Below are 144179 nucleotides of genomic sequence, written 5' to 3' on the forward strand. Positions count from 1 at the left end.
CAGTTCCAATTCTTAATAGCTGTGTAACCTTAGGGATGTTACATTACCTCTCTGAGCCTCAATTTTTCTATCTGTAAAAATCACTGGATTAGAATAAGTATCAAATAATGTAATTTATATAAAGTGCTTGGCTTAGTTCATTAAAAAATAATAGCAATGATTATTCATAACAATACAAACAAATCAAACAATCAAAAATACCTTGTTCTTTTTCAAGGGCTCTTCATCACAAGGCCAATGACCTGAGTGGCAAAGGGAGTAAGCAAGCCTCCTCAGGTTGAAGGCAACAACTCCATTTGGCCTACTAATGTCTCTCATGCTAAGGATTTGGGGCCAGGAAAGAGGGAGGAGGTATTTGGAGGTGGAGTGAGAGGTGAATGGTGAAAGCAGACATGCTAAGCTTGGAGTGAATCAGTATCTTAAAGGTAGATAAGGCCTTTGAGGAGCCTTGTGATGTGATTCAGAATTCAGTGCACTCAAGAATCACCTTGATAGCTTGTTAAATATGTGTGTTCATTATTATTTCACAAATTACTTATTAAATTCAAAGAAGATAATGTACTTTTACAACAAAAAGTTCTAGAAGACACCACCTTAAATAAGTGATCAAATTTAACATCACCAATAACAGGGCAATGGCATATGGACCTCCTGGTGTGATGCAATGAGAAGTAAACAACATTCTTTTGTAGTATTCTTGCCAAATATGTTTAATATGAATCTAATTATGAGGAAACAATCAGACAAATCCAGAGTGTAAACAAAACAACTGAACTCTTCAAAAAATATCAGTATCATTAAGAAAAAAGCTAAAAGTACTGTTATAGAATCTAGGTTAAAAGAGACTAAAGAGAAAAGATAATAAAATGAAATCCACGATTCTTGATTTAATCCTGTATCAACACAAACAGCTGGGGTGTTTTAGAGATAATTTGAAAATTTTTTACCTGGAATTGATATAGATGATATTATTCTATCAATGTTATATTTCTTGGATATAATAATGCTATTAGATTATGAAAGATAATGAGTGAGTGCTCTTGTTCTTAGGAGATACATACTGAAATATTTAGGTGCAAAGTGATGTGATACTGCAATTTAATTTCAAATGTTGTCACCTAATACATATATATTTGTAAAATATGGGTGTATATTTGTATGGAGAAAAAACATGTGTGCAAATCTAAAATGTTAATAATTTCTAGGTAAAGGTAAAGGGTACGCTGGTATTCATCACAGCTTACTTTCAAATTTTTCTAAATAAAAATTTTGGTGTTAAACACAAATCCTTTCCTACAGCTCTATTCCAGGTGTACTTCCTCATATCCTCAAAACTCCCCTGCACCCCAGCTCTTATACACTTAATATCCCCTATGCCATAGCAACTGGATATAGTTGGAGTTAAGGAGATATGTAATCATGGAAAGCTTCATGAAGGCAGCTACATCTGAGCATAGCCTCCAGGGATGGGACAGGATTTTGCCAAGCAGAGATAATAGGGAAAGAACTTTCCAGAAAGAAGCAACAAGTCAAGTGAAACTTGAAGACTATAGAGCAGAGGTTCTCGACTCTAGTGTGAACAGAGTACGTTAGGAACTTGTTAACTATGCAGATTCCTTGATCCCAACTCCAAAATTCTGATTCTATAGGTCTGAATTAAAGCCTAGAAATTTGAATGTTTAAAAAGCACTAAGCCCTAGCTGGTTTGGCTCAGTGGATAGAGTGTCAGCTTGTGGACTGAAGGGTCCCGGGTTCGATTCTGGTTAAGGGCACATGCCCGGGTTGTGGGATCGATTCCCAGTTGGGGGCATGCAGATAGCAGCCAATCAATGATTATCTCTCATCATTGATGTTTCCAACTCTCTCTCCCTCTCCCTTCCTCTCTGAAATCAATAAAAATATTTTTTAAAAAGCACTAAGATAAATCTGATGCAGGGGTTCAAAGATCATGACTTGGGAAACACTGGCATAGACAGTTATCTATTCCATATACACAGAGAACTAGCCTGTCTTTTATCCTGTTCAGCTAAATCTCTCACAGGTGAATTGTCACCAAGGAGATACATACTGAAATATTTAGGTGCAAAGTGATGTGATACTGATATAAACCTTCAGAGGGAAGTCCTCTGTACTAGACCATATTAGTCATGGTGATTGCCATGTCCAATACTATACTTACTGCATACTGCTCAGGAAAGCAAATGCAGCTAGTTGTGGCCGAGAGGTGATCTTGATTATACCAGGAATGGGCCCAACAATTTGGTGACAGATAAGGTAGCAAGGCACAAAGAGCTCTGCCTGATAGAATTGATAGTAACAAGCTAAGGCAATCCAACCAGCACCCTGTGAAACACTTTCTATAGATTGTGGAGGGAATTTCAAGTCTGTATTGGGAGAAGAAAAGAGCAGACTTACAGAGGGAAGCAGGAGCATTATACAAGAGGAAGATAAAAAGATGGTGATAATTAAAGCTGCTTTGGAGTCTCATAGTTTTCAAGGCTATCTTCACCACAATCTTTCTTCTCTCACGGCACCCCTCACCCTTGCAATTACCACACTGTTGTCCATGTTCATAAGCTCTTTCTTTTTCTTTTTTGCCAAATCCTTCCCCCAACAACAGAGCTGTCTGACTGCTATATATAATTCTGTCTCTATTTTGCTTGTTAGTTCATTTTGTTCATTAGATTCCACATATGAGTGAAATCATATGGTACTTGTCTTTCTCTTACTGGCTTATTTCATTTAGTATAATACTCCCTAGGGCCATCCATGCTGTCGCAAAGGGTAAAATTTTCTTCCTCTTTACAACTGAGTAGTATTCCATTGTGTAAATGTTCCATGGCTGTTTTATCCACTCATCTTAAAATTTATTTTTAAATTATAGTTCACATACAATATTATATTAACTTCAGGCATATAACATAATGATTAGACATTTATATACCTTATGAAGTAATCACCACAATAAGTCTATCTACCCATGTGGCACTATATGTAGCTATTACAATATAATTTTAAAAATTAAAAAAGTTTCAGTTACAGTTGACATACATTATTATATTAGTTTCAGGTGTACAACATAGGGATTAGACATTTATATAACGTAACTTAGGAAGTAATTGCCCTGATAAATGTTGTACCCATCCGATACCATACATAGTTATTACAATATTATTGACTATATTCCCTAGGCTACACTTTACATTCCCATTACTGTTTTTATAATTGTCAGTTTGTACTTCTTAATCCCCTTCACCTTTTTTGCCCATCCCCTGTTCCTGTCCCATTTGGCAACCATCAGTTTGTTCTCTGTGTCTGAGTTTGTTTCCATTTTATAAAATACATATTTTTAATTGATTTCAGGGAGGAATGGAGAGGGAGAGAGAGACTGAAACATCAATGATAAGAGTGACTCATCAATCGGCTGCATTCTGCATGCCCCCCACTGGGGAGGGAGTCCACAACCTGGGCATGTGCCCTGACTGGGAATCGAACTGTGACCTCCTGGTTCATAGGCCCATGCTCAACCACTGAGCCACACTGGCCAGGCTCTATTTTGTTTTGTTTGTTTTTTAGATTCTACATATAAGTAAAATCATACAGTATTTGTCTTTTTCTGTCTGTTTTACTTAGCACAATACCCTCCACCCATGATGTTGCAAATGGCAAGATTTCATTCCTTTTATGGATGAGTGATATTCCACTATATATGTGTACTTGCAAGCTAACAAGTTAGCCTGCCACATTTTCATGGATGCTGGCATAAGACATGAGACTCCTGGATCAGAGATAAGGCAACTTATTTCTCGCAGCAATAGCAATAGCCAGAGTATATCATTTTCTTGTGTCAGTTCCCATTTTCCCCAAATCTCATAGGAGCTACTTGAAAAGGACCAGGTGACATGTTAACATGCTATGGGGCTGTGTTACAGGGAAGTAACACTGAGCTTAATGAATCTGAATTGAGCTGAATGAATCTTTAAGATGGGAAGTAAGTATGTCTTTCCTGGTTTCACAGGGAGACACTGTATCTTCCAAAGCTGTTCACTATATAAATATCCTTGAAAAAATATTCCAGAACAATGTTAGTCATTGTCTCTGGTCAGAAGATGGGCAGAAACAGGAGAGATACACAGGAAATTATCTCACAATAGTGACCATGAGCAAATTATCTAACCTCTTTGAGTCCTTTTTTTTTTAATCTGTAAAAAATTAAGTCTCATTTAATTAATTCTTCATTCAGTTAACAAATATTTGTAGGACAATTACTATGTGTCAGATACTGTGCTAAGTATTGGGGATACAGCAGAGAATGAAAAAGATATAGTCACCACCCTCCAAAAATCTGCCATTTAGTTAGGAAAATAGTCATTAAACAAATAAATCAAAATTATTGGTCATCAGGAAAGCATAACATATGGAAGAGAATATTATCCCCATTTCCCTTATTCGATCTACAGTGCCTCACTGAGAGACACTGTCCACAAAGGATCATATCTCTTACCACTTTTCCTTGATGGAGTCAAACTTTACTTCTGAACCCTAACTAGGTAAAAGGTCAATCTAAACTTGTAGACCAGCTAGGATGTAGAACACTGTCCAAGGAGTGGAGTCCTATTACTTCCAAGACAGGCAGCAGCATTGTGACAAAAAGGAGAGTCAGGAAAATAAGGCTTCTACCAGTAAAATATGCTGAGGATTTGAAAAAACAGATCCCAGTTGACATTAACAGAGTCATTCTTTAAGAGAAAAAACAGCTTCTGAAGGAGTCTGAAAGCAGATCTTTTGGCCTTTACTCTTAAGGATATGGAGTGCCCTAAAGTTTTAGTTAATTAGCTACACAAAACTTCCTCTCTTTCTTCCAAGGTCAGCCTCACTTCTGATTTATAAAGCAATGATCATGCACTCCAAACCAGTGAGATATTTTCAGTGGTTTGCTATCATCCTTCCTCCTCCGACATGAATTTTCTTTCTCTCCAGTAGGATTGTAAGAACCTTGAAGGCAAGACCTGTACCTTACATATGTCTTGTAACACACTTTCACTCCTTTCCTTCCTAGCAAAGCCTGCATCTGTTGGGTGACACAATCTGTTCTAAAAAACAAACACACACACACACACACACACACACACACACACACACTAGCAAAAAAAAAAAAAGGAATGATGCTGTGGAATGGCATGGTGTTTACAAGCCGATTCATGGTTATCTTATTTATAAAAATTCCCAGACTTCTCTGGTAAGTCATTCCTATGGTATCAACAAAAACATTTCCCCCAAGTATTTTGTGAGCCTAAATAGATTGGTATCTCTAGTTTCACAGATAGAAAGTCAGGTGTTAATTTGAACCATTCCCATACTAGTACAGTACTGCTAGGAATAGAAGCAAGGAAACATGATCTCTGACTCTCTCTTTAATCATTAGCTCGGCCTCTTTCTTAGTCTAATCCTCTTGATCACAAGTCAGGGACCTTTCCAAGTAGTATGCCAAGTCTCCTGTCACTGTTCCTCCCCGAAGCAAGGGGTAAAGGGTGATTAACTTCAGGGGAGGGCATGAGGGAGGAGGTCATTATCTCTCAGCTATTATAACTTGGAGATCAAGGAGAGGAACCAGCTCTTTGGAGAGAATGATATTGGAAGAAACTTTCAAACATGACAGCAAGGAGACCCTTACAAGCAGGGAAGAGAAAGAAGCTAGGACAACTGCAAAAATTAGCCCAGGTGCTGAATCTGGCTGTTCACTTATCAAGACTGAACCTAGGAGAACTTGGGTAGTTAATAATTCCAAACTTGATCCTACAGAAGAAGGATGGTGTAATGGGAAAAGTAAGAATTTGGACGTTGGCAGCCAAGTATACTTATTAAGTGTAAAGTTAATATATTGATGTATCGCCTAAAAAATGAGAAACTTAGAGCACTATAACTATAATCACGTCTCTCTAGACATTTCCTCTTTTAAAAATTGTGAAATATACATACAGATTTTTAAATAGACCTTATTTTTAGAACAGTTTTAGGTTCACAGCAAAATTGAACAGAAAGTATAGTTTCCATATACCCTCTGCCCTTACCCTCACACACAACTCCCCCACTATCAAAATCCCACACCAGAGTGGTACATTTCTTTTAATAGTTAAGCCTACATTGACAAATCACCATCACCCAAAGTCCATAGTTTACATTAGGGTTCCCTCATGGCGTGTACTTTCTGTGCATTTTGACAAGTGTATAATGACATGTATTTACCATGATAGTATCATATAGAATAGTTTCACTGCCCTAAAATATTCTGTGGTACATATGTTCATCCCTCCCACCCCCAAGAAACAACTGCATTTTCACTGTTTTCATACTTTTGCCTTTTCCAGAATTTTATATAGTTGAAATCATACAGTATATAACATTTTCAGATTGGCTACTCTAAGTATATGCATTTAAGGTTACTCCATGTATTTTCATGGCTGAATAGCTCATTTATTTTTAATAATGATTACATACAAATTTGATGCATAAAATGTTATTGTGTAACTTTAACTTAAAGTTTAAAAAAAACAAATACCATAGGGAAACAACTACCCAGCTTAAAAGAAAACAACAGAAGATTGACAGCACTCTCAGTGGTCACACATAACAAAGAATACACACTTCAGAGAATTACTTCAGAAGTCATGAAACAAAGAACAGCAACAATAATAAAAACAGAGAAATGAAACAAAACAAAACATAAAGCACCCTTGGCATAAGAGAGAATCTAATTTCCAGTTACCACATTATATTATAGAAAAAATCCAGTTTTCAAAAAAATTATGTGACATGCAAAGAAATAAGTACAAATGTCCCTGAGAAAGACCAAGCTTTGCAATTACTAGATAAAAAATTTAAATGAGATGTTTTAAATATGCTCAAATAAAGGAACCCAAGTTAACAGATCTAAAGCAAAGTATGAAAATGGTATTTTACCAAGTAGTGATTAACAATAAAGAGATAGAAATTATAAAATAAATGAAATAGAATTTATGGAGTTGAAAAGTAGAATAACTGAAATGAAAAATTCACTACAGGGATTTGACAACAAATTGAGCAGGCAGAAGAAAGAATCAATGAACTTAAAAATAGGTCAGTTGAGGTTTTTTAACCTGAGAAGCAGAAAGAAAAAAAAAACACATCAGATCCTCAGAGACCTGTTGGTCACAACCAAGCACAGGCACAATGGAAGACTCAGAAGGAAAAGAGAGAAAGAATGGAACAAAGAGTATATTTGAAAAAATAATGTCAGGCCCAGCTGGCGTGGCTCAGTGGTTGAGCGTCGACCTATGAATCCGGAGGTCACAGTTTGATTCCCAGCCAGGGTATATGCCTAGGTTATGGGCTTGATCCCCAATGTGGGATGTGCAGGAGGCAGCCTATCAATGATTCTCTCTCCCTCTCCCTTCCTCTCTGAAATCAATAATAATATATTTTTAAAGAACCTACACATCCAAGAAACTAAAAATACAGTCAAGTAGGATACATGTTAAAAGATCCACATCTAGACAAATCATAATCAAACTGTCAAAAGACAAAGACAAAGAGGTCATCTTAAAAGCAGCAAGAGAGAAGTGACTCATTAGATATAAGGGTTGCTCAACAAGATTAACAGCTAATTTCTCACCAGAAATAATGGAGGCCAGAAGACAGTAAGATGACATACTAAAAGTGCTGAAACAAAAAAAAAGACTGTCAGCTAAAAATAGACTGGCATTCCCAGATAAACAAAAAATAAAGAAAATGTATTGATGGCAGACAAGCTGTACAAGAAATACTAAGGAGATTTTTAAGCTTAAGTGAAAGAACACTATGTAGTAACTCGAATCCACATGAAAAAATAATCTGATTGAATAGGTAAATATAAAAGACAACATAATTTTTTTCTTTATAACTTCTTGTTTTGATCATCTCCTTTTCACATCATTGGTGAAGAATGGATTCCCCATCCTAGGGTTATAGAGATAGCCAAACATCCAACATCCAACATTGGACAGATGAGATGGACAGCAGTTTATCAGTCACATATACTCACAGTCCAGGGGAGGGCCATTTAGGGCCACAGGGGGTTGCATTTGGAAACATGGTGAACAAGCAGGGTCGGAAGGAGTCAAACATAGTATCAAGAGGGAGAGGTTACCCTTGGTTCCCACTGAAGTATGTGATGTTTGAATAACTCCATGGGCTGGCATGGAACTGAGTCTTGCTACTCAGGGATAAGCAAGAACTGTGTCTGGTCCCCATGATAAGGAGAGTTTTGGGCTAAGGGAACATTGTCCATGGGAGCAGAATGAGGAGGGGAACTTGGTATTTAAGGCCTTCCTGATTTTACAAGCTATCAAGGCAGCATTTAATATTAATTTTAGGTCAGGTCACAACTGACCACTTGAACATTTTGACATCAATTTAAATCTTGGTTATGGCTGAAATTTTAGGGAGTAGGAGGAGTGCCTCTCTAGGAAGAGAAGTAGGCATTTGACCAGAAGGAAAAGGGCTGCATGGCAAGGTGATCATCACAAAACCTTAACTTTAAAGGTGTCTTCCTTTGGGGTCAATAAGGACATTTGAAGGACCTGTGTGGCATTGGTATAGGGAGTTTATGTCCCCAGGGGCAAGAAATTTAGATTAATCAATGCCTGTGGTAATTGTGACACCCGGTGGGGAATCCATCTGCCACTTTGAAACTTTTAAATAAGAGTTCTCTGAAGAGCTCAGTGTGTCTTTCAATTAATCCAACTTCCCAAGGTCTATCAGAGAGGTGGAAGTTCCACTGAATATTTTCTGTAAGAGCCAGCATTGTGGATTCTGAGAAGTGAAATGAGTGCCTTTGTCACTATCAGTATTGTGGCCTTAGCACATGTAGAGACATACGTGACCTTGATTTATATTTATGAGACAAGAGATTCCCAATACTTTGTAAATATGTGCACATGGGACTATCTTTTTGCCAAGGCATCCAATGTTAAAATGACTACCTGAAGTGTGGCCAATTCAATTTTGCTGACTCTTGTGTGGTATCTTTTTCAGAGACATTCTGCTTAAGGGTTGAAAAACAGCAACTGTCTACTGAACTCTATCAAGTATGAGGTGCAATACCATCTATAAAGTGTATGAACTCCCAGTGTTGGTCCTAAAGGGGTCCCCAGGTAGTCAAGGGTCTGGGAGAGGATTGACCTCCTCCAGCTTCATGGCATTTGGCAAGTGACTGAAGATACAGGAGATGACCTCTCCTGTAGGTGAGATCTACAAAAGAGCCCAGGTTTGGCTCCTTCCTGTGGCAGGAAGTCTCAATAGCTGTGATGTGCTTGTGGGGGTACTGCCTCCATGACACAAGGCATAATGGACAGCTGGGTATGGAAAGTCACACACTAAAGGACTGTAAGAGCCTCAATGTTAAGACTTCAGTATGTTGCCAGCAATTGCTGCCCTAATGGTATATGTATAGTGCAGGACAGTGAAGGATAATTTTTTGCATCAGAAGGCTATAACTTATGGTCATCATAGGTGGCCTAGAGATTGCAGGAGGCATGAAAGGAGGTTGCTAAAGTGACAACGAAGAAGTCTTGAGGACACTAACAGGAATGCTTGCTGATTTCAATTTGGACAGATTCTGGAGCTAATTATTGGAGAAAACCCTATTCAAGGTGGGTTAATTTGCAAGTAACAGCACCAGTGAAATTAAGTAAAAATTTTAAATGACAAATACGGTACCTCCAGAACTAAAAAGAAAAAGAAAAATCCTGAAAGATGTTGAACTTATATTAACATTGTGAGTGTGGAAAGGTTCAATAGCTGTTTCTTGACAGTGTCTGAGATGGAAAAGCCCTCAGTTTATAAAATAATTTTAGGAATGTAACAGAGGAGGTGGGACCTTGCACTATGTATGAAGCAATGTTCTATTCCCTTTCTGAGTTCCTGTGTAAATATTTATATGTCCTTAATATGTGTAAAATAAAACTCCTTGGAGGAAGATGTCATCAATGTAATGTCATATCTATGTTCCTAGAGAAAGGTGGATGCAGTCATGGACTGTATGTAATTACAAGGCTGCTGAGGTACCCCAGGATTCGCCTGGTAAAGGTGCCCTTTTGGAGGTAAGGCCAAATTGTACTTGAGAAGCTTTTGAACAGAATATATTATCCAAATAGATAATAACAAAATATTTGTGAGTTGCTGAGTGGATGAAATTAGTAATCCAAATAATACTGAGTATTGGATATGGGGGCCTTAATGGATGGGACCACAGCATTAAGCTTGCAGTTATTCACTGTGAGGCACAGTTTATTCTTGCCAGGCTTAAGAACACACCAACTGGAATGTTCAATCAAGGAGCAGGGGGATAATAACCCCTTTAATGATTAAGTATTACGAATTTTCATCATTGAAGGCCCTGTTTTAAGTTACATTAGGCCATATTAAAACTTTAATATAGGGATCCATGGCATCTCATTTAGCCTAGTCAGTTTGTAAGTGCTAAATACTTTGTTTAACTTTAATTTATTACTTATTGGGTCAGAGTGTTCATGCCCAATACAAGATATTTTACAGTAATGGTTGCTATGACCATGGGAAATTTGGACAAAATAATAATTCTGAAGGTTAAGGTGAGGCATATCTATTTGTCTTCTATTTTATATTCAATGAGTCCCTTAAGATTATAGAAGGTACCTTGTTTAAATTTAATGTGTCCCCAGGTATAACTGTAATTTGAGCCTCAATATTGATTAAGACCATGAATATTTGCCAACTGGTGCATTTCAGCAAATGTTGAAATTCATTCAGAACCTATGTTGTAGAGATGCAAAAGTGCCCTTTATTCTTTTTGCTGCAAAATTATTTTAGTAAATTTTGTATTTCCAATTGTGTCAGTGTGGACTTTTCTTTCAATTTAATCTTTTTTCCTGCAACCTTGAGGATCAAGCTTTTTGTTTCCATGGAAGCAGAGTGGCATAGCAGAGCATTGGGTCCACAATTCTACTATGGCCCCAGTCTTTCCCCAACAGGGGCTTCTTTCCCCCCCTCTTTCCTCTCTCTACAAATTCCCTCATAATAATTTAGATTTCTAGTCACAGAAAGCCATTGCTTTCAGTTTTTGTCATTGGCCAATTTCCTATGATGTGGACCTTCTGATGGTTATTGGAAAAAGTTCAGCGGTTCATAGGCAGCTGCCTCCTCCTCCAGGAAATGCCAGTCAATCTTCCCAAGCTCGAAGTTCACATCCAGTAAAATCATTTCATCTATGTAAGGCATGGATAGGGATCTATCAAGCCCCATGATCACAAGATTAACCCCTTAGTGAGCTGGTAAGCAGCAGCTCTAGGCAAAGCCTAGATGCATTGGCTAGGGGTTATGCATTAAGAGAGTAATTAAGTATGAAATATTCCTTCCCACTTCTTTTAAATCATCAGTACCTGGGCCATGGGCCACTGAGGATGTGCACATTAATATCTTTGGGGGTCAGGAAAGCATACATGACAGCAGCAAGGGAAGCCACAGCACAGGAGAGAAGCAAGGATGCTACCCTTGCCTGAACAACCATGACTATTTGGCAACTTGGGTGCCATGCTTAATTCTCCCGGGGAGGGTCATCTCCTTCCTTTCCACAAACTTCACAAAGACGTGTCCCCGGGGCTGTCCTGGAAATGTACAATCACAAACAAGGTTTGCATGGCTGCCCAAGCTAGACACAATGACCAGAGAGCTACAGTCCCACCCTTGGTAACTGAGACTCAAGTGCCAACTGGCTAAGATGCTGTGTGTACTGCCTTCACAGGCCAGAGCCTCAGACACCACCAGCCAAAAGCAGGCAAAACCCAATGGCATATCCCAGTGGTCGGCAAACCGCGGCTCGCGAGCCACATGCAGCTCTTTGGCCCCTTGAGTGTGGCTCTTCCACAAAATACCACGTGCCGGCGCGCTTGTACAGTGCGATTGAAACTTTGTGGCCCATGAGCAGAAGTCGGTTTTCGGCCTGGGCGGGTCTATTTTGAAGAAGTGGTTCTAACGCTGAGCCACACTCAAGGGGCCAAAGAGCCGCATGTGGCTTGCGAGCTGCGGTTTGCTGACCACTGGCATATCCTGATGTGATATAGTCAATTAGCAGCAATTTTCGGTTTGAGGATTAGAGCATTTAGAGTGGAAAGAGATGACAATACCTGGCAAAGACAACACAATGCCATGCAGGCCAAAGTGCAAGACCACCAGCAATTGGCAGTTCTGTCCCAGACAGCATTTGCCATATCATGGAACCAGTTAATTAGCCATTAGCAATGAATTAATGCTGACGAGATGTCCTTGGTCATGGTTGGTTCATCCTGTTCATGATGCCAATTGTTTTTGATTTCCTCCTCTTCACTCCATTGGTGAGGGAGAGATCTTGCCTTAGGGTTATGGGGACCACTAAACACCAAATACTGGACAGATGAGATTGACAGCACTTTTTTATTGACTTGAGAGGGAGAGAGAGAGAGAGAGAGAGAGAGAGAGAGAGAGAGAGAGAGTAGAGAGAGAAGCATTGATTTGTTGTTCCGCTTACAATTTATGCATTCATTGGTTGATTCTTGTATGTGCCCTGACCAGGGATTGAACCCACAACCTTGGTATATCAGGAAGAACTCTAACCAACTGAGCTACTCGGCCAGGGCTGACAGTTTATTATTCACATGTACTCACAGCCCTGAAGATGATAATACTGCATGTCACAAAGACCCACAAGTGGTTTGCACTTGAAAACAGAGTGAACAACCAGGGACTGTGGGAGGCAGGCTTTGTAGTATCAAGAGAATGGGGACACCTTTCAGGGGAGAATTTGATTGGCTTATTTAAATAACTCTATGGGCTGGCAGAAAACTGAAGACCACTACTCAGGGATAAGCAGACACTGTACCTGGACTCCATGATAAGGAGGGCTGTTTGGCTAGAGGACCTTATATGTGGGAGCAAAATGGGGAGGTGAAATTGCAGTTAGGCCATTTGAGGCACTCCCAATTTTACCAGATGTCAAGGCAACACATGATATTAATTCCAGGCTGTATACATTATTCTTTTTTTCCCTTTCTGATTTAAAAGACAACTGCATAAAGCAATCATGACAAATCTGTGTTGATGGACATACAATGTATAAAGATGTGATTTGTATGACAGTAACAGTACAAAGGAGGGGGCAGAGAATGGAAGTATGTTGGAGCAGAGTTCTTGAATAATACTGAAATTAATAGGGCATTAATTTTAACTAGGTTTTTATAAGTTAATATGTTAATTGCAATCCCCAGGGAAGCCACTAAAGAAAATAACTGATGTAGTCCCATTTGTTTATTTTCTCCTTAGTTTCCTTTGCCCTAGGACAGTGGTCGGCAAACTCATTAGTCAACACAGCCAAATATCAACAGTACAACGATTGAAATTTCTTTTGAGAGCCAAATTTTTTAAACTTAAACTTCTTCTAATGCCACTTCTTCAAAATAGACTCGCCCAGGCCGTGGTATTTTGTAGAAGAGCCACACTCAAGGGGCCAAAGAGCCGCATGTGGCTCGCGAGCTGCAGTTTGCTGACCATGGCCCTAGGAGATGTATCCATAAACATATTGCTATGAGAGATGTCTGAGATTTTGCTGCCTATGGCTTTTTCTAGGGTTTTTATGGCTTCATGACTTACATTTAAGTCTTTTATCCATTTTGAGTTTATTACTGTGTATAAGAATAAAGTAGTGGTCTAGTTTCATTTTTTTGCATGTATCTGTCCAATTTTCCTAACACCATTTATTGAAGAGACTGCCTTGACTCCATTGTATGCTCTTGCCTCCTTTGTCAAATATTAATTGAGCGTAATGGCTTGGGTCGATTTCTGGGGTCTCTGTTCTGTCCCATTGGTCTATATGTCTGTTCTTGTGCCAGTACCAGGCTTTGTTGATTACGGTGGCTTTGTAGTATAACTTGAAACCTGGTATTGTGATATAAAAAGCTTCTGCACAGCCTGGCCGGCATGGCTCAGTGGTTGAGCATCAACCTATGAACCAGGAGGTCACGGCTTGATTCCCAGTCAGGGCATATGTCTGGGTTGTGGGCTTGGTCCCCAGTATGGGGCGTGCAGGAGGCAACTGATCAATGACCCTCTCTCTTCTCATTGATATTTCTATCTCTTTGTCCCTCTCCCTTCCTCTCTGAAATCAATAAAAATATATTTAAAAAATAAATAAATAATAAAAAGAAAAAGCTTCTGCCCAGCAAAAGAAACCATCAACAAAACGAAAAGGGAACCCACTGTATGGGAGAACATATTTGGCAATGATACATCAGATAAAGGGTTGATATCCAAAATATATAAGGAATTCATACAACTTAACAAAAGGAAGGCAAACAATCCAATTAAAAAATGGGCAAAGGACCTAAATAGACACTTCTCCAAAGAGGAGATACAGATGGCCAAGATACATATGAAAATGCTCAAAGTAACTGATCATCAGAGAGATGCAAATTAAAACGAAAATGAGGTATCACTTCACACCTGTCAGAATGGCTGCCATCAACAAAACAACAAATGACAAGTGCTGGCGAGGATGTGGAGAAAAGGGAACCCTAGTACACTGCTGGTGGGAATGCAGACTGGTGCAACCATTAGGGAAAACAATATGGAGTTTCCTCAAAAAATTAAATATGGAACTGCCATTTGACCCAGCGATCCCATTTCTAGGAATATATTCTAAGAATCCCAAAACACCAATCAGAAAGAATGTATGCATCCCTATGTTCGTAGCAGCACAAATTACAATAGCTAAGATCTGGAAATTCCAAGTGTTCATCAGTAGATGAGTGGATAAAAAAGCTGTGGTACATTTATACCACAGAATACTGTACAGCAGTAAAAAAGGTGGATTTCTTACCCTTTGAGATGGCACGGAGGGACCCGGAGAGTATCATACTAAGTGAAATAAGTCAGTCAGAAAAAAGATAAGTATCACATGATCTCACTCATATGTGGAATCTAAGTAACAAAATAAATTGATGAACGGATTGGATCCAGAGACATGGAAGCATGGAAGAGAGTGCGGAATCTCAGAGGGAAGGTGGGGGAGGGTGAGTGGGTGGGAGGTAATCAACCAAATACCTTGTATGCATATTTGCATAACCCATGGACACAGACAATAGGGTGCTGAAGGCCTGGGGTGGGGGGCAGGCTGGAGGGGGTCAATGGTGGAGAAAAGGGGTCACATGTAATACTTTCAACAATAAAGAAAGAAAATAACTGAAAATATAGTAAAAAAAGAAAGAAACAAACAAGGCAAATAGAATTATAAACTAGAAAACAATCAATTTAACACAAAAGAAGGCAGTAATGGAGGAATTGATGAATAAAAAAGACATGAAATATAAAAAACAAAAGCGTTTTGTTGTTAATTCTCACATGAGGATATTTTTTCATTGATTTTCAAGGAGCATAGAAGAGATAGGGAAAGATAGAGATAAACATTGATGTGAGAGAAACACATTGATTGGTTGCCTCCTGCACCAGGGCCTGGGCCGGGGAGGATCCTGTAAACAAGGTACATGCCCTTTACCGGAACTGAACCCAGGACTCTTTGGGCTGAAGACCAATGCTCTATCCACTGAGCAAAACTAGCTAGGGAAAAAACAAAAGCATTTTGATAAATTATTACATGAGCAGAAAAACTGATCACACTGACTGGATCTGTCCACAACATGGAAATAAACTGGATTTTCAGAAAGAAATAAAAAGCAAAATAGCAGACATAAATCCTATATTTTTGGTAATTACATTAAAGTCAAACAGTTTAAACACTACACTCCAAAGACAGAAATTGAAAGAGTAGATTAAAAGGCATGACCCAATTATATGCTTACAAGACATGTTTTGGATTCAAAGACACAATTGAGTTGAAAGTTAAAGAATGTACAGTTGACCCTTGAATGATGTGGGGGTTAGGGATGCAAATCCCTCATGCAGTTGAAAATCCACATCTAACTTTTTCTCCCCCAAAACTTGACTACTAAGAGCCTATATTGACCAGAAGCCTTACCAGTAACAAACAGTTGATTAACACATATTTTGTATGTTACATATATTATATACTGTATTTTTACAATAAAGTAAGCTAGAGAAAAGAAAATCCTATATAATAAAGAACTAATATGCTAATTAGACCAAACAGCAGAATGACCACCCAGACAACCTTCCAGACGAAGCTGGGGCTGCAAGGGCCAGCAGCTGCAGCTGTGAGGGCCGAGCCCCTTGCATGAATTTCATGCATCAGGCCTCTAGTGTTATTAAGAAAATCATAAGAAAAAGAGACTACATTTACAGTATTTATTGAAGAAATCTGCACATAAGTGGACCCATGCAGTCCAAACCTGTGTTCAAGGGGTCAACTATATCATGAAAACAGTAATCAAAAGAGAGTTAGAGTGGATATACTGATATCAGACAAAACAAACTTTAAGACCAAAATTGTTACTAGAGATGAGGAAGGACATTTTATAATGATAACAGGGTCAATAAGTCAGGGAAGGTGTAACAATTATAAATATATACACAACAGAAAACAGAAACCCCTCCCCCATATATACAAAGCAAAATCTGACAGAATTGCAGAGGAAAATAGACAATTCAACAATAATAGTGAGAGTCACTACTAGCAATCTTACAAAAGAAAAATATAGAGGAATACTCTGAGCAACTGTATTTCAACAAATTAGATAACCTAGAGGAAATAGACAAATTTCTAGAAAGACACAAGTTACCAAAACTGACTCAAGAAGATATAGAAAGTCTGAACAGATATATGCAAGTAAAGTGACTGAGTCAGTAATAAAATATTCCAAGAAGGAGAAGGAGGAGGAGGAGGAGGAGGAGGAGGAGGAGGATGAGCAGGAGGGAATTCCAGGACCAAAGAGCTTCACTGGTGAATTTTACGAAGCACTTAAAGATTTAACACCAATCCTTATATTCAAGCCAGAAACCTAGAGAAATATTTCTTGATTCTATCACCCTTTCCCCATGTATCCCAAGTGCTGAGCATAGTACTTGGCACATAGTGGGCATGTATTCATCCTAATATATAAAAAGCCAGGGGCCGACACGACTGAAACAACCAATGGATGACCGAACAGCAGGCTGCATGGGGCGACCAGGCAGGCAGGGGGGTTAGTGAGGGACGACCAAACGACTGAACAGCAGGCTGCGTGGGGTGACCAGGCCAGCAGGGGGGGCAGTTGGGGTTGACCAGGCTGGCAGGGGGGGGCAGTAAGGGGTGACCAGGCTGGCAGGGGGGGCAGTTAGGGCCGACCAGGCAGGCAGGGGGGGGGGCAGTTGGAGGCAACCAGGTTGCCAGGGGGGCAGTAAGGGGCAACCAGGCTGGTGGGGGGGCAGTTAGGGGTGACCAGGCTGGCAGAGGGGGGCAGTTGGGGGCAACCGGGCTGGCAGGGGGCAGTTAGGGGCAACTCAGCCAGCAGGGGGGGAGTTGGGGGTGACCAGGCCAGCAGGCAGGTGAGCAGTTAGGAGCCAGCGGTCCCAGATTGTGAGAGGGATGTCTGAGGGGTCCTGGATTAAAGAGGGTGCAGGCTGAGCTGAGGGGACCCCCCCATGCATAAATTTCATGCACCAGGCCTCTAGTTTAGTTAATAGATATTGAGCTCTTACCATATTCCATGCATTATTCTAAGGCATTAGACCTATAACAGTGAACAAAACAAGTCCCTGACTTCATAGAACTTATATCCTAGAGAATCAGTGAATGAATAAGTCTTTTAATACTTAAATCAGGCACTACTTCCCTATATTCCTCCTGCCTGGGTTAGTTAAGAACCCCTTCTTAGTTCTCTCTCAGTATTTAGTTTTTTGTGCTGAAATTATAAATTTTTTTATAAATCTCTCTCTCCCAATTTACTGTGAAATCCTTGAGAGCAGGATCTGAATCTTATTTATTTCTAGGACATGGCACATTGAAAGTGTTCAATAATGGTTTTTTCTATACTATTCAAGGTGTTTTCTAACTTTGAATACCATCTCTACCCTCTATGGTTCAATTCCACTTCCAAATCCTCCTACACACATACACAACTTAATGTGGCCAGAAACACTAGTCAGTTTTTTTGTTCTTGGATTCCAAATTTATTTCATACATAGGGCTGTGGGGTGGTGCCTCAGGCAAAACCTAGGAATCTTGCCCAGAGAGAAGAAACTGCTGAGTTTTTTTTTTTATCTGAGTTGAGAGAGAGTTGTTTTAGCTATATCCATTTTTGTCCCTTTGGTCCTCAAAGACTACCCTTTCACTATAAACTGGGGCCTTAATTACAAACACAGCTGTCATCCTGGGTTAGATCTTTGTGGTGATTCTGGGGTATACTCTAGCAGGCTTACGTGAAAGTTTTTCATACTAAAGGGAAACAAAAATCTGCAAGTGTGACTAGCTCATTCAACCTATCTCCACTACTGGGAAACATCTCAAACTACAAAACCTGGTGAGGGGAGAAAAACCAAGATGGCAGCATAGGTAAACACCTGAACTTGCTGCCTCGCTCAACCACTTCAAAACTACAACTAAAAGACAAAACGGACATCATCCAGAACCACAGGAAGGCTGGCTGAGTGGAAATTCTACAACTAGAAGGAAAGAGAAAAGCATACTGAGACTCAGAGGAGGTGCAGAGGTACAGAGGTGCGCTCGTGGAATGGGGTTGGCAACTGAGTATGTGGCTGGCTTTTTCAATCGGGAGGGAGACACAAGCTCCCAACTGCTCCAACTGCTCCAAACTCCAGTTCCGGGCAAGACTCTGGGGACCCAGACTCACATGGGGAGAAACTGGACTGCCTGGCATAGGGCCGGAACATGAGGGTGGCTTTCTCTCAGATGTGCTTGCAGCGATTACTGGGGGACATTGAGACCCAGGAGCCTCTTAGGGCAGGGATAAAGGTCAGCCATTGCTGTTTGCTCTGCCCTGTTGATTCCTTGAGACCCCGCCCCACCCAATTTATAACCCCACCCAAGCTGTGCACAGAGGCTTTTGCATATGAATGGCCTGGCCTTTTGCAATCTAAAATTACCTAACAAACTGCAGCTGGGTCAGAGAGTGCCAGAACTTCTAAAAGAAGGCCCAAGGCTCCACAACAGCTTGCATTGCTTCACAGCTAGGCCTCATCTGGGCACCTCCAAACCCCAAACAAAGAAGAGGAATCTGCAGATCTCTCCGAAGCTCCTGCTGGGTGGCCTCAGGCAGAGGCTAAATTTACACCTCCTTGGAGATCCAAGAGCCAGTGTACCCAGTGGTCAGAGTGGGACCATCCAGATTACAACTCCTCAGATCCATAAGGGACACACTCAGGGGGAAGACTCAGTGAGCACCAAAGCCCCACTGAAGCAAGTCTTGCCCCATAAGGGTGTCTCCAGCACAGAAGTTCTCCCATCGTAGACACAACTGATTCTCACAGCCAATTGGCCTGGAGGTCAATTCCTCCCAGTGATACCAACAACAATCAAGGCTTAACTACAACAAGACTGTGCACACAGCCCACAAAGGGGTGAACCAAGAGTGTACAACTCAGGTAATTGGGGAGGCTGAGCCACTGGGCCATATAGGACACCTAGCACACAAAGCTACTCTATCAACACAGTGAAGCAGCCAAAATGCAGAGACAAAGAAATAGGTCACAAATGACAGAAATGGAGGAAAGCAAACTACTGGATATAGAGTTCAAAACCACTCTTATAAGGTTACTCAAGAATCTTCTAGAAGCCTCTGAGAAATTTAGTGAGATCCTCAAGGATATGAAAAAGGACCAACTAGAAATTAAGCATACACTGACTGAAATAAAGAATAATATACAGAGATCCAACAGCAGACTAGAGGTTCCCAAGAATCAAGTCAAAGATTTGAAATATGAAGAAGCAAAAAACACTCAACCAGAAAAGCAAAAAAAAAAAAAAAAAAAAAAAAAAGAATCCAAAAATATGAAGATAGTGTAAGAAGCCTCTGGGACAACTTCAAGCGTACCAACATCCGAATTATGGGGGTGCCAGAAGAAGAGAGAGAGCAAGATATTGAAAACCTATTTGAAGAAATAATGACAGAAAACTTCCCACACCTGGTGAAAGAAATAGACTTACAAGTCCAGGAAGTGCAGAGAACCCCAAACAAAAGGAATCCAAAGAGGACCACACCAAGACACATCATAATTAAAATGCCAAGAGCAAAGACAAAGAGAGAATATTAAAAGCAGCAAGAGAAAAACAGTTAATTACCTACAAGTGAGTACCCATACGATTGTCAGCTGATTTATCAACAGAAACTATGTAAGCCAGATGGGAGTGGCAAGAAATATTCAAAGTGATGAATAGCAAGAACCTACAACCAAGATTACTCTACCCAGCAAAGCTATCTTTCAGAATTGAAGGTCAGATCAAGAGCTTCACAGATAAGAAAAAGCTAAAGGAGTTCATCACTGCCAAACCAGTATTATATGAAATGCTGAAAGGTATTATTTAAGAAGAGGAAGAAGAAGAAAAAGGTAAAGATAAACATTATGAACAACAAATACATATCTATCAACAAGTGAATCTAAAAATCAAGTGAATATAAAATCTGATGAACAGAATAAACTGGTGAATATAATAGAATCAGGGGCATAGAAAGGGAGTGGACTGACAATTCTCAGGGGGAAGGCGGTGTGGGGGTGCGGGAAGAGACTGGACAAAAATTGTACAACTATGGATGAGGACAGTGGGGTGGCGGGGGGGTAAGGGCAGAGGGTGGGGCGGGAACCGGGTGGAGGGGAGCTATGGGGGAAAAAAAGAGGAACAACTGTAATAATCTGAATAATAAAGATTTATTTTTTAAAAAAAACACCTGGTGAGGAAGGCATAGTCAGCTTTAATATAAAGGACACCATGTAATTTGAGTGATGGGACATAGCAGTCACCTAGGTCTCTGCTGTAGTTCTTTTTTTTTACAGAGAGGAAGAGAGAGGGATAGAGAGTCAGAAACATCGATCAGCTGCCTCCTGCACACCCCCTACCGGGGATGTGCCCGCAACCAAGGTACATGCCCTTGACCGGAATTGAACCTGGGACCCTTGAGTCCGCAGGCCGACGCTCTATCCACTGAGCCAAACCGGTTTCGGCTCTGCTGTAGTTCTACCTGTTAGGGAGTATAATACCGACTACAGAATTTCTGCAAGTCAGTATAATAATCCCTGTGTTTCTGATGGCAAAGTAGGTCAAGAAGGGTTAATTAGACCAGAGGACTCCCGTCATTTTGTGAGGAAAGGCCATTTTTCATTTCACTTAAGCCTTGAGAACACCTGTGGGAATAGGGGAGCTGTATGCTTGAATGTATGTGTCAGTGCATTGGAGGAAGCTGTGAGTGAAGGTCTTGAAGCTGGGGGTGCCTTAAGAGTGATGGATCTGAAGGGGCTCAGGGAATAGATAATAATGATAGGAGGAGGTCAAAAGATCTGATAGGGAAGACTCTGATGGTGGGAGGGAGATTGACAGTAAAGTTCCTTGAAGTGAGGAGGAACTGACAACGTGATAGTGATGATCCTACATGGGGCCATAGAGGGTCTGCTGGTGTTTGCTGCATTTCCTTACTAGTTGATCCAGCATCCCAGTTGGGGCCCCCTGGGCTGGACTAATAATGTACGTGCCCTACTACAATGCCAACACATCAAACAAGCCACCATTAGAACCGGATCGTTTTCCTTCAGGCAGCTGCTTGCTGCAATCATTCTGCTGATTAAATTTCATCCTGGAAAGTACTGCACAGACATTAATCAGGTGTCACAGCCACTCCATCCTATAGAGCCAAAGCCTCTCTGACCTTTAAAAATACACCAAACAGTTGCTAGAACACATCTCCTTTGAGAGGACAGGTCCTTGGGCCAGCCCACAGAAATCTATATTGTCCTCGCCCCCTCTAACTGATCTTCTTCTCTAGAGAGCTTTCTGACATTCTTGCTTGGGGGACTCTGGCCAGCCTTCTGTCTTGGTGGTGCCAGCAACCCCCTACATCTGTGAATCTGAAGGTCTAGAAGGGTTTCTATGTCTTAGAATAGCTTTGCCACTGGCCTGCTCCACCACCTGCCATTTTTACTGTAATAAGCGCTCCTCCTAGTTTCATTTGAAACATTGCAGTCTCCAGAACTCCTCTGTTTTAAAAAAATCAAATAAAACATTTATCTGGAAGAGAAAATCCATAAATAATAATGGAACTTGATAATCACAGAGAATTTTTCCTTGTTTTTAATGTACTTTTCCATATGCTATCTCATTTCATTTTACATCAACACTGTGAAGAACTTATTACTATCACCATTTTACAGATGTCAAAATGGAGGCTCAGAGAGTAATTGATTTGCTCTAAGGCCTAGGGCTAGAAATTGGTCTCTTGATGCCAAGCCTTAAGCACTCTCTGTCACACACAATTTAATACTGGCAACTGAGAATTCTAAAAAGAGACATGTTTTGATGGGAGTGCAGGCAATGGCTGAGGTCACCTCTAAGTAGGGTGTCAGAGAAAAGGTCAGCAAACAGCCAGGAGGCTTTGTGGAGACAATGAACACCTGAGTAAAGGGGCGGGGGGAAGATGGGGAGGTGAGAGGAGTGGAAAGCAGCCTGGTCTTCAATACAGATGTTATATTAGTGCTCCCTTATTACTTTCCCCCAAGCCGGTAGGTGGCAAATAAAGTGCCTTATGTCTAGTTGAGTCTTCTTGCCAGAAGTAGTGGAGAGATGCTGGATGTAAATGGAGGCAGAAAGATCGCATAGTTGTGTTCCCCTGGGTTGGGCTGCCCTTGATGTGTACCAAAAGCCTCTGGCCGCCCACTCTCTTTAGGCAGTAACCATTCAAGTCCAGGTAATTAGAATAAAGAGCATTATAACACTGTATCAGTAATGTAAGACAGTGTCCTGTCCTTAAAGCATAATGTCATTTAAAATGCAGTGTGTAGTAGACTGCAACTTAATTGGAAAGGATGCTTTTGACCATTCGAGACGTTACAGAACATTTGGCATAGCCATTAAGATCTGTTCTCAAGAGCCCAGGAAACTAATTGCAAATGGTTAGGTAATGCACAGCTGATGGAAAGATTTCCCCTTAAATTGATTCCATGGTATATGTACAGGGATGCTTATTGCAGTATTGCTTGTAGCTATGAAAAAAAAAACAACAAACTAAATCAAATGTCCAACCATGGGGGCTTGGTTAAATAAGTCTGAAACATCTGCAAGATGAAATGTTATGCAGCTGCTAAAAAAATGAGGTAAATCTATATATGTGACATGGAAATGTGCCCATTACAATGATTGTATTGGGTTTTTAAAAAGGTAAGTTACAGGGTAATATTTATAGTTTTGTTCCATTTTTTTAAATGCTTATGTGTGTAACTCTGTGTGTATGCACATATTTGTTGTATGTGCATAAGAAAAGTAGAAAAGTCTGGGAAAATATACACCAGACTTTTAATAGAGGTTACCTCTGAGGAGTGAGATTGGGGAGGGAAAGACTTTCACTTTTTAATTTATATATGTCTGTAATTCTTTGAAATTTAGATGCATATTTTATTTTTGTAATTATTGGCTGTTTGTTAAAGGACAGCTGCCTTTATTGAACAGCCCCCTCCTCGTTATAGCAGGATTCTGGGCTCCTGAGCTGAGCTGAGGGGCAGACATGAAGTTAGATGCATGTTACCTTCAATAGAACTTCTTACAGGTCCAATTGAACTGCAATGCAAGTATTTAATTTAAACAGCAAAACACTAAAATACAATCTTACCCAAAAAAAGTCCTCTCTAATAAAGTTGCTCATTTTATTCTTTTCTCTATTCTATCTGTCCCTCAAATTCCCATCATCCCACCCCAGGCAGACTTCCTTTACCTTCCCAGACAGGTTAGTTTCCCAGAAAGCTGTTCCCTTCTGGCAATCCACAGAGTAGACAGCCCCCTATCGGTGTAATTCCAGGGGCATAGGAAGAGCTGGACCAGAAAAAGTACTTGCCCACCTGCCAGCGCCAATAAGCTTTAATCACACGATGAAAGAGTAATACAAATTCCTTTGAGAGAGGTGACATATTGCCTGAAACTTGAGAGAGGTGGGAGGTGGGTCCTGAGCAGCCCTCAGGCAGAACAGAGTGAAATTAATGAAACATTCACTTGTTTACTTATAAAATGGAATTTGTAGTTTTTTTTCTAATTTTAATAATAATACATGTTCACTGAATATATTTGAAAGATATAGAAAAATATGAAGAAGAATGTAGTCACCTGTAATTCCACCTCCCAGAGATAAAGTAAATATTTTCATGACTTTTCTCAATTCATTTTTCTCTGCATATATATGCAATTTTAAACAAAAATTGGGACCAATCTATACATGCAGTCCTTAGCCTGCTTTTTTACCTCATTATTATGGATATTTCTTTGTCCTTACCACTTGAAAACATGATTGTAATAGCTGTATATAATATATGCATCGTATGGCTGTGGTGTCATCTAGTTAATCATTTCCCTAATTTGGGCACTTCACGGTATTTTTCCAATTTTCATCCTTATTTTAAATAATGTTGCCATGGACATCCTTGCACACAAATTTTAGTCCAGATTTCTCTTTCCTTAGTACAGATTCCCAGAAGTGGAATTACTGGGTCACAGAGTGTAAACATTTTTACAGGCTTTGTGGAGCAGTGTGAACTGGGAGCAAATCTACTGATTTCCCGGAAACCACTAAACACAGAAATCCTCTCTAGTCCAAACCTGAACCAAGCCGTTGGACATACACACACACACACCCGGCCTGTAACAATGCCACATCTAATTAGGTGTTTAATGAGCGCTTTTTATAGTGATAAAAGAAAAGGATGTATTGAGCTCTGTAATTAATTAGAGGAAGGAAACAGGGTAGTTACAGCTTAACTGAATCCTATCATCACCAACCGCCATCTCTGGCAGGTAAACCTCTCTCTCTCTAAACTGTGAGACCCCCTTAGTGATCTCCCAACCCATTCCTGTGGGCTTAAGGCCACTCATCCTCATCTCCTGCCCTTTTATCCTAATTAAAAAGTAATACATGTGGTGATTTTTCTGTTTAAATTTTTGCTTCAATGCATAGTTTACTGTATAAAATATGTTGCTTATTCATTGATTGACCTCGCTCTATGCCTAACATTTGTAATTATTAACCTCTGTTGCATTCATTCTAAAATTCCCCAAACCGCTCTGGTCGGTTTTGCTCAGTGGGTAGAGCGTCGGCCGTCAGACTGAAGGGTCCCGGGTTCGATTCCCATCAAGGGCATGTACCTTGGTTGCGGGGCACATCCCCAGTAGGAGGTGTGCAGGAGGCAGCTGATTGATGTTTCTCTCTCATCAATGTTTCTAACTCTCTATCCTTCTCCCTTCCTCTCTGTAAAAAATCAATAAAATATATATTTTTTAAAAATAAAATTCCCCAAACCATTATCTAGCCTTTTAAAATATTGTTCTCTGTTGCTATTTTATGCCTTCAAATTAGGAAAATATGAAATTTTGTGAAAAAAAGACTTTGATCTTAAAAAGAAACTACCTCCTTTGTGTAGTAAGAAACAGATTGTTCTTCTGAACTTGCCTATCAAGAATTTATTAGATGCGTACCTGTATCATTTTGATGTTTTTGCTAATGTTTCCAAACAATGTATTTTAAAATCAGAATAATTTATATTCACTTTCCTATAGTTCTCCTGGTGTTCTTCATCACGCTTTAATAATCAGAAACAAGATGCAATTTTCATCCCCTGTCCATAAAAGCAAGGTAGGTATCCTAATATAAGTTAAATGGAGTTTTATTGTACAAGAATGAACTACTGTTCAGTTTGATTGATTTAAGGTGGACTCTGATATGGTGTATTTGAAAGCTATTAAATTCAACTTACAATGCTTAACAAAAATATATTTTATTATCGAAAAAGTTTACTGTTTAAAAGGAGTATTTAACTTTCACAATAAATAGAAGTAAAAGTACATATGGAGAAAAATTCGGGTAAAATGCATTCCAAACTGGAAAATTGTTGCTATCTCTGGGGAGAAGCATTGTGGAGGAGAGGATAAACTTGCTGCACTGTGCACCTCTGCAGTTTGGGGAATTTTTACAATGTCATGTTTTATTCTAGTAAGCACAGTAAAGCAAGATTAAAAGTGCCATATATTCACCAAGTATTTTAAGTGCCTACTATGTACCAAGCATAACTAAGTGATCATTAGAGAAATTTTGATAGCTATATAAAAAGAAGACTTTGGGTATGTGCAACAGAGACCAATAATGAATAGGACAACGAAAACAACTGAGAGCTCTAAGTTGCAAGTCTCTAAGGGACTTGTGCACTATGATATACTGTTGCCTGCCTGCTGGGACTGCACTCAGCCTCTGGTTCTTAGATCTGTGGTTCCTACTGGCTGCCTAGTGCCCAGCTGAACTCCAGTTTGGCTTCTTGACTGGCCCTGCCTGTTTCTAACTGTAACTAGGTGTGTCTTAAGTACTAACACATCTCCTTTGGCAGGTAAAGAGGGTGTGAGGACCCAGGCACTTGCACTTGCTGATGGTGGGAATGTACTTTGCTACAAACATTTTGGAGGACAATTTGGCAATGTGTATTAAAAACCTTAAAATTATTTGGATTTGATGATAAAAATCAGAATATCGTTTATCTCTAAGAGGGTTATTGTCTGGGAAGGGGGCTCAAAGAAGCCATCTGGGATGTTGGAAAAGTTCAGCATCTTGATCTGGATGGTTAAAGGGTGTGTATATGTAAAAAAAAGCATCACTATGTACACTTAAGACACTTCACTATGTACATGTTGAAAAAATGTTTTCATCAGAAAAATATATTTGGAATTTTTGAACCAATAATTCCACCATAATATGGTATTCTATGGTAATAAAGATGCAAAGATTTAGCTCATTGTGTTATTTATATTGTTGAAAAATTAAAAACCTTTAAAATATTCAATAATAGGGAATGGTAAATAAATGAGGCTCCATCCATTTAAAATCATGTCATCAAAAATGTCTTACTGATATTGGAAAACACGATAATAGTGTTTGGTAACTGAAGCAGGTTGGTTGCAGAATAGGAAGGAAACAATAACAAAGACAAATACCAGTTTTGCTCCCTGATGCAGTGGCGATTTTCCTGCTACACACAGAAAATGACCAGCTGACGATGGGAACCAGTCAAACTTCGTGGTTGAAATCGCACCATCAACCATAGTTCTCCTCAGTTAAAATTCAGCTGCTTGTGGTGTGAGCACTGGGTGCCAGGCATTAACCTAAAGTAGTCCAGTAGGCACAACTCCAACCTCAATTTGGCTGTTTAGAGCCTTTGAGATTCTCCATTATTCTGAAGCTTCCTTTATATCCTTGGTCAACTCAATTCTGGGAGCTGAGAGGTGGGTGGTGATAATCAGAATAATAAGGCTAGAGAGACAATGGCTGGGATGTGTGTGTGTGTGTGTGTGTGTGTGTGTGTGTGTGTGTGTGTGTGTTATAGTAGCCTTCACTGGCATGAAACACCTGTTCTCTTGTTCTTGCATCTAGGTGGCTTGCCTATTGATCAGTTTTGCTATGATGCTATGACTCTATTAATGTATCAAATCCACATGTGTTTTGAATAAAATCAGAATGGAGCTCATGAAAAATTGCCTTTGCTTTTTAATTGCCCAGCTCATTCTGAGTTAAAATAAGCTTTCTTTTGGGGGTCTTTGTGCCAGGCTTGGTTGAAATGTGAGTCTCCCCCCACAACCCCAGTTCCCATTCTAGTCCTTCCCCTTATCTCAGTTCCTCCTCTGTCCAAACAAGCATACAATCCCTGGGGAGAAGACTGCTACTACTTTCTGAGCTGCCACAGCTGCTGCTATTGTCACTACCACTGGACTCAAAGTCATTTTTAACTTGGCTAAGAGCCTGCTGTGTTCCAAGTTCCATAAGGTACCTCAAGGGAGAGTCTAAGGGAAATATACATAGTTATTTTAAATAGCCAGATCCTGTAGCAATTTCTAAAATAGCTTTTAATCTTCACACAGGATTCAGTAATACAGATGTTGCATAAAACAAAGCTCACCCCCATTAAGGGCACCTCACTAGTATATGGCTTTGATTACAAAGGTAAAATTACATATGCCCTCTGTGTCAATTGATGAGTAATGTGCTTCTCTCTAAAATGAAAAGACCTCATTCTCTCCCTTGAAATCAGCATGGTAACAAGTTTCTATTTGTCTTCTTTAGGGATCTCTAGCTATATGGTTGCTTTAGGGAAGCCAAAAATCTCTAAAGAAGGTATAAAACAGTCTTTTCCAGCCTGTATAAAACCCTCTTTTCTTCCAGTCTACTTTTACAGAAACAAAATCAGTTAATTATGAAATAGTGCTGATTGTCAGAGTTTTTTACATTAAATATATGAGATATTTAGAATGGGGGAAGAAGAGATAAGTAAACAGACCTGAAGACAAACATGGCAAGAGTGCAAATATGGGATTTCTCTCTGCCTTTGTGCAGTTCATGGAGATGGACACATAGGCCAAACATGCTTAAGACATACATTTCTACAACATCTCATCTCTATCTAGGACATATATCACAGATTTCTAAACCACATCTATAGTGTAGGGTTGCTAATAATACCTGACACAGCATTCAGCCTGGCCCCGGGGGTGTGTCCAAGTTCTTTATAAAGGGTTTCCTTTTTAACCTTCAGGAAGCATCTTTTCTTCCTTTGGAAGATGGGAAAGGGCCAGGGCCCTTGGTTCCATTTCCTGCAAAAGGAAACAAAGTCTCAGAGTAGATTAGCAAACCAGAGCTGGGAGAAAACTACTACTCTTCTTCATCAACTCTCAGAAGTTTTATGCTCAGTTCTGAGATGTTTTTTTTTTTTTTGTGTGTGTGTGTTTGTGTGTGTGTGGTGGTGGGGTGGGGAGTGGTCATGGAGAAAAGGCTGCAAGCAATCATCAGGGGAAGGTGGTTGGAAGGAAACCTGGCAAGTGGAATCTGGGAGCTCTCACTGGGACAGATGGATGCCTTCAAAAAGGTCAATTCCCTGGTATGCACAGAGCTGAGTTTCCAGAAGGAGCTGGCACCCACTGTTATCCCCTCCCTCACCTTCCACTTTCTGTGGCCACAAGGCAGATGTCTTGGGGCACTTCAAGGAAGCCTCATCCTGTTCTGTGACTGTTTTGAGGGCATCAGAACCATGCTTCTGGGCTGACAACATAGTGCTCCCAGCCCAATATTCTAATGGGGTCCGAAAGGACGAGTTGGAGAAGGACTTGGCTGTCCTCCAAGATTAAGGACATTCCCACTTCATCCCCAGTTTTCCTTAACAATCCACAGTGGATCTCTCAGCCATGACTTTATCACTCTTTCCAAAGCTACTTATGTTTTCATCCTATTGTACCCCTTGGGGCTAATGAATTCCTTGGGTTTTTAATATGGCATATAGAGTAATGTTTATTTTCAGCTGCCATGGTGGGAAGATCACTGACATGGGAGTCCAACAGAACTGGGTTCAAATCCCACCTCTTCCACCTGCTAGCTGAATGACTACAGGAAAATTTCATTCCTTTTCTGAGACTCAGGTTCTTCATCTGTAAAATGGGGTTCTTGATAACTCCTCTTTCTGCCTTGCATGGCTGCTAAGATGAGAAAATTAGGCGTTTGACTTCAATGCTCCTTCAACAAAAGCACAAACTGGGGAGCTGATACAGAGACAGATTTGTTTTAGCTGGATCTCCTTCTAGCTCTTGGATGCTGTTGGTTCTAGAATTCTCAGATGTGAATAAGGCTATGTTCCCTCTTTCCATCTCTGCATAATTTTATACACTCTGGTCACATCCCTTCCTAGCCTTCATCTTTCTAGACTAAAGAGTCTGCGTTTGTTTAATCTATCTTCATATGGCAGTCCCCTCCACCCTCCTCCATCCCCTTGATTATAGAGTGGCCCTTCTCTGGATCATGTCCAGCTCCATTATGTCATTCTGGAAGCACTAAGACTAAACCTGCACAAATGTGTGTGTGTGTGTGTGTGTGTTCCTCAGCTCTGAACCTCGGACTCTGCCCACTCCCCAATTATAAATCCTAGAACACGATGCTTGCCCAAGACCCTCTCTCCAAACTACAGAGAAGGCCATTTGGTCCCAGGCTGTAGCCTCCCCCTCTTTCTCTGCGCAGCCTTGGCCCCAAGGGGCAAAAACGGCTCCCTGTCTGGCTTGGGAGGCTGGGAGGTGGATAACTAGGATAGGGGGGGGGGGGTCGAGGGGGAGGGGGGGTCTTGCGCAAGCGCACACCAATGCTGGATCATCAATGCTGCTGCCTCCCTTGCCAGAGGGAGGCAGAAGAGGAGGGAGAGAGAGGGAGGGAGGAGAGGAGAGGGGAGGAGGAGGCGGCACTTGAGCTGCAGCTCGCAAACCCAGGCAGTCTCTCTCTGAGAGAGAGGGGGAGCGACTGCCGAGGAGTAGGATGCTCTTCGGGGCGCCCTGAGCCAGGGACGCCTGAAGCAGCCTCGTTGGCCAGGGCAACAGGGCAGCTTTCACCATGCATCAGTCCCTGACTCAGCAGCGGTCCAGCGATATGTCTCTGCCCGATTCTATGGGTAAGTCCAGCCGCTCTTCCTAGGAGGCGGCAGCAAGGGGTGAGTGCACTGCCTTCTGGACAGGGAGTGCCTTGACTGCCCAGAGAGGCGGGGAGCTGGGTTAAGGAGGGGGTCCGAGCGCCCCAGCCTCTGGGTCTAGGACCAGAGCCCCAGGGGAGCGGCCCAGCGGGGGAGGGAGCAAAGCTCTGAGGTTGGAGCGCCCAGCTAGCTTGGGAATCTCCTTGCCCAGAGTGTGGGTGTGAGTGTGTTTGTGTGAGTGTGTCGACAGACTTGCAGCCGGTGGTAAATCCCAGCTGTCTGGGGATCAAAACACTTCCCTGCAACCTGCGCCTTCGCTTTCCATTCGACGGTTTCTCTTTGCAAAGTCGGCGTCACTTCTAAGAGCTCTATAATAACAATAATTAGAAGAAGCGGGGTCCGCGCCCCCTCCCAACTCCATGGAAGCTGCCCTGAAATTCAGAGCTATAGTGGGAGGGAGACTGACTTGCACCTCTCTGACGGGAGGTTTGCGCAACCCTGGGGGATGGGCGGGTGGGGGAAGAAAAGAGGTGGGGCTGGCGGGAGGGGAATTCCTGAAGAATCACTCAAGACAGTCCAGCCCTGCCATCTGCAGTGGCAGGATCAACATTTCTTGAATTTGATTCCTGTTCTGCTCCAAATACAAGATATGTAATGTGTGTGTGTGTGTGTGTGTGTGTGTGTGTGTGTGTGTGTGTGTTGGGTGGGGGAGGTGGGTCGAAAGCACGAGAAAGAAAGATCGAGCGCAAGCCCGCGCATCTTCTGAAATCGCCGTTTCCCTCTCTGGGTGGAATAGAGGTGGGGCGGGACCCCACTAGCCTGATTTGGTTCAACACCTTTCCTCATCAAAACTGGGGGATGGCTACCTCCAGGCACTAAATTGGCTGCCCCTCAAAGCTGCTTTCTCATAGTTACAAACAAAACATAAACCCAGTTCTTCTCAGCTGTTAGGCACCTTCCCAAGCCCTATGATTTCATTGGGCGTAGAAATTAATTTGGAGCCCAGGAGAGAGGGAGGGGATTGTTAAACCCTGATTCCACCTAATCTTAAAAATCGCCTCAAATACACTTTAACCAAATAGAATTCTCTCTTTCCAACATACTTTGCATTCTGCAAAATCCCTCCGTCTTGAATTTCTGCCATCCAGTCTGCTCAGGTCTTCTCCGAAGAATTTGCGGGAACACCTGGAGAGGAAGGGCGGGAGAGGATTGTACCCAGTCTGCGAGCTCCCTATTGCTGGCAAAAGACTAGGTCTCAGCAGAATTAGTTCACTGGAGGGGCCTCATAAAGTATAGTCTCCTAGATGGGGGAAAGATCCATATTTTTATTGGTTTTGCATATTCAGCATAATAATTTGCTTTTTTTAAAGGGCATAGTTATTTGCAACGTGGTACAAATGAGGCCAAGGACTTGGGTCCGAACCAGAACCCAGCAGTACCAGACTCCCCCCCAGCTCTCTCCCTAACACGCACACACAGGCACACACAATGCACTCCTCACCTTGGCCAGCTGTGGCGCCAAAGCTGCCCTGGCTCCCAGACTCTAGGCAGCTGCGCAGGAGGGCTGGAGGGAGGGGGAAGGGGATTGCGGGGTGGGGGGTTCTGCAGCACACTGCCTGCAGCCACCACAACCACCTGCCAAGCAGCCCACCCTCTCCCTCGTGCCTGGCCATCCGCTTGCGGAGGAGTAGACAGGTTAGTAGCCCAGGGCTTAAAATGTTGCTACTTGGCACACTGCTCTGTGGGTTGGGGAACAAAATGAAGAGATTCTTGGGCTCCCAGGGGCCCTCGGCCAATCTTGCATTTCCTGAAAGGTCTGCGCAACAGGAAGCTGAGTGGGCTTCATCCAGATACTGCGGGAGAAGAATCATGGATCCCTTATGGAGCAGGAGTATGCTCTTATGCATCCCTCTTTGGAAAGTCCACAGATCCAGGGCGCGAGCAAATTCCTGAGTGGAGTGGTAACCACGAATTTTCACACTTTGGACAAGGGAGTCTAGGCTACTTAGGAGCTACTCCCACTTAGCTCTAGCAACACCATCTTCCTTTGCATGGAGTGGAAGGGGAGTGCATGGGTCAGTCTCCAAGGGCAGCATTTCTGAGGGGATTCTCCCTACAGGCAAGACAAAACCACAGACAAAACAGTAAAATTTAAAACACACAGATACACCGAACCAAGGTGCCTGCACTATATGCTGAGTTACTTGTTTACTCGCTGCCTGGGGATGAATGGTTAGTCCATAGCTTGGAGCTGAGCAGAGTGCTTGGCAATAGAAATATGGTAATCTGACTCCAGCGTCCCTTAATCCCTTTCCAGCACCCCTTTTTTCCCTTTTAGCAACACCACCCCCAGCGGCTAAGGCACCTCTACTACAGCAGGGCACTCCTTCCCTCCCAAATAACACTTTTGTAACTCACTGGTGGGTGTCTCTGGTCAAAGATTTGCCAATGAGGGTGGGGGGATTTCAGTGCCTTTACAGAAATGTTTGGGAGACTGGCAGAGCCTTGAGGCTCTTCTGTGGGAAGCCACCTGTTTCCATGGATGCTCAAGGCTGGGACTTCCTGTGACCCCCTCCCTCCCCCCGTGTGGCAAAGCTAAGATAAGCAAATCCTAATCAGTTCAAAAGATCGGCCTCGAAAATTAGTCCGTCATCAACAACAACAAATTAGTCAGTGCACAAGACAGGATGCTGGCCCCCCATCCTCCCTGCACTGGGATTACATAACTTATAATCAAGAGGGTAATCAAGAACATGTACAAGGTAAAACACAAGTAAGCAGAGACAATCACCCTACCTACTGGCAACCCACACCTTGGTTCCTGTCAGATACATAATCCTGAAACTGGTGGACATCAGATGAGTTGTGGACCAGACCCACAATTACAATTATAATTGTAGCAATTATAATTAATATACTTATTGAGTAAGGTACATAGGGACATGAAATAATGAGTGATTCCAGTAGAGTGAGCTTGGCCAAGAAAAACTTGGAGGAGGTGACTTTTGAACAGGTTTCAGAGGAAGGGAAAGACCATGATTCAGAAACTGCAGTATGGGGGATGGAGTGGGGGGACTCTGACCAGGGGCTGTATTTGAAAGGGTGGAGACAGCAAATAATTGGGTGCTTCTAGAGCTGAGCATCCTGGTCCTCGAGAATCTGGAGTGGAGGTGGGGCACTGCGGAGAAGGAGGGCTGCAGTAGTTCTGCAGGGAGGCTGCCCAGACCGAGAGCGAGCGAGAGGTGGGGGGGGGGGGGCGGGCAGGCAATGCCAATGATGGGATTTCAGACTCTCCCATTGCTGTCAGTCACAGGGGAGATAACTGGATTGTTGTTATTCAAACTGGAATATGCTGGGCACCAAGTAGACAGGCTAGTGAGAGACATTAGGGATGTGACACTAGTTGGCAAGAAAGCTTTTAGTTCTGGAGAGCCATCAGGTGTACCCTATTTTAAAAAATCAATTCCATAAAGGTAACCCATATTTATTCACACACACACACACACACACACACACACACACACACACACCCATGGCCTTTTTTATTAGAAAGGAAGCAATTCTGAGACGTTGCCTCTTGTTTATTCAACAAGTATTGACTGCTCACTAGGTATCAAATATTGTGATAAGCACTGTTTTCAAGTACCTGCTGCTTTATTTAAGTACTTCGTGGTATTTGAGGTTTTGTGATTTGTTCATTTACTAGACATATTCGGAATCAGATGATCCTCTGTTTACAAGAACATCTAAACAGGTGCCAAATAGTATACTATAATAAGAACAGGGCTCTACTTTCCAAAACAAAACAACCACCAGGAAAATGTCCTAAGCAGACACATGAATTGCTTTTTAGGAGCCCGGGCCACACCTTCAGAGAAAAGGTGTGTCTTGCTCTAAGTAGATGTGACTTTTAAGTCAAATTAACACTAAAGATAAATGGAGGGATGATTCTTCACACTTTTCAAAAGGATTCACCCCCAGCGTTCCTTAAAATGGTCCATTCCCCAAGTGCAACTAGAAATGATTTCATTTACTCAAGTATGGTCCTTATAGTGTAAAATAATAAGGGGTGACATGTGGGAGGAGGAGGGGACAGAGAATAGATATTCAGCCTAGTGATGGGAGAGTTTTCTTAGGAATTTTACCCAAAGCAAATCCTAACTAGAGGCAAGGCCCCGGTGGAGCTCTAGGATCTTTGCCTGGGTTTCTCAGCTGACTGGATTTTCAATTCAGGTTCTAAAGCAGGGGGAAAAAATAGATTTTCAAATGACACTGTGTGGTTTGCTGAGTCACTTTTCTGACCTGGTTCCTGTGCTTTTAAGAGTTAGAGTGATATTTGCAAAGGAGACCCAAAGGCTGTGAATAGGATCAAAAGCCATTTGGGGAAGGAGCAGGTGAGTGATACAAAAAAATCAGAAAGACCATGCACACATACACTCCCCCAATTAAGTCTCTAAGGTTACATGTGAGGTGTTAAGACACTTTCATGTGTCACAAAGATAATCTTGGCATATCTAGATGTTTCCCTTACTCTCTTTTGCCAATTTGGGGCAGAGATGGTATGAGTGACAAATGAGAAAGGCAGACAGGAATGGAAGGTGATGTTGGTAAGTTTAGCTCAAAGCCCCTCTGTGAAACCAACTGGAAGATTCACTGAGAAGTATCTCTTATTTAATAGATGTAGGGGCCCTTGTTTAGAGAATCATTTCGATCCCCTCAAAATCCAGAGGAAGGATAACTAACCTTCAAGGTAAACAGATGAAATAAGTCCTTCTCCTCTATCCGCACCACTTCTAGTCTGGTTTCTCCCAGGCTTGCTCATCCTGTTTACCATCAGTCTGCTTGCCATTTGCATCCCAAATAGCCCTTTCACACAAAGGGCCCTGATGTCACAGATGGGGCACCACTGGAGGGGAGCCTCATTTCCCAACTCTCCTTAGAGAGTAAGGGTGCAGCGTGGGTGCCTATAAATGCTCATGCCATTTCTACATTTCAACGTAAAGTAGTCTTAGACTAATATCCTATTAGAAATGACCCCGATGAGTCATGCCCCTCACTTTCAAGGCTGACGTCAGGGGAGACCGCCAGCCCCGCCCACCTTCCTTGGAGCCTTGCAGGGACGGCACTAGAGAAGACAAGATGGATGGTGGGGCTAATCCAGAATGGCACTCTTGACGATTTTCTTCCCTATAGAAGGGGATGTCTGCTGGGGGCTGAAGGGTCAGCAACCACCCCTCCCTCTCACCACCACCAGGCCTCTTGAATCCCAACAGTTTCTCCCTCCCTCCCTCTTTCCTCAACCCCTCTCTCCCCTCCTTCTTAGTGGTGCAGTCTAGGCAGCTTCATTTGGCAGCAGCTTCCTGAGGCTGCAGTGAGGCCTCCCCAATGACGGGATCCAATGAACAGACCCAAGTGGCCTCTTTAGGCCCATAAATAACAGTCAAGCCACTGGGTGGGCGACCCCATCAGAAGGCTCCCCACTGCTTCATCCTCACTAGAGAGCTAGATTCTCATAGGATAACTCATGCCTGGTATTTCTTGTTGAGAGCCCCTCCCCAGGTCAGAGAAATGCATGAAGAGTATGCAGTACTGCTCCAGTGCTCGATTCCTTAAAAAAAAATTAAATTGAAAAGCTAGTCTAGATACCATTTTTTCTATCTGACTTAATAAGCCTGTTTTCGAAAAAAATATTGGTTTGCACGATCATGTCTGATAAGCACTGATAGGAGAACGGGTTTATCGTCATTTATATTTATGTCATCCTCACATAAGCTTATAAGTGTATAAGTTATAATCCTCCCCATCTACCTCCCCTGATACATATCTTTGCGGACTAATGGCCTCTAAACACTTACTTTATTACACACATTTGTTATGTGACAGATCTTGCCAACACACCATTTTAAAGTTTATATATGAGGTGGCAAATGTCAGAAATAAATGAAAAAAAAAATCCCAGTTCCTAGCTTGGTTCTGATATTTACACTGAAAATGAAATTTCATATCTTCAGCTTATGAAAAAAGCCCTTCTTAGTTACACATTGGCTTTAAAATATTTTCATTTAATACTTCCACACGCACACTTCCCATTTATCGTATGCCTTATAATTTAGACTAAAAAACACGCTACTAAGTGGGTATGACACATCTTTTATAGTGCTGAAAGCACAAAAATTTGCTGTTTTTATGTAACTGGTAATATTTCTTCTGTTGTTTATTTTCAAACTGGAAATATATTTTTTATTGTGAATGTGGCACCTGATGACTGCCAAAAATACTAAAGCTCCATTTCTTCCCCACAATTCCATGCCCCAGAGATAACCCCAGTTACCAGTTGGAATAGGAAAGGAACACTTTACTAGTGATTTTTTGTGTCCATCTCTTCCCCAGTCAAAATGAGCAATTTCAGTTTCTCTGTGTACTTTCAGGAGCCTTCAATAGGAGGAAACGAAACTCCATCTATGTCACCGTGACTTTGCTGATTGTGTCCGTGTTAATTCTCACGGTGGGCCTTGCTGCAACTACCAGGACCCAGAATGTGACTGTTGGAGGTTATTACCCAGGAGTTATTGTAAGTATAAAAGACATAGGTGGGTCTCAGTAGCTTGCTGGCTACAGACATTTGGGTTCTACTTCAATAGTTTTCAATTCGGTTTGAGTTTCTAGTGTTTGCTCAGTTTTCCTCCTTTAAATATCTCTATATGTATATACAAAGACAACTCTGAGCTCATTAAGAAGAACACTGGACTAAGCATCTCCATCCCTAACTAGCAGTGTGATTTGGAGCATTCCTCTCTGGGCATCTGCTTTCCAATATATAATAGAAGTCTCCTGATCTTACCTGAAATCTAAGGACTCTGGCAGCTTGACACTCTGTGATCCAAAATGATCCTGCACTCCTATCAGGAAAATGTGTAGAATATTTATTCCTAAAATATGTATATTTGTTCTTTTATAAATTATGTACATGTTTATAAAATATACAAAGTGGACATTCAAAATTTAGATACAGTGAAATCAACAGTAATTTTAACATCTTTATATTAATACTAACTAAATTGCAAAGAATGATATGCATGTTACATGAAGTCTGTCATTTAAGATAGTGGCTATAAATCCTTATTCAGATAATCCACTAGATAATTTTGAATATTTTTGGCTGACTTCTTCCCAGATGATTAGATTGCCATTGCATCATTGACCCGGTGCTCGGATTCGTGCACATTGAAAGGAAATTAATTAGAAGGTGGCCAGTGGGGCAGAACTGGGTGGGGTCGGACACGCCTTGGAGCCAAACTCCTGCGGTCCCTCCCCAGCATCTGCAGAGTGAGCAGGGTCCCTCCAGCAGGTGGGGTCCCTCTGCCTGGCCTGGGGGATTGGGCCAAAACTGGCTCTCCGACATCCCCCAAGGGTTCCCAGAGTTTGAGAAGGCACTCTGCAAAGTTGCTGTCATACAGGGCATAGAACGAAAACACAAGTGTGCAGTAAACCAGATTTGAGTCTGACAGTGCCCCAGAAACAACATAACCCACAGCAGAAGATGGAATCGCCCAGCCCCGCAAGGAATCAGGCTCCCTCCTCTCTGGTTTTGGGGTGCATCACCCGAGAACCTCTGCTGCCAAGTCACTACAACTCGGCAGCTCCTGCGTTGAGCGTCTTCCCCCTGGTGGTCAGTGCATGTCATAGTGACCAGTCAGACGATCAGACACTTAGCATATTAGCCTTTTATATACATACTAGAGGCCCAGTGCATGAAAATCGTGCACTGGGGGGGGGGGAGGGGTCCCTCAGCCCAGATTGCAAGAGGCCGAGGGACCCCACGGGTGCATGATCGGGGCCCTGGAGGGATGAGGGAGATTGGCCAGCTGGGGAGGGACCACAGGAGGGCTCCAGGGCATGTCTGGCCTGACTCGCTCAGTCCCAATTGGCCAGACCCCAGCAGCAAGCTAACTTACCTGTTGGACCATCTGCCCCCTGGTGGTCAGTGCACATCATAGCGACTGGTTGAGCAGCCTTAGCATATCATTAGCATATTATGCTTTGATTGGTTGAATAGACGACTGGACACTTAGCATATTAGGCTTTTATTATATAGGATGTGTGTGTGTGTGTGTGTGTGTTGTGTGTGTGTGTGTTTTTATTAGTTTTAGGAAGAGAGGATGAGGGGAGAGGGACAGAGAGATAGAATCATTGATCAGCTGCCTCCTGCATGCCCCACACTGGGGATGGAGCCCACAACCCGGGCATGGGCTCTGACTGGGAATATAACCAGTGACCTCTTGGTTCATGGGCTGAAGCTCAACCAGTGAACGTCATGGTTTTTTAATGTTGCTCTCACCATGTGGCTGACAAAAAGCTCATCCTAAGAGTTACAAGTGTCAACTCTATTGTTTTCTTATTGCTGGCTTGTGCTTACATTATTAGGATCATCTTCAGTTTGTGGTTTCTCAGCAGTAGTCTTTCTGAACTACTTGTCCATTTTGTTGGGACTAATTTAGTTACTAGTAAAACTAGATAAGACAGTCTGGTCACACATAAAATGCTCCACCATCAACCCTTTGCTGCTTGGAACTTTCCCTCCTCCCTCAGGGTAGCTCACCTTGTTGTCTGATATTCACACTGAGGGAGGGTGCCAATAACAGTCTGTTTATTGAATATTTGTAACACTTAATTCCTTTCTTATTTTAAATAAACAAATAGGAAACCAGAGTTCAAATAGTTTCTTTCCATACTTCAGTGCATTGTTTTACCCACTCCCAGGGTGCATGCAATCTGCTTTGGAAACTGCTGCACTCTTTACATACAAAACCTTATTAATTAATTAATTTATTAATTAATTTATTTATTTATTCTAATCCACACTCAAGGATATGTTTTTCCATTGATTTCTAGAGAAAGTGGGAGGGAGAGAGGAGAGAGAGAGAGAAACATCTACGTGAGAGAGACACCTCGATTGGTTGCCTCCCCCACTGGCCCTTACTGGGCTAGGGAACTGGCAACCTTGGTACGTGCCCTTGACAAACCTGCAACCCTTCAGTCCGAGGGCTGACACTCTAGCCACTGAGCAACTGGCCAGGGCACACAAAACCTCATTTTATATAAAACCATCACATTGTACACTTTAAATATATACAATTTTATTTATCAGTTATGCCTCAATAAAGCTGGGTGGGGGGAAGGAAAGAAAAGCAAACAAAATATCATTTGGATCTACACACACTGCTGTTAAACCCCAAAACCTAACTCTAGAATTTGGATCATATTTTCAATATCAAATGAATTCCCAATTGTAATTGTGGGAAAGCAGGAAGGTATTTTAGGATGGTTCATTCTTTTAATATATAATTTTTAGAATAGCAAAAAGGTCAGACGTATTTGTTGTTTTCTTTATTTTCTTTTCTCTCTCTCTCTCTTTTCTTTTGAGAGGTGGGGAAGGGAGAGAGAAGCAAAGAGAGGGAAAGGGGTAAAATATGGATGCCTTTGACAAGCCAGCAGTGAACAAGCCTGATGCCTGTTGCCTAGGTCACTAATTCCATAGTCAGCCTCCTCAAGAGCACTAGCAAAGCTAGGGCATGACATGGGCTGGACTCCCAGGAGCTGAAGGTGGCCTGGGGGTGTGGCTTTACAGTTTTAGGGCCAACAGGGCTCCTCTAGCCAGCCAAGAGCAGTTGTCCCACAGACACAGTTTGGTGCCCTCAGTTAAACATATGATGTGAGAACTCACCCAGTCCATTTCCTGTGGTGAGGCAAGAAAACCAGTCATCAGCAGAATTGGATTTTACTTTTAAACATAAGCAAGGTGGGGTGGGGGATAGGAAAGGGAGGGAAGATTGCATTTTGGTGACTTAGAAAAGCAATATTAGGGTCTGTGTGACTTTGTGTGTTTTAGGTAGCTGCATTTAGTGAAATATTTCTTACTGATGAGCTAATAATGCTTAAGCCAAGATTCAGACTCTCCATGGGTGAAGGAAAAGCATTTTCCATGTGATTTGAGAGTAAGAACTCGTATTCACGAAGGGTGGCTATGAACTTTCTCTGTAGAAGATCTGGCTGTGGGTGGCTAGGTGGGAATACATTAACAAAGGAAGAAGGGTGCATGATTGTTGTTATTTGAGTACCTGATGTTCAGCTAGAGCTGCAAGTTGAAGCAGTGGGGGCGTGTGTCTCTGTGTGTGCTCTTCACTAAAAGCTAATCTGGAAATGTTAATAGGAGAGCCATCTTTAACAGACAGTGTGCCCCATGGTTTAATCTTTAAAAATTTGTTCTTATAGCTCCTGTTGATTTTTAAAGGGTTTTAATTATAGAAAGCGAAAGGGGAAGATTACAGTTTGAAAAGCAGAAAAATCCATTTGAGTCTATAGGTCAGATCATGTTGTAACAAATACAATTAGGATTCATACCTGTGAAACAGTAAGTGCCTGAGAATCAAGATTTGTCCAGGAATGGGACACTTTCACTAATTGAATAGTTTGGCAATTAGAGAGGTACTATATAAACTCCAAGCCAGTAGTTTCCCCACCTAGGTGTGCATAGAAATGACCTGACAAACATGTGGAAAATACAGAGCTCTGCTCCCTACCCCCAGAGATCCTGATTTAGTTTGTCTGGATAGGACCCTAGGACCTGAGCTTTCTTTTCCTGCGCTAACCTTTGATTTAAAGAGTAAGACATGATGAATATACATTTTAATGAACACCTCAGGGGAGTCTAATTCAGGTGGACAAGCAACTAAAACAATAAATACAGTGTGCTTAGCAATAAAACCAGAATGAGCATAATATGGCATTTTAAGATTTATACTGTCAAATTGATCACTTTGAATGTAAAATGCTATTGATAGGACTGTGAAAATTTTTCAGGTTATTTGGAGCACTGCTGTTTTGGAAACTGGTTAAATGTGTTAACAGTATATGAGAAGTTAAATTTAAAAACAGATAAATTAGGGAGCAATTATTAGATTAAAAGAAAGAAGACTTACCATACAATTCATTTAAATATTGAGATCTTGAGCATTTTAAAATATAATAGCATTTGCATAACTCTAAGTCATGTGAAACTTTTCTGGGGCATACTTATTTTGCCAAAAGAGATGCCCTTGTACAACAAGGCGCATTATGATAGAGTGTTAGCTACTCACCTGAGCTAGAATGTGGTATCATCACCCTAAGACACACATGTACACATGCATCTTTAAAATTATACTCATCTATACAGGCTGAATTGTACAATTTAAAAAAATTAAAATCCCCAAAGAAAGACATCAATTTAGCATTTTTACTGTCTTCACATATTTCAGACATCCTATTCCAAAAGAGTTTTGGTGAACTTTCTACTCTGGAGGCCTAAAAAAATAAGAGCCTGGGTTGTATGAAACTGAAAAAGGCAGGGGAGAGAACCTGCTCCTTCCCTATAATTCTGTAATTTTAGATCCAGAAGAGGGAGGCCTTTCAATGTGTTTCCCAAGCAACCCACACGATGGAGTTGGCCACTGGATCAGTGCAGAAAGCCTTTCATTCTTGAACCCTCTCCCCAGCTGTTGTACTGATAGGGCCCACACCAGCCTGGGTTTTCTTTCAGGAAAGAAAAAAACCACATGAGTTTTTACCCCATTTCCTTTGGGGGCTGGGGGTCAGTTAATTGAAAATCACATCAGGAGATAGGGACAACAAGGATCATTCAGAAACAATTAATAGCCCAGAAATTTCATTAGGCCAGTGTGACTTGAGCTTCACAGGTAGACTCTTGATAAATCCAACCAAGTTTTGACTAACTTGAATGCTCTGGAAATACAAGGAGCTCTGGATAGTGGGATTTGGTGGTTTATTATGAATTAGGCAGAATTTTTGTCCACCTCTTGTTGAAAATGTTTCTAAAATATAAGATCATTCTAAATTAAAGTTGCTACTTTAGTAAGTACATTTAAAGATGAAATGAAAAACTTGATTGCTAGATAAGACTTATAATGCCAGAAGGTTCTAAGCTTCATTGGTTCCTTGTTGCTTCTTGAGTGTTCTCATTCAAAGCTCTCGCAAGATGCCTTTGGCCTGGTTTCCCATGACCTCTCTTCTGCCAAAATTGTTAATTCACAGTCCCCTGAACATGACTTGGGCTTTTCTGCCTTAATACTATTATTTTCATGGTTCCCCCTGGCCCAGAACATCCACCCTGCTTTCTCTTTCTGTATATCTAAATGCTCTGTCCTATCCCAACTTAACGACACAGTAGGGACCTTTCTCAGCTACTAGGGTCCACAGTGATGTCTACTGTCTTTGAACTTACCATAGATTCCGACTACTAATGATTCCTAGAAATTTCTTGCATCCTGCTTTGTGGGATATTGCACTATATTCTCATTTAACTTTGTTTATACAGGTCCACAATCCCTTATCTGAACCCTTGGTTCGGGCTAGATGTGTTTAGACTTTAGACTTTTTTATTTTAGAAAGCAATATAGTGCATATATCATATGTTATCTAACATCCCAGTGGGGTCATAAGGAACACCCCATAATCGAGCACTTTCATATTTCTACAGTAAACTGTGAATTTTTACACTAAGCCAGTGGTCGGCAAACTGCGGCTCGCGAGCCACATGCAGCTCTTTGGCCCCTTGAGTTTTTAGCAAAGGCCAGCTTAGGAGTACCCTAATTAAGTTAATAACAATGTACCTACCTATATAGTTTGAGTTTAAAAAATTTGGCTCTCAAAAGAAATTTCAATTGTACTGTTGATATTTGGCTCTGTTGACTAATGAGTTTGCCGACCACTGCACTAAGCCAATAAAGATGATTTTTTTTAAAAAAAACCTCATATCAGTTTAAAGTCTGGTTTTGATACCAAGTTAGTTATGAAAAACCCTTTTGGTTTTAAGAGCTTTGTGGATTTCAGGATAATGGAAAGGAATTGTGGACCAGTTTACCTAATTACAGTTCCTGAAGCTGAATCTTATTGGTCTTGGTGTCATACCCCTCCCCGCCTCTTGGACTCCAAATCACAGTGCCTGCCACAGAATAAGTGTCCAATTGATATGTGTATTGCATGACTAATCCTTCTAGCTTCAGCACTGGGTCTCTGGGGCAATAGTTGGAAATAGGCATAGGTTATAGGGTCCAGCCCAAAAAGAGCACTTGACACTCTGACTTTGATTTCTAATGATTTATCTTCTTTCTTTTACAAGTAGAGGGTAGCCAAAATAAAGCAAACTGGTTATTTGTTCATGTTATAGGGAATCAAGCTGGAGGTCCAGAGGTCTGAATGTTCCATGAATCCATGTAGTTCTCAAGGGGTGACCACAGAGATTACCTTTCTTTTAAAAAATAGTTAATGAATTTTTTATTGAATTTATTGAGGTTACAATGGTTAATAATATTATATAGGTTTCAAGGGCACAATTCTATAATACATCATCTGTATATTGTTTTGTGTGTTCACTACCCAAAGTCAAGTCTCCTTCCATCACCATTTATCCCCCCTTTAACCTCTTCTACCTCCCCCACCTCCCTTTCCCTCTGGTAATCACCATACTATTGTCTGTCTCTGAGGTGTTTGTTTTTTTGGTTTTGCTTAATCCCTTCACCTTTTTTTACCCAGCGCTCCACTCATCCTCCCCTCAGACAGCTGTCAGTCTGTTCTCTGTATCTGTGAGTCTGTTTCTATTTTGTCTTAGTTTATTTTGTTCATTAGATTCCACATATAAATGAAATCATGTGGTATTTGTCTTTCTCGGACTGGCTTATTTCACTTAGCAAAATACTCTCCATGTCCAGCCATGCTATTGCAAAGGGTAAAGTTTCCTCCTTTTTTTTTTTTTACAGCTGAGTAGCATTCCATTTTGTAAATGTACCACAGTTTTTTTATCCACTCATTTACGGATGGGTGTTTGGCCTGCTTCCAAATCTTGGCTATTGTATATAATACTGCAATAAACATAGGAGTGCATATGTTCTTTCAAGTTAGTGTTTTGGGTTTCTTCAGATATATTCCCAGAAGTGGAATCACTGTGTCATAAGGCAGTTCCATTTTTAATTTTTTGAGGCCCCTCCATACTGTTTTCCACAGTGGCTGCACCAATCTGCATTCCCACCAACAGTGCACGAGGGTTCTCTTTAGAGATTTTTTTTTTTCTGAGGCTACAGGAGAGCAAACAGTTGATTAGAAGCAGATGCCCATTTTCAGGAAATTCTGTTGATTTTTTTTTTCCTTCTTTCAACCCCTCAGCTCTTCCTCAGATAGGACTTCTCTCTCCATCCCTAGAGAGAACTTTTTCCCGGGATCAGGGAGGGGCAGCTATAAAGGTCACTATACTTACAAACACTGGCCACAAATGCAGCAAAGCATGGTTGAAAGTACCCAGACTCTCATGGGACCTGTGGGTTAGTCTTGGCCCTTCCAATAACTTGCTACAAGAGGGAACGTGTCCATACAATGCTCTAGACCTCCATTTTCCTTTCTATCAAATGGAAATGATATGAGCACTACCAAACTCCATAACATTACTATGACCAAAATGGAGGGCAAGTGCTTCTCAAAATTAAAATACTTTTCAAAGGTATTGTAGTTTTAGCGACACTTCTGAGTTCATCAACCTGTCATCCAGGAGAGTGAATTCTTCCAGCCAGGACTCAAAATATATTACTTTCCTGCCTAGTGAATCTACCTATCTTTTGAGCTCATGTTAAAATGCCTCCTCCTCTGTGAAACCTTAGATCTACCATGTATTTAGCAGCCTCCTTTATGCAAGTCACACTACACACAGGCATATCTCATTTTATGGCACTTTGCTTTATTATGCTTCACAGATGTTGCGTGTTTTACAAAGTGAAGGCAAGAACCTCCACCAACAAATAGATTACAACTCACTTTATTGCAATACTGGCTTTATTGTAGTTGTTATCTCCAAAGTATACCTGTACCTTATCACATTTAATCCTCATAGTAGCCATGCATTATAGGTAACATTGTGAGTCCCATTTTTAAAATTTAAATATATTTTTATGATTTCAGAGAGGAAGGGAGTGGGAGAGAAAGATAGAACCATCAATTATGAGAAAGAATCATTGATCAGCATGCCCCACACTGGGGATTGAGCCCGCAATCCGGGCATGTGTCTTGACCGGGAATAGAATCGTGACCTTCTGGTTCATAGGTCGATGCTCAACCACTGAGCCACGCTAGACAGGCATGAGTCCCATTTTTTATTTATTTTTATTTTATTTTATTTTTTAAAAATATATTTTATTGATTTTTTACAGAGAGGAAGGGAGAGGGATAGAGAGTTAGAAACATCGATGAGAGAGAAACATCGATCAGCTGCCTCCTCACCCCCCCCCCCCACGGGGGATGTGCCCGCAACCAAGGTACATGCCCTTGACCGGAATCGAACCTGGAACCCTTCAGTCCGCAGGCCGTTGCTCTATCCACTGAGATAAACTGGCCAGGGCATGAGTCCCAATTTTAGATGAGGAAAATGAAGCACAGAGTGGTTAAGAGACTAGCCCAAGGCCACACAATTTATAAGTAACAGAGCCAGGGATATAATAAAAAATGAATTATTCTCTGCTCTTATCGCACTTTGTTTATACCTGTAGTCCTTAACCCAAAGTCTGAATCTCCTTTACTAGATTATGAGTTCCTGGATGTCAGGGCCATAACTTCTTATTTATCTGACAAAATACTCAGTGAATGTTAGAAAATTGGATGAGTTGGAGTAGAACAGAATGGAATGGAAGGATACATGAGGGAACTGAATGAAGTAACTGGCTTGCCTGGGATTTCCAGTCCCAGAGTGCCTTGTCTTGCCAGTCAATTCCCTGAGACTTGAGCCCACTCTGGTCACGCTATTAGAGAGTCATATGAGAGTGCAGAAATAGCTAGTGTCTTTGCTTCCCATCTTAAGGCAGACTGCTGTTGGCGTTCAGGAGACATTCAGTGAATACCCGTGGAAACGGAACTACTCAGTAAAAGCATTTATTTTCCATGTAATAAGATGCCTCCAACTTCCTCTCAATGTCCACAAGTGGCCCATAGTTCCATAAGCACATACTATTCATGGAGTTCTTCCTAAAAAATAAAAGCTGCGAAACATATTGGAGGGGCGAATGAGATAGAGCACAAGTCTACTATGGAAGACAGCAAATAATGGTAGAATTTTCTAGCTCAAATCAGGTTAGAACTGCTCAAAAGTTAATTTTTTAAAAACAGTAATAATAATTACTAGAAGAGTAATATTTACTGAGTACTTACTATGTACCAGGCACTGTGCAAAGTTCTTTGACTGTATCATCCTGGTTAATCCTTATAAAAGTCCTATAACAGGACCACTACTACAATCACTGTTTTCCAAATAAGGAAGCTGAGGTTTAGAGAGGTCACTCAGCTTGTTCAAGATTGCACAAACATAAGTGGAACACAAGCTGGGGTTAGAAGCCAAGTTAGTCTGATAACCAGGTTTTTTATATTTTTTAAATAACCAGGTTTTAATCAGTATATTTTAGGACAACTCTTTTTAATTACCTTTAAAATAAGACCAGGTGGGAGATCAGTATAGTTTAGCTGTTGAGTGAGGATGTTCTTAGTAGAGTCTTGGATGGCATGGGATCTGTACAACCTTCTGACCTTCAGCTTCTATGTATTTCCCAAGAGGGTTTGCTGGCTGAGTGGCCCTGAAGAGTGTGTCTTTGTACATTTGTATTCATTCCTTTCTTTCACTCTTGGGTTTCTGAGACAACCACCCAGTACCCCTACACTGCCCCACCAAACTCCTGCCCAATCCATGGGTCCATTCGATTTCCAAGCCTACGTGTAAAGTTTAGGGCCTTGGACTGAAATAGATGCCCCTATGAGCCAAGGTAAGGCTGCAGATGGAAACCCACATCATTAGTGAGGCTAAAGAAATATGTAACTACATCGCTGAACTTGTTTAAGGTTTATTGGTCCATTCTCACCACTTTTTACTTCTTTGATTTTCATCCCCATCAACAGCTATCAATTAGTGATCATTTTCAGCTGAGACTGGCAGATTCAGTCCACTAATGGCAGAACTGAGACGAAGGTGGGATCTGCTACACCGAACCATCATCCCAGCCACTTAGATAGGGAAATTGTTTTTCAGGGTTTTATGCTGCCATTTCTGTACGTCCTTTAATGAATGCTTTCTGTCCGTAAATGAAGCAGATATGGAAGGAGAGGTGAATAAGTGCTAACATAAATTGCAGTGGGTCAACCACAAATACAGGCTTCCAAAAAAATTGTTCTTTTTTTTTTAAGTTTAGGTTAAGGTGCTTGCTATTTTCTAAAGTACTTCCTGGGTTTTATTAGTGTGCCAGATGCATCAAAAATTGCTATTTCAAACCTTTAATTTGTAATTCATACATCAGATTGGAAGGTTGCTTTAAAAAGAAAAGGATAAAGATCAGAATATAATGAGTGCTTTTCCCATTATATGTGTCTTACTGATTCACCAGTTACATGATAGGTAATGGATATTGAAATTGAAATTAGCAGACTCTGAAAAGCTATGGTTGACTTTTAGTTTTGGGGAGATACATTTCTTTTTAGGCGTGATTCCTATGTACAAGGAAAAAATTGGCAATTGGTGGGAGAAATACTTTTATTGCACACACTTTATTTGTGTAAGTAATGACTGCATATGGTTTTAGCATCTATACCCCAGTCACTTTCCATTAACCTGAATCATATCCAGAAGCTGAATGATTGTGCGGTCAGGCTGACCATTTCCCCACATCCTATGTGTGCCTTGTTGCTTTACAGCTCGGCTTCGGATCATTCCTTGGAATCATCGGATCCAACCTCGTTGAGAACAAACGGCAGATGGTAAGTTTTCATTACTATAGAATCAAGTTCTTCATCTGAAAGTAACACATTTCTTAAGGTTGCCCAAATTGGGCCACACACAAAAACAAAAAACAACAACAACAAAAAACCTGCTACTTTGCCTTTTCGCCTAAGCCTCCAGGGAACTTGTTTTTCAGTGACCCTGTGGTTGGGACTTGTTCTCATCTTGTCTGATGCTCCCTGAGTGGCCTAGCTAGTTTCCTCAAGTCACAGGGATACAATATTTTGGATCTTGCCCTTAGCTTTCCTCCTCACTCCCAGAGGACTGCCCCAGCCTATCCAGTCAGGCAACTATCCTCGCCTAAAATGCCTTTGTTTCTGTGATTTTCATTGCCACAGCCCCAGATTATTGGACTGTCACATCTTTCTCTCTGATGTATAATCTTTTGAAGAAGTTTTTGTAGAGGGTTCCCACTTTTAGAAAGATATAATCTAGGGTACTTTGATTAAGAGAACAAATATACTTGAAGCACATAAAAGACAAAATAAAATTATGGAGCCCTAAAGTATTTTCATTATCTGTAGTTCAAAACTAAGTATGTTGTAAATTTGAAAGGGAGGATGAGCATATATAACAGGAGTTAAAATTTAGAAAGTTCTATGTCCTGATGGGGGCCCACAAGGGCAAGCTGTTGTATTTTTCTGGTTCAGTCTGAGAAAGCTTCCTAGAGGGCAGGAGAAGAAGGTATAGACTGAATTGCAATCATATTGTAGTTGTATAGGGCTTGTAAATCAAGATGCCTGGTGAGTGGTCAGATGGTGGACTGATTAGGCTCCCCCAGTATAAGTCTCTGCGCATCTTGACTTTGATAATGGGGTCTATTTAACAGCAAGTTTAATCAGATAATGTAATAGCTCTAGGGACAGAGAACTCTAACCATATCTCTTCCCCAGCAATGTGGGGAATCGCCCTCAGGGGGGTTCTAATAGTTCTTGTTTTCCATTTCATCTGGACTCCCCCCTGCCAGTTGTGTTTGCACTTTGGATCTAAATTATTCAAAATAATAGGGGAGTTTTAGTTGTAGAGTTGATCATAGCATAGCTAATAATGCCAATTTCATGACATTGTTCATCCATTATTTACCAGTTCTCAGTGCTGTGAAGTGAGATTTATGGGGAGAGGTTTCTCAACAACTCCCAAAGGAGATAAGCATTTCCCCCTAGCCTGTTGAGGTGGGAGAAATTTAGGGTGGCCTTGGCTCTGATTCCTCCTTCTCCCTGGAGAGGTGCTTAATGCCATGCTATTTCCCCCTCTATCCCCCAAACACCTCAAGGAAGAAAAACGCTGAATCTATCTAGTTCTGAGGGTCAACACGAGTAGATGGTGGACTCAGGCTGCACCTATCCATGCCCCTGGAAACACCTACTCCCTACCACCTTTGTAATGGAAGACAAATTATTAGGAATATTTCTGTTGTTTAACTAGGTCAGAGAATAGGGCAATCTAGTTCAAGCAACGTTTTTCTTACTTGAAATTTTTCATATGCACCACAGAGAGGCTTCAGTGTCAGAGGCTTCAACCTTTGTAAAATGTCTTTGACATTTAAGTATTAAGTTGAATTTTCTCTTTATTCGATGATGCAGAAGACCATGTAGGGTTTTGCAAGGCCCCAGAATCATCTCTGTATTCATCAGTGCCTACTATGAGGGGTTGGGAAGAACATTGGACTAGGAGTTGGTGGGCACCAGACTCTTGTGTGGACTAGATGGTGATCCTGGGCACACACACCACTTCCCCTCTCTGAGCCTCTAATTTCACAATAAATTAAATAGAGAGTTGGACTACATGATGTCAAAGGTCCAACATTTTTCTGAATCTGAGAATGGAAGAGTCACACAGTCAAATTCTGCCATAGACAGCATGTTGGATACCAGCAAGCCTCTTCTTTGGTGCTCACAGAGTGAATTTCTTTATTTGCCCTGAAAATGTGAATGGTGCTTCATTGGCCCCTTCTCTGCCTTGCCCTTCCTCAGCTCCCACTAATCCTGCATGGCCGCAAAGAGCATCCTCATGGAGTGGCAAGCCAGAGTTCTGCTTTGTCTTTGGCAGTCTCTTGGGGATCATCTATTCTCCAGAAGCAGCAAGAGTGGAAAGCTAACAGACACTTTTGTTTTGTTCCCTTCACAGTTGGTGGCTTCTATCGTCTTTATCAGCTTTGGTGTGATTGCAGCCTTCTGTTGTGCCATAGTCGATGGGGTCTTTGCTGCCAGACACATTGTGAGTATTTTTAGTCCTGGTTTAAAGTAAGTGTGCTCTACAGCAAGGCTTCACTAAATCTGTGCTGGATGTGTGCTGAGTGCCCTGAGGGGAACAGAAGAGAGAGAAGATAGGATCCCTGTATCAAAGAGCTGACAGTCAAGATGAGGACACCCACGAACACACAGGCATCTAGAGAACTGAGTCTAGGCTGAGGGTATAGACTCCAAGTGCCAGAGTGGTTTATCTTGGACTTCAGAGGTCAGGGAAGGCTTCCCAGTGGTGGTGGGGCTGGAGTTAAACCTTTGGCATGTGGGTGACATTTGGAAAGGCAAAGACAGGGCAGTGGGACCAGGGGAATGGCTTGGAACTGATGTTGGCAAAGAGGAGGTAGGGAGAGAAGAGCAGGAAGCCACATAACTTCCTGAGAGACTTGACGTTTTCAATAGATGGCCTCTCTCTCCTTCAATAGCAACAAGAGCAGACCACCTTTTCTTGGATGCCTGAACTTTGCTGTCAACTACAGCAGTTATTGGAGAGTAGAGATGTGATTGGGGTCTAGGGAAAGTCCCAGAACTAGAAGCCTCCATTCAGAGCTCAGTCCTGGTGTTAAGATGCCAAATGCTTCCTACTCTGGAGAATCTGTGCCTTGAAAAAGGCCATTTTACTCCTGAAACCCAAATCTGTGCTTATTCTCTGGGGAAGCCTATGATTCAGAGCATTCCTATGTGGCTCTCCATAGGAGAGAATGGCATCATGAGCTAAAATGGTTTTCTCCATTTCCCTTTTTCAGCACTTTCTATTTCATACTATTCTAGACATCTGGCCTAGGGTCAACTTCTCCATTAGGCACAATAGGCACAAGTACCTATGATCCACACTATTTTCAGGCGCCCATAAAAATATTGTTTCTTTTCAAATCAGAAGAAAATGATGCACATTTAGGTCAAAAGAAAGTTTTCATATAATATGAATATACGGCAATTAAATAAGATATAATTAAAATAAATAAAATATAATTTTCAGTATTTTTTGAAGAAGGAAGGGGCCCACAAAGGCAAAAGTGTCTAAGTCCCAGGGAAGTCATAGTGTAGTTCTGATCTGGCCCACAAACAAAAGTCAAGCCACAGCAAATAACTGAGCCCCCACAACAAACTCCAATAGTCATTTGATTCCAACTGAACCAACATCAAAAATGAAAACATCTCATGAACTAGTTTGACTTTTTTTGTTTGTTTGTTTTGTTTTTCTAAAACAATTGAATTGGAGCAAAATTGTATTATTGAGATCTTCTGTGGATCAATGATATTTAAGTTCATTTCAGTCATGGGTTACTAGTGCAGGTCATCCTGAGGGAGTGTCATAGATATGGTTGGATATGGAAAATTATGATTTGCAACATTATTATTTCAATTTCAACTTGTTCTTGGGCCCTCCTCCCAGACATAACAGTTAATTCCCTCTTTGCCAAGATTAGAGGAATTCATATGGTCAATGCTGCTACCCAAGCAGTCTCTGAAATGGCATCTCTGGAAATAATTTCTGGGAAGGGGTAAAAGAAAAAGGTGGGAGAGAGAGGCCCTTTGTCCAGTTTTCTTTTAGGGCCAGGATATAAATGTAGGCCCTTAGATCAGACCCATCTCCTCTGATTTGAGCTGAGAGCAGCCATCTTTTTCTTTCTCGTTTTCTTCTTAAAAAGGCAAATGACACATCAGGAACTTATCCGCAATCCTATCACTCTCATATACCAATTATTATCATTTTTGCATATTACCTTCAGAGCACATACCTGTTTTTGTAGCATGGTTGCACTCAATCATAATATGCATGCTATTGTGTATTTAATAGGAACCATCTTGATAATAATAATGCCTTATTTTTGTGTAGTGCATGTAGCTTTTCATTGTGCCTTCACATCTATTATTTCATTTGAGACCCACAACAATCCTGTGAGGTATGTAGGGCAGGCATTCTTATTCCCACTTGACAAACAGTATTCACTCTACGGCGGTCTCCATGGCAACATAGGCCTGTGGCTAAGAAGCCTGCAATAGATTTTGATGGCATCATGAGCTAAAATGGCTTCCTCCATTTCCCTCCTCTCACTCCTAATTTTTTTAAAACATCTTTATTGAGATGTAGTTCACATCTCATATAATTCACCCATTTAAAGTATAAAATTCAGTGACTTTTATATATTCACAGTTAGTGCAAACTATCACCACATCAATTTTAAAAGATTTTCATCATCCCCAAAAGAAAACCCATATCTTTTATCTGTCACCTCCCCATCTCCCTACTTCCCAGTCCTATGCAACCACTAATCTCTTTCGCTACAGATTTCCCTATATTAATTAGCATCTCATAGTAATGTAATCATACAATATGTGGTATTTTGTGACCTGATTTCTTTAACTTAGTATAGTATTTTCAAGATTCATCCATGCTATAACATGTATCAGTGCTTCATTTCCTTTTATGGCCTAATAATATTGCATTGTGTGGATATACCAAAGTTGGTTTGTGCAGCTGATGGACATTTAGGTTGTTTCTACCTTTTGGCTATTATGAATAATGCTGCTATAAGCATTCATGTACAAGTTTCTGTATGGACATATGTTTTCATTTCCCTTGGCTATATATTTATGAATGGAATTGTTGAGTCATGTGGTAACTATATTTAACCTTTTGAGAAACTACCAGACAGTTTCGCAAAGTGGCTGTGCCATTTTACATTCCCCTTGCAAGTGTATGAGTGTTCCAGTTTCTCCACACCCTTGTCAACTCTTGTTATTATCTGACTTTTTAATTCTAGCCATCCTAGTGGGTTAGTGGGCTTGAAGGGGTATCTGATTGTGGGGTTGATTTGCATTTGCCGGAAACACTTAATGTTTTATTACTGGCTTCAGTCAAAGGCAATGGGTAAAAATCCAAATTATATTTACCAGAAGTTTCCTCTAATGACCTCTATCTGCCTTTGACTCCAGGCTCTGTGTACCTCCCACAGATAGTGGCCTGAAGGTAGCACATTTGACTCAGGGGGTTGGGGTAAAGCTGGATGAATCTTTAAGAAAACCTTTGTGTTTCCACTGTACCTGTCCTAAGACATCTGCCAGTTCTCATTGATACCCAGAGACTTTTGAGGAATGAGGCTTTATTCATCTATAGTAATATCTGTTGGCCAGTTTAAATTAAAGGTACATTTTGACCCTAGTATCGCTTGGATGGGTTAAAGCCAGCTTTTCCTGTTTTTGAAGCCCTTTAATGTCATCTTGCCCTGTCTTTTGGCTTGGGGCATATGAACTTCTCAAGACCTACTTTCCTACACACCCCTATAAATGTTTCTTATTCCTTTTCTCTCTCATCTCCTAATTCCTCCCTTTTCCCTCCCCCAAATATAGCCATTAACTAGATGGGAAAGTCATATTACCTTTCTGTGCCACAGTTTCTCCTTCTCCAAATGGATATAATAATAACCTACCTGTCAGGGTAAGTATGAGGACAATATGAAGTCATGGGTGTGTACATGCCCTAAGAGGGCTTGGCACAGAGCAGATACTCACCACAAAGCAATATCTGTTTCCATCCCTTCACTCCAGAGATGGTGAGCCATTAGATTAAAAAGGTTGCTGAGCCCTGGCTGAGTGACCTTTCCTTACCTCTCATTTGCATAGGCTTGTTCTTCCTCTGGGATCTCAATGTAGAATAACAACCAGAAACACCAAATGGGCAGCCATCGCATATGTGCATTTTCATTTAGGGCATTTGGTGGCTGAATGCTTTTTGCAGAACCAGGAGGTCAGGAGTGCTGTGACCAACAAGCACATCAAGTCTCCCATTCCACAGGATAATAATGACTTCTGCTATCACCCGAACATGGAAAATAAACCCTGCTGGGTTTGAACATGAGAACTCTCATTCCTTTCCAGCCCAACTCCAAGCTAAGGCAATAGGACAATGTACTTTTAGAACATTGGGCAGCCAGGAGGTTTATGTAGAAGCAGCTGATGGAAAGTCCTAGGTCCTTGATGGTATGGAGGCTCGGAGACAGGAGGCACTTGGGTGCCAGGAACAGGAGATGCTAAATCACATATGTGGGGAAAAGCAGCCACCAGGATTATTGGAAATGCTGAGAGAACTGGGGGCAAGGTGGGAAGCAATTGGTAAACTCCCATTGCCAGGGTGCTTTGGCCAAACCCTTAAGGTCAGTTTGCATAAACTGATTGTCCTGTCCCAAACTGCTTTTGGCCCAAGCCCCCTATCACTCAGGGGATGTTTAGTGTTACCCTGAAAGTGAACAACATCCCCTGCCTGCAAGCTTCCAGGTAGCATTGTGTCTATCTGTTCTATGCCAACCCCCACCCCCTGTACCCCGTGCCTGAGAGCTTCCTTACTAGGAAGTTGGCCAGGCCAATAGGTAAATCAACTTTTCTTAAGGCCCATGTTAGTTTTCTGGGATTTTGCAGTACTTTTGGAGTTCTCTGTCTTTATCTAATTTGTGTAAATGGCTCATAGTTCTGCTGAGTTAAAATCTCAGTAGCTGCCCATCCCCCTGGAGCTTGCTTCCTGAGCTCTTCCTTCTGGAAAAGCTGTGGCTCTGACAGCAGGGAGTACCTGTCAGCCAGCCCTGGTCCTGTCCTCAGGCGATAATGAGACCTCATTGTTAGAGCTATGCTGTCCAACCCCAGCCCCTCCCCATCATTTAGAAGTGTGATATTGCAATAACCTGGAGCTTTGAAGCTCAGTCCCTGTGAACTCTGTGCAAGAAGAAAAAGACTAGGAATAAAATGAGAGAGGAAATTTGAGGAAACCCATTTCTCAATCAATTTCCTAATTTCCCATTAACCAAGTGGTCCAATTGAAAGCAGTTATTAGAACATTTTTATCTGATCTTCACATTCTCAGTCTTCTTAGATTAACTCAACCCACTGCCTACTCTCTCAGGGTTGTGTGTGTGTGTGTGTGTGTGTGTGTGTGTGTGTGTGTGTGTGCTTTCAAATCTTTTATTACCCATCAGACCACTTGCTGCTTTATTTTCCAAAGCCAAAACCCCTTTGGTTTGGTGTTTCCATTTATAGGATCTGAAACCACTCTACGCTAACCGGTGCCACTATGTCCCCAAGACATCCCAGAAGGAAGCTGAGGAGGTGAGCCAGAATGAGGCTATATGTCTTACCTTTTGGGAGTCTTCTGTTCTGTCTAAAACTTTTTTCTTTTACTCCTTTCCAGGGGCCTAAGGCTGGCTGCTAGGTATCTATATTTGATTTGCTCTTCGGATCAGAGCACAGTGCTAATAAGGTTATGGTCATAGGTTGGAGCCTCATGAGGCCTAATAAGATTTACTTTGTTCTATGGACACAGGCTGCCCCTCTGCCCCTGCAGGCAGCCTCTCAGTTTGTGGCTTTGATCCCTAGAGAAACAGATAAGAGTACAGATGCCACAGTGCAGGGTCCTCCCCCATCTCTGTGGAGAATGGTTCAGTTGCCTGTGGTTCAGGTGCCCAAGCTGGAAGAAAATCAGGAGCTCCACCAAGGCACTAGGCCTAGACTAGGAGGCAGATCCTGCGTCCCCCACACACGAGGGATCAGGAAGTCAAATGAGGGTAATTGAGAGGCCTAGTTCCCTTGGAGGCTCTGGGGAGGGCCAGACTGATAATGTTTGAATTGGGTACATGAGAGTCTCTCTACACTGACCCACACAGCTCTCCTTGTATTCCATGTCCTTTCATGCAGAACTAGAGTTGGTGGACAGTGAGGTGAAGCACGGCTCCATGTCATTTTTGGAGAGCTTCCATTTCAGTACATAATAGCCCTTCCCAAACCCAGAGATCACTTTCATAGGAAACCGTACTGTGTGCTTGCTTCTAGGAACCTTGACACTTTGGTTCTCTGTTAATATCTAAATTGAAAGTCAGCTCCCGCCCCCGCCCCCAATAGTTAGAACAAATTTAAACTTGTGATTGGGAGAAAAGAGAGACGAGTGGATATAAAATGACCACTGCATTGCACAACTTCAGGGGAAGCCATTCTATATAAAATATAATGTGAAGTTATATTTTATGGAGTTAGGCAAAGCGATAGCCCTGCTCCCAAGGCATCAGGGCAAATACTTTTTTTTTATGGCCCTGCCACCCACTTGCCTTCTTTTTCTTTCCCCAATTACAAATTTACCATTTTTCTAACTATCCTCAGGTTAGAAGGGAGGAGTAGAAATATGTATGCTTATCAGAAAGGCCGTGAGCATTTGGATGAAAATGAATGCTCATTTACTATGAATATTCTCTATAACACAACAGAACAAATTTACAAGCACTTCATTACATCTATATATTCATCCATATGTGGGAGAGAGTCTGGAAAATTTCTTACCAACAAGAGTAAATGGAAATTAATCTTTAAAATTATTTGCCAATCAAGATGGGTAAAATGTCATTGCTCTTGTCTTGATTTCGTCATCATTGCTTTCTTATGTTAATTTGGTGACTGTAAAAATGTTAATTAATAACTTCCATAGGTTCACTGATAATCCTGGTCCCCCTAACCCTATTTTTCCTATATAAGGTCATAAGTTCCTCAACCAAAAATTCTCCTTCCACGAGGGTTATGAGGAACCTTACCCAGGCAGCTAGAGAGGTACCATTGTACTTCAGAGTGCATGTGACAGTCCCTCTGTCTTCCTTCCCATCTGGTCCCCTTTCCTATACCATGATTTGCCTTCCCCTTTCATATCCTCATTTCCTACTGTCTATTTGTTCTTCTGTCTGTTCTTCCATCCATCCTTCCTCCTCTCCATCTCCACCTTTCAGGGATGGGGCACTGAGGGCGTGGCTGAGGCTGGATTTGAGCCCAGCTATACAGTGATTTGCTTCATACACAATTCAGCCAGTCCCCCGCCCAGCCCTCCCGTGCATTGGTGTGTTCATCTCACAGCCATCTTTACCGTCTCCATCAGTCGCTAACTCACATTTACAATCCCAGAGGGTCCTGCCTCCCATGCAATGCCAGCTCATTTCCTCACTGTTGTGTGCCCTCAGGTGAACTGCCCTCACCTCAGCCGTGGATTCTGCACGCCTCGCATCCGGGGCAACACCTGCTTCTGCTGTGACCTCTACAACTGTGGCAAGTAAGAGTGGAGCCTCCAGGCATGGGAATATTGGTTTGATCACAATGGATGATAGAAGGGCTAGGATGGGGGAAGGACATGCCATAGGGATCAGAGAAGTAGAAGACCCTGGTCAGTTACTAGATTTCAGCCCAGATACATTACCTGCCTTCTCTGTGCCAGGAAGCATGTCAAGTGCTTTTAAATATTTGATCTCATTTCATTCTTATCTATGATGTCTGTAGAATTATTATCCCCATTTTACAGATGATGAGAGTGAGGCTCAGATGACACAGACAACTAGACCAAGGTCACACAGAAGTTGAAAATGATAGAGATAGGGTCAAACAGAGTTCTAAGTCAAAGTTGAACAATACTGAACAAGTTGCCCTAGCCAGTTTGGTTCAGTGGATAGAGTACCAGCCTGCGGACCAAAGAATCCTGGGTTTGATTCTGGTCAAGGGCACGTACCTTGGCTGCAGGCTCCTCCCTGGCCCTGGCCCTGGTTGAGGCTCGTGCAGGAGGCAACCAATTGATGTGTTTCTCTCACGTTGATGTTTCTCTGTCTTTCCCTCTCTCTTCCACTCTCTCTAAAAATCAATGGAAAAATATCCTCGGGTGAGGATTAACAAGTCATTATTGAGACTTTCTCTGTGCATGGGCCTGTTCTAGACACTGGAGATTCAGCAGCAAACAAAACAAAAATCCTTGCCCTCTTGGAGCTTCTATTTTTATTAGGGAAATCAGTCAATAAACATGAATATACAGGGTTGGGCAAAAGTAGGTTTACAGTTGTTCATATGGAAAATAATACAATAATTTAAAAATATTTGTAGAAGAATAAACTTCGTGTTTTGGGTACTCACAACTATAAACCTACTTTTACACCACCCTGTATAACATACCAAGTATTAATCAGAGCACTGAAAACAAAAGAAGCATGAAAGGCAGATAGATAGTAACAGGAGGGGAATGTGTGTGCTGTGTTAGATGGAGTATCCAGGGAAGGCCTCTTTGAGGAGGTGACATTTGTGTAGAGACCTGAGTAATGTGAGAGGGAAACCCAAGTAGATACCTGGGGGGAAAGAGTTTTTCAAGCAGAGAGAACAGCAAGTGCAAATGCCCTGAGGCAGGAGCAGAATTGGTGCTATTTCTGCTACAACCATTCTGGCTCTCTGCCCTCCAATTGTGAAAATATCAGTTACTCTTTCTTTCAAAACAAAAAGGAGTTAGGAATACAGAGACTACTGCTGTGGAGTTCACAAGCTAGTAGGGAAGACAGATACCTGAACAATTGATTGCAATATAGTATGATAACTGTGGTGGGGAATCAGTGGATGTACTGGGGACACTGGCAACACAAATGATTGAAAGTCAGTGTTGCTGGGGGGTGCAGTGTCAAGGGGGAGTTGGTGTGGGAGCTGAGACTTAAAGGATAAATAGGAAGTTAGGAAACAAACTAAAAGTGGGTGGAAGTTGAGAATTATTCCCAAGAATTGTGGGGGTGGGGTTATACAGTTATACAAGGGGGTAGGTGGTAAGAGCAGAGTTGTAGTCACAGGTCAAATTATGGAGGACTCCTTGGCCATAGAAATGCCTTTGGACTTGACTCCGTAAACAATTAGGATCCATTAGAGGATATAGCATGGAAAATGGATTTGAGTGTTTAGAAAGGAGCTAGGGGGTCACTGCAAGAGTGTAGACCAAAGAGAATGGATCCTGGATTAAGTTGCTTTGGAGATAATAGACAGCAAGGAACACTTTCAAGAGCAATTTAGAAAGTAAAATTGACAGGAATGCATGAGCAAAAGGTACAGAGTATAAGTGAATAGCCCTGCCTGTGGGGTGTGTCAGCCAATTCCTGCCCATGCACATATTTTCTCTAGACTCTCAGTGCAGGAGTGCTGAGGGCCAGGAGAGGGAGGGAGGAAGGGGGGAGTTGGCAGAAGAAGTCTGAATGGAGTTAGATCCAGAGGGGTCAGATGGATGCAGGCCCCCTCCTCACTCACATTCTCTGCTTTCTGTATGGGGCGGGATAGTTTCTCTAAATTGAGGATTAAAACCAGACAGATGGACAGGCTGGAGGCAGGGAAGAGAAGGGGTGAACACACACCAGTCCTTTACCTTCTTTGCTAGCACCAGTTTCATTTCGTTAAAAGGTTTGGTGGAGGAAAGGAAACTTAAAAACTCAAATGAGGTTTGGGGATTATCTGGGAGATTTAATTATTCATGTTATAATAATAACTAACACTTGTAAAGGACTTCCCTCCTAGCGGCAGTGATTGAGAGCTGGCTATAATTGTACTTCCTGAGTCCATCCTTCCAAAAATGATCAAAGGAATGTAAAATAGGTCCCAGGGGAATTGGGGTTCTGTAGCTATCTTTCCTTTTGCCTCTCTTTATCCCTCCCTCCCCTGCTCTGCCATTTCCTCTCTTTTTTCCTCCTCCCTCCTCTTAACAGCCTCTTCCCTACTCCTTGCTCCCATCTCCTTTCTGGCTTCAAGGCCTCCTGGGGCGGTGGCTGGAAGTTGGCCAAAATAGGGCCTGAGATCTGAGAATTAAACAGGAGGCTCACTGAGGCTGAGAAGCGATTCCTTGCAGACACACCTTTCTCTTTGCAATTAGGTGTATTTCTGATGAAGGTTTGAGTAAACTAAATCCTACTTTAAATTCCATTTAGCTGAGCCCTTAGATTTTTTTTTAAAGTAGAGAATCAAGCCCAGTTTATCTTTCTGTCAAATCTAATCTTCATAATAACTGACTTTCTCGTTTTTTTCTTTGTTAATTCTCACCCGAGGATATTTTTTCCATAGATTTTTAGAGAGAGTGAAAGGGAGGGAAAGAGGGAGAGGGAGAGGGAGAGGGAGAGGGAGAGGGAGAGAGAGGGAGAAGAGGGAGAGAGAAACATCAGTGTGAGAAAGACACATCAATTGGTTGCCTCCTGCATTCGCCAGATCATGACCAGGGATAGAACCTGCAACCTAGGTATGTAAGTGCCCTTGACTGGGAATCGAACCCACAACCCTTTGGGGTGTGGGCTGACGCTCTAACCACTGAGAAACATCATCCAGGGCTGACTTTCTAACTTTTTTAAAGCAAGTTATGCTAGTATTATCTTTAAGGTTCTAAAGGAATTTTATGAGGAGCTGTGCTAAACTCTGGGCTCGCTAAAGGCAATAAACATGACTTCATGTTATCTATATCCCAGGCTCCACCCAGCACCGGCCCAGGCATGAGTAAAAGCCCGATGAAAAGGGAGTGACATTTATTGAAAAGGAACAAAAAGAGGAACATCCTTTTCACCAGGAAAATAAAATATGGGACTAGGCAACTAAGAGGGTCATGGGGACATTGCTCTTTAAAGATCTTCAAACCTGGAAATGGTTTTCACCCACCTGGTGCCTGGTGACCAGCCTCAGGCAGCAGTCAAGGCCCTTTCCAAAGTCTGTCATGCTAAGATTCCAAGGGCAAGGCCACTAGAAAAGCACTTACTAAGCTCTTCATCAGGAAACCGTCACACTAGGTCATAAATCAAGACCATAAGACTTAAGAGGTGATGATCCTACAATAGAGGAGAAAGTTTACCTTGACCCAAGGCTTTTTCCAGCCAGCGCCCGAAGAGACCTAAACTCCAGGCCTAAATATAGCTAGCCGCAAGCATTCTGGGGCTCAGAGTCTTTAATTTTGCCGAATACGTATTTGTTTTCCTCACATGAAGCCTATTTTTAATCAATTGCCAGATCCTTCAGTCCGTTTCCTGGAAAGGAGGCCAAGAAAAAAAAGTGGGAACAAACACATCAGGCAGTCATTTGTTCAGTGCTACGGAAACACAGAGTTGCTACTGTCCCCTCAAAGCCACAGACCTTCTCTGACGTCAGGGGCAGTGAGGTTTTAATAGCAAACATAGATTATTTCATTTTGCCTTGTGCAGGAAGGTGGCTTTCTCTAGGACACAGCTCCTCAGTAGCAGCCTTTCAGAGCACTTTACTCAGCTTTGGAGAGGCCAAGTCAATATCACTGGTTTTCACTGTATAACTTAAAGGAAGTGAAAGGAAACAGGGGTGGTTTGTGAACTGCTTCAGTTGGTAATAAAATGAAAGATGTTAGCTTATTTTTACTCATTTCTTCCTTTGACAAACTTTTATCGAGCTTCTACTATGTGCCCGAGACTATTCTAGAAGAATACCTTTCAATAAAACATAATTTTACCCTTAAGGAACTTAATTTACCAGGGAGATTGTGGGAAGGGTTGGGAGATTAGACAGAATGCATACAGTAAAAGAGAGATGCACAGAGGCTGCCCTTGTCATTGCCTGCCAATCAAGAGTTGGCATATGGTTCCAGGTTCTTATCAAAGAGCAGAAGCATGCCCTTCTGCCTTATCCAGGATCTGTTGCCTCCTACTTGGGTAAATGGGGTCTGCAACACAGGTACACACAGCAAGGGGATGAGAGCCCATTATTGAGTGATCAATCTCATGATCAATACAATGATCAGTCTTGGAACTGTTATTCATTCAGCAAGTACCTATTGATGACCTATAACATTTCTACAACTGTGCAAGGAAGTGAGGGAGAAACAAATGTAGGTAAAAGACCACCCTTGCCCTCAAGAGATTACAGTTTAGACAGAGACATCATGTCCACCTTGGCTTGGTTGTAGCTTCAGTACCCAGCACAGTACTCAGTACTGAGTAGGCTCTCTATAGACATTGGATTAAATGAATAACTGAATTATTGACATATGTAAAGTGCAAACTAAGAATAACAGACTCGCCCTAGCCAGTTTGGCTCAGTGGATAGAGCATCAGCATGTGGACCAAAGGGTCCCAGGTTTGATTCCGGTCAAGGGCACTTACCTCAGTTGCAGGCTCCTCCCCAGCCCTGGCCCTGGTTGGGGCTCGTGCAGGAGGAAGCAACCAATCGATGTGTTTCTCTCACATCGATATTCCTCTCTGTCTTTCCCTCTTTCTTCCACTCTCTCTCTCTAAAAATCATTGGAAAAATATCCTCGGGTGAGGATTTTTAAAAAAAAGAAAAACAGACTCTCTGAGGCTATGGGAGTCCAGGGAAAAGGCTAATGAATTGGCACTGGAGTCCTTGAAGAAAGCCCTAGTGAGGTTGACTATTGAAGTTTTGAGCAGTGGAAGAGATTAGGATAGGCAGAGAATAGAAGGCAGTATCCTGCACACAGGGGGAGAAATCTGAGCAAATTTTGGAATAAGTGCCCATCAAGGCCAGTTGGGGACTCCAGCCTGGCTGGAGTGTGAACTCCATTTTAGAGTCAGATTATGGCAGACTGAGGAATTTGGACACATTTTCCTGAAGGTAATGGGAAGCTATGGAAGGGTTTTGATTAAATAAATGACTTAGTTTTTTAAATGTTTTAGGAAGCTAAATCAGGCAATGGTAGGGTCTGGCAGGGGATCCCTGCAGTCATGGAGGCTTGAGGGTAGGAGTGCTGAGAATGCAAAAGATGAAATTCCAGAGGAAGTTCTGTAATTCCAGAGACTAAACCAAATGGAACCATAAATCTCAAACAGAAATAAACCACACTAATTTGCTAAATCCTGAACCAGATCTAAGTATCAACGGTCTTTTGCTTCATAGTTCAGTAAAAAATATTTCAATAGCTACTGAACCCACTCAAACAGAAACCAAACGTATATTCTCTACAATTACTGAATATTTTTAAATGAACTGCTGATCTTCCATGTGGTGGCCTGTGCCTTTAAGTGTTAATGCCTTTAAGAACAAGATTCAAAGTTGAATCTTGTTGCCAGCAGCTGGCTCTTAGAAGGGAAAAAATATATAGCTGCATGTTTTGGTGGGGGCTCTTATTATGTGCTGGAGTGCTGCTTTCATACATTCTCTAATTAAATCCCACAGGCCCAGAAGGGTTAAGAAAGTTGCTCAGGGTCAGACCACAAATAAGTGACAGAGCCAGGGTTCAAATGCAGTCCTACTTCAGAGTTTGCTATGTTGTATCTATATGTACTGCCAGCCTGCCCTCAGTGTCTTAGGAGGTAGGCATAGATATTTTGGTGGCAGTCAGAAGCCTCTCCTGGGTCCCTACAAGCCCACACTTTCCCTTATACCCAGGCCTATCCTTTCCAGGGGATAGTCCCTGTCCAGCTGTGCTTTTTTGAGTTTAAGTAATCTGTGTGTCCTCCCTAACCCCATCCCCAGGACTGAGTACAGTGCCAACTAACAGAAGACACTCAATGTATGCTTATGGATGGTCTCTTCAATTATGTTCTGGAAAATACTTAAATCCAATTAAAATTCTGATGAATTGAAATACCTTTAAAATTCCACTATGGCAGCTTACTATGTAAAACAGTGGTTCTCTAACATCAGTGAGCATGTTAACACAGATTCCTGAGCCTCACCACCCCCACCCCTAATTCTGCCAAATTCAGTAGGACTGAGGCTGGGCCTAAGAATCTGAGTGTTAACTAGCTCTTTCTCAAAGACATATGATCATACACAAAGACACCCATAGGCACACACAAATAATGTACTGACACACACAGGCAGACACACATGCACACAAACGCAGATGATTCTGACTCAGGCTGTCCTGTAACCACACTGATTTCAATTTGTTAGAGAAACACTGATTTTAAAGAATCCTAAGACAAATTCATCTCCCAGGTTGAACTCTTTTCTTGTGTGACTAATCCCTCCTTGATTCATTCTGAAGGTTAACCTTTAGTTTTGTTTCCCTTTTTCATTTTCAGCATTCTTATAGCAGGGGAGTCATCTTGATGCCAGGGCATTTGGTTCTGACTTTCATTTTAAGAATTACAGTGTTTTATTGTTTTATTTTTTAAATATATTTTTATTGATTTCAGAGAGGAAGGAAGAAGGAGAGAGAGATAGAAACATCAATGATGAGAGAGAATCATTGTGATCAGCTGCCTCCTGCAAGCCCCTCCACTGGGGATGGAGCCCACAACCCGGGCATGTGCCCTTGACGGGAATCGAACCTGGGACCTTTCAGTTCGCAGGCCAATGCTCTATCCACTGAGCCAAACCGACTAGGGCAAGAATCACAGTGTTTCAGATTCACTATTGCTTCCAGTGGTCAAGTTGTAAATTAGTTTGCCACATCCAGGAGGACAGGAACTTCATTTAATTCGTTCACCAGGTATTTATGTAGCATCAACTACATCAGGCACAGGGGCTGCCATAACAAAATACCAGAGACTGGTAGCTTCAACAACAGATATTTAGGCTGGAAGTCTGAGATCAGGGCGCCAGCATGCTTGGGTTCCCAGGAGAGCTTTCTTCCTGGCTTGCAGATGGTAGCCTTCTCACTGTGTCTTCTCGGGGTCTGTGTATGGAGAGAGATCTTCTCTCTCTCTCTCTCTCTCTCTCTCTCTCTCTCTCTCTCTCTCTCTCTGTCTATTTGTAAAGCCCCCAATCCTATTGGATTAGGGCCCCACTCTTATGACTAATCTAACCTTAATTACCTCCTACAAGCCCTTCTTCAAGTACAGTCACATTGGGAGTTAGGGCCTCAACATATGAATTTTGGTCACAATGCAGTCCATAGCAAGTAATATGATAGAGAATGACTGAGCTTTTTTTTGGGGGGGGGGAAGGGGTTGTCTTTAAACAGAATGGTCAGGGAAGACCTCTCCAAGGAGATGATAGGTTTTGTTCAGCAACTCAGCTGTAGTTCTTTATTGGGACACTAGTAGCCCCTTGCAGGAAGATTCCTGCAATAGGGCTTCCTGCTGCGCTCTCCCCCACCCCGCCTGCTTGCCTCCCTTCTCCTCTGGCCCCGCCTGCTTGCTTCTCCGAAGCTTCACTCCCTTCTGCAGTGCTTGGCTTCTTCCTACACTGTCTTGATATGCAAATTAACCGCCAGCTTGGTTGGGTTAATTTGCATACTTGCCCTGATTGACTGGTGGGCGTGGCTTGGGCATAGCAAAGGTGCAGTCAATTTGCATATTACACTTTTATTAGGTAGGATTGTTTTTTGTTTGTTGGTGTTTTGTTTTTAAATATATTTTTATTAATTTCAGAGAGGAAGGGAAAGGGAGAGAGAGATAGAAACATCAATTGAGAGAGAGAATCATTGATCAGCTGCCTCCTGCACGCCCCCTACTGGGAATTGAGCCTGAAACCTGGGCATGTGCCCTTGACTGGAATCGAACCCAGGACCCTTCAGTCCACAGGCTGACGCTCTATCCACTGAGCCAAACCAGCTAGGGCTGTTGATGTTTTGTTTTGTCTTGAGAAAGGAAACACTGATATCTTTGAAGCCTGAATTCAGATCCCAGCCCTACCTCTTGACTTAAGCAAGTTCCTAACCTCTCTGTGCTTCAGTTTCTTCATTGGTAAAGAGGGGATAGTGATAGTAGCTACCTCACAGAGTATTTTAAGGATTTACCATGCTGTCTAATAGAACTTGATGCGATGATGGAAATGTTCTGTAATCTGCTCTGTCCAGCACAGTAACCAGCCACTAGTGTGGCTATTGAGCATGTAACACGTGGCTGATGAGACTGAAGAACTGAATTTTAAAAATTTTACTTTAAATTAATGAATGTAAATATATATAGCCACATGTGACTAGTTACTGCCATATTAGCACAGTTTTAATGAATTCACATATGTAAAATCCTTAGCACTGTGTTGGCATATTGCCAAGTGTCAATTAATGTCATCTAGAATTAGTTAGTGATAACAAGTGTTTCTCTGGCAGGTAGTAGTTTTTTATTGTTGATTTTTAATAAACAGCAATCACACTTGGATTTATTATAGTGTCTTGCTCCCCAAGTGCATTCATACCTATGATGTCCCTTATGATAGTTAACCTGTTTTTCATTGAGCTGGGTGGTAGCCAAAGCCTTAGGGCCCAACCTGCTCCCTGGGGACTGACTGAAGTGTGCTTCTCCCTGTCCAGCCGGGTGGAAATTACTGGTGGGTACTATGAATACATCGATGTCAGCAGTTGCCAGGACATCATCCACCTCTACCATCTGCTCTGGTCTGCCACCATCCTTAACATCGTCGGTCTGTTCCTGGGCATCATCACTGCCGCTGTCCTTGGAGGCTTTAAGGACATGGTAAGGAAGAGTCTTTCCTTTCCACAGAGGCCCCTGTTGGGGGTGAGAGCCAGGCTGGGGTAAGGAACAATGGGCATGTTTTGAAGGGAGGAATCAGAAGCAATTGCTTCAAGAATGTAACTTCCTTCAAACATCTACAAATATTTCTTGTTAACATGAGTTGCTTATGTTCTTATGGCACATTCTGGGGTGGAGGGAGAGGAGGGTGTTATAAATTTTCTGGTTCATGCTGGTTATGTAAATACTAGAGGCCCAATGAATGAAATTCGTGCAAGGGGCTCGGCTCTTGCAGCCCCGGCTTCGTCTGGAAGGTCATTCGGCTGTCTGGTCTAATTATCATATTATGCTTTCAATAGATAACCTTTTCAAACTCTCCCCCACCCTAAACACACTTTTAGCAGAAATCTTTTAGGGTAGTTTTTCCCCAACAGACTTGGGGAGAGATGGAAGGAAAGAGTTGGTTTTTCAAAGTCATTATTGTTGAGAGTATTACAGATGCACCCCTCTTTTTCCCCCCATTGTCCCTTTATACCCGGTTCCTGTGGTTATTTTAGCTACAGGTAAGAGTAATGATAGTTTCCCCCTCTCAGGAAATTCATCCTGGAGTTTCTCCAGAAAGAGCATCTGGACTCCTTTTTTTATTCCCCCTCAACCCCCTGAATTTGAAGAGCCAGCTGTGGGCTAAACTGCTTTTCCAGGTCTTGTCCTCAACCTCAGCCTCAACCTCAATCTCAGCCTCCCCACATTCCCTAACCTCTCTTTCAACTCTTTTTCATCTTTGTGTGTGTGTCTGCAAAGGCATGCCAGGACTCAGCACCCAGTAGGTGCTTCATAATAGTGGGCTCCTTTCTTCTTTTGTTTCTAAAGCATTTCTAAGCTTTTATTTGCTTATTTAATAAATCTTGATCTCAAAGATTATAGAGATAACTAGAGGCCCGTTGCACGAAGATTCGTGCAATAGGCCTTCCTTCCACTGGCTGCCGGCACTGGTTTTCCTCCGGCACCCGGGACCCAGGCCTTCACTCTGCCAGGAGCCTTCAGTCTTCGCTCTAGCTGGAGCACCGCTCCTTTAGCTCCCTCCGCCCCCCGCCCTCCTCCTCATAGCAGGCATCCTGCCCTGCCCAGCCACTCTGTGCCTGCATGCATGCTGCCCAGAGACCCGGAGCAGCTGGGGGGGCGGGGCCGCCACCATCTTTGTCTGGTTAATTTGCATACTCACTCCTGATTGGCTGGTGGGCGTCACGAAGTGATGGTCAATTTGCATGTTTCTCTTTCATTAGTGTAGATAGCTTTAGAACTGATTATCCTCCTGGCTTCCTATGAGAATATAATCAATTGAGGTGCTTAAAAAACCCAGATTCCTGGGCCCCTCCTCCAGAGATTCTTATTTAAATGGTCTAAATTGAAGCCCAGGTGATTCTGATCTGCAGTCAGGACTGCGTACCATTGCTTTAAAGGAATGTCCCTCATGTGTTTAGGGAATTATTTTGTACCTAAAAGCGGTTTTCCTTTGACTCCAGAAATGAGACAGATAGCCTCTAGGCCCTTGGCTATTTCTGTCCCATTTTGGGGTCCCTGAGGAACAAGAACCTGAAAGGCAGTTTGTAATTTGACTCTGGACTGTCAAAAGGCTGCATAATGGAAAATGAAAGGTGGGCTAAAGAAAAACTGCAGTTTTGGGCAGCAAATCCCTGGCAGAATCAGGCTGACTGGAAGCATTGAGTGTTCCTGCTGGTGACTCGAAGTCAAGTGAAATCCTTTCCTGCTCATGCCCAGCCTGTCTGTTTCTCTCTCTCTTTCAAATGTGCACTTCTCATTCCCATGCCCCTTCTCTCATTCAGGAAATCCCAAGCACAGAGGAGTGGGGAAGCATCAACAAGGTGGGGCCCTCAGAAGTAGAAGGAGCAGGAAGAAGGAGGAGGGAGAAGGATTTCCGGTTTGGGCCTGAGGGAACTTTGGGTGTGAGAGCGGAAAAACTGTTTCTGGGTTGGGGCTTTTTTTGGAGAAAAGAATGTCCTTTGTTCTTGAAGAATTTCCCCAGGGTATAGGTGAAAGTGGAATCTAAAATAGGCTGGCTGGTGGAGAAGCTCCTAGGTTGGTGAGTAGAGGAGATGGGTCATGAGGACCAGTGTGAAAGGTACTCTGAATCATTCCTAGAGCATTCAGACATGGGCACAAATGGAGTGGGTGGTGGCTACTTGGTAGTTTCAGTGGGGTTCCTGGCAAGGACCCCTGTCAAGACTCAGTGGACCATTGATGTCTAGTTTTATTTCTGATTCATAACTTAACTGTGACCTTGGCTCTCTAGGGAGAAAAGGGGGTTTGTTGATGGTCTGTCCTCATAGGTGGAAGCAATGGCCCTTTACTTTCTATGAAGTACTTTTGCACAATTACTTTCTCCACTCTACTAGTAACTTGTGAAGTAAGTATTACTGCCCCCATTTCACAGATGAGGGGCAAACAGAGGTCAAGTGACTTGCCCAGAGTTAAACAGAAGAGCTGGGACTGAAGCCCAGGTTTCTCAGATGCCAGAGCCTTTGCTCTTTCTACTCCATCCCAGCTTCTCTTAATTAGCATTTGGATAGCCTTTTCTAATTCTACAAGGGTTTTAATGGAAATTACCTCCTTTGTTTCGATGCTTTAATTAAAAAAAAAATAAAGCAAGTTGTTTATAACTATTGGGAGCTTCTTCAATAGTAGAGGAGGAAAGCAAGGGAAATTCTGTTCATTATCAAATGCCAACCCAGCCCAAGAACTCTGGCAAGGACCAGTGAGGAAAACAAAGGATGAAAGCAAAGGTCAGGGGGCAAGATATTTGATTCATAAGGTGAGAGAATACTAATAGGAGTGTAAGATGGGGCCACCATGGAAGAATTACTTAGCTCGCTGTATTAAAATTATACATGATATATAAAATCCTGGAACATCAACCAAATGAACCTAACTAAAATCTACAGCCTAGGTCCAAATGTGGCTAGTGACTTATGATGTACCTTCCCTCTAAGTGGAATGCCCTGAGGTCCGCACAGAGACTCAGGGGTGCTGGCTGATGAAAGCCATTCCCTAGGGAGTGAGGATAGGAGCCAAGGGCTGTGAGCTGGCAGTCCTCAACAGGATCAGCTAGGAGCCACCATTTCCACAGTTGTGGGATCTTGAAAGGAAAAAGGAGGACTTCATTCCCTGACCAGAGGTGCTTGGTTAAAAGGATCTTAAAGAAATGTTTGATAAACTATTTGCTGACCAAAGCTATAAGGATTAGAAATGAATCTTTCAAAAGTGATAATATCTTGTCATTTTCTTCTAATAGTTGTCTCTGGTTTGGAGCAAAGTGGGGAGGAATAAAAGTGGCATTCTTTCCAAAGTCCGCAATTATTGTCTCAGAACAGACTCCGCTTTATCCAGACTAGATTGCTTTCAACGTTTCCTGTGCTACCTAGCAGCCTTTATTGCACTGGAGTTTAGAAAGCTATGGATCAGTAATGGGGGTCTCATAGCTTAAAAATTCCAGAAATTTTAATAGAAATACGCACACTCCTGTATACACACACAAATAGAGACAGTGCCCAACTCTTGATTAGCCATACAAATGGAGGTGTCAATGACATGGAAAATGGAAAAAATATTTAAATTTATTGTAAAAATATTTAAATTTATTGTAAAATCAGAATTATTGCTTTAAAAACATAACCAGACCATTTATTTGGGGCCATCTCTTTTGCTCCTTCCCTGCCCAACTCTTCACTCCACCTTCCTTCAATCCCTCACCTTATCTTGTTGCCCTGTCCATTTTCTCTCTGTCCTCTACTCTTAACTTTCTTCTCTCTGTGGCTTTTCAGTGCTCATTCAATCTTCCTCTCATATTTTGTCTGTGTTTCTTTCTTTTCAAAGATTATCCTGGCCCCCTGGACTTGGTAAATACACACACAAAAAAACTTTTATAGATAGAGTTTACATTGCATGATGGTTTCTCTCTGGTTAGGCTTAATTTATTTGCATAGAAGAACTGGTTTCACTTTGCAAGAGCTGGAGGGTGTGTTTGTTTATTTGTTTGTTTGCTTATTGGTGGATATTATGGAGATTTCATTGGTGACTTTCATTTTTAGGAAAAGAAATCTATGAAAACAAAGTAATGACAATGATAAAGCATTGAATCTAGAAATTCTCTAATTGGATGCCAAGTTATAGAAATACTATTTATCTTCTTACCTCTTTAACGCAATACAAATAATTAATGCATCATTTGTTTAATTAATTACTACATCAAGAATCAAAATTGGCCATATGTTAGCTATACAGTTGGGAAAGATATTTGGAAGTATTTTGTTGTTGTTCTGAGAAAGTACACAATGAACCATTGATCTATTATGATGTATTAGATCAGTGGTCGGCAAACTCATTAGTCAACAGAGCCAAATATCAACAGTACAACAATTGACATTTCTTTTGAGAGCCAAATTTTTTAAACTTAAACTTCTTCTAATGCCACTTCTTCAAAATAGACTTGCCCAGGCTGTGGTATTTTGTGGAAGAGCCACATTCAAGGGGCCAAAGAGCCGCATGTGGCTCGTGAGCCGCAGTTTGCCGACCACAGTATTAGATAAACCATGCTATTGTACCCAAAGCATTAGCACCCAAGTATAAGTATGTATTCTGATAAAGATGGATAATGACTATCCAATCCACCTTGGTTAGTCATATCTCTTTTGATTATAGAGGGTGGGTTTTTTTTAATTGACAGAAGGCCTAGGGAATATGATTTCTGGGACTTCCTCAGGGATGAAATTTCTTAGAATTCTGGTGGAGAGGTAGGGGCATTTCTGAGCACTCTTATTCTGTAAAGTGAACAAACCCTTGGGATCCAAGATCTCAGCTCTCTCCCACAAATGTGAGAGGCTAACAAACATTTCTCTGGTTATCTGTGAGCTGCATCATAATGACAGGTTTGTAGCTCTTCAAGCCTCCTAGAAATGTAAACAGTAACCCACACCAAGGAAGAGAGCAACAGAACTGTGTTGAAACTTGCTATAAGGGAGTTTCCCCTGCCAACACCCCAATATGGTTGCCTGTGCCACTGCCAAAGCCTGCCCACACATTTTTATCACTTGAGAGTAAGCTTCTGTTTTCTATTAATATAGAGTATACTAGAGGCCCAGTGCACGAAAATTCTTGCACTCTGGGGGTCCCTCAGCCCAGCCTGCACCCTCTTGCATTCCAGGACCCCTCAAGGGATGTCTGACTGCCAGCTTAGGCCCCATCCCCCGCTCCCCATGGGGGGAGTGGGCCTAAGCCATAGTCGGACATCCTTAGCGCTGCTGAGGAGGTGGGAGGTCAGCCTGGCTTGTGGCTGAGCGGAGCTCCCCCTGTGGGAGCGCACTGACCACCAGGGGGCAGCTCCTGCATTGAGTGTCTGCCCCCTGGTGGTCAGTGTGCATCATAGTTACCAGTCATTCTGGGTTATTCTGCCATTAGGGTCAATTTGCATATTACCCTTTTATATATATACTAGAGGCCCGGTGCACGAAATTCGTGCACGGAGGGGGGTTGTCCCTCAGCCCAGCCTGTACCCTCTCCAATCTGGGACCCCTCAAGGGATGTCCAACTGCCCGTTTAGGCCCGATCCTGGTGGGATCAGGCCTAAACGGGCAGTTGGACATCCCTCTCACAATCCAGGACAGCTGGCTCCCAACTGCTCACCTGACTGCCTGCCTGATTGCCCCTAACCGCTTCTGCCTGCCAGCCTGATCACCCCCTAACCATTCCGCTGCCAGCCTGATTGATGCCTAACTGCTCCCCTGCCAGCCCGATTGCCCCCAACTTCCTTCCTCTGCCGACCTGGTCACTCCTAACTGCCCTCTCCTGGAGGGTTGATCACCTCCAACTGCCCTTTCTTGCAGGCCTGGTCCCTCTCAACTGCCCTCCCTTGCAGGGCTGATCCCTCACAACTGCCCTCCCTTGCAGGCCGGGTGCCTCCCAACTGCCCTCTCCTGCTGGCCACCTTGTAGTGGCCATCTTGTGTCCACATGGGGGCAGGATCTTTGACCACATGGGGGAAGCTATACTGTGTGTTGCAGTGATGATCAATCTGCATATTACTCTTTTATTAGATGGCATAGAGGCCTGGTACAGGGGTGGGGGCCAGCTGGTTTGCCCTGAAGGGCGTCCCAGATCAGGTGGGGTTTCCCTTGGGGCGTAGGGCGGCCTGAGCGAGGGGCCTGTGGTGGTTTGCAGGCTGGCCACGCCCCCTGGTAACCCAAGCGGAAGCCCTGGTATCTGGAATTTATTTTCCTTCTACAATTGAAACTTTGTAGCCTGGAGCAGAGCCAAGCCAAGCCTGGGGCTCCCTCCGAGGCCGCAGCCATTGTGTTGGGATTATAATTGAAACTATGTTGCCTTAAGCAGGTGAGCCTGGCCAGGGTGTGTGGAAAGCTTTGCTTCCCCTGTTGCCGGCGGCAACCCTGGCCTGCTCTCTCAAGCTCCATTCTGCCTCCATTTGTTTGAATTTGTTTACCTTCTATAATTGAAACTTTGTAGCTTGAGTGGAGGCTTAGGCCTGCAACGGCTGGCAGAAAGCTTGGCTTCCTCTGTTACCTAGGAAACCTTGCTCTCTGTGGCTGTAGCCATCTTGGTTTGGGTTAATTTGCATACTCGCTCTGATTGGATGGTGGGCGTGGCTTATGGGCGTGGCTTGTGGGTGTGTCGGAGGTATGGTCAATTTGCATATTTGTCTATTATTAGATTAGATATAGGATGTGTACCAGAAACAAGACACATTTATTTTGAAAACAGCTCTTGATTATCCATACAAATGGAGGTTTCAATGACATGAGAAATGGAAAAAATATTTGCCCCACACCTTGACCCATGTGGCACTCAAAAGATACAAATCACAATCCTCTTTAGGAACTAATGAGCAGTGGTGACTTCCTTTAGCAATGCTTTGGCCCTGTTGGGAGCAGGACTCCCATCCGGGACAAGATTAGCCTTAACATTTAAAGGGCTATACACATCACCATATTAAAATGGTATTTAATTTTTTCTGCATTATTTTGTTTGCAAAAAATAATCGGTATACTCTGCTTGGTCTTTCCTGGTTTCTGTTCACTGCTAGGGTTTTGCCTCCAGCCTGCAGAGCTGATGAGAAATAAATACACTTCATGTCTACGTAGCAGCTCCTTCGAAGGATTGGAATCTACCAGAATCCTCACAACTCTTAAAATCCCTTTGTGACCCATCACATTTTTATCATAGCAAGAGCAGTGTCTATTTGACATTGTGTATTTTGGGTCTTGTTTTTTTTCTTTTAAAATATCACAAATGAATAATTTTAACTTTTCTATAGGTTTGAATTTTTCAAAATAAGCTGAGAGGAAATGACACAAGTATTCATATTAGTTGTAAAAACTCTGGCTATATAACAGAAAGTGAAGAGTCCACATTTACCACTTACTACTACTCCTCTTCCCAGAGATAAACACAGTTAACAGTTTGTTGTGAATCTTTCCAGATTAATTTCTTTTCATTTACAAACATATATTCATATATAATTGTTTAGGTCTTTATTTTTACATAAATTGGGATCATGCTATATTAATATAACATCGTGGCTTCCTTTTTATTTATTTTTTTTATTTTGGAAAGAATTTATTCTGAGTCAGTCCATTGTGTACCTCCCAGATATTTTCATATTTCCATGTAGTGATTTGTTAGATGTGGTGGCTTCCTTTTTAAAGACTTATTTTTTAGAGCAGTTTTAGGCTTACAACAAAATTGAGAGTAAGATACAGAGATTTCCCATATACCTCAGGCCCTCACACATACATAGCCTATTATCAACATCCCCCACCAGAGTGGTACCTTTGTTACCAAGGATGAACCTATATTGACTCATCATAATCACCCAAAGTCCATGGTTTACCATATGTTCACTCTTGGTATTGTACATTCTAGGGGTTGGATAAATGTATAATGACATATCCATCAGTGTAACATCATATAGAGTATTTTCACTCCTCTAAAAATCCTCTATGCTCCATCTACTAATCCCTCCCACCAACCTCAACCCTTGGCAACCACTGATCTTGTCTCTATAGTTTTGCCAGTGGCTTATTTTTTTTTAATTTAACAACATATCCTGGACAACGTTTTCTGTCACTAAATTGTTTATCAATAATGGTTATGTCTGCATGGTATTCTGTAGTATAGATGTACCACTGTTTATTTAACCATTTTCCTAGTGATGAACTTTAATGCTGCTTCTAATGTGTTGTTTTCTACAGAATCCAACTCTCCCGGCATTGAACTGTTCTGTTGAAAATGCCCATCCAACTGTTTCCTATTACGCTCGTCCTCAAGTGGCATCCTACAATACCTACTACCATAGCCCTCCTCACCTGCCACCATATTCTGCTTATGACTTTCAGGTATGTTTTGAGAAAAAAAAGAACTCTCCATTACCCTTGCTCTCATTCATGTTCTCTTGTTCTCTCCTTAATCATAGAACCTCCCTAATATGTATAAGGAAGCCAGGCTCTCTGTCCCTGATGGCTTTTAGCAGCCTTTGGATACCAGTGACTACCATAAGGACTATGTAGGCATGCAAAGATAGGATAGATGAGAAGGGCGAGAAAGACATAAGAGGAGAAGAAACAGAGAGATGGAAGAATAGAGGAGAGAAAGATCAAGGTATCTCAAATTGCCTTGACCTACACCAATGAGAACATGGTACTCATTAGTACCTCACCATGAACCCCTGTCCAACAGTGGCATTTTCTATTTCTCTGCCACAGGAAGAGGCCTCGTCCTGATCCTTAGCACAAGGACATTCTGAGCCACACAAGGGTTCGAATCAAATCTGTAATAATCCTTTTTTTTTCTCCTGACTTCCTAATTAGGACTACACAGAGAAAATATTTTTATAACTCCCCCCTCTCCTTTGTTGTCCTATTATCAAATAGGTCAGGAATAATGTTACCAAATTTGCACTTTCCTTATTTCCTTTTGAGCTGAGACTAAGCACAGAAAAATTAAACCAAAAAAGTCTCTTAATTAAAAGGGATTCATTGTGTGCAGAGTACTTTGAGAAAACAAATGAAACGATCCTTTAGGCATTTTTAGTGGTGGTAAACTTGGCCACAGAAAAGTAGAATTGCACTAAAATCTGGTTAATTCAAATTTGGGAACCAAAGGCAATATCTTTGAAGAAAGGGAGGCTCATAATGAATTTACTTCTATTGATTAAGAGCCCATAAATGCTCCAAGGGGACATAAAAGCAAGAGTGTTTGGGGTGCTTCCAGTTAAACAGCTAGTTTAGAAATGCAAAACCCTTGGGAAACCTAATTTGAGGTTCAGATTACCAAAATAATTGAAACTAGAAAACCCCATATAGTTGAATAAATCATATATTTGTTTGGTTTAGATACTGTTTGGGGAGGTCTAGGACTCCACATTGCAATAGTAATACTGTTGACCCTTGAACAACACAGGTTTGAACTGCACAGGCCCACTAATACGTGGATTTTTTCAATAAAGACACAGCCCTTTGTATCTCAGGCTTTTGCATCTGTAGATTCAAGCAACCACAGCTGGAGAACAGTATTTTCCATCTGCGATTGGGAATCTGCGGATATGTCCGCATTGTCCTATGCCATTTTATATACGGGTTTGAGCATCCGGGGATTTTGGTATTTGTGGGAGGGTCTTGGGAACATTCCCCATGGATATCAAGGGACAACTGTACATATAGTGTGAACATGGACTTGTTCACTGTTACAAAATACAATTCTAGAACCAGGAGGTGTCCATTAAAACTTGGAAAACGTAATGTTAGAAATTGTTTTAAAACCTACATATTCACAGGTAATTCAGGGAACTTATTACCTAAATAGATGATGTAAACCAGAAAACACAGGTATGTTAAAAATGCATAGATAATTTCAGTTGTAATGGAGGCAAAAAAAGGAATCATTTAAGAGAATGCAAGGATGTTGAAGCTAACACGAGGAGGGTCATCATTCTCTTCGGCCCCTGTAATAAAAAGCCATCCTGAGATAGAGGGGAAACACATTAATTCAATGAAGAGGCCGTCTCCACTTTTCTATATCAAAGTAAAACATACTGATTATAGGAATATTCACTTTATAATGAGCCCCTTAAGTAGGAACAATGATCTCCCTAGTGATGGTTGCTGCAAACTCTAAGATAGGAAGCACTATCTTAGAGTATGGAGCCATCTCTCTCTCCATCATTCCTCATTCAAACACTACTCCAGGGGGAAGGCAAGATTGACAATACCAGTGGTGACTCAAGCTATTGGTTTCAGTTCAGCTAATGTTTACTTTGTGTTCCCATGTGCCAGGCACTGTACTAAGAGCTGTGGTTAGAGAAACTGAGGCATAGGCCCTGCATTATGAATGAGACAGTCTCTAGACTTGAGAGGGTGATAGGGGACATCAGTGGGGACAAAAACGTAAATAGACTATTACCAAGAGTGCTATGGAAACCTAAAAACAGGGTATCTAACCCAGCAAAGGGATCCAAATCTATCAAATATGTTTTTAAAAAATATATTTTATTGATTTTTTTACAGAGAGGAAGGGAGAGGGATAGAGAGTTAGAAACATCGATGAGAGAGAAACATCGATTCAGCTGCCTCCTGCACACCCCCCACTGGGGATGTGCCCGCAACCAAGGTACATGCCCCTGACCGGAATCGAACCTGGGACCCTTGAGCCCTCAGTCCGACGCTCTACCACTGAGCCAAACCGGCTAGGGCTATTAAATATGTTTTTATTGATTTTTAGATAGAGAGGGAGGAGAGAGAGATAGAAACAGTGATGAGAGAGGAACATTGATAGGCTGCCTCCTGCATGCCCCCTACTGGGGATCATGTCGACAACCTGGGCATGTGCCCTGACAGGGAATCCACCTGGAGACCTCTTGGTCCATGGGATGATGTTCAATCCACTGAGCAACACTGGCTGGGCAGGGATCCAAATCTAGCCACCTCACCCAGACCTACACTATGGGCTCATAGCAGGGCCTCCAGGGATTTGAGGAGGACTCTACTTTTTAATAACAGCTGCTATACATCGAGCACTTACTATGTATCAAGCACTATGCTAAGAAGTGTTTTACATATATCATCTTGCTTAGTCCTTTGATGAAAATACCCTTGTCATTGCCATTTTAAAGATGAGATAACTAAGTCATGGAGAAAGTGACTACCTCACAGAGATGTTAAGTGGAAGAGCAAGGGTTTGTATCCATGTCTGACTTGAGAGATTGGCTTGAGGTTCTTTGGAAAAGCTGTACATTTGAACACAGCACAGATCTTTCCCCCAATTAATTTTAGGATATTTATATTTCTACTGGTTTAAATTATGGGCTTCCTAATCATGACTCAGAAAGGGTCTCTTATTACATTATTAAATTGCTCAACACTGCAGGGGCTACTGAGACACATACCTCTCCTAGTTCTTTCCTTAGGTTCAAACTGTCTTTTGAATTTCCCTTTTGGAGACTTTATAATTGTATGATGGGGATATGAGGAGTATGTTACGTGATTTTCTTCCCTTTAGAACTTAAATGGTATTTTGTTCTAGTGTTTGAGTTGAGCTTTTTTGTGTTCACTAAATTCCATTCCCTTATAGTTTCATAGGAGGAAATACCAGTCTTTACCCAAGAAAGACAAAAGGATGGGGGAACATCTGCTTATGTTCTCAGATAAATAGAAATCAGTCAGGCCCTGACCAGCCAGGTAGCTCAGTTGGTTAGAGCATCGTCCCAATATGCCAAAGCTGTGGGTTCAATCCCAGGTCAGAGCACACAAGTCTCAGCCTCTCTCTCTCTCTCTCTCTCTCTCTCTCTCTCTCTCTCTCTCTCATTTAACTAATAAATTCTAAAAAATTTTAAACAGAAAGCAGTCAGCAAAATGTACACTAGCTCTTGTAATAAAACCACCAGAAGCACAGACCTCACCTCCCCGCCCCCAAAAAAGCCAGAGCTCCCTATGCTCTTCTCAGATTATAAAAGGGCCAAAACCATATCAGGAAAACTGACCTTTCTAGACTTTCTTCTGGATGACTTCTCCATTCTTCTCATTTCCAAATAGGACTATTCTGGTGACTTAAAGTTTGAAGACTTCTGCTTCCTTTTTACCCCAAAGCTGATAGAAGGAAGAGAAAAGAGATTTATAGGGTTTTGATTGAACCCCTCAAAGTCATGCCCTTATTGGGTAGCTGTCCAATTAGGAAGCTTGGGAAACATTTCTTGTGGACAGACATGAGCAGGCACTTGGGTCTGGTCAGCTGGCCCTGAGGATTCTGTGAGAGCTGAGCTTGGAGAAACAGGACTCTTTCAAACATTGGGCTCCAAGGTGTCCTTGTTTCTAATGAAATACCCATCCCTCAAGGCAGGAAGGAGATAAACTGAGACTACCTTTGCCTCCCTGCTCATCACCCCAATACTCAATTTTCTTGCCCCTTGCACTCATTTCCCCATTACCTGTCCTTCAGCTCCAGCCAAGTAGTCCAAAGTCTGTCAGGTCAAAAGCATCAGTTTCTACCTCTCCTGGGAAAGTCAACCCAGTGTAGCTTTATGTAAACCACTTAAAGATTCCAGCCATACTTCCCAGTCTAGCTGCTGGGCAAGTCCCCCTGCTTTATTCTAACCATGGACTGATCTGTTTCCTGTCCATTTGGTGAATTGCCAAGTTTAGCTTAAAACAAAAGTCTAAGCCTCTGAAAACTGTAAGCACCTCTGTTTATGCTCTTTATTTAACCACATGAGGGTACACACTAGATTTCATCTTAGGCGTGAAAAATGACCCATTATAAATTGGACCCATTTAATGAAAGGTTCGCTTTCCTGGGGGGGGGGGGGGGGCGGGGCGGTGTATAGCACAAGTTCCTGAGAGCCTTAGACGGTGTTGCTGCTGCCACCACTCAACTTTTTCTCTTTATTTCCCCCCTCCTGCCAAGGTTTTCCTTTATTCTCCTCTTTTCTCTGGTTTCTGACCTCTCCCTTCTTTTCCTTCCTCTTCCTTTTAGCTACTCTTCTCTCAATCTCCCCTGGCTGTTCTTTCTGGGGCAGAAATAGAGGGGGAATGCAAAGACCAGGAGACTCTGGATTTTCCCCTGGGAACACAGCATCTCTTGCTGGTAACCTTTATCACCTGGTCAGTGCCAGGGCTATTTTCTGAGTTACTACCTCCCAGTACTTCTGAAGAGAGAAGCCCGCTGTGACAGAAATGCAGGTTGGTCTTGTAGAGTATGGGTCAGCCATCCTGCAGAGAGGTGGCAAGCAAAGATGCAAGACAGCTGTGTGTGTTCTGAGAAGGTGGTGGTCCTCTTATAGTGCCATCAGCCTGTAGGCACCCCAGCCTCTAAGAAGCAGCTTGGGAAGTTTTAGCCAACTAGGCCTAGCAGTAGGCTCTTTAGATGGTTTCCATGCTTTGTGGTGTGCAAGGATTCAAAGCTCTGTTCTTCTGAGTTGCCTGTCCCACTAGTAAAGTCGACTCTTAGGCAGGAACCAAAATGCACCAGGCCAGCTCCTCAGCTGCAACAAAGCCAGATCTTTCCCAAGGTGCCTGCCTGTTGCTAGGAAACTATGCACTGGTACTGTGGGCCCTTCCTCCCCACACCCAACAACTCAAACCCCAAGGGTGTATGGACTGCAGCCAATGAGCCCTGTAGCTCTGCCAAGAGCCCTTCAATTTTATCCTTAAGATTCCCAGCATCCTCAAAGGAAGTGAGAATCATCCCACCTCTCCCCCCGCTCAATACTTCCCAAACATGAAACTCAGAAGTGAAAACCAAAGACTGTTGTACCACCCCCTTTTATTATCAAAGTGTACAACTGCCACCCACAGCAGCTGCTGCCCACAGAAGCCTTTAAATGCCTCTCAGGACAGAACTGCCTTTAGCTCCACTGTAGGAAATGTGCCCCTCCCTTTTGTGGCTGGGAACACATGAAAATGGCCTCCTGACTCTACCCATCCTAGAGCTGAATTCAAAGGGCAGAGTAGTACCACACCCCCAGCAGAGATTTGGTCCCTGGTGGGGTTTTGCTCTCCTCTCTGGTTAAGAGGACAGTGTTATCAGTTGAAGAAAGCAGCAGAAGAGGAAGGAGGGAGAGAAGGAGAAAGAGTTCTGGGACACAGAGTAGAAAACTAGGGAATTCACCATACTGATACATATTCTCTTGGAGGGGAGGAAAAAATTGAGATTTTAGAAAGGAATCTGGCTTGAGTCCACTGCCTCAAGTTGTTTTGCTTTGAACAGCTTTGCAGGTTGTATGAACCTGTCATTCCTTCATTCAAGATGAAATACTGGTAATGGGTGGGGTGGGAGAGAAAGGAGGAAGATTGTAGCTACAGTCTCTTCTCAGTTCTAACATTAAGTGATAAGGGACAGATATTTCAGTGTCTCAAGTAAAGCCTAGAAACCTGGGCAGTGGTCAGGACTGGGGATGAGGAGAATCAGCCAACTGGTCTCAGGCTGACTCTAGATTGTTCTAGGCATGGAAAAAAAACATGATCTACTCAGTCTGGCCAGCTGAACAAAGTAAAGGTGTGACCTCTCCAAACAGTACTTGAACTCTTGAGAAATTTTGGTGTAAGTGGGTTTTTTAAAAAAAGTATAATGGCTCCTCCTCGAGTTGAGACCATTCCCCAGCCCTGTTTGTTGGCTTATGCTTGCTCTTCTGGAGAGCCTAAAACTAACCCCTTGCCTCTTGCCATCCCTATAAGGCCTCCTCTAGCCTTCAGGTCTCAGCCATGCTCCACCATTGGAGCAAGGCAATGATCCCCATGAGATGTGACCGTATTCTTTGAAAATAGATATCGTGTTTTTTTTTAAAACATGCCAAGTTCATTTTACATACTCCTGACGTTATAGTCACTCACTCAATATTTATTGAGTACCTACTACTTGCCAAGCTCTGTTCTGAGCTCTGGGGGATATAGCAATGAACAAAACAGGCCAATTCTTTTAGAGCAGGAAAATCATTAGGATCCAGAGAAAGAGAAGGGGCAAATGAGACCTAACATGCCAATTCATTTGGTATTTCTTAAATCCAAATCTGCTCCTTTCTCAAAGACCACCAGTCAGACAACACAAAGTAAAATGGAATCCTCAGTGTCTCTGCAACTTGACATATTGCTCCACCCTCTTATTCATGCCTTTGTTCTTTTCTCCCCCACCTACCCTGTTCTTGGGGGGCGGGGGGTGGGCCACAGTTAAGATGAAATTGAAATTATTGGACTTAGATTAGGACTCCAGATCCAGCCCTGGCCGGGTGGCTCAGTTGGTTGAAGCATCATCCCATACACCAAAAGGTTGCGGGTTCAATTCCCAGTCAGGGCACATACTTGAGTTGTGGGTTTGATCCTTGGTCAGGGTGCATACGCGAGGCAACTGATCGATGTTTCTCTCATATCAATGTTTCTCTCTCTCCCTTCCTTTCTCTCTAAAAATCAATAAAACATATCCGTGGGTGAGGATTAAAAAAAAAAAAAAAAGACTACAGATCCAAGAAAGCCATTTAACCTCTCTGACCTTACTTTTTGTTTTGTTTTGTTTTATGAGCTGGGCTCTGTGATATATTCTTATAGCAAAGACTTCCCCATGTATTAGTGACTTAATATCAACTGTTCTTAAGGCCCAAACTACCTTTTTGAAGACTAGTTGGGATGCTATTGCCATAGCTCAGAGAGAGGTATTGAAGGCTTGAGTTATAAACATGGGAAAGGGGTTCAACGAAAGGGGTAGCGGCAGTCCAAGATATTTCTGCATGAGCTTCACAGCTTGAGTGACCAAGAGAAAGTTAGACCAGCCCAGCTTCATGCCCCTCATTAACTTTGTGGTTTTAGCTCTTTGTTGTTCCAAACAGAAACAAAGTTGGTCTACATTTCATTTTTAAATAACTGACTTTGGGGAATTAAACCTCACTGCCCAAACTGATGTTGTTTTATTTTCATTACACAGCATTCTGGTATCTTTCCACCCTCGCCTCCCTCTGGACTTTCTGATGAGCCCCAGTCTGCCTCTCCTTCACCCAGCTACATGTGGTCCTCCAGTGCACCACCCCGTTACTCTCCACCCTACTACCCGCCTTTTGAAAAGCCACCACCTTACAGCCCCTAGAGGAATGTCTGCTGGCTATTGGGGTTATTGTGGCTTTTGTATTTCTGCTTTAGTGGAAGTGTATAGGGTACACAATTTCAAGTGTGATTCTTATGCATAGTTTCAAGTTTTACAACAGCCTGCCAGGCTAGGGAAAGATAGGAATGAAGCTTATTTGTTATCAGTGCCGAACAGGGGTGGCTAGGCTGAACCCAGGACTTCCATGAAGAACAGTGCACATGTTCTAAGCAAGGCTGGGAAGCCAGCACAGCAAGAAGCTTGTCATGTTTGGACCTGTATTAATTACCCTATGGCTCTGCCTCTGTATTCAGCTAAAGTGTGGTTGTCATCTGTTTCATTTTGTGTAAATGGAGTGTTGTCCTCAAGCCCTTGGCAGATTGCCACCCTAGTACCTCGGTTGAAGTACCTGGCTTATATGCCCTATCTTTCCCTACTACTAAAGTCAGTTCCTAAGGAAAATTTCCCAGATGATGGGGCTACACAGTAGTTCCAATACAGAGAGTTGTGACTAGGATTTAGTTTACTTGTGTCTGGATGTTATAAAAAGCTGCCCATATCTTTTCCTTCTCTATGAGTATTGTAAAAATGGCTGTCGTGATCATTCAGCTCAGCTTTTGTTATTGGTACCTCCCAAAGGGAAAAGTGCAATATCCATTCAAGTAGTGGGGAATAGGGTTGATTGTTCTAGAAGCACTGAAATACATAGAGAGCAACATGTGAGATATTTTAAGGAGATCTGTTATATATCTGATAACTTAGGAGACAGTGGTTCTACTACATGTTGCAGTATCACAAAATACATTTGCTACAGATATAAATCTTATGATTAAATCCAGAATTAAAATGCTAGATTAGGTTCTTGGGTCGTGACATGAATTGTTACTAATCTTTGTGACTATTTAATCTTCAAATATTGTGCTTCAACCCTAGCAAACCGCACGTATCTGCACCCTACCCCAAAAGATCATCTGTTTTAATGCTACTGCTCTTATTGGTCCTGTTTCTGTTGAGACCAATTATGACAGTGTTCAAGATTATGAAAGTGTTACAATGCCGCTTTAAATCTGCAAAACCTCAAATGTAGCCAACTTGACAAATTATTGTGTTATTGTAGATTAAAAATCCACCTGGCACATTGTGGTAGGTATTTGTACAGTTCTTTTAATTAGGCATAGCTTTAAACCATCAACCTGATGGATTTAACACTTTCGCACTCATGCATTCACTTCAAAACGAACACTTTCATTGCAATCTTATGTTAACCTGAGGATTGATTTAAAAAAAGATCGATAACCCTAGACTTGTATCATGTAAAAATACAGGGGCTATAGGAGGGTACCTAATTAGACAGTTCTGCAAACAGAACACATACTGGAAATTTTTCCAGCCAATTTAGCTACCTCCTGACTTGATGGATTAGAGGTAGCAGGCAAATGCTGGTGCTCCCATTTACCTTGCAGACACCCAGCCATCAAGAATTATCAAGGCACGACAAGTGCACTCACTGTTCACAGTAAATGTTTGCAAGACTTTCAGTTTAATTTTCAGCACCATGAATGATGTCTCATCCAGATTTCAAATCTGAAAAACTACAATCTTTTTGTTATATAAAATTACTATTATTTTCTATAGTTCTGAGCACATTAAAATTCTATTGGATTTCAAAAAGGAACTAACAACCAATTGACTTACAAGTATCAACTTGTAATATTCAAAGAAATATTTTGCTATTTACACTTTACCTTTTGCTTTAGTGAATATGTATTTAATTTTTTAAAGGCATCATTACACAGTATATCCTACATTTATCACATTTCTTAAAGTGTTAAGATTCTATGACTCATTTCTATGTATTTTTCTTACTTTACAAAATAACTTGAAACAGTACAGATTTTGTAACACTTAATTTGAGCAGCTTCTTTTTTATTACATCAAATTACATGAAGTGCATGTTACCTTAAAAAATTAATATTTGCTGCTTTACTCTTTTGCAAAACATTTGCTGTAATGAAGGAATTTGTATTTCCAATATGTACCTTAACTGTATTTTGTAATCTTTACTGCTTTATTCCTAATTCTGCTTTAAAGTATTGAACTGGGCATGAAATATTAAAATATTACTCCAGAACCTATTAACTGGATGCTGCTTAAAATCTTTATCACTGCCATGTTGGAAATCCTGACTGCTTTTGTGATGTTTCAAATTAATAAAATTATCCTCCACCTTATCCACTTACATACATCTTCATGGAATCTACAAAGGGTGTCAAAAATGTTCTAAAGCAGTGATTTTCAACCCATGTGCCACAAGAATTTTTAAAACATGCAGTACCTATTTAGTCAGGGACACTGACCTCTTTTCCTTTAGATTGTCAAATAAAAAAACTGACAACAGCTAACACACTACCTGCCCAGTGTGAATAAACCAAAATTAAACCTATTTTTGTCAGATTGGCACAAAATTTTAATAATCAGTTTATGTGTGGCATGAGATGAAAAAGGTTGAAAATTGTTGCTCTAAAGTGACAGACAGCAGTCGACTCACTTTTGACTATCAGGGTTCAAGATACATTGGGCATGCAAATAACCAACGTATAAAACCTAATGAAGAATTCTGTCTTGCTGTCATCAGATATATAGCTCCAATCTCCTGCTACAAAAAAATTGAAAAAACACAGAATATAAAGGTCTATATAACTTCTGAAAGATAGTCTTGTAAAAAAATGCACTCAAAAATCACAAAACGTTTTATTTTTGCCATATGAATCTCTATGAACTAATATCAGGTAACAGCTGAAATGTAGAACTTAAAAGTCATGATAGGTAAGATTGTACAAGTATGAATATTACAGCATTAGGTGAAAATGAACAAGGCTTCATATGATTGACAGAGGTGAGGAAGTCAATGCTGTTGAATAGCAATTAATTTTTTAGAATATGCATGCCTTGACCATACAAAATACCTTGGGTCATTTTTACCATTTGTTTTATCTTTTTTGGTACAATAGGAAACAATGCAGCATTAATTCCTCATAGTAGTTGCATGTGGGGAATAATTACCACCAAAATGATAATGATCATTTAAACATCTTTGCTTAGTTTGAGCAGTTTCACTTTCTGTCATCTTAACAAATTGCTATTTCGAATAGTTTCTATCTAGAATATTTATGGGTAATTTATCCCAGAACCAAATTTGAAGTCAACTTGAAAGAAAAAGTGAAGTTCAATAGCCAGAAAACTATAAAATAAGAAAACCCACAATAAGTTTTATATAATGTCTTGCTGCAGATTTCCAACCTAATAAATACTGGGAGTAAAGGGTGTTAACCCTTTACTAGAATATTCCACATGAATTCCAAACTTCAAATAAATTTCTAGAAAAACTGAAGACTCTGATATACATGCAAGTAAGAGTCTTCTGGCAAAAATACAATTTAATTTTCCGGTTTTCCTCCTCCCCCGCAAACTCTGGAAGATACCTTCAGTAGGCACAGTTTAAATCTCAGACTCAGAATTTACATAAAGCACAGCAGAAGCAAAAAATAATATCCATATTACTCAGAATGGATAGTGTTCCATTACAGAATTCCTGGTTTGACATAATAGCCTGTAGAAAATACCAAGTTTTATGATGACAAACTAATTTACCTAGCACTTAAGTCTAAAACGTCTGGAAGCCCTTGCTGGCATCAGTATCACTCATACTTGTAGAGTAATTATGTCTAACTGGTGAAATATTTCAGAATGCACCTATAGCCAAAGAGTAATGCTATCAACATCTACACAGAAAGGAAGTAGATATTGTGAATCCAGAGATCGCAGAGTCTTGAGTTATAAGGTAATTTAAAATTTTCCAAGGATTAGTTTACAAAATGGTTTTTGACAGTATAGACTCAGAACAGAAAACAGATGTACGTCATTCTAAGCCTCGGTAAGCAACAGATTACTTTTTCTTTCTCCTTGTATTATTGCAAATACTTATGCCTGATACCCTCAGCTATCAACTTTAGAAACACTGAAACCATTATCTTTAAATCTAATTTACCATCGGAAGAATGATGTATACATGAGAAATTACGATTAAAGCTTTATTTAAGTTTGAAGTCAAGAAATAGACTATTTTAAAAAATACATTGTTAAGGAGAAAGAAAATATGTTGAATTAAGAAATACTTAAGCAAAGTTACACATGACTAATAACTATGCACAACAATCTTTTTCAGTATCTATTAAATTTTTTTCTTTGCAAAGTCATTTACAGAAGTTCAACAAGTTAATCTTGTTATAAATGCTAGGCTATATTTTCCAACCTGCTTCCTTTTAGTTCTAGCACTTCAATAAGTTTTGACTTTATTTTCTAAATGTTTAAATATGTGTCATTTAAAAAGGAAGAAAGGTGGTATTTACTGGTCTCAAGATAAATGGGGATCAACAAGCCTATATTACATTCCATATATAGTTTCTGATTGCTATAACATTGCAGAAATTTGCAGATGGAATGGAACTTATTTTCGAAAGGGTAAAAACCTAAAAGGTCCTGCTGATAAGGAAGTACTAGATCACTGATTCAGCTATTTAAAATGAAAACTTCCTATTAGAGATTCTAAGTAATATGAACATTGAAAAATATATGCCAGTAGCCTCCTACCCAAAATATGTAGGAGTCTCATTTCTGGAACCTATCATGTATAAAGATTTATATAGAATTAAAGATTTATTTTGGTGGCTTACATATTCAAAATTTGCAAATTTTCATGGGACTATTTTTAACCATAATGAACAAAAAGGCAATCTCCAATCACTTCTACTCTGCCTCTAACATGTAAGAGTAAAAATTCAAAAATAATGCAACAGAACTTTTCATCACCTCCTGTCTGCATTAGAGATTAGTATTTTTTACCAGAGACCACATAGCAAAGGTATATATACACTAGTCCCAGCCACCAAAGTCTTTTCCACATGATGGCAATAAAAGCAAGATTTAAATCTAATTAGCTAAAACTAATTCTTCAGATGAGACTTGACTGCATGGCCATTTTCATGGAAGGAGGCAGGAGGTTGCTATCCATTTGGACTAGCAGAACACACAACCACGTGGAACCTTGTTTCAAAAATTTCCAGAACAACTTCAGAAGTTCTTGTTTACTTTTTATGCCATATACAAAACACAACACACATTTATAGTCTCAATATTAAGAAAATTGAGAATTGAGCAGTAAAGTGCTAACATAGAAGGGGAAAGTTTAAGATATACTAGGGTATGCTAATAACTCCAGTTATCTTCAAAAAACATTCAGACTGCTTCAAATTCTATTCTGGAAACTATCCCTCCAAGCTTTTTTTGCCCCTTTTAAATGAGCTGATAGCTAACTATATAAACAGATACTTGGGGGTGGGACTTCGCAATCTCTACAAACTTTCAGAATAATTTGCTTCTAAAAATTATCAACAAATAATCCAACTAAACTACCTTCAGATGACGTGTCACAAAAAATGTCTTAATTTGTTTTATAGGTCTTCTGAAAGCCCTGCCCCTTAATCCAAACCAAAACTTTGATATTTCACAGGAGTTCAATAAGATTCTGGTATTATAAATTCAAACTCAGTACTGCCATCTGTTACATTCTGTTTAAAAATGGAATCATTTTCCTGCTGAATAAAAATATCTTCCCAGGTCATTGGCTTGTTCTGAGGAGTGGATGTGGTCCCTACTGGAGGTTCTTTCCCAGCATCAACCTTATACCCAATACCATCATCCTTCATTACAGGCACAGTGCCTGACCTATCAGAGAGGTATGCATATTGTCTGATCTGTAAAGACCTGCATGGATGTAAACGATAAAGCTTTGAGTCTCCAGAAGGATCTTGACTATGAACTGACTTTATGTGTGAAGACATAAATTGATAGTTGATGAAAGATTTGCCACAAGCCAAGCACTGATATCTTCGCTCCCCTGTGTGATGAATTTCATGCTTTGTGCGATATTCTGCAAGAGGAAATACCTTCTCACAGTAACGGCAAGGATACTTCTTTTCCCAAGAATGAATGTTAAAATGTCTCCGCAAGCTTGTCAGACAGACATAAGACCTTTTGCATACAATACAGATATAATAGACCCTTCCATCTACTATTAACTCATAGTGATCATCATGTTTTACTTTCATACGTTTGTTTGCTGGCTCACTGCTAATTGTTTTTGGTATCTCATTCTCAAGTCTGGCCTCCCCTTCATCAGGGTCATCTTTGACAGGGATCACTATGTCATAAGTATCTTCACCAATATTTGCATAAACCTTGCAACCAGTTGACAAGCCTTCAATTTCAGTAGCTGTATCTAAAGTAATGATCTTCTGACCCTCCATTAGATGTTTTGATTCTAAACCTGGATCATTAGTGTTTCTAGTAATTATATCTGAAACTTTTAAAGAATTGGAAAGTGGCTCTTGCAGAAGTGTAGGGATCTGCATCTTCTGTACCAGTGATCCGTCAAAAGTGGTATTTTTGGGAGTATCAGCCTGTGGGACCAAAGATGTATTACTGACAGCCGAATCTGGACTGGAGCTAATAGTGTCGTCATCATCATCTATAATTTCCTCCTCCTCGTCGTCATTGGCCTTGTTTCCTTTCAAAACAGTACTGTTTGTCTGCTGATTCTGCACAAGTAAATTGATTGAAGGAGACAAATGATTTGGAAGTGAAGGACTGACATTTGGTGGCGTAGTATGTGGTGCCTGATTTAACAAAATGATGTTAGGAGTCAGATGTGTCTGGGCGGAAGATACCAGCACTTTTTCACTTCCTTGTGTTTGGCTCAGAGTTGCCTGATTCACAGGAGTAGGAAGTTTCTGAGGAGGTGTGTTATTTGTTAAAGGGGGGGAGTTATTGCTAGCACAAGGTGCAACATCTGAAATATCAACAGAGCCTGAATTAGGCTGGGCCTGTGCCACTGCACTGGTACTTGGCAAAGTCTCCTTTGCAGGCAGAATCTCAGAGCAGAAAATAACGTCGTCATCATCATCATCTGAATCAGTAACAATAATCTTCTTTGTCTCATAATCTTCAGCAGATAAGGAAAAAGACTCTGTTATAATAGGCATTATAGTTGCCCCATTATCTTGGGTTTCGTCTTTTGATTTTTGTACTTCAAGGTTCTTGTCACTAGAACCAGGAGGTAAGGTTTCTGAATTACCATCCTGAGCTGTACGTGAGATGCTTTTAACCTGTGACAACGGGACACCAAGCTCTGCTATAAACTTAACTCCTAACAACTGCCCTGATTTAATTAATTCATCAAGTAAATCTGATCTAACGCGAACAATTTTAGAACTATAGATATAATTGAGAATTTCTGCAAAGATCTCTGCTCTTATAAAGCTTAGTTCAACAACTTGCCCAGCAACTGAGAAGAGCTGATGGAAGTAAGTACTAGAAGCAGAAAGAATATTCCTGTGGGCCCGGAATTTTCGGTCTTCCACAATAACGGTAACATCACAGAAGAGTCCATGGCCACGTTGCTCATTCAAGGAGTTCAGCAGACTGCCAGAGTATTGAATGTCTGTAGCAGAAATCAGTTTTCTACTCTCCATGCCTATTAGAGAAAGGGAGAAGGTAGGGATGAAAGAAGATTAGGAAAGAAAAGCAAAAGTATTTTACCATTCAGAATTTTAGCTCCAGATCATTAAATAATTTGTTCAAGTTTTAACCGAAGTTTGGCATAACTTTTTGGCTTTTATATAAATTGTTCATATGGGTTGGGTTTTGGACCATGTGTCAAATCTCATGACTTCCCCCTGAGAAGAGACAAGCAAGTTTTAAACTGATCTACAGATGTGAACAGTAATCTCTCCCTGTACATCTCAAATACATGTATCACCACTAAGCAATTTTTAAATATTAGAATTAATTTTCTTAGTTCCCCATTTTGTTTTTTCAAGAAGAGTTAAGAATTAATTTTTAGCTGTCTTAAAACTTTTTAAAGAAAAATCTTCATTTTGAACACATAAAAGTTATTTCACCAGTAAATGAATGATTTAAATGTCAGAAAAGCTTGCGGCCTGCAGGCCACAAGTTTGATATGCTTGGTGTATACAAAACTGAGTCTGCAATATATACTCTTCCTAAATTTTAACTTATCTTTAAGAACATATTAAAAAACTACTCCCTGCAGTCAATGACTAAATCAGCATTTACAAACACTGACAATTATTACCTCTAAACGTCCCATTATTCTTCTATTCTTATTTAAATTGTGATGCCTCAACAGGATAAACCAGTGAACACCTTTCTTATCCTTTCCTTTCTTCATTCCCTTCCTCCTTCTCCTCACCTCTCTTACAATCTCCAGAGGTGGAATGTTAAAGAGTGCCAAATGAAATCAACAGATGCTACTATAAAAAGATAAAGGAAAAGTTTACCATTTCTTAATGCCTATTTGCACAAAAACATTTTGTTAGTAAAGAAATATGTGCATTGGTATGAGAACATTCTCACATCAAATGAGTTAGTGAAAATGAAAATAAGCTTATTGGAAGAGTGTAGATATTGCTCAAGAAAAAAATGGGGGGATGTCAGTAAATAGCGTCAGTAAAAAACATTTTTGCACGTCTTAATAGATATTCCCAGTCACAATGATCCTGAGTTGTTAAAATACATAGGGTGTCCCCCCAAAATGTATATGCACTTTGAATTATTATAAAGGCAATGTTTATTAAAATACTTTTCATTTTCAAAATTGAGCTATCAGTTGTTAAATTATATATATATATATATATATATATTTCGGGGACACCCTATCCTATCCTACATAATAAAATCTATATATATAAAAGCCAAGTGACCGGAATGACTGTAATGACCGGTCGCTATGACACACACTGTGGCTGGCCAACGAGCTCGAACGGGGGCGGGGCCCGCCAGCCGGCCAACCTCTGTGGCCCCTCGCTGAGGCCAACCCTACCCCCGATCACCCCTCCCACCATGATTGGGGGAAGGGCTGGCCAACCTCCTGTGGCCCTTCCCCCCCGCCAGCCCCAATCCTATAATAAAAGGCTAATATGCAAATTGACCGAATGGCAGAATGACCAGTCGCTATGATGTGCACTGACCACCAGGGGGCAGATGCTCAATGAGCTCCCACAGGGGGGAGCACCGCTCAGCCAGAAGCTGGCTCAAGGCTGGCAAGCAAAGCAGTGGTGGCAGGAGCCTTTCCCACCTCCACGTCAGTCAGACATCCCTCAAGGGCTCCTGGACTGCAAGAGGATGCAGGCAGGGCTGAAGGACCCCCCCACCCCAGTGCATGAATCTCGTGAATTGGGCCTCTAGTATCTATAATTATAAAAGTGTAATATGCTAATTAGATCGGACATCCTTTCAGATGACCTTCCCGATGAAGCCAGGGCTATGAGGGAAGACCAGGACCCGGGTGCCAGAGGGCGGACGGGGGGAAAGGAAGGCCTACTCTTGCACGAATTTCATGCATCAGGCCTGTAGTATAAATATATATAAACTAGTGGCCCGTTGCATGAAATTCGTGCATGGGGGGGTGTCCTTCAGTCCAGCCTGCACCCTCTCCAATCTGGGACCCCCTCCAGGGATGTCCGTCTGGCAGTCGGACATCCCTCTCGCAATCCAGGACCGCTGGCTCCTAACCACTCACCTGTCTGCCGGCCTGATTGCCCCTAATCACTTTGCCTGCCAGCCTGCTTGCCCCCAACTGCCCCCTCTGCTGGCCTTCTTGCCTCCAACTTCCCCCCCTTGCCAGGCTGATCGCCCCCAACTGCACCCCCCTGCTGGCCTGCTCACCCCCAATTGCCCCCCACCCCCATGCCGGCCTGATCACCCCTAACCGCCTCTGCCTTGGCCCCACCATGGCTTTGACCGGAAGGACGTCCAGAAGGTCTCCCGGTCTAATTATCATATTATCCTTTTATTAGTATAGATTAGCTGATAAGTACTTTTGGTAAAGAAATACTTTTATTGCTAATATTCTTTCCCTTTAGAATTACCAAAATAGCTAGCAGCTGTTAAAATGTGTATACATTTTTTGGGACACCCTGGACACATGGAAGACAGAGGCATCTCAAATATCTTCTCAATATTTCAAAATTATAGCTTAAAAAAAGTAAGTGAAGAATCTAGAGATCAAGGACTTAAATCATCATCAGTAACAAGGTATTGCTTGTTAACAGTAACAAGGAATTCCAGGTTAGGCATTCATCAGAACGGGTGACCTTTGGACAGCGAGCCAGCAACCAGGGCTTCAGAAATATGGGGATTTCGAAAGAAGTCACTTTTCAGTGGATAGATGGGTTTTCTGAATAGGGTCCCACAATTTTTGTCATTTGCAAATGGTTTTTTTCCAATGGAGGAATGCGTGAAGTGGGCATGTCCTGATGACACTGGGACTTGGTTTCATTTTGTTTAGGTTTCCTCTCCTCCCCATTAGGGTGGGCCCAGGAACGGGAGGCGGGGGGGGGGGGGGAGAGGGGAGGGCAAGTGATGGTGGAAAAGCGAGAAACAGACATCTGCCGCAAGGGAGTGAAACAAACCGACACGCGGCTCCCAACAGCAGCTGAACCCCATCTTCTTCCTCCACCTCCCCCCTCTTCTCCATTTGCACTCAGCTGGCTGCAACCAAGGTTTTTAACCCCCTTTCACGCAAAAGGGCAGCGTCTCGCAAATACAGACAGATCGGCACAGTGAAAGGGGGGGTAATAAGGCTAGCTGGGGAAAGTAGAAGGTGGCGAAGAGGAGGGTGGGGGTGCTGGGAGGGGATAAGGCCGAGCAGGCGGCATTGTTATGCCCTGGGAAGGGGACAGAAGAGGAGGATGGGCCCGGCAGAAAGGCTCTAAAACAAAGTAGGGACAAGGAGCAGAAAGAGAGGCACAAAAAGGCAGGTTATGGGGCAAGGAAAACGCCAAGTGGGCCTCTGTGGAAGGCTTCCCACGCTCCGGGCCTACCCGCAGCACCCGCAGCCCTCGGGCCCCTGACGGCGAAGAGGACCGCACCGCGGCCTTCCCCGGTCGCCCCCTCCTTCACTCCAGGGCCCACACAAAGAAAGGGCCGGAGGAGCGAAGCCTCCAACTCGGCCGCTTCCTGGTTCAAGTGAGGAGGAAGCAGACGCAGGCGCGGCCGGGGACGGAGGAAGCAGCGCGGCCCTAGCCGCTCCCGGGCCAGGCCGGCTCTTTACCTGCTTTTCCACGTCGCCGCTTCTCCTCCTCAGGCCGCGCCGAAGGGTGGGAGTCCTCCGACAACAAGAGGCCAGACTCCGCGGCGATTCCGCTCCTTCTTTAAACGTCGCTCCAGTCTTGGGCGACGTCGACGCGGCTGCCGCCTCCTGCCGCCACCGCTGCAACCGCTGCCCCACGTCGGCCGACAGAGGGCACCGCGCCGCGTAGGCGAAGCGCTGGAGTCGAAGGCGCCTTCCACCTCCGAGTGCACTCGGGTCTTTCCGGAAGGGCCCCGGCTCCAGGCGGGCCGCTCTGGCTCCTCTCTCGGTCTTCGGCTCCTTCCGTAAGTTGGCAGAGGAAGCCTGGGAAGTCCTTGGAAGGTTCGGCCCTTTCCGGAGGGCGAAAGGGTGGGAAAAAGGAAAGGGAAAGATAGGGTAATGTAGTCTTGAGGAGCCTTAAGGATGCAAGGGAAGCTAGACGCTTTCACCTAAATTCAGTTTAAGCATCTAGGGCGTAAAAACTTTGAGAGGCTATCCGGGTTTCATTTCTTCAGCAAGTTTGGAACTGCCCTGTTAGCCTGATTTTTAGATAATAAACCACCTTGAAATATAATCTGAATAAATAAAATCAAATAGATCTCATCAACTTATGATAATTCAAGTTGTAGGATAATAACTACATTACAGTAACTATTCTTAAGAAGTAAATCTAGTGTCCGGACAAGTACTAGCTTCTTAATTGACTACTAAATGATGCAGTACTTGTAATTCCTTCATTTCAACTGTCATTTACTGACCACCTTGTTTTATCTGTATCAAATCTTATGCTAGGTTCTGTGGAATACAAACATGAATAAGCCAAGTCTCTATCTTTTCAAAGAGCTCAGTAGATAGACACCGAACATAGACTAAAGTGTTTGTACAAGGTATAGAACACAGAGAAGCGAATAGCATATTGAATGCTAACATTCGAGCTGTACCTTAATGATGAATAATAGTAACACTTGCATTATTAATTTATTATTTTTATTTACATAGCATTTCCTCCTCGGAGGGCTTTAGTGTCAGTTGCATAGTAGGTGTTCAGTAATTGTTTAATGAATGAATAAATGAGTTGTGGGGTTTTTTTTTTTAATCCTCACCTGAGGATATTTTTCCATTGGTTTTTAGAGAGAGTGGGAGGGGGAGAGACAGAGAGAAAAACATCAATGTGAGAGAGAGATACATCAATTGGTTGCCTCCTGCACACACCTCAACCAGAGCCCTGGGCCAGAGAGGAGCCTGCAACCAAGATACATGTCCTTGACTGGAATTGAACCCGGGGGGACCCTTCAGTCCACAGGCTGATGCTCTATCCACTGAGCCAAACCGGCTACGGATAATTTTTTTAAAATCCTCTCATAATAACACTTCCAACTGAGTACCATGATGAAGGAAGCAACAGGACTGGTGTTTGGAGAGTAAAATATTTCCCTTTAGGTTGGTTAATGATCATATTCAACTAAGGAACCAAAATAGTAGTTTTTTTTCTTTGACAATGAAAGGACTCATGGGTATAATTTTCTTTTTAAAAAATAGGTATAGGATAGTATTGCATCTGTTTCCAAAAACTTGAATTTGCACCTATTTACCTTTCAGTCAGAATCTCTGTGCTTCTTTCCTACAAAAACCTTACTGAAAATATCCATCAGGCTAAAACAGATCTAACTATATCTAATTTTCTTCAATACGAAATCAGACAAGACTATCTCTATCTATGCATCCCCAATCTACTCTACATTCTCCTCAATAAAGTAAAGCCACATAGTAAAGCGTCAAAATAGTGTAATACAGTTTTATTTTCACATGGAAATAAGAAAGTCATATGAAATTACTCGGTTACTTCTCCAAGATTTTATATTGTGGGAAAACAAACTATGTGGGACTTATTACATCACTAGAGGCCTGGTGCATGCATTCGTGCACTGGTGGGGTCTCTCGGCCTGGCCTGTGGGGATCAGGCTGAAACCAGCAGTCTGACATCCCCCGAGGGGTCCTGGATTGTGAGAGGGCGCAGGCCAGGCTGAGGGACCCCACTGGTGCACAAATCTGTGTACTGGGCCTCTAGTATACATGCAAGATCTTTGGTTAATTTCTTCCCACCCTCCCCCTTCCCCCCTCCCTTCTGAGATTCATTAGTCTGCTCCATGTTTCCATGCCTGTGCATTGAGCGTCTGATCCCTGGTGGTCAGTGTGCATCACAGAAAATGGTCAAATAGTCAAATGGTCAGACACTTAGCATATTATCCTTTTATATATATGGACTGGTTTTGTTAAACTAGGACTTAAAATTATAAAAATTTCATTGTTTAATATAAATACATTTCATGTGAAGTAGGAGTGTGTTGTTATAAAAGAAAGTAAAACAGATAGTAGTATTTGCCTGGCAACTGAGTACTTAACAAAATTAGTTAGCAGATTAATGACCACTTTTGAGTCATTCTCCCTCAAAATTTAGTAGCAAAAAATATTAGAAAATAGGACAAAGTACATCTTTTTTTTTAAGTACATATTTTTTTAAAACTAAATTTTATTTTTTCAATTACAATTTATATTCAATATTATTTTGTATTGGTTTCAGGTGTACAGCATAGTGGTTAGACTATCATATACTTTACAAAGTGTTTCCCCTGATATTTTTAGTGCCCACATGGCACCATACATAGTTATGGCAATATTATTGACTATATTCCCTATGCTATATGTTATGTTTTCATGACTAATTTGTAACTACCAATTGGTACTTCTTAATCCCTTCACCTCTTTCACCCAGTCCTCCAACCTCCCTCCACTCTGACATCGATCAGTCTGTCCTCTGTCTATAAGTCTGTTTCTATTTTGTTTGTTCGTTTATTTTGTTCTTTAGATACCACATATAAATCAAATCATATGGTATTAGAACAAAGTACATCTTGAAAGTTTAGTATCTATTTATCTTTCAGTAGCTAAGTTGACTAAAACTAAAATGACTTAACTTTGAAATACAGATCACAATGGCAGTAACTGCCACACTTGATATCAAATGTTTTTTGGTTACCACTCAGTAAATTGGAAGATACACTCAATACAACTTCTTTTGCACCAATATGATCAGCACCACGGCTGCCCCTAGGATTGTCTTGCCTTTTGGTTTCTTTCACGAAAGGGCCTTGAAAGTGTGGAACCTCAAATGAGGTATGATGAAAATCTGTTAATTCAAAGCCCAGGAAGCTTCTCTTCCCTTCTGTCCATGTCACTCACCCCCTATCTCAGCAAAAACTAAACTAAAATAAAAAATTACTTATAATTAAAGGTGATCCAAGGATTAGGAAATGAATTTTTGTAGGAAAGCAGAGAAGACCACTTAGGGAAGATAGGATTTACTAGGTGGCCGCAAACTGCTGTTTATGTTTCAGTTTCCCTGTTCCGCTTGTCCTGGAATTTTCCTAGCTTCTTGCTATTCTGTAACAGTTTCATATTTCAAATATGGAGAAAATGAGGGACTATAATACCCATGAATTCTTTATAAAAATTACTTGACAATATGAACTCAAATAACAAATGAATAAAAATAAAGAATTAAAAATGGACATTTTGCAGTGAGCCAATCTATTTAAATGGAGGACTAAGACCAAACAGCAAGGTTGATTATGAATATGTGACAGAATGAAATTACTATTAACACAGACTTAAAAATCCATTCATTTGTTCATTAAATACATATAATTTTGTACCTACTTTGTGCCAGGCAATGTTGTAGGCACTGTGGATACAGTCATCATCAAAATGAAGTCTCAGTCCATGAAACTCAGATTCTGAAGGGAGATAGCCAATCAATGATTTTCTCACATCATTGATGTTTCTGTGTGTCTCTCTCCTCTCCCTTCCTATCTGAAATCAATAAAAATATATTTTTTAAAAAGGGGAGAGACATACAATAAACATGTGTATATATTACCTAAATATATAACATCAGATAGGAATGAGTGTTTTGAAGAAAATTAAACAGTGTAAAGGGACAGAGAATGATGAGGATGCCATTGCAGATAGTGTGGTCAGGGACTGCCTCTCTGAAAAGATGATATATGAGCAGGGAATGGAATTAACTAAGGGAAAGAGCCATGCAAATACCATGTTGTATTACGTATGGGACATACTTGTACTAAAACATTATTTGTTGTGTATCTGAAATTCAAATGTAAGTGGACCTACTGCATTATTTCCTTTTGCTAAATCTGACACTAAAACATACTGTCAGCTGCTTAGGAAATAGTTTCAATACTTTGTGTGTTTTCTTCGGTGGTGGTTAGGGGCACCGACCTTCCAGGCAGTTGAAAATCTGCCTATAACTACCTAATTATATTTGAGCCATTCCTATATATAGGGTGAGGCAAAAGTAGGTTTACAGTTGTGAGCATGTGAAAGTTTATTCTTATATTATCATTTATTAATTATTGTGTTATTTTCTATACAAACTGTAAACCTATTTTGTCCCACCTTTATTCTTTCTATATGTATATATGTACACACACTTTATTTACACATATTATTTATGCATCTATTATTTGTGTGTATATATATGTATACACACACACACACACACACACACACACACACGCATATATGAAACACAGTAAGTACCCATAGAATATGTAACACAAGCAGAATTGTTGATAGGACCACTCTGAAATATATCATGTGGCCTGTCATTCTTCCCTTTAGTTACTTCCAGTACAAGGCTGAGAAAGACAAGGTCTCTGGTCCAATCTGGACCTGGCGGGCCCTATGGGGAACCACAAGGATGCCCGGAACCGATTGTAACGGAGGCTTGTTTACAAGATTACCCACACTCCTTTCACGTCCCGCTGCTGGCCACGTAGGCCTGGGGAAGGGTTTTGCGGATGTACCCGGAAGGTTTCCATGGTCTCCCAGCTTTGGGAGGTTGCGCAGTGGCGGGGTCTGGGAGTCAGGCGGGTTCCCAGGCTCTGGAAAGTGGTACCTATTTTGCAACAAGGATGGCGCTGGTGCTTGGCGCTCGCGCCCGTGGGGGACGGAAGGCAGGCCTTGGGCTCCCAGGGGAAGCCTCGCAGCTCTCCCCAGAGCCTGGAGCACAGCGAGGTCGCGCGTTCCCTTCGGGGGGGCCCCCCAGCTCATGGTCAGGGGACCGAGTAGCCTTGGGCATCAGCTAGGTGGCCTCCGCCAAGGTCCCGGAAACCCGCCCCACTGCTCCAGTTCAAGGTACGGTTCTCGAGAGCGGAGCTAGGTGCCAGGTCGCTTTTGCTTCCTTGGCTGCCTATCGCGGGCAACAAGCCCTGGCTTAGGCTGCTGAACACTGACAGGGAGGAGTGGGTAGGAACCAGGAGCCTTTGATCTGAGGAGTGCACAGCTGGTTTCTGAGTCTCCTTCATCTTTCACCCCGCTTTTGACCGTTTGCATTTTGCTTCCTTCTACCTTCCTTGCCCCCATTTTCATTTTTTCTTCAGTCTATCCATGGTAGCCCCCTTTTCGGCCTTTTTCTTCCTTAATTCTCACTCACCCTCGGGCCCCTTCAGACAGTGCCATGGGCTCCCTTCACCCCCCCCCCCCCCCCACACACACACACACTTTCCACCTCTGGTCTTGTAGCGGATATGGCCAAGGCTCGCAGACCTATGTATAGCATTTATATGCTTTGTGTTATTTGAACAAGTTTCTATTTTCCATCATACTGAGTGGAAAGGAGGAGTTTTGTGAGTTATTCATCACAGAATTCGCTGTACTTGTCACTTAATAAGAGCTCAACAATTGCTTGTCCAATATATATTGATCGGTTGGAGATGATAACAGGATGTGTAAGTGGAAAATCTTTGTAGGGTGTTGGGAAGGATTGAAGTTAAGGGTTGAAATTGGAAAGTAGAAAAACCTTCCTCTAAGCCATGATTAGCTCAATGTGGGGAAAGTGATGTGCTAAACTGCAGAGGAGTCTCCCTTAAGAAAGGTCTTGTTAAGTGGTCTCTATCTTGACCTCAAGGAATGAGGGGAGGGTGAGATCAGTTTTCTTCTATTGACACTGAGTATTGGAGTGGAAAATTAGCTTAAGAAGGAGAAGGAAAGAGTTACAATTATTGCTGTGTAAGTATTCACTTCAGGTAGAATACTAAGTGCCTTGGATGTGTTACAAAAAATGAGAAATTTAAAAACATTCCAGGCATTGAGGGGTAGGTTGAAATTACAACAGCTAGGACATGTCTTTTTAAAAAAAATATATTTTATTGATTTTTTACAGAGAGGAAGGGAGAGGGATAGAGAGTTAGAAACATCAATGAGAGAGAAACATCCATCAGCTGCCTCCTGCCCACCCCCCACTGGGGATGTGCCCACAACCAAGGCACATGCCCTTGACCGGAATCGAACCTGGGACCCTTCAGTCCACAGGCCAACGCTCTATCCACTGAGCCAAACCAGTCAGGGCTAGGACATGTCTTGATGGTGTGTGTTTTCTTCCAGCAGTGAGAGGTAATAAAGCACAGTGAGAACGAGTATAGTCGAAGGATTATGACTGCCTGAGTTTGAAGCCCTGCGTTGCCACTTAATACCTGTGCTGGAAGAGTTTAGCTGAGCTATTCCATGATATTACTGCCTCAGCATCCATTTTGTTCAGCCAAGTGGCTTTCAGGGACCTTAAATAGCACTATCCCCCTCATGCAAGCACATGCCCTACATAGCAGCACACAGAGTCACAAGCAAATGTACGTTTCTGATATGACTTACCCAGCAGCCCTTGTGATCAACAGTCTCCCCTGCCTCCTAGCACCTGTGTGCTATATGGCCCCTAAGATAAGACACCCTGGGGTTCAGCAAAACCTCACTCTTTTGTTTCAAATGGACTGATCTGGACCTAGCCGGGGAATCCCAAAGCACTCCACCCACAGACCTTAATAAAGGCATGTGCTCCAGGTCCTGTCATCTTTATCTGTATTCTGTCTTGACCTCCCTATGTGGACCCTCCAGGAATGCTGTGTACGTCCTTCCAGACCTATGAGTAATAAACTACTCTATTTTCAATTACTCTTGTGGTCTCTTGTTGAACTTCGGCTCACCATCCACTTAACAAATGTTAATTTAACGACGTCAAAACCTTGGGTAAGTTCCTTAAACTCTATAAGCTTCCTTTCTTCACCTATAAAAAGGGGACAAAAATAATACTGACATTGTTAGTATTGTGATGATTTAATACCTGGAACATAATACACATTCCGTGTTAGCTATTATGGTTTCATGCCTGGGAGCAGAAATGGTAAAAACAGTCCTCTGAGTAATAGTGGAGACCTACCTCTCCAAGTTAAATGTTTCAAAAAGGTGCTCCCAGTCTGACAATCAAAAACAAAATAGCTTCTTTTTCTTTAAATCCGCACCTGAGGATAAGTTTGTTGATTTATTTTTATTTTTATTTATTTATTTTTTTTTTAGAGAGGGAATGGGAGAGAGAAAGAAACATTGATGTGACCGGGAATTGAAACCGAAATTTTTCAGTGTACAGGACGACACTCCAACCCACTGAGCCACAGTGGCAGCCAGGGCAAAACAGCTTCTTATTTTAGAATCTTAACCAAAAGATGTAAGAACAGCTTGGATGAAATTTGCATTTGTGCATGTAGAAGATAATTCATCTTAAGGGTACAGATGAAACCAGTTAGCAGCAGGGACCATTTTAATGGTCTCCTACTCACCCTGTTGGTGAGAGAGGAAGGGATGTCCTCCCTAGAGTTATGGGGAGGCTGAACACAGGTTACTTGACACTGGACAAATGAGATCCACAGACTGACAGGGTACTCAGACTCACTACCCAGGCATATCTGGAACTGTACCTTTTGATAAAGAAGGTTGTTTGGCTAGGGGACCTATAGGCAGGAGCAAAGTGGGGAGGGTAATTTGTCATTAGGCCATTGGATGCCCTTCTGGTTTCCCCAGATGTCTAGGCAGTACGTAATAGTGGGCCTTAACCCTTTGCACTCGCTTGCTTTTTTCTCGATTCCTTTATTCTACTCGGGATTTAATTTTTTAAATACCCCAGATTTTACAAAGCGCGGCAGTAGGATAAAAAACTGGAGTTTCTTTTCATACAAACTTATTTATTTGGATTTTTTTATATTTCAAATTATTGATACATTCAAAGAGTATAAAAAAAGCTGCTACCAATGCTAACCGTGTCGAGTCACACTCGACATCTGAGTGCAAAAGGTTAATTTTATGCTTTACACTTTAAAGACTGTGTGTCTTTATAGTCTGGCAGGCTCCATTGGCCCCTACACTCATATATTAGAAGAACTACTATTTGCATGTTTACTTATGTTTACTTTTAGGTTGTCTGCTTCTCTTTTTCTCTCTTTTCTTTTTTTTTGACTGCTTTTTGTTTATTTTCCACTTGGTGAAAGGCAAGAGGTTGTGGTTACAGGGTATCAGGAAAGCTCCCCTGGGGCTTGGATAGTAAAGAGCAGGCCTCTCGCAACTCCTTTTTGGTGTTTTGCTGTTTTGACAAAAAAAAAAAAAAAAAAAAGAACCCAACTGTTTCTACTTGCTGAAGCCTGCCTAGTCTATGGGGTGAGGTGGGGAGGGGGATAGAGGGTTAAGGAGGAGGGGTGAGGGCCCTCAAAAGAGCCTAGTGCCTCTGGAAATCTGGTGCCTGGTAGTGGCCACTAAGGATGGGGGTCCCTGCGTTGGCTTTGGTGAGCTGGCCACCAGGATGCTTCCTTAGGGCCTCAAGCAATGTGTAATCATAGGTGGCAGGGACGAGAGCACTAGGCCAAGGAGCCCATTTGCAGAGCAGACTGCAGGAGACAAGGGGGATAGAGACATGGGGAGGAGATTACCTGCTTCTTGAAGTGGGAGACACTGCGTTCCAACCTTGCATAGTTGTATCTTTTCCCCTGAATAAAGAAGTAAAAAATAAATTTATTCAAACAATGAAACCACATATATTTATTTGGTAAAGATTTTAAAAACACAAATAGAGACATAGCTAAACTTTGGGAAATTGAGACCCTGTTAGTTGTTTGTTTTCACTATGAGTAACTGCAAAAATTAAAACAAAAAATGTCAAACATAAAGGAATTAAAGAAAGAAACAGAGGAGAGAAACCCTGAATGAATTTCATGGAATTTAATTTTTGTTACATGGAGCTTCTTTTCAGAGCTCCGTTTATTTTCTACTACTTCTAGTGCTTCGTTTTTCACTAATTCCTGGGTTTCTGAAAACTAAAGTTTTAACCAAACTGAAACAGACTTCTTTTTGCTTTTATAAATGTGTGTCAACAAATGCAGTTATTTCCCAATGAAAACTGTTTCTGTCACATGAGCAGTTGGGAGCTATGTCATGCCTGTGACAGAAAGGATGCACTTGATAGGCTCCCAGGCTGCATTTCTAGCCCAGCCTCTCAGGCTGTCTGTAGTCTGTACCATTTGATATCAGAACATCAAATCCTAAATGTTGAGTTTACATTTATGCCAAGTTTTATTGAAGTTTAAAACGAGAAGAGATACTTGAACCTAACTGGATCTAATGAATCTTGTGTGTGTGTGCGCACACACACACACACACACACACACGAACAAAATAGAATTCAGCCATTGAATTATTGACATATCTATATATTCTGAGAGATTAAGTGAGAGAGGATTGAAGAATTGGGAGTTCCTGAAGTATGAGGATTTTCTCCAAAGAATCTTGTTATAGACTGAATGTGAACCCCTACCCCCAAATTCATATGTTGAAGTCTAGCCTTCAGTGACTATTTGATCATAGGGCCTTTAAGGAGGTAATTAGGCTAAATGAGGCATAAGGATTGTCCCTGATTTGAAAGGAAAAGACACCAGAGATATCTCTCCTCCCCGCCCCCATGCCCAACAGGAGTGCACAGAGGAGAGACCACACGAGGACACAGGGAGAAGGCAAGAGTCTATAAGCCAGGAAGAGAGGTCTCACTAGAAACCAACCTTGATGGTACCTTAATCTTCAACTTCTAACCTCCAGAACTGTGAGCAAATAATTTCTGTTGTTTAACCACCCAGTTTGTGGTATTTTGTTATGGCAGCCCTAGCTGACTAATACAATCCTGAATCAAAGTAATTTCTTTAAAAATATTTTAAATATTTTATAACACTTGTTAAGTCCAGAATCTATTGTTAAATTTTGTATTAAGTTGCCGAAACTGGTTTGGCTCAGTGGATAGAGCGTCGGCCTGCGGACTGAAAGGTCCCAGGTTCGATTCCGGTCAAGGGCATGTACATTGGTTGTGGGCACATCCCCGGTAGGGGGTGTGCAGGAGGCAGCTGGTCGATGTTTCTCTCTCATCAATGTTTCTAGCTCTCTATCCCTCTCCCTTCCTCTCTGTAAAAAAATCAATAAAATATATTTAAAAAATTTTTTGTATTAAGTAAAGAGCTTTAAGCACATCTAACATTTTTCTTCTTCCCTGTGACTTATCCTCTTATATCCCTTAAGTTTTAAAAACATGACACATACCTAAGAATTAAAACATGCTGCCAGTGGATTTTACCATGCTAATGGTTCTCTTTAAATTATAATCCGCAGAGTGCTAATTTATTATTCATAAAAGGGTTCAGTGTTAAAGCAAATAATACATTTAGCCCTGGCTGGTTTGGCTCAGTGGATAGGGCATCGGCCCATGGACTGAAGGGCCCAGTCCCCGGTTCAGTTCCAGTCAAGGGCATGTACCTAGGTGGGGGCGCTTGCTGGAGGCAACCAATCGATGTGTCTCTCTACATCAGTGTTTCTCTCTGTGTGTCTCTTTCCCTCCCTTCCACTCTCTCTAAAAATCAATGGGAAAATATCCTCAGATGAGGATTAACCACAAAAATACATTTATATTATTTTTTCTCAACTAACCCAATGGCAGATTGCATGCCAGATTTTAGCATTACAAAGGGATTTTTAACAACGAATGTACCAGTATGGTTTTGTTTACTTAACTTTCCTATATCTAATATTATCTGAAATCTTAGTGCTTCTTTTTACTTATTTCTTTTCTCTTTGGTGCTATTTATAAGCTCTGTGTCTACTTTAGGTTGAGTTGAGACAATGTACTTCACAGGTAAACTTTGTAATTTGTGACAGGGTTATAAAAAAGCATTATTATCAGAAACTTGTTCTTACGGATATCCTTATAACAACCTGAAATGGAATTCGAGTTAGAAGGAACTCTAAAAATAATTTTTCAGCCTAGCCTGTGTGGCTCAGTGGTTGAGCATCAACCTATGAACCAGGAGGCCATGGTTCGATTCCTAGGCAGGGCATATGCCCAGGTTTTGGGCTCTCGTCGTTGATATTTCTCTCTCTCCCTTTCCCTTCCTAAAAAATAATTTTCCAGGTGATGCCTAAGTTATTCCAAATTCGATCTCCAGAGGAAAAGATTATAAGATATGAAAATTTAATTTTTTAAACTGTTATAGAATTTTAATAGCTTTCAGAACTTTCTACAACAGAACAAAATGTGCTTATACTGTTGTGTGTCAGGTTTTTCTTGCTCTTCTTATCTCTACTTTCTTTCATCCTTCCTTATGGTTCCCTACATTTGCTCTGAGGCTTCTTCTGAAAATATTAATCTTACATGCTGCTGTCAGTTTGAATAGCACTTTGTAAACTCTAAAGCATTATGCAAGTGTAAATAGTTATATTATTATGAAGGCGGTAGACTAAGAGAAACATCGATCCATTGCCACCTGTATGTGCCCCAAACTGGGATCCATCACGAAACTTAGGTATGTGCCCTGACCAGGAATGTGTACAGGATGAGGCTCCAGCCAAATGAGCCACCTGGCCAGATCAGAGCTTTTTATATTGGGAAGTTAAAATAAGTTTATAAATTAAACTTTGCTTTTACTCAATTTACCCATCATCTTTGCCTTGACAGTATTTCAAATATAATAAAATTGATACTCAGAAATACTTATTTAGAAGTTAGTTTTTATTTGTATTTTATGTACAGGAAAAGAAGAAGTAGTCTAGTTATTCAAAAGAAAGGTCCAAGAAAAGGAGAAAGAAAAAATCATCTAGAAGAAAACTCAAGAAGTGTTCTGACGATAGCGACAGTGACTCTGATTCTGAAACAGACTCCAATGGTAAGAAAGTCAACATCATTCTGCAAGCCTCGCTTCAAAACTACTTTCACTTCTTAAACTTTATTTCAGAAGTAGTTTCTTAAAAACAATAATAATGGTCAAGAGTCTTTTAATTAACACTTACTGACTTTGTGCCCGGCACCCTGCTAAGTCCTTGCTAGTTAATCCACACAGTAACTGTAGCGTACATCTTAGAGATGGGGAAAGGGGGGCACAGAGCAGCTTAAAGTACCACCCTCAAGGTCACACATTTTGGATTCAAACCTAAGCAGAGTGACTCTAGATTGTTTGTGTGTAGTTGTACAAGGCCTGTGGCACTGAACCAAGTTGGGATTGGGCTGCAAGGCGTGTGGTGCCAAACCAAGCCATACAGGGCTGCATCAGCCCAGTGGAGCAGCTCTTTTGTGTAATTCTCACACTCCGTGGGAACCTTTGTGCGATTTTCAAAAGGTTCCCCTTCAGGCTGGCAGCTGATTTAAGGAAGGAAGACACCCCTGTGGGTGACGCATCAAAAAGCCACCTTTTTTGTGCCCAGTCCTGGCTAATGATTGACAGAGGGTACATCCTCTGGGGACACATTATACAAAGGTGCCCCTTCCTCTCATGTCACCTGGGTTTCCTGGCGCCCATTGTGACTTTTCTTCCTCATTGTTGGAAGAATAGACTTTCTTAAAGCACAAATCTGAGATGTCAGTACCCTACTGAATGCTTCATTCAATAGCTCTTCATGGCCTTCAAAGTAAAGTTCAGACCTTAACTGACCTGCTCTAATTACGTTACCTTCTCTTTCTTTTTAATTTTTAAATTTTCTTTTAATATATTTTTATTGATTTCAGAGAGGAAGGGAGAGGGAGAGAGAGATAGAAACATCAATGATGAGAGAGAATCTTTGATTGGCTACCTCCCACACGCCCCACACTGGGGACCAAGCCTGCAACCTGTGCATGTGCCCTGACCAAGAATTGAACTGTGACCTCCTGGTTCCCACTGAGCCACACTAGCTGGGCCACATATACCCTCTCACTTTCTTTTTAGCATCCTCTGTAGCCCGAGAACTGCTTTCTGTTTCCTCAACATTCCATGTTTTTTTCCTCTTGATTTTGTTACTTGATACAGAGAGTCCATCCACCTGCAATGCCAGTCTCCCTGCATGCGGCTTGGCTTACTCATTTCAACAGTGGGCATGCATTACTTTTGTAATAGAACTGATGTTAAAAAGAATTAGCTTAAGGGTCACCTTTGCCTGGTCAACAATTCTTGAACCACCCTCTCCATATCAGCCTGATTTTGAGACTCCTGTAGGCCCAGAGTGCCCCAGACTTCTCCCTATCACTCCGGATTCTATTTATCTCTTCACCTCTGTCTCCTCCATTAGACTGAGCTCCTGGAAAGCATCCCCCCAAACACACATAGGGTTTTCTCTCTTTTCATCATGACGATACCCAGACATTCAGAAAAGTAAAGAGAATAGTATAATACCATATACATATCACCTAGATTTTAACAATTGTTAGTATTTTGACATTTTTTTCAAATATGGGCTTTTTTGCTGAGGTATTGAAAGTAAGTTACAAATGTCGATGCTAAATATTTCCATAAGCAATTCTTTAAAAAATATGCCTAGTGTGACTTTTTAAAATATTTTTTATTTTATTGAATTTATTGGTGTGACATTGCTTAATAAAATTATATAGGTTTCAGGTGTACAAGTCAGGTGTACATCAACTGTATATTGTATTGTGTCTTCACCACCCCAGGTCCAGTTTCCTTCCATCACCATTTATCCCCCCATACTCTCTTTACCTCCCTCTTGTAATCACCATGCTGTTTTCTGTGTCTATGGTTTTATTTGCTTAATCCCTTCACCTTTTTCACCAAGCCTCACAACCCCCTTCCCATCTGACAGCTGTCAGTCTGTTCTCACTCAATGAGTATATTTCTATTTTGTTTGTTAGTTCATTTTGTTTATTAGATTCCACATATGAGTGAAATCATATGATACTTGTCTTTATCTGACTGGCTTATTTCACTTAGCATAATACCCTCCAGGTCCATCCATGCTGTCGCAAAAGGTAAATGTACCACAGACTTTATCTACCCATCTACTGATGGGCATTTGGGTTGCTTCCAAATCTTGGCTATTGTAAATAATGCTGCAATGAACATAGGGGTGCATATATTCCTTTGAATCAGAGTTTTGGATTTCTTCAGATACATTCCCAGAAGTGGAATTGCTGGGTCATTAGGCAATTCATTTTTAATTTTTTGAGGTAACTCCATATTGCTTTCCACATTGGCTGCACCAATCTACATTCCCACCAACAGTGCACAAGGATTCCCTTTTCTCCACATCCTCACCAACACTTGTTATTTGTTGATTTCATGCTGATAGCCATTCTGACAGGTATGAGGTAATATCTCATTGAGATTTTAATTTGTATTTCTCTGATGATTAGTGATGTTGAGTATCTTTTCATATGTCTATTGGCCATCTGTGGGTCCTCTTTAGAGAAGTGTCTATTCAGGACCTTTGCCCACTTTTTAATCAGAGAGAGAGAGAGAGAGAGTGTGTGTGTGTGTGTGTGTGTGTGTGTGTGTGTGTAGTTTTATAAGTTCTTCTTTTTATATATTTTAATTGATTTTGGAGAGACAGAGAAAGAGAGAGGGGGGAGGGAGAGGGGGAGGAAGAGGGAGAAGAAGGGAAGGAAGGAGGAAGGGAGAGAAGGAAGGAGGGATGAAGGCAGAGAGAGAGAGAGAGAGAGAGAGAGAGAGAGAGAGAGAGAGAGAGAGAAATATCCATGTGAGAAACACCTACCTGCACGCCCCCTACTGTGGACTGAGCCCAAAACCTGGGCATGTGTCCTGACTGGGTATCAAACCAGAGACCCTTCTGTGCATGGGACGTTGTTCAAATAACTGAGCCACACTGTCCAGGGTGAGTTTTATAAGTTCTTTATAAAATTTTTTCTTTATAAATTCTGGACATTAACCCCTTATCAGATGTATTATTGGCAAATATGTCCTCTCATTTAGTGGGTTGTCTTTTCAGTTTTTTTTTTATGGTTTTCTTTGTTGTACAAAAACTTTTAAGTTCAATGTAGGGCCATTTGTTTATTTTTTCTTTTGTTTCCCTTGCTGGAGACAATATATAAGAAAAAATATTGCTATGAGAAATGTCTGAGATTTTACTGCCTATGTTCTCTGCCTGGATTTTTATGGTTTGGAATCCAAACTTTAAGTCCTTAAACCATTTTTAGTTTCTTCTTGTGATTGGTATATGAAGTTTTCATATTTTTGCATGTATCCAGTTTTCCAATTTTCACCATTTATTGAATAGACTATCTTTACCCAATGTATGTTTTTGCCTCGTTTGTCAAATATTAATTGACCATAAGGGCATGGGCTTATTTCTGAGCTCTCTGTTCTATTCCATTGATCTATATGTCTGTTTTTTTCATGCCAGTACCATGTTGTTTTGATTACTATAGCTTTGTAGTATATTTTGATATTAGGTAGAGTGATTCCTCCAATTTTGTTCTTCTTAAGATTGCTGTGGCTATTCAGGGTCTTTGGTGGTTCCATATAAATTTTTGAAATATTTATTTCACTTGTGTGAATTACACCATTAGTTCCTGGGTCAATGCTCAACCACTAAACTACACCAGCTGGGTGGCCATTGGTACCTTGATAGGAGTTGTGTTGAATCCATCGATTGCTTTGGGTAGTATGGACATTTTAATTATGTTAATTTTTCCTGTCCATGAACAAGGTATATGCTTCCATTTATTTGTATCTTCTTCAATTTCTTTCTTCACTGTCTTAAAATTTTCGAACTATAGGGTGTTTTTTTTTTGGTTCTTTTTACATTCTTGATTAAATGTATTCCTAGGTATTTTTTTAAGCAATTGTGAATGGGATTTTTTTTTTTTTAGTTTCCCTTTCCAACAGTTCATTATTAGTGTAGAAAAATGCCACCAATTTCACCCTGGCCAGGTGGCTAACTTGGTCAGAGCATCGTCCAATACACCAAAAGGTTGTGGGTTTGTTTTGTCATCAGAATGCATACCTAGGAGATTTCATTGTACTTCTTGGAACAGCACACGAATGAAACAATCCACTGCTCAGAACAGCTCACTACTCAGCACTGAAACCCAGGGAATGCAAAAGGGCTGACGAACTCAGCTAAAACCCAGAAGAGAGTTGGGTGCAGAGTGTGCATTTTGAAGACTCCAACCCTGCATGAGGCCCAGTCTACTTCACACTGAGCGAGCAGAGTGGAAGCATCTAAGAAGGAGAGAGAGAACTACATAACCAGACATCCAGAGAAGAGAGACCATGGGGAGACAGAGAAACAGCCCGCATATGAAAGAAAAGCAGGCATCACCAGAAAAGGAAGTAAATGAAATAGAGGCTAACAGCACATCAGAGAAAGAATTCAGAGAAATGGTCATAAGGTGGATGAAAAGAATGGAAGACAAATTCGACAATATGAGTAAGAACCAAGAGGAAATGAAGAAGAACCAAGAAGAAGTGAAAAATGACATCGCTGCTGTAAAGAACTCAATAGAAAGCATCAAGAGTAGACTAGAAGAAGTAGAGGACCGCATCAGTGAGCTAGAACACAAGGTGGGAAAAAATACCCAATTAGAGCAGCTTCTAGAAAAAAAATTAAAAAGCAGGAGGAGAGCCTAAGGGAACTATGGGAGAACACGAAACAAAACAACATCTGCATAATAGGGGTTCCAGAAGGAGAGGAAACTGAGCAAGGAATAGAAAACCTGTTTGAAGAAATAATGACAGAAAACTTCCCCGATATAGGGAAGAAAACCCCCACACAAATCCAAGAAGCTCACAGAGTCCCAAGCAAAATGAACCCCAAAACACCGATGCCAAGGCACATTATAATTAAATTGGCAAACACCAACGACAAAGTAAGAATCTTAAAAGCGGCTAGAGAGAGACAGAAAATTACATACAAAGGAACCCCCATCAGACTAGCGACTGATTCCTCAACAGAAACTCATCAGGCCAGAAGGGAATGGAATGAAATATACAAAGTCATGCAAAGGAAAGGTCTGAATCCAAGAATACTGTACCCAGCAAGGCTATCAATCAAAATTGAGGGTGAAATCAGGAGCTTCACATACAAAAAAGGACTAAGGGAATTTATCACTACTAAACCAGCAATGCAAGAAATGTTAAAGGGTCTGCTGTAAAAAAGAATATAGGAAGCGAAGAAGGAACACAGGGGTAAGGAATAAGAATGGCGACAAAAAAGTACCTATCAATAATAACTTTAAATGTAATTAGATTAAATGTCCCAATCAAAAGACACAGGGTAACGGATTGGATAAGAAAGCAAGACCCATATATCTGCTATCTACAAGAAAGCCACCTCAGAAAAAAAGACGCACACAGACTGAGGGTGAAGGGATTGAAAAAGGTTTTCCAGGCGAATGGAAATGAAAAAAAAAAGCTGGGATAGCAATACTTATATCTGACAAATTAGATCTCAGAGTGAAGGACATAACAAGAGATAAGGAAGGCCACTTCATAATACTAAAGGAAGCAATCCATCAAGAAGAAATAACTCTGGTAAACATATACGCACCCAATACAGGAGCACCCAAATACATAAAAAAAAAAAAAACTCATGGAGGATATCAAGGGAGAGATTGACAGCAATACACTCATAGTAGGAGACTTTAATACCCCACTATCACCATTAGACAAATCCTCTAAACAAAAAATCAGCAAAGAAACATCAATCCTAAATGACTCATTAGACCAGATGGAATTAATTGACATCTTAAGAACATGTCACCCCAAAGCCACAGAATATACATTCTTGTGAAGTGCACATGGGTCATTTTCAAAGATAAACCATATGCTGGGACATAAGCAAAGTCTCTTCAAATTCAAGAAGATAGAAATCATACCGAGTATCTTCTCAGATCACATTGGCATAAAACTGGAAATCAACTACAATAAAAAGAATCCAAAAATATCTAACACATGGAGACTAAACAGCATGCTATTAAACAATGACTGGGTTACCAGAGAGATCAAGGAAGAAATAAAAAACATCATGGCAACAAATGACAATGAAAACACAACAATCCAAAATCTATGGGACACAGCGAAAGCAGTCTTGAGAGGGAAGTTCATAGCTCTACAAGCCTACTGCAAAAAACAAGAAACAATGGTAATAAATAACCTAACCCTACAACTCAAAGAGTTAGAAAGAGAGCAACAAGAAAAGCCCAGTGTAAGCAGAAGAAAGGAAATAATAAAGATCAGAGTGGAGATAAACGACATAGAAACCAAAAAAAACAATACAAAAGATCAACAAAGCCAAGAGCTGGTTCTTTGAAAGGATAAAAAAGATTGATGAGCCCTAAACGGTTTGGCTCAGTGGATAGAGTGTCGGCCTGTGGACTGAAAGGTCCCAGGTTCGATTCCGGTCAAGGGCATGTACCTTGGTTGCGGGCACATCCTCAGTAGGAGGTGTGCAGGAGGCAGATGATGGATGATTCTCATTGATGTTTCTAACTCTCTATCCCTCTCTCTTTCTCTCTGTAAAAAAATCAATAAGATAAATATTAATATATATATATATATATATATATATATATATATATATATATATATTGATGAACCTCTAGCCAGACTCACCAAGAAGCAAAGACAGAGGACCCAAATATACAAAATTAGAGATGAAAGAGGAGAAATAACAACAGACCCCACAGAAGTACAAAGGATTGTTACAAAATACTATGAACAACTTTATTCCAACAAACTGGACAACCTTGAGGAAATGGACATATTCCTAGAAAAATATAACCTTCCAAAACTCAATCAGGAAGAATCTAACAGCTCAATAGGCCAATAGCTATGGAAGAAATTTAAGCAGTCATCAAAAAGCTTCCAACAAAAGCCCAGGGCCAGACAGCTTCACAGGGGAGTTTTACCAAACATTCAAGGAAGAACTAAAACCTTTCCTCCTCAGACTATTCCAAAAAATTAAAGGGGAAGGAACACTTTCAAGCTTCTTCTATGAAGCCAGCATCACCCTAATACTAAAACCAGATAAAGACAACACAATGAAAGAGAATTACAGGCCAATATCCCTCATGAACATAGATGCCAAAATCCTCAACAAAATTTTAGCAAATCGGATCCAGCAGTACATCTGAAAGATCATAAACCATGACCAAGTAGGATTTATCCCAGGAATACAAGGATGGTACAATATCCACAAATCAATAAACGTGATTCATCACATAAACAAATTGAGAGAAAAAAATCACATAGTCATATCAATTGATGCAGAAAAAGCATTTGACAAAATCCAACACCCTTTCTTTCTTTTTTTAAAATACATTTTTATTGATTTTTTACAGAGAGGAAGGAATAGGGATAGATAGCTAGAAACATCAATGAGAGAGAAACATCGATAAGCTGCCTCCTGCACACCCCCTACTGGGGATGTGCCCGCAACCAAGGTACATGCCCTTGACCGGAATCGAACCTGGGACCCTTCAGTCCGCAGGCCGACGCTCTATCCACTGAGCCAAACCGGTTTCGGCGCAACACCCTTTCTTGATAAAAACTCTCAACAAGGTGGGAATAGAAGGATCATACCTCGCCGAAACTGGTTTGGCTCAATGGATAGAGCGTCGGTCTGCGGACTGAAAGTCCCAGGTTCGATTCCGGTCAAGGGCATGTACATTGGCTGTGGGCACATCCCTGGTAGGGGGTGTGCAGGAGGCAGCTGGTCGATGATTCTCTCTCATCGATGTTTCTAGCTCTCTATCCTTCTCCCTTCCTCTGTAAAAAATCAATAAAATATATTTTAAAAAAAAGAAGGATCATACCTCAACATAATAAAAGCTATATATGATAAACCCACAGCTAACATCAGACTCAATGGGCAAAAAATAAACCATTTCCCCTAAGAACAGGAACAAGACAGGGATGACCACTCTCACCACTCCTGTTTGACATAGTACTGGAAGTATTAGCCATTGCCATTGCGATCAGACAAGAAGAAGAAATAAAAGGCATCCAAATTGGAAAAGAAGAAGTAAAGCTGTCCTTATTTGCAGATGACATGATATTGTACATTAAAAAAATGAAAGACTGCATAAAAAAACTAACAGACTAAATAAATGAATTTGGCAATGTAGCAGGATACAAAATTAATGCCAAGATATCTAAGGCATTTCTATACACCAATAGTGAACTTACACAAAGAGAGACTACAAAAGCAATCACATTTACCATGGCACCAAAAAAATTAAGATACCTAGGAATAAACTTAACCAAGGAGGTTAAAGACCTATACGTGGAAAATTACAGGACTCTGAAAGAAGAGATAGAGGAAGACGTAAACAGATGGAAGAACATACCATGTTCATGGATTGGTAAAATCAAAATCATTAAAATGTTCATACTACCCAAAGCAATATATATATTCAATGCACTCCCCATTAAAATATTAATGGCATATTTCACAGACCTAGAAAGAACTCTCCAAAAATTCATCTGGAATAAAAAAAGACCCCAAATAGCCACAGCAATCCTGAGAAGAATAAAGTAGGAGGGATCTCATTTCCAGATTTCAAACTGTATTACAAAGCCACTATTCTCAAAACAGCCTGGTACTGGCACAAGAACCGACATATAGACCAATGGAATAGAATAGAGAATCCAGATATCGACCCAAACCACTATGCTCAATTAATATTTGACAAAGGAGGCATGAACATACAATGGAGTCAAGACAGTCTCTTCAATAAATGGTGTTGGGAAAATTGGACAGATACATGCAAAAAAATGAAACTAGACCACCAACTTACACCATACACAAAAATAAACTCAAAATGGATACAGGACTTAAACATAAGATGGGAAACCATAAAAATACTAGAGGAATCCACAGGCAGCAAAATCTCAGACATATGCCAAAAGAACTTCTTCACTGATACTGCTCCTAGGGCAATGGAAGCTAAAGAGAAAATAAACAAATGGGACTACATCAAAATAAAAAGCTTTTTCACAGCAAAAGAAACCATCAACAAAACAACAAGAAAGCCCACTGTATGGGAGAACATATTTGCAAATGTTATCACTGATAAAGTTTTAATCTCCAACATCTACAGGCAACTTATACAATTTAATAAAAGGAAGATAAATGATCCAATAAAAAAAATGGGCAACTGACCTAAATAGAATCTTTTCGAAAGAAGACAGAAGGAAGGCCAAGAGACACATGAAAACATGCTCAAAGTCACTAATTATCTAAGAGATGCAAATCAAAACGATAATGTGGTACCATCTTACTCCTGTCAGAATGGCCATTATCAACAAATCAACAAACGACAAGTGTTGAAGCTGCGGAGAAAAAGGAACCCTCGTGCACTGCTGGTGGGAAAGCAGACTGGTGCAGCCACTGTGGAGAACAGTACGGAGTTTCCTCAAAAAACTGGAAATGGAACTCCCATTTGACCCAGTAATCCCACTCCTAGGAATATATCCTAAGAACCTGGAAACACCAATCAGAAAGGATATATGCACCCCTATGTTCATAGCAGCACAATTTACAATAGCTAAGATTTGGAAACAGCCTATGTGCCCGTCAGCAGATGACTGGATCAGAAAACTATGGTACATCTACACAGTGGAATACTATGCTGCCATAAAAAGGAATTCTTACCATTTTCAGCAACCTGGATGGAATTGGAGAACATTATGCTAAGTGAAACAAGCCAGTCAATGAAAGAAAAATACCACATGATCTCACTCATTTATGGATAATAAAGAACATTATAAACTGATGAACAGAAAGATTGATACAGAGACAGTAAAGCATCAAACAGACTGTCAAATTATAACAGGAAGGTTAGGGAGAGGTGAGGGAGATAAGAGATCAACTGAAGGACTTGTATGCAGGCATATAAATATAACCAATGGACACAAAACACTGGGGGGTGAGGGCATGTATGGGAGTGGGGTGGGGGGGACAATGGTAAGATATGTACACATATAATACCTTAATAAAAAATGGGGGGCGGGGGAAAGCCAAAGGAAAATCGTTAGGGCAAAAAATGAAAAAGGATCCCAAGTCAAATTAATAGAAAAGATTCCTGTATTAATTTTTGGTCGAGAATATGTTTGTATATTTTCAGAAAACAACTCCAAGACCATGTGGATTCCTGCAACAGAGAGGAATTGACAGGACTGCTCCAGCCATGAAGACAGAAGAGAAACAGTCCAGAGATGGAAGACACTGACGACGCCTTGCCATACTAGTAGTCAGCAGCTGTGCGTTGCTGCAGGTTGACCAGGACCAAACCAAAGAGGGTCGGACCTGAATTACCACCATTTGTCTGCCATCCAGAACTGAAATATCATTGTTGACATGTACACATAAGGAACTGTTTCACATTGAAATTGGGTCTCAAAAGAACTGTTGGCCTAGAAAGAAACTCACTACAGACTGATTCATTTGCCTGTCAGCATAACCATTATTGCTTGTCTCATTTTCAGTTCTTATAAGTGTATTTCTAGTATCACATGATCTCACTCATCTAGGGGAAATAATGAACAACATAAATTGATGAACAAAAACAGACCTGGAGACAGGGAAGCATCGATCACACTGTCAAACCTCAGAGGGAAGGTAGGGGAGGGTGGGGTAATGGGAAGAGATCAACCAAAGGACTTGTATGTATGCATATAAGCCTAACCAGTGGTCACGGACAACAGGGGGTGGGGGCATGCGTGGGGAGGGGTTTGGGATGGGAATGGGGGGATGAGGACAAATATATGATACCTTAATCAATAAAGTAATTTAAAAAAAAAGAATGCATACCTAGGTTGCAGGTTTGATCCCCAGTCAGGGCACATCAGGGAGGCAACCAATGGATCTCTCTCTCTCTCTCTCTCTCTCTCTCTCTCTCTCTCTCTCTCTCTCTCCTTCCTCTCTCTGTAAAAAATCAATAAAAATATATCCTTGGGTGTGGATTAAAAAATGCCACCAATTTCTGGATGTTTATTATCTATTCTGATACTTTACTGAATTCATTTATCAGTTCTAGTCGTGTTTTGGTGGGATCTTTAGGATTTTTTATATATAGTATCATGTCACCTGCAAATAATGACAATTTTTATTTCTTCCTTTCCAATTTGGATACCTTTTATTTTGTTTTCTTGTCTGATTGCTATGGCTAGGACTGCCAGTACAATGTTGAATAAGAGTGGTGAAAGCAGACATCCCTCTCTTGTTCCTGATCTTAAAGGAAATACTTGTAGTTTTTGCATATTGAGTAGGGTGTTGACTGTGGGTTTGTCATATATGGCCTTTATTATGTTGATGTATGTCCCCTCTATTCCCACTTTGCTGAGAACTTTTATCACAATCGGATGTTGAATTTTATCACATGCTTTTCCTGCATCTATTGATATGATTTTGTAGTTTTTTATTTATTTTTAAAAATTTTTATTGGGGTGCCATTGGTTAATAGGATCATATAGGTTTCAAGTGTACATTTCCATGATACACAATGTGTATATTGCACTGTATGCCCACCATCCAAAGTCAAATCATCTTCCATCACCATATATTAAGCCCCTCCCCCCTCAAGCACCCCCAGCCCCTTCCTTTTGGTAACTACCACACTGTTGTCTGCATCCACGAGTTTCAGTTTTATATCCCACATATGAATGAAATAATATGGTTCTTAGCTTTTTCTGACTGACTTATTTCACTTAGCATAATGTTCTCAAGGTCCATCCATGTTTTCACAAATGGCAGTTTCATCTTTTCTTATGACTAAGTATTCCATTGTGTATGTGTGCCACATCTTCTTTATCCAATCCTCTATTAAAGGTCTCCATGTCTTGGCCATCTTGCTGTACTGAACATCGGGGTTCACATATCTTTGCTAATACATGTTTTCTAGTTTTCCAGGTAGATACCCAGGAGAGGGATTGCTGAGTCATATGGTAACTCTCTTCTTAATTTTCTGAGGAATCACCAGACTGTTTTCCATAGTGGTTGTACCAATCTACATTCCCACCAGTAGTGAATAAGAGTTCCCTTTTCTCCATAACCTCTCTAATACTTGTTATTACTTTTCTTGTTGATAATAGCCATTCTAATAGGTATGAGGTGGTATCTTATTGTGGTTTTGATTTGCATTTCCCTAATTGCCAGTGAGCTTGAACATCTTTTCATATATCTGTTGGCCATTTGTATGTCTTCTTTGGAGAGGTATCTGTTCAGGTCCTCTGCCCATTTTTAATTGGATTATATGTTTGTTTGGTGTTGAGTTTTATGACTTCTTTATTTTTTATTATTTTTAAAAAATATTTATTGTTTAGAGTATTACAGATGTTCTCCTTCCCTCCTCCCCCCCCTCCGCCCCCCATTGCCCTTCTCCACCCAGTTCCCAACCTGCTCCAGGCATTTACCACCCTATTTTCTGTGTCCATAGGTAAGATCTTTGGTTATTCTCTTCCTGCCTCCCCCTGCCCCCATTTCCCTCAGACATTCATCAGTCTGTTCCATGCTTCCATGACTCTGATTCTATTTTATTCACCAGTTTATTTTGTTCATTATATTTCTTGTTTATTTTCTTTTGATTTTTAGATTCAATTATTGATATATATGTATTTGTTGCCATTTTATTGTTCACATTTTTTATCTCTTCCTCTTCTTAAAGAATACCCTTCAACAGTTCATGTAATATTGGTTTGGTGGTGGTGAACTCCTTTAGATTTTTCTTCTTTAAACTCTTTCGCTGACCCTCAATTCTAAAAGAGAGCTTTGCTGGGTAGAATAATCTTGGTTGTAGGTTCTTCCTATACATCACTTTGAATATTTCTTGCCACTCTCTTCTGGCCTGCATAGTTTCTGTTGAGAAATCAGTTGACAGTCATATGAGTGCTCCCTTATAGGTAACTAACTGTTTTTCTATTGCTGCTTTTAAGATTCTCTCTTTGTCTTTAGCCCTTGGCATTTTAATTATGATGTGTCTTGGTGTGAGCCTTTTTGGGTTGCTCTTGTTTGGGACTCTCTGCGCTTCCTGGACATGTAAGTCTAGTAGGGGAAGTTTTCTGTCATTATTTCTTCAAATAGGTTTTCAACAGCTTGCTCTCTCTCTCTTCTCCTTTTGGCATCCCCATAATGCAAATGTTGCTATGCTTGAAGTTGTTCCAGAGGCTACTTACACCATCTTCGTACTTCTGGATTCTTTTTGCTCTTCTAATTAGGTATTTTTTGCTTCCTCATATTCCACATAGTTGATTTGATTCTTGGGCTCCTCTATCCAATTGTTGAATCCCTCTAAATTATTCCTTATTTCAGTTAGTGTATGCTTAATTTCTGACTGGTCCTTTTTCATGTCTTTGACATTCTCACTAAGATCCTTGAAAGTCTCATGAGGATCCTTGAGCAATCTTATAATCATGGTTTTGAATTCTGTATCTAGAAGTTTGCTTGCTTCCATTTCTTTCATTTGTGATATGTTTTTCTGTCTCCTCATTTTGGCTTCTTCCTTGTGTTTGTTTCTATGTATTATGTAGAGCTGCTATGTCTCCATGAGTTGGTAAAGTGGCTTTGTGTAGTAGGTGTCCTGTAGGGCCCAGTGACTCAGCCACCCCAGTCTCCTGAGCTGGGCACTCTAGGTGCATCCCTATGTGGGCTGTGTGCACAGTCTTGTAATTGAGCCTTGATTGCTGTTGGCATCATTGGGAGGAATTGACCTCCAGGTCAATTGGCTATGAGGACCAGTTGCTGCTACAGTGGGAGAGCTGCTGTGCAGGCAACATCCCTATGGAGCAGGACTTGCTTCAGTGGGGCTTTGGTGCTCACTGAGTCTGCCCCTTGAGTGTGTCACTTATGGATGTGTAGAGTTGTAATCTGCTATGGTCTGAAGCTGTCCACCAGGTGCACTGGCTCTAGGGCCTCCAGGGAGGTGCAAAGTCAGCCATTGCCTGGGGCCACCTGGCAGGAGCTATTTGTATTGTGTTTGGAGGTGCTCAGGTGAGGCCCAGCTGTGAAGCAAAGCAGGCTAATGCTAGTGCAGGGTCTTGCACCTTTTATTGATAGTTTTGGGGCTCCCTGACCAAGCTTCAGTTTGTTTGAGAGATTTTAGCAAAGTGTGAAGCCTAACTAAGGACAGACCATTCATATGCAAAAGCAGCTGCAAACAGGTTGGGTGGGGCTGAAAATTGGATGGGGTGGGGTCTCAGGGAATCACCGTGGTGGAGCAAACAGCTATGGCTGCCAGTCAGCCCTGTGACTGAGAAAGTCACAGCACAGAAACAATGACCCCTGGAACCACGTCTATTTGGGAGAAAGCCGCCCCAAGTTCCTGCACCAATGCCAGACAATCCAATTCTTCCTTGTATGTGTCTGAGTCCCCCAGAGCCTTGCCCTGGCACTTGAGCTCAGAGGAATTAGGACCTTGTAAGTGCAGTTCATGCACCAGCCCTTTAAAAGAAACCCCTGCATCTCCAGCAGCCTCCATGCCATTGAGCCCCAATCCCTGCTGGTTTCTACAGCCCAAAGTTACAAGGACTTCTTTTCCCAGCTCTGGAACTCTGGGCTGAGGGTCTGATATGGGGCTGGGTCCCCTGGCTCCTCATGGGCATCCTCCACAGAAATTATCTCCCTCCCAATTGAAATAATGACACACGTGGGTGCTGGTCCAGACCGTTTCAAACCTCCGCCCCTCCTACCAGTCTCAGTGTGCTTTCTTCTTTACTTCTCTAGTTGTAGGACTTCCATTCAGTCAGCTTTCAGGCAGTTCTGAATGATAGTTGTTCTGTATTTTAGTTGTAATTTTGATGTTATTATGGGAGGCATGAGTACAGGCTTTTACCTATGCTGCCATCTTGGTTCTTTCATGAGGTCTTTATATACTAGTATTTTGGATATTAACCCTTTGCTGGAGGTGTTGTTTGCAAATACCATCTCCCATTGGGTCTGTTGCTTTTTTGTTTTGTTGTCAGTTTTTCTTCCTGTGCAAAATCTTTTCAGTTTGATATAGTCCCATTCATTTATTTTTGCCTTTACTTCTTTTGCATAAAATTTTCTCTACAACCAAGGTCCATAAGTTTAGTACCTATGTTTTCTTCTATGTAATTTATTGTTTCAGATCTTATATTTAGGTCTTTAATTCATTTTGAGTTAACTTCTGTACATGGGACAAACTGTAATCTATTTTTATTCTTTTGTGGGTAGCTTTCCAATTTCCCAGCACCATTTATTGAAGAGGCTTTCTTTTCTCCAGTGTGTGTTTCTGGCTCCTTTGTTGAAAATTATCTTCCCATATACATGTGGTTTTATTTCTGGGTTTTCAATTCTGTTCCAGTGTGCCTGGTTTTCTGCCAATACCATGCTGTTTTGATTATTGTAGTTCTATAGTATAATTTGAAGTCAGGTAGTGTGATACCTCCGGCTTTGTTCTTTTTTTCCTCAGGATTGCTTTGCTATTAGGGGTCTCTTATGGTTCCATACAAATTTGATAAATTTTTTCTTCTATTCCTTTAAAAAATGACATTGAGATTTTGTTGGGGATTGCATTAAATCTGTATATTGCTTTGGGTAATACAGCCATTTTAGCTGTTTATTCTTCCAGTCCATGAATACAGAATGTCTTTCTATTTCATGTGTCTTTTTCAATCTCTTTTAATAATGCTTTGTAGTTTTCAGTATATAGGTCTTTCACTCCTTTGTTAGGTTTATTCCTAGGTATTTTATTCTTTTGATTGCAATGGAGAAAGGAATTTTTTCATTTCTTTTTCTGAAGTTTCTTTCTTAGTATACAGGAAAGCAGTGGATTTTTGTACATTGATTTTGTAACCTGCAACTTTACTGGATTTGTTTATTACTTCTAATAGATTTTTGGTGGAGTCTTTAGGTTTTCTATGTACAGAATCATGTCATCTGCAAAAAATGACACTTTTACTTCTTCCTTCCCAATTTCGGTGCCTTTTATTTTTTTCTCTTGCCTTACTGCTCTTGCTAGGACTTCCAAAACTATGTTGAATAAGAGTGGTGAGAATGAGCATCCTTGTCTTGTTCCTGATTTTAGAGGAAAAGCTTTCAGTTTTTCACCATTGAGTGTGATGTTGGCTGAAGGTTTGTCATATATGACCTTTATTATGGTGAGGTACTTTCCTTCTATACCTATTTTATTGAGTGTTTTAATCATAAATGGATGTTGCATCCTATCAAATGCTTTTTCTGCTTCTAGTGATAAGATCATATGATTTTTATCCTTTCTTTTGTTAATGTCTATACATTAATTGATTTACATATGTTGAACCATCCTTGTGGCCCTGGAATGAACCCCACTTGATTGTTATGTATTATTTTTTAAGTATTGTTGTATTCAATTTGCTAATATTTTGTTTAGCATATTTTGCATCTGTATTCATCAGAGATATTGGTCTGTAGTTTTCTTTTTTTGTGTTATCTACCAGGTTTTGGTATCAAAGTTATCTTGGCCTCATAAAATGTGTTAGGAAGTATTGCCTCTTCTTCAGTTTTTTGGAAGAGTTTGAGAAGGATAGGTTTCAACTCTTCTTTGAATGTTTAGTAGAATGAAGCCATCTGGTCCTGGACTTTTACGTTTTGGGAAATTTTTTATGGTTGTTTCTGTTTCCTCACTGCTGATTGGTCTATTTAGATTTTTCACTTCTTCATGATTCAGTCTAGGGAGGTTATATATTTCTAGGAACTTATCCATTTCTTCTAGGTTATCGAATTTGGTGGCACATAGTCTTTCATAATATTCTAATATGATCCTTTATATATTGACTAGAGGCTCGGTGCACGAAATTCATGCATGGGGGTGTCCCTCAGCCTGGCCTGCACTCTCTCCAATCTGGAACCCCTCAGGGAATGTCCAACTGCTGGTTTAAACCAGCAGTCGGACATCCCTCTCACAATCCAGGACTGCTGACTCCTAACCACTCGATTGCCTGTCTCTGCCTGATTGCCCCTAACCGCTTCTGCCTGCTGGCCTGCTGGCCCCCTAACCATTCCCCTGCCAGCCTGATTGACCCCTAACCGCTCCCCTGCCGGCCCAATTGCCCCCAACTGCCCTCCCCTGCCAGCCTGATTGCCCCCAACTGCCCTCCCCTGCCGGCCCAATCACCCCCACCTGCCCTCCCCTGCTGGCCTGGTCACCCCCAGCTGCCCTCCCCTGCCATTCTGATGGCCTCCAACTGCCCTCCCCTGCCATCCTGATCTTGCCCCCAACTGCCCTTCCCTGCCAGCCTGATGGCCCCCAACTGCCTTCCCCTGCTGGCCCGATTGCCCCCAACTGCCCTCCCCTGCCAGCCCGATCACCTGCAACTGCCCTCCCCTGCCTACCTGATCGCCCCCAACTGTCCTCCCCTGATGGCCATCTTGTGGTGGCCATCTTGTGATGGCCAATATGTGGCAGCCATCTTGTGGTGGCCATCTTGTGGCAGCCATCTTGTGGTGGTCATCTTGTGGCAGCTATCTTGTGATGATGTGAGGGCATCACACAAGGACATGAGGACCACCTAGGCTTTTATTAGTATGGATGACATCTGTGGTGACTTTTCTCTCATTTCTAGTTTTGTTTATATGGTCTCTTCTCTTTTTTCCTTAGTGAAAAAATTGCCCAATTGCCCCCAACTGCTGGCCTCATTATCCTAATGGGATTTGTCCATTTTATTAATTTTTTCAAAGAAATAGCTCTTTGCCCTAACCTGTTTGGCTCAGTGGATAGAGTGTCAGCATGCGGACTGAAAGGTCCCAGGTTCGATTCCGGTCAAGGGCATGTACCTTGGTTGCGGGCACATTCCCAGTAGGAGGTGTGCAGGAGGCAGCTGATTGATGTTTCTCTCTCATCAATGTTTCTAACTCTCTCTCCCTTCCTCTCTGTAAAAAAATCAATAAAATATATTTTTTAAAAGAGAAATAGCTCTTTGTTGTATTAATTTTTGTATAGCTTTTTTGTTCTCTATTGCATTTAATTCTGCTCTAATTTTTATTATTTCATTTCTTCTGCTGACTTTGGGTTGCTGTTTTTTTTTTCTTTCTTTCTCTAGTTCTTTAAGATGTAATGTTAGGTTGTTTACTTGGGTTTTTTCATGTTTGTTGAGATAGGCCTGTAATTATATAAACTTTACTCTTATTACTGTTTTTGTTGCATCCCAGAAGTTATGATATGTCATATTGTCATTCTTGTTTATCTCTATGTAGCTTTTGATCTCACCTTTTATTTCTTCTTTGACCCAGTCATTTTTAGTAGTATGTTGTTTAATCTCCACTTGTTTGTTGGTTTCTTTACTTCCCTTTTGCAATTGATTTGTAATTTCAAAGCATTGTGGTCAGAGAATATGCTTGCTATAATTTAAGTTTTCTTGAATTTGTTGAAGGTAGTTTTGTGACCCAAAATATGGTCTATCTTGAGAATGTTCCATGTGCACTGGAGAAGAGTGTATAATATGATTTTCTGGGATGAAAGGTTCTGTAAATGTCAGTTATGTCCATTTGATCTAATGTGTCGATCAATCTTTATTGATTTTCATTTGGATGATCTCTCTAGAGCTGTCAATGGAGTCTTAAGGTCCCCAACTATGATTGTGTTTTGGTCTGTTTCTCCCTTTAGTTCTGTTAAGTAGTTACTTTATATATTTTGGTGCTCCCTGATTAGGTACATATATATTGAGAAGTATTATGTTTTCTTGATGTAGTGTCCAATCATATGGCTTTTATCCTTTTTTAAATGTGGTGCATCATGTTTATTAATTTGCAGATATTGTACCAACCTTTCATCTCATGAAAAAGTCCACTTGATCATGGTGTATGATCTTTATGTATTGTTAATATTTTGTTGAGGATTTTAGCATCTATGTTCATCAGGGATATTAGTATATAATTTTCTTTCTTTGTAGTATCTATCTTATTTTGGAATTAGGATAATGCTGGCCTCATAAAATGAGCTTGGTAGTCTTCCCTCCTCTTGAATTTTTGGGAATAGTTTGATTGTTTTACTTAGTATGCCTTTAGGTTCTTTGTCCCCAGTGCCTATCATGGTTCCTGACATAAGTGTTTGAATGAATGAATTTATTTTTAACAACAAATAGTACAGCAAAAGCATATTTATCTGCTTAAAAGTATTATGTTTAGAGGTAAGTTTTTAAAAATCATAATGTGTTTCAATTTGCAGATTAAGATACAAAAGGAATTTTTTTGTTAATCCTCACCCGAGGATATTTTTTCCAGTGATTTTTAGAGAGAGGGGAAGGGGAAGAAAGAGAAAGAGAAACATCAATGCAAGATAGACACATTGATAGCTTGCCTCACGCACCTGCCCTGACCGGGGCTAGTGAATTGAACCTGCAACCCAGGTACAAGCTTTTGATCAGGAATTGAACCCAGAACCCTTCGATGCCCGGGCCAATGCTCTACCCATAGAACCACACCAGCCAGGGCCAAAAGGAAATTTTTAAAGAGCCAAGAAGAAGGAAAGGAAGAAACACAGATGGCCAGGATTTTATCTTAATTGTAATGGGAAATATAAAATATATATAAACGTACAGAGCATAGTGTAATGATCGCCCATGTACACATCACCCTGCTTGAAAAATTATCAACTTGTGGGAAGTTGCCATGGCCCCCAATTAATTTTGAAACAAATCTCAGATATCATTGCATTTAAAACAATTCAGCATGTTCCTTTAAAGGATATTCTTTCTTCTTAAAATATAACCACAATACCATTACAGTTCCTTAAAAATGTAACAGTAATTCTTCAATTCTTATCTCACTCCATTTTTTATTTTTGTTGTTTTCTAGCCTGGCAGTTTCACATGATAAAGGCAACATGAAGAAAAACAGGTTTGACTGCTTCTTTTCAATGATCCATTAAGCTGGAATATTAATCAGGGGACCATCTCATTCCTTTTGCTTCCAGCAGCACTAACAGGTTCACTTTTAGTGTAATCATCAAGAACCAGGGTCTTCTCAAGGATGTTGAATGAAACAAATACACATTTGAAGGTGTCATGGTCACTTCAGAGCTGGGGAAGGCACAACAATATTGCTCCTGTGGTGGGGGGAAGGGAGAAGACTGTCTTTCTAGCCCGGTGGAATTTCCTCTTGAGTTTCTTGAAGCAGCAGGACCTTTGGGTCAGAATGATTCCCCTCTGGTCTTCACAAAAATGGATGGCAGTGAATAGAATTTGGAGCATACTAGATGAATGTCTCGATGTCACTTTACCATAAATATCTATGAGTAGTTTCTTAGGAAAATTCCTTTAGAGTCCAGGATTGTGTCTAATCTCTTTAGTGTGAGTGGAGCTCTGCCTCTACTTGCAACACAATGTTCTGTCAGTAGAGATTTACCCTGCCTCATTTTGCACATGTATGTATCCAAGAAGTGCAGGGCTTATTGGTAGTGACTCAGGGATGTCACCTCAAGAAGAGGCCTCATCTTTATCCTTCAGCAATTCCTATTTATACACGACTAGCCCACTTGGTACGCAAAAACATGTATGCAAAGAATTTACATCTTTATTGAAAATACAAAAACATGCCCTATAAAACACAATGCATGGATTATTTTTCATTTATTCAATTCATTTAATAGGGAATTGGTAAACTTCTCTTGATGATGTGCTATGAAGAATCTGAATCTGGCAGAAAAATACTTTGGAAAACTGTCAGAATACACATACCTTGGAAGATAAGGACTCCAAAATGAATGCTGAGACAGGGACCCATGCTAGGTCAAAGTCAAGCCAAAGGAAAGCACGGATGAGGAGGCAAGGACAGACAAGGCATGGATGGCATGGGAGACATGGGTATTCTAGGCTGCAATGGCACCAGAGTACCTAACTCCAATTGGGATCCAGAATAAAAATGTCATTATATGGTCCATCAAAGATAATGATGACAGGGTGACCCATGGCAAAAGGAACATATTTTTGAGAATCAAAACCCTCTGATGGGGGACTAGTTATGTAAATCTAGGCCTATAAAAATAAACGCACTGCGTGGCTTGGGTCATCGTCGTCTTTGCAGCCTCTCCGTCAGAGAGGAAGGATGGTGTCCCACCCAGCTCCCAGCTTTAAATCTATTTCTGCGTCGTCTTCCTTCCTTCCTTCCTTTCTTTCTTTCTTTCTTTCTTTCTTTCTTTCTTTCTTTCTTTCTTTCTTTCTTTCTTCTTTCTTTCTCTCTCTCTCTCTCTCTCTCTCTCTCTCTCTCTCTTTTCTTTCTTTCTTTCTTTCTTTCTTTCTTTCTTTTCTCAATCCCTGGCTGCCTCCACTTAGAACCGGTTCGTTCATCTCTCTTTCCATGCTGGACGCGGAAAAGGGAGATCCCCGCCATGTTTGGCCCCCGCTGCATCAGGCCTCCACATTCTGGCGACCAACGTGGGCCACGAAAGAGGCAACAAGAGGGAGAAACCAAGATGGCGGTATAGGTAAACACCTATTCTGCTGCCTTGCACAACAATTTCAAAACTACAACTAAAAGACAAAATGTCTATCCCCCAGAACAACGGGAAAGCTGGCTGAGTGGAAGTTCTACAACTAGAAGGAAAGAGAAAAGAGCATTGAGACATGCACAAGAGCTGAAAAGCTGAGGTACAGAGGCGCGCGAATTGGGCTGGCAGCGGGTGACTGGGTGCGCTGCTTTTTTTCAACCTGAAGGGAGACAAGCTCCCGATTACTCTGAACCCCAGTTTCTGGGGAGGTGCTAGGGACCAAAAATCCTACGGGGAGAGGCTGGATTGTCTGACATTGGATCGGAAAGTGAGAGTGACTTTCTTGCAGAGGTGAGCCCAGCAATCACTGTTTACTGTGCTGGGGCGCAAGACACGGGGACTTGAAAAGGCAGAAACGCAGAGACAGCTGACTGGCAGCTATCGCTGTTTGCCATGCCCTAGCCTAGTGACTCCCTGAGACCTCATCCCGCACAACCCAGCCAAGCTCCACGCAGCAGCTTTTGCATATAAATGGCCTGCCCTATCTCAGCTTAACCTAACAAACTGCAGCTCTCTGGTCAGACAGCTCCAAAACCTCCAAACCACAAGCAAAGAGGAGGAAACTGTAGTTCTTGCTGTAGCTCCTGCTGGGTGGCCTCAGACAGTACCTGACCTGCACCCCATTGGAGATCCAGAAGCTAGTGTATCTAGTGGTCAGTGTGAGACAACACCAGATTTCAACTACTCACATCCATAAGTGACACATTCAAGAGGCAGACTCAGTAAGCACCAAAGCCCCACTGAAACAAGTCCTGCCCCATAAGCGTGTCTCCAGCACAGCAGTTCTTCCATTATAGACACAGTGGGTCCTCACAGCCAATTGGCCTGGAGGTCAATTCCTCCCAGTGACACCAACAACAAGACTTAACTACAACAAGGCTGTACACACAGTCCACAAAGGGGTGCACCAAGAGTGTCCACCGCAGGTAACTGGGAGGCTGACCCACTGGGCCATATAGGACACCTAGCACACAAAGCTACCCTACCAACTCAGGGAAGCAGAGAAAATGCGGAGACAAAGAAACATATCACAAACGAAAGAAATTGAGGAAAACAAATGACTGGATATAGAGTTCAAAACTACGGTTATAAGGTTTTTCAAGAATTTCCTAGAAAAGGCCGATAAATTTAGCGAGACCCTCGAGGATATGAAAAAGGACCAACTAGAAATTAAACATACACTGACTGAAATGAAAAAATATTATACAGAGACCCAACAGCAGACTAGAGGAATGCAAGAATCAAGTCAAAGTTTTGAAATACAAAGAAGCAAAAAACACTCAACCAGGAAAGCAAAAAGCAAAAAGAATCCAAAAATTTGAAGATAGTGTAAGAAGCCTCTGGGACAACTTCAAGCGTACCAACATCAGATTTATGGGGGTGCCAGAAGAAGAGAGAGAGCAAGATACTGAAAACCTATTTGAAGAAATAATGACAGAAAACTTCCCACACCTGGTGAAAGAAATAGACTTACAAGTCCAGGAAGCACACAGAACCCCAAACAAAAATAATCCAAAGAGGACCACACCAAGACACATCATAATTAAAATGCCAAGAGCAAAAGACAAAGAGAGAATATTAAAAGCAGCAAGAGAAAAACAGTTAATTACCTACAAGGGAGCACCCATACGATTGTCAGCTGATTTCTCAACAGAAACTATGTAGGCCAGATGGGAGTGGCAAGAAATATTCAAAGTGATGAATATCAAGAACCTACAACCAAGATTACTCTACCCAGCAAAGCTATCATTCAGAATTGAAGGTCAGATCAAGAGCTTCACAGATAAGAAGAAGCTAAAGGAGTTCATCACCACCAAACCAGTATTATATGAAATGCTGAAAGGTATTCTTTTCTTTTTTTATATATATTTTATTGATTTTTCACAGAGAGGAAGAGAGAGGGATAGAGAGCTAGAAACATCCATGATAGAGAAACATTGATCAGCTGCCTCTTGCATATCCCCTACTGGGGATGCGCTCACCACCAAGGTACATGCCCTTGACTGGAATCGAACCTGGGACCTTTCAGTCCACAGGCCAACGCTCTATCCACTGAGCCAAACCAGTTTTGGCTGAAAGGTATTCTTTAAGAGGAAGAAGAAGAAAAAAGTAAAGATAAAAATTATGAACAACAAATACATACCTATCAACAAGTGAATCTAAAAATCAAGTGAATTAAAAATCTGAGGAACAGAATAAACTGGTGAATATAATAGAATCAGGGGTATAGAAAGGGAGTGGACTGATAATTCTCAGGGGGAAAGGGGCGTGGGGGTGCAGGAAGAGACTGGACAAAATTCGTACACCTATGGATGAGGACAGTGTCGGGGGAGGTAAGGACAGAGGGTGGGGTGGGAACCGGGTAGAGGGGAGCTATGGGGGTCAAAAAGAGAAACAATTGTAATAATCTGAACAATGAAGATTTATTAAATTAAAAAAAGAACAACCCTCTGATGTCTCCCAACACTTGGCCCTTCTATACTTAAACTGAATCTTCAATCAGAGGGAAAATGTGATTGATTTAGTATATCGAACAATTAATATAGAAAAACACAGCATGCAAATCTATATGCTATTGAGATTTTAAATCACAATGGGAGAAGCTATTTCTTTATTGCTAAAATATCTTAGGAAAGTTAATACTGTGCTCCCTAACTTCAGCTCACCCTTAGTGAGAGTGAGCTATGTGCCAAGTTCCGGACTAGGTTTATTGCTCTGTTTCTATCCTCCCACTTTTAATATTCTTTAATTATTTTCCAGGTCTTAGATGCAAGACTAACTAGTGAATTGCACTGTGTCCTTACTGTTAATACTTTGCCTAGTAGCAGGCAGGATAAAGAAATATTAGCATCCTGAAAGCAGCCTATCAGCTTTCCAGCTGTTCCGCTCCCTCCTCACTAGAGAAAGTGTCACTCTGGTGACAGGGGGAGCTGGGCATGGTGAAACCTCAACCCCTTTCAAAGTCATACTGAGAGAACCAGTTCCCTATTTGAAAAGGCCATCTTCATCCTTGTTGGGGAGCACAAGAAACTTGGTTGGAAAGTTGTAAGAAGGACATTCTGATAAAAGGAAAGTATATGGAAGGCCACCTGCCCTGTTATCAGAATTCCAACTTAGGGGAGACTTAGGGGAGTGTCAAAGGCGGTGCCCCTAATTACTCCTTGAACTTTCCAAACAAGTCTGTGTATGTGCAGACCCCCGGTGTTTACTGGAATCCTTATGTTTAATCCCTGGGTGCCCTTGCCTAGAGTACAATGTAAACACATGTGTCCTCCCAAGATTACTCACCCTACTGATTGTTGCTAAAGATAAAAATTCCAATAAAGGCCTAACGAGGCAGGCAATAGAGGCTGCCCTGGCCACTAGAGCCAGGAGCCCCTTAGCCCTCTCTTTCACAGTCAAACTGTGTCTGAGTAATCTGTTCATCCATCATTCAGGGGCTGCTGGTCAGCCTCAGCAAGGTGGTGGCCTGTGTGAGGAAATTAAAGTGAGGACCAAGGAATGCAACAAGACATGGCAAAACCCTCGAAAACGAAGAGGAAGGAAACGAAAGTAACTGCACAGTAAGTCATTGGAGCCCGCTTGGGATTTCCAAGTTCGAGGGCACTGTTTTTCAGCTAAGGTTTCACGGTGGGACAGCAACTGTCCACTGAGTAACATCTCTTTTACTTAAAAAATTATTAAAAGCAAATGGTGCCTATAATTTATAATCCTTGGTTCCCTGAGGATAGAACATTAGATGTTGATTTCTGGGAACAAGTAAGCAGGAATTTAAAGAGAAATCAGACTCAGGGAAAATGAGTGCCTTTGTCATATTTAACTATGTGGGCTCTTTGAGTTGCACTATGCCCACTTCATATTGAGGATCAAAGGCCTAGAGAATGCTAGGAGGATTTACCACTGCCCCCTCCTCCTGAAGTAGAGCCTGTAAATCCTGTATTACCTAAGGCCCCCGATCCTCCATCTCCTGTGTGGGAAGGCTCAAAAAGAAAAAAAATATGGGAAATAATCATTTGAACCCCTCAAGTCTTTTTCCTAGGAGGATTAGACTTGTAGAAATGCCCTCCAGCAGGCTGCAGAAATAGCATGGGGGGGGCACTCCCATTTTTGTAAAAAAAAAAACACACAAATTATACTTTAACATTAAAGCCACTGAAGGCCAATGAGTTATCCCTGTTACAAAATTTGCCAAGAAAATGCCTTAGGTAATAGTAATTGGCTTTAAGATCTCAAAGTTAAGGCAAAATAAATATAACTAAAATGAAGAGTATATGATAAAGCTTTTTCAGTGGTAATTATATTTGCCTAAACATAGTTTTCCAAAGTGTTTGGTAACTTAAAACTTCAGAGTTTGCTTAATTAAGTAGTAAAAATTATTAAATATCTAAGTGTTTTTTATTAACAGGATACTGAAATATTAATTCATCTGATTTGCCTCATGTGGAGAATCTAGAGGATGGATTTGAATCTATTAATGAATATCTTGTATTCTATCTGAAATATCTCTTAAAATGTGAATGTATTGCTAATTGGAGGAATGTTCATTACTTACATGTCACCTAAAAATTAAGGTTTCTAAGGGTTAAGAATTCTAACTAATTAGAAAGAAATTATAGCTTTGGTATAATAAAGCATGAGGCATGGAGATACATTTTGAAGGAAAAAGAAAGTGGATTCTAAAGCTGGTTATTTCTGAAAATTATAAGGTTTCTGAAGAAATATTTGTGAAAGTTGTAGAATTTTGTGAAGAGAAATATTGAAAGGCAATTGTATAAATGACAGGCCAGTAAGCCAGGACAAGTAGAATAGGGAAATTGAGAAGGTTGAATAGCAATTTGGAGCCATCTAGTAAATCCTATCTTCCTTAAACCAAGGACCTTTAATTTTTTAAAATCGGAATTATCATTTTCAATCCTCTGTAGAATGGTACTTTATTTCAATAACCTCATCTCAGAAACCACAAGTCCTGTGGCGAGATGTGGACACTAATAACTTGATAGGACCAATGAACTATTAACATGGGGGAGAGGATATGCATGTGTTTCTACCCCCACAGGGTCACTGTAGATTCTAGCTCGCCAGATTAAACCCTGCCATGGCATAGCATGGGGTCGATCCTCTTCCAGAAATGAAGAGTCTGAGCCTGGGGACACTGCAACCAAGAATGATGTGCCTTTTCCAGACCCACACAGCCCCTGGAATAACATGGGGGATGATGAAGAAGCTGACAGCAGAGGCTGAGCAATTATTGGAGCGTACTCACACTCCATGCATTCCAGATAACTAACCATTGCTCTTTTTTTTATAGTCTGTAAAATTGGAACTCTAGCAATAAATGCTCCTTGAGGACCCTGGCATTCCAAAGCAGAAAGTTTACCACCTCCCTCTGTCTTATACATTCAGCAAAACAAAAAACGGGGAGATGTGGGAGCACAAGAGACTTGGTTGGAAAGTTGTAAGGAGGACATTCTGAGAAAAGGGAAGTGTGTGGAAGGCTGCCTGCCCTATTTATCAGAATTCCAACTTAGGGGAGATTTTGGGGAGTTTCGAAGCCGACACCTCTAATAATTCCTTGACCTTTCCAAACAAGTCTGTGTATGTGCAGACCCCTGGGTGTTTACTGGAATCCTTATGTTTAATCCCTGGATGCCCTTGCCTAGAGTACAATGTAAACACATGTGTCCTCCCAATATTACTCACCCTACTGATTGTTGCTAAAGATAAAAATTCCAATAAAGGCCTAACGAGGCAGGCAATAGAGGTTGCCCTGGCCACTAGAGCCAGAGGCCCCTTATCCCTCTCTTTCACAGTCAAACTGTGTCTGAGTAATCTGTTCATCTGTCATTCAGGGGCTGCATGTCAAAGTTGCGGCCCACAACAAATATTTTTGTGGTCTAGCCAATGTAACGGTATGTAAGAAATCCTACCTTATAATAGAGAAACATGCAAATTGACCGCACCTCCGCTATGCCCATGATTGGGCCTGCGAGAGGCTGGGGGCGGGACTCCGGGTGGCCTATCTGGCCGTTGAGAAAACCAAGATGGCGGCGCCAAATCCTCTTAGTTCCGGGGGTCCCAGGGAGCAATGGCAACCCTAGAGGGGTGTGGCCAGGACAGCTAGCCGCTCCTGAAGCTCCCGGGGGCTAAGGCCACCCCGGGGCCGGGGGCGGATCGCGACCCGGGGGGGCGTGGCCGGGCCCAGCCAGGCACCTCCCGGGGGTCCCGGGGCTGGATCGCGACCCGGGGCGGCGTGGCTGGGCCCAGCCAGGCGCCTCCGAGGGGTCCCAGGCTGGATCGCGACCTGGGGGGGCGTGGCCGGGCCCAGCCAGCCGCTCCCAGGGCGGGGTCCCCGGGCGATCGCCACCCTGGCCTAAATGGCTGGTGCTGAGAGGGATCAATGGGGCCAGTGGAAGGAGCAGGTGGTAGTTGACCACCAAGGCCATCTGCAGCAGCCGGATGCAGAGCTGGGGTCCACGTTCTCCAGGTTGGCCTCCGTGGGGCCCGTGTCGCACCCATAGTAGCCGAGTGGGCATGCTGGCATAGTAGCCCCAGCATGAGGCCAGCTTCCCAAGCCAGGCTGCGGAGGGAGGGAGGGCCTCTGGGCTGGGAGCACTCCCCCACCCCAGAGGACAGGGCACAGCGAGGGAGCAGCAGAGAGCTACTAGAGGTGGTGGGTGTGGTGGCCTGGCTTCCAAGAGGCTAGCTTCAGCTGCTGTGGCCTGCGCTGAGGTGGCTGGTGGTGGGGGCAACTGCAGGGGCGCATCCGAGGCTGGGGCACTGGGAGACGTGGGACTGCAGCCCAGAAAGCGAGGCTCCGGAGGACCTGGTCACCGACCCCTGGCATTGAAGCCGCCTCCTACAAGATGTATCCTAGCCTAGGTGTGTAGGAAGCAGGTTCAGGAACCTCTCCCTTTGCGGCGCCCCAGAGGAGACCCCCGCCAGGATCGGGGGCTTGACCAATCTCTAAACCAGGGTGGCCATTAGCCCAGGCCTGCCAGCACCCCAGAGGAGACCCCCACCAGGATCGGGGGTGTGACTGGCCTCCAAACCGCCAGTGACCCTAACCCAGGCCTGCCAGCGCCCCAGAGGAGATCCCCACCAGGATCGGGGGCGTGACCAGCCTCTAAACCGCCCGCAGCCCTAGCCCAGGCCTGCCAGCACCCCAGAGGAGACCCCTGCCAGGATTGGGGTCATGGCCAGCCTTCAAACTGTGGCGGCCCCTAGCCCAAGGAGGCCTCCTGGCCAAGGACGCCTGAGTCTGTTCTTGACCTAGGGCCGGGCTCTCCCCGCAAGGGACTCAGAAGCCGCCAGAGTCTAACTGCCAGTCTCTGGGAGTGCATCCACTGTTCACCAAAAAGTAGGGCCATCAAACCATTCAGTCTCAGTGCAGGCACAGGTCCGTGGCTGACGGGGTGGAGGCCAGACCAAAACAAAACAGCAAAAACACCCTGCCCACCTGGGCGGGTACTGCTGTAGTCCACGTGGCCTGGGCAGTGTAGAAAGTGCTACCTTCTCCCAGGTCCTGTGCTGGCACCGCCGCCTCGCACACCCTCAAGCCCCCCCTGAGTCCTGACAGCAAAGTGTGTGGGGCATTCTGCAGGAGTTGTGCCGTTCTGGGTGCTTTTGCCCAAAGACACACTTTGGGATGAATTCAGAGCCACATCTTATTTCCCATGAGACTGGAAGAACCATGTAAAAGGATTTTGACAAAAGCTTTCCACATCTCTGTTTATTCTTTTGAATCCATAAAACGACCTTAAAAAAAGCATTCGGGCCACCTAAGAAAGAATGCACTTTCTGGCCAGAGCACGCAGGATTCTTTTGCCCAACAGGTTAAAGGGAGCAGAGCTGGCACAGTGGGAATGGCCCTGGTGCCCTATGAGGAGACTGGGGGAATGGGGTTGCCAAAATTCCATAAGCCTCTTGCCACCTTCTCCTTTGCAAACCACACCATCCAGATCCACCAGGACTGGAGGCAACTGGGAATCACAGCCGTGATTTGGGACATGGTGAGCAAATCTTGAGGGGCCTCTGAAAACATCTGCAATTGATTATAAGACTGGTCTTTATTTAAAAAGAAATAAAAGAACAGCTTTGTTGAGATATAACCCATATACTGTACATGTCACCTAAAGTGTACAATGAACTGGTTTTTTAAAGTAAATTCAGAGTGGTACAACCATCACCATGCTCAATTTTTAAATATCTTCATGACCCATCCCCTCCAAAAAAAACTTCTACCCATTGGAATCACTTTCCTGATCATCTTCCCCAAAATAGATTGCACTTTAAAGGTGGGTAAAGGAAAGTTGAGGGAAGTTAAAACACTGCACAAAGGATATTGTAAGATGACAAAGCCCAAAGTGAAGATCATGTGTTTTCTTTAAAAAATATATATTTTTAAAATTTCAGAAAGGGAGAGGGAGAGAGAGATAGAAACATCAATGATAAGAAAAACTGATCAGCCGAAACCGGTTTGGCTCAGTGGATAGAGCGTCGGTCTGCGGACTGGAAGGTCCCAGGTTCGATTCCGGTTAAGGGCATGTACTTTGGTTGCTGGCACATATCCCGGTGGGGGGTGTGCAGGAAGCAGCTGGTCGATGTTTCTCTCTCATTGATGTTTCTAGCTCTCTATCCCTCTCCCTTCCTCTCTGTGAAAAATCAATAAAATATATTAAAAAAAAAAAAAAGAATCACTGATCAGCTGCCGCCCACAGGCCCCCTACTGGGGATTGAGCCTGAAACCCAGGCATGTGTGCCCCTGATCAGAATCAAACCTGGACTCTTGAGTCCACAGGCCGATGCTCTCTCCATTAAGCCAAACTGACCAGGGCCATGTGTTTTCTTCAAGTTCTGCGTGGTTGTAATGGTCCCCAAATCTATACTAATAAAAGGGTAATATGCTAATTAGAGTGGTTGTCTTCCGGACATCTTTCCAGACAAAGCCGCAGTGGCTACAAAGGCCAAAGCTCAGGCAGCCATAACCAGCTGCAGTGGCAGCAGCATTGGGGTTATGGGGGTGGTGCCTCCAGAGGGAGGCCAGACTGGGGGCCAAGGCACAGGCAGTTTGGGGTGATCAGGCTGACAGGGGAGGGCAAGGTAGGGGCAATCAGGCTGGCAGGAGATCAAGGTAGGGGCGAGCAGGCAGGCAGGCAGTGGGGTTAGGGACAATCAGGCAGGCAGGCAGGTGAGTGGTTAGGAGCCAGCGGTTCCGGATTGTGAGAGGGATGTCCTACTGCTGGAAGTTGGACATCCCCTGAGGGGTCCCAGATTGAAGAGGGTGCAGATTGGGCTGAGGGGCACACCCCCCCCCAGTGCACGAATTTCGTGCACCGGGCCTCTAGTGTTTTAATAAGAATTTCATAACTTAATTTTTACAATATCCTGTTATACATAATTATTAATAACAAACTACAACGTTCACTAATGACTGATTACTATAATCATGTTGCATTCATTTCCCTTATGCGGCTTACGTGCAGGTGCACCATTTCCACTAATACTAGTAGTGAATATTTTAGCAGGCAGTTAGTCTTGGACTGACTTGTTTCGTGTGCACAACAGGAAATATTTCGCTTTTGGAGAACAAGGAAAATAGGATTATTTGTGTTACACTTATTTTGCAGTTATTCAGTATCTGATAAGTTAATGTTCAAGGAAAAAATATTAATTTTTATTTAAATGTTCTATTATTTTATGTTAACAATTACTCATTTATTTCAACCCTTTGTATTCAGCATGTCTTTATCGAAATAAACCTATGTTTCTATGAAAATTAAAGCTTTTGTATTTTTGCAGCCCACATAAACTTAAACCTTGTTATTTGGCCCGTGTTAGCCTTTGAGTTTGACATGCTTGATCTTGGGAGTTAAAATGGTGGTCTGCCAAGGGGGCCAAGTAGGTTTATCACTTGTCTTGCTGGGACATGAGAGTAGCTGAAGCTCTGGACACTGTTTTGGTATTTGAGCCTTTAATGCTAAGGAAAGTTTAGCCAAACTAGGTTCAAATTTATTAAAACTCAATTTCTGCCCAGCCAGGAGGGAAAGAGGCATACCATTGTCAATTTTGCATGTGCCTACCCTGGATTCAGGACACTGTCAGCTAAACTGAGTCTAGCAGGTTCAGGATTCCAGATGGAAGGTGATGTTGCCTGGGGTGGAGGAGTACCCTAGGCCCCTGCCATCCTTACTCCCCAACTAGGAGATCCCAATTCCATCACCAATTCCTAAGGCAAGGGAGTGGAACTAGGCATTTTAGAACAAGGCTAATATTCACATTCTATATATACTAGAGGCCTGGTGCACAGATTCCTATACAGGGGTGTGTGTGTCCCTCAGCCTGGCCTGTGCCCTCTTGCAATGCAGGACCCCTTGGGGGTTTAGGCCTTATCCCGGCAGTCAGACATCCCCCGAGGGATGTAGCAGTGTGTGAAGTGGCAGGTGGCTGGAGAGGAGCCTGAGCACCACTCTCTCGCCGCACTCTTGCCACTCTTGCTGCTCCCGCTGCTCTCGCTGTGCTCACTGCTCCTGACCACTGTTGCAGCGGTGGGAGAGGCTCCCGCCACCACTGCTGTGCTCACCAGCCATGAGCCCGGCTTCTGGCTGAGCGGTGTTCCCACTGTGGGACCTCACTGACCACCAGGGGGCAGCTCTTGCATTAAGCATCTGTCCCCTGGTGGTCAGTGCACCTCATAGCAACCAGTCGTTCCGGTCATTCTGGTTGTTCTGTTGTAATGGTCGTTTAGGCTTTTATATATCCTATCTAACAAAAGGGTGATATGCAAATTAACCATCACTCCATCACAAAGATGGCGGCACCCATAGCCACAAGATAGCGGCTCCCAGTCACCTCATCCCTGCCGGAGTCCCCCAGTCCTCTGGGTCGCGAGTGCGGAGTGACTGGGGCTGCACGCTTGCTTCGTCACCATGGCAATGAGGCAAGCGTCCTGCCCTGGCCCAAGAGGGCTTCTGGGCAGTGCGCACGTGTGGCCTTCTACATGGAAGCTCAGCAAGCAAGTCCCTCCTGGGTGTCCATTAGGCTTGCTGCTTAGGTTGTCTTTCCTCCTGTGTCTGGAGGGAGGCTGAGGACCCGCAGTTCCTGGGTGTTGCTGTCCCTGCAACTGCAGCACCACAGGCTGCAGGGTGCTGGAACCCTCCAGAGCTGGGCACTGCTGTAGGGATCCACCTGTGCCCAGCATTTTCGGGGGAGGCAGCTGGGAGCAGACAGATCCTGGGCTCGGGGAGTAGGGATTTGCCTAGGGAGCAAGTGGGAGGAGAGGAGGTCAGGGCGATTCATTCCAATGGATCTCACTCTAAGGCTTCATTCAAATGCAGAAAGCTCTCCGGTGACATCAGAGCCTCGGACCTCACCTCAGGTTTCTCTGACTTCCCCATCCTTAGGCCGCAGCTCACCAACTTCGGGGAGGGAGGATGTTTGAGAAACCGGCCTGTCTTGGTGGAAAAGATTACGGGAGCATCCCTCTGTTTGCTTCTGTCTGTTTTCTCTTTGTAAATCCCATTCCTGGTTTTCTACACTCTTTCTAAGGGTGAGCTAGCTTTTGACAGCAAAAACAGACTCCTCTACAGTTTCACAGCAGACCTCATGGACAGATTCTGTTGCCTCGCCCTCAGAAACCAGCAGGTGTATACATCATGTTCATGTAAAAACATTCAAACCTGTAGAGAACTTCTATGAGTTTACTTGAGCCAAACTGTCCACACTTGCTGGGAAGCAGAATCTCAAGGGGTTGGGACAATGATCCAGAGAATGGCTGTTTTTCACTTTGTTTTATTCATTCTTCTTTTTTTTTTTTAAATTTAATATATTTTCATTGATTTCTGAGAGGAAGGGAGTGGGAGAGAGAGACAGAAACATCATCGGTGAGAGAGAATCACCAGTCGGCTGCCTCCCGCACACCCCCAACTGGGGATCAAGCCCACAATGAGGCAAGTGTCCCGCCCTGGCTGAGGAGAGCCTCTGGGCAGCCAGCGTGTAATGGCCAGGCCCCACAGAGAGCAGAGAACCACAGGGAGTGGGCCTAAGCCATCAGGGCTCCCGGATTGGAGAGGGCTCCCCTGAGGGCTCCCAGATTGGAGAGGGTGCAGGTAGGGCTGAGGGACCCACCCACCATGCATGAATTTTGTGCACCAGACCTCTAGTATAGATATAATTCAGCCATAAAAAATTATGGAATCTTGGTGTAACAACATGGATCGACCTTGAGGACTTTATGCTAAGTGAAATAAGTCAGAGAAAGATAATTACTATATGATCTCATGTGGAATCTAAAAAACAAAGGAACCAAGCTCATAGATATAGAGAACAGGTTGGTGGTTGCCAGAGGTGGGGGCTTGGGGGTGGGAGAAATGGGTGATGGAGGTCAAAACATACAAACTTCCAGTTATAAAATAAATGTCATGGAGATGTAATATACAGCATGAGAACTACATTTAATTAAATTATTGCATATTTGAAAGTTGTTAAAAGTTCTCATCACAAGAAAAACTTCTGGAACTGTATGGTGACTAATGAATTGTTGTGGTGGATCATTTTATAATACATACAAATATCAAATCAATGTTGAAACTAATATAATGTTACTAGAGGCCCGGTGCACAATTTGTACACCAGTGGGGTGTCTCGGTGTGGCCTGTGGGGATTGGGCCAAAACCCACAGCCTAACGCTGCCTGCTGCTCCTGCCTGCCACTCCCACTCACCCCAGCCCTGCTGCACCTGCTGCGGGCTCCTGCCCAGTGAGTTCTGATTGGGAGAGGCTTGCACCACTGCAGCAGTGCTCGCCAGCCATGATCCCTGTGTCTGGTGCCCATCCCGAGGGGGGTGGGGTGAGCCGGGACAAGATTGGCCCTCCAGGTGGGCGATGGGACACCCTTGCCCACCCGGAATCCGGATCTGTCCCTCTGATGTTAGCGCTGGTTGTCGGGAGCCACCTGGCAGCCACTTTTATATTGTTTCTTCCTTGCAGAGTTTCTAGACAGGTGAAGCAGCCACAGTGCCCGAGGCCAACTTCTAGGAGGCCGGTGGCACTGTCGAGATCATGACGGCAGTGCTGGTCCATTGGTGCCTGGCCTGTTCTCCAGAGATTGGACCTGCAGGACTCCTGAGGGAGTGAGTGGCTGCCACCAGGCTGGTGGGCTGCCAGGACGAATCAGTCAGCTGAGCGGCACTCCCACTGTGGGAGTGCACTGACCACCAGGGGGCAGCTCCTGTATTAAGCGTCTGCCCCCTGGTGGTCAGTGTGCACCATAGCGACCAGTTGACCAGTCATTCAGTTGTTTGGTCATTCGGTCATTTAAGCTTTTATATATATTGACTAGAGGCCCTGTGCATGAAATTTGTGCACTGGGGAGGGTGTCCCTCAGCCCAGCTTGCACCCTCTCTAATATGGGACCCCTCGGGGGATGTCCAACTGCAGTTTTAGGCCCGATCCCTGTGGAATCGGGTCTAAACCTGCAGTTGGACATCCCTCTCACAATCTGGGACCACTGGCTCCTAACCGCTCACCTACCTGCCTGATTGCCCCCTAACTGCTTCCTTGCTGGCCTGATTGACCCCTAACTGCTCCTCTTCGGGCCTGATTGCCCCCAAATACCCTCCCCTGCTGGCCTGATCACCCCCAAGGCTTTTATTAGTATAGATATGACCCTGCACAGAAAATTTTACTAACCCTGCTTTACAATAAGGGCTTGACGATTGAATCATTAGGACCAGACACCAAGATTTCCTTTCTTTGAATAGTGGAGGGAATACTTATCTTGTCTTTAAGTTGCCCAGAAATTAAAATGAGATAATGACTTAGAAAAGTATAAAAGCACCATATAAAGACAACTGTCTTTTTAATGAAGTGGCAAAATGAAAAACACTTTTTATTCTCCACTTCCTTCCTTTACAGCTTTTATTTAAACTTTGAAATTTATAAAAATTTCACTCCAATTTTCATTTCTTTACATTCAACATTATTTTGTATTGGTTTCAGGTTTTATATTAGTTACAGAATAGTGGTTAGACAATCATATACTTTACAAAGTGTTCCCCGATATTTCTAGTACCCACCTGGCATCATACCATCATTACAACACTACTGACTATAGTCCCTATTTAAGTGACAATGGTTTTACAGGTTCCTTTCAGTCTTTCTTTTGTGTTGCTTGTCCTTCCTTTTCTTTCTCACTTCTTCCCTCATTTTCTTTATATAGTATCTCAATTGGCCATCAAAGCTCAGTGAAGGCACTGGGACATGCTTCATCCATTTTACAGACCAGGAAACTGAGGCCAATTCCAGTTGGCTGTGGAACTTGACTCAGGAAGCCCTCAGAGCACACAGGAAGCCCTCAGAGCCATGCTCTTTGCGCTTCCTAAGGGGCAGCGGCCCAGCAAACAGAACAAACCTTCCAGTCAGGCTTCCCAGCCTCTTTCTCAAGCACCTCTTCATTGCGGATGCTCCACATTCTTTCCTCTCCCCCCATTCTTTACTGCCCCCCCCTTCTCCGAAGCAGGTGGAAGGCTTCCCACTCACTGCCTAGGCATGCTCTGCTATGGGGCAGGGTGTAGCGAGCTTGCTTTTGGGTCAAGGCAGGAGCAGGAGTCACTGCCTCTGAAGTGTGAAGGCCGCCTGAGCGAGGCCCATTAGCACTGGGAGCTTCTCTGAATCACAGTCAGTCAGTCCAGTACCCTGCAGTGCAGCACCCCTCCACTGAGGTGGCACCACCCCTCAACCCCCGCCTCAGGGGTGAGGGTCCTTGCCCCTCTGCCAGGAGTTCTTCCATGCCCATTGATCCCTGGCTGGGCCCACCCACGTCTTGGGGGCACTGCAGAACCTCTGTCTCTCTGCAGATGAGGCAAATCCCTGCCCTAGGTCTCCGCAAAGCTATGAATCTGTGGCCAGAGGCCTGGTCTGGGTCTCAGCAACCACATGCCTGCAATGTTCCCAGGGACCCTGGGAGCAGCTGGGCAAGTCCCGCCTCACCTCCCCAGGGTGCCGATCTCCCCAGGGACCCCTGGGAGAGGCTGGATGGGCCCGGCCATGCCCCCGCAGGTTGCCTATCTCCCCAGGGACACCCGGGAGCGGCTGGATGGGCCGGCTACCCCCCCCCCCGGGTTGCCGATCTCCAGGCCATGCCCCCCTAGGTTGCCGATCTCCCCCGGGACCCCCCGGAGAGGCTGGATGGGCCCGGCCACGCCCCCCCCAGGTGGCCGATCTCCCCAGGGACCCCCAGGAGAGGCTGGATGGGTCTGGCCACGCCCCCCAGGTTGCCAATCTCCCCAGGGACCCCCAGGAGAGGCTGGATGGCCCCGGCCACACCCCCCTGGTTGCCGATCTCCCCAGGGACCCTCGGGAGAGGCTGGATGGGCCCAGCCATGCCCCCCCCCCGGGTTGCCAATCTCCCCAGGGACCCCCGGGAGTGGCTGGATGGGCCTGGCCACGCCCCCCCATGTTGCTGATCTCCCCAGGGACCCCCAGGAGAGGCTGGATGGCCCCGGCCATGCCCCCCCAGGTTGCTGATCTCCCCAGGGACCCTCTTGAGCATCTGGGCAGCCAGGTCTCGCCTCCCCGGGGCAGCGATCTCCCCAGGGACCCCCAAAACTAAGAGGACTCGGCGCCGCCATCTTGATCTTCTCAAGGCCAGATAGGCCACCCGGAGTCCCGCCCCCCAGCCTCCCGCTGGCCCAATCGTGGGCGTAGCGGAGGTGCGGTCAATTTGCATGTTTCTCTATTATAAGGTAGGATATGTCAATTATACCTCAATAAAAAATGAATTAATTTAAAAAACCAACAACAATGTGGATGTGGGGTCACACAAAAAAAGGCTTTTCCCTAAGTGCCTGGCAATTATTGCTTGTGTGCCATATGGGACTCAGTGTTGCTCAGTGGTTGAGCATTGACCTATGAACCAGGAGGTCACTATTGGATTCCCAGTCAGGGCATGTGCCCAGGTTGCAGGCTAATCAATGATTCTCATAATTGATGTTTCTATCTCTCCCTCTCCCTTCCCTTCCTCTCTCTGAAATCAATAAAAACATATTTTTTAGAAAATAAAAATAAAACACACCTCACAGTGTATTCAGCATCCTAGTAATGGAATTTACATTATATTTAGTCCTTTTAGAAGTTCACAATCTATGGACTGAGACTCTGTGGGCCTCCTCTCCCTGCCTGATTCCTCATTTTTGCTCACCAATTTCAGGTTTTAAAATCCTCTCTCTGCATGAGTATATATAGAGGGGCAAAAGTAGGTTTACAGTTGCATTTTGGTATTTTGAGTTAATGAAGCTATTGTAATCATC

General features: G+C 42.2%; 2 protein-coding genes and 1 long non-coding RNA gene across 4 annotated transcripts; 1 reads left to right on the forward strand and 2 right to left on the reverse strand.

The window, feature by feature from the left end:
- The first annotated feature begins 30468 nt into the window (after positions 1-30468).
- Positions 30469-85165, forward strand: TMEM255A (transmembrane protein 255A). Of its 2 annotated transcripts, XM_008156112.3 has the most exons (9): positions 30469-30639; positions 37086-37228; positions 48427-48489; positions 50639-50728; positions 55786-55854; positions 57741-57829; positions 66728-66890; positions 75167-75310; positions 82875-85165. In XM_008156112.3, the coding sequence occupies exons 1-9, from the start codon at positions 30582-30584 to the stop codon at positions 83031-83033; spliced, it is 978 nt and encodes a 325-aa protein (XP_008154334.1). In that variant the 5' UTR covers positions 30469-30581; the 3' UTR covers positions 83034-85165. The 2 variants fall into 2 exon arrangements, with proteins under 2 accessions (XP_008154334.1, XP_027987845.1); XM_028132044.2 differs by lacking the exon at positions 55786-55854.
- LOC129147617 (uncharacterized) lies at positions 64934-79044 on the reverse strand. Its single transcript, XR_008554916.1, has 3 exons — positions 78949-79044; positions 68110-68207; positions 64934-65146 (listed from the first exon to the last, which is right to left on the reverse strand). It is a non-coding gene; the product is annotated as an uncharacterized LOC129147617 (long non-coding RNA).
- Positions 85166-85757: 592 nt separating the features above from the next.
- On the reverse strand, positions 85758-94455 carry ZBTB33 (zinc finger and BTB domain containing 33). Its single transcript, XM_008156110.3, has 2 exons — positions 94222-94455; positions 85758-90621 (listed from the first exon to the last, which is right to left on the reverse strand). Exon 2 carries the CDS (start codon positions 90617-90619, stop codon positions 88604-88606), a length of 2016 nt encoding a protein of 671 aa, XP_008154332.1. The 5' UTR covers positions 90620-90621; positions 94222-94455; the 3' UTR covers positions 85758-88603.
- Positions 94456-144179: the final 49724 nt, after the last annotated feature.

Source organism: Eptesicus fuscus, chromosome 1 (genome assembly GCF_027574615.1).
Source record: "Eptesicus fuscus isolate TK198812 chromosome 1, DD_ASM_mEF_20220401, whole genome shotgun sequence".
Classification (NCBI taxonomy): domain Eukaryota; kingdom Metazoa; phylum Chordata; class Mammalia; order Chiroptera; family Vespertilionidae; genus Eptesicus; species Eptesicus fuscus.

Coding starts and splice junctions, on each gene's coding strand:
- ZBTB33 (XM_008156110.3), bottom strand. CDS start 90,619: ATGGAGAGTAGAAAACTGATTTCTGCTACAGACATTCAATACTCTGGC.
- TMEM255A (XM_008156112.3), top strand. CDS start 30,582: ATGCATCAGTCCCTGACTCAGCAGCGGTCCAGCGATATGTCTCTGCCC. Junction 37,229..48,426: donor GTTATTACCCAGGAGTTATT/GTAAGTATAAAA, acceptor GTTGCTTTACAG/CTCGGCTTCGGATCATTCCT. Junction 57,830..66,727: donor GACCTCTACAACTGTGGCAA/GTAAGAGTGGAG, acceptor CTCCCTGTCCAG/CCGGGTGGAAATTACTGGTG.